Source organism: Nyctereutes procyonoides, unplaced genomic scaffold (assembly GCF_905146905.1).
Source record: "Nyctereutes procyonoides isolate TBG_1078 unplaced genomic scaffold, NYPRO_anot_genome, whole genome shotgun sequence".
Classification (NCBI taxonomy): Eukaryota; Metazoa; Chordata; class Mammalia; order Carnivora; family Canidae; genus Nyctereutes; species Nyctereutes procyonoides.
The window spans coordinates 55,184,783-55,327,068 of record NW_026575052.1 but is presented as its reverse complement, the minus strand read 5'-3'; the positions used below and the strand labels follow the sequence as shown (position 1 = coordinate 55,327,068).

Below are 142,286 nucleotides of genomic sequence, written 5' to 3'. Positions count from 1 at the left end.
ACAGTGTGGTCCAGGGCACAGACCTGCGGCCCCAGCCCCTCACCCCCCAGCTCGGAAGGCGGGGAAGCTACTCAGTGCAGCCCCTGCGCCGGGTGGTGCCGAGCCACCGTGCTCCCCAGTGCTCCCCACGGTGCCCCCGCGCCGCTGCCGTGGGAAGCAGGCTGGAGACCCCCATCTGTCCAGCGCCGGTGCCCGTGTTCCTGGTTTTACACGTGAGGACACGCGTGGTGGGGACGGGGTGTGGGGGAAAGGACTTCTCCGAGAGCAGCCAGCTGCTTCATGACGGTCCCTTGAGCCCCAGGACGGCATCCACCGTAGACGCTGCTCCCTTGGGCACTGAAATGACCCCTGCATGCTCCCTTTGACCTCAGGGTTACCGGGCGCGCCCTCCGGGAGGGACTCCATGTGGGGGGCTGGGGTGCCGTGGGTGCTGGGGGGCAGTGCGTACCCTCCGCCGCCCACCTGGCCCCACCCTCGGAGCGGCGCAGCCCAGGGCTGCCAGGGCCGGGAACGCACCTGTTACCCACTCCAGGGGCTCTGCCTCTCGTGTAACCACTCCTTGCCACTGACTTAGCCATTTCGTGTGATGTCAACTTGCCAGAGTTACCTTACTAGGCTTCTGTGTTTTCGCGACAGCCTCCGACAAAGGCTCCGCTGCCTTTTCTAAACGCAGGAGCGCGGAGAGCCTGCCTCGCCTACACCCAGGCCGTGGCAAGGATCGTTTCAGCGGGATCCAGAACAAAAGAGCAAGCGTTTTATTATTCCCTCCCCTTCTGCTCAAATTCCCCTCCGTGGAGCTGAACACGAGCGTGTTACAACAGACCCCGGCTTTACTCTCAGCATCAAAGGATGAATCACGGACAAGCCAGCACGCAGTGGAAGGAGGCGAGGTCTCTCTGGAAGCCGGATCTGCAGCGTCGTCACCTCCAGCGGCCCCCTCACCCCGGGGCCCTCACCCCCCCCAGTCCAGCAGCAGATGGAGCCCACCCCCCTGCACTGGGGGCTACCGCCCCCCAGGCGAGTGCTGAGGGCCTGTCAGGGGTCCAGCCAAGGGCTCTGTGATGTCTCGCTGCACCTTCCCCAGGAGCCAGCCAGCACGGTTTGATCTGTCCTCTGCTCGGCGACGGTGCAGAGTGATGCTGCTGTGGCTTCTGAGCGCCAGAAGCACCTTGTGTTCGCTGGGCTTGTGGGTGGCCTCTGTCATTCCAGCTGAGAAGAGGCTCGGGGTGGGTTGGCAGGAAAAAGGGGGCCAAGAAAGTGCGGGAAAGTGGGCGGAATCACCTGGTCGGAGAAGCAGCAGGGCCCAGAGGGGCCGGAGGGACGACGCGGGGAGGACCGCAGGGTCCAGTTGCCCACGGCAGAGCCGGGTGGCCGGCTACGGAGGCCGCGGCGCCAGGCCCGGCCGCTCACTTGGACACCAGCATGTGGACGAACTCCTCGTAGTTCACCTGCCCGTCCCCGTCCACGTCGGCGGCCCGGATCATCTCGTCCACCTCCTCGTCACTCAGCTTCTCCCCCAGCCTGGTCATCACGTGCCGCAGCTCGGCCGCGCTCACCAGGCCGTTGCCGTCCTTGTCGAAGACGCGGAAGGCCTCCCGGATCTGCTCCTCGCTGTCCCTGCCCTTCAGCTGCCTGGCCATCATGCCCAGGAACTCGGGGAAGTCCACGGAGCCGTTGCCGTCCCGGTCGATCTCGCCCACCATGTCCCGCAGCTCGGCCTCCGTGGGGTTCTGGCCCAGGGAGCGCATGACGGTGCCCAGCTCCTGGGTGGTGATGGCCCCGTCCCCGTCCTTGTCAAACAGGCAGAAGGCCTCCTTGAACTCGGCCACCTGTTCCTCGCTCAGCTGGTTGGCCATGGAGGGTGGGTGGAGGAGGGCGGCGGTGGCCGGCCCTGGTGGCGGTGGCGGTGGCGGCAGGACGGGAGGCGGCGGGGCTCAGGGCGCGGGGCGCGGGCTGCTGGCCGTCTGGCCGAGGCTTGACTGGCGGGCGCTTAAGAGGGAGCAGGGCCCTTCGCACACGCAGACTCCCCGCCCTGCGGTTGCCCCAGGCCGGGTGCTGTTGGAACAGGAGTCCGGCTGGCCGAGGGTTGAGCTGACGCCAGCGCCGGGCGTGTGTGTGTGTGTGTGTGTGTGTGTGTATGGCTCCCCGCCCCCACACCGGGATCCCCGGTGCCCCCGCGAGGACACCCGCAGGGAGGGCGGCCTGCCCAGCCCCAGGGACTGGCTCCGGCCCTTTCTGCTTGCTCTGAATCACCCCGTCCCGTCTTCAGACCCTGCGCTCCACAGGACACCAGCTTCCCTCCTGGGACGGCCAGGGCAGGAGGAGAGGCACAGGCTGCCTTTGCCTCACAGGACTGTCCCCTGCTTGTCTTTGCTTTCCACAGCCTGAAAGCCTTCGGGTTCCCAAGAGGGTTTGCAGAGAAGGAACGAGGTTTTCTTCTTTGGGTAGGAGCAGACTGTCTTCTCGTCTCCAGAAGAAACATGAATGGAGAAGGATTTCCTCCAGCTCCTTCATTCCTACCTGTGTACTGAGGGCCTGGGCAGGTATGGTTTGAGAAGCTGGGGATGGAGCCATGAGCCAGACGGGCAGCTCCCGGTCCTCCAGAAGCTTACATTCCCTCCGCGAGACAGCTGGCTAGCAAGTAAGCTGACAGGTGAGATGCTTGGAGATGGCGATGAATGCCATGAAGGAAATTAAAAGGGTCCTGGTGGGGAGAACACGGGAAGGTCACACAGTGATGGTCAGGGGACGCCATCTCAGAGGCAGCACCCGAGGGTGACCTGACAGGAGAAGGTGCGGTCCGGGCAGGGGGCTGAGCTGGCTGGGCCAGGGCTTGGTGTGGCCAAGCGGCAGAAAGGGACTGGCGTGGCTGCAGCCCGATGGATGAGGGGACAGAAGCACCTGAGGTGGGGCACGCTAGCAGGCCAGGTAAGAGGCGGTGGGGGGTTCCCATTTTGCCCTCTGACTGACGGGAAGACATGCAAAGGCACGTTCTGCATCTGGACCCCCGGGTTTGGGAGAGCAGAGCAGAAGAGGGGATATTTTCGAGAAGGTGAAGTGGGGGTGCTCACTGAGCATAGGCTCCTGCCCCCAAGTCCCAGGAAGCCTGGGGGAATGACCACCCACTGCCTGTGGGGATCCATGAAAAACTGGGAGAGACCCCGAGAGCCACCAGGATATTGCAGGAGAACAAAGTTTGAGGGTGGACACTACCTGGCTTCAGGACTCACTGTGAGCCCTGGTAACCCGGGTGGTGCGGCGTTGCCAGAGTGGATCAGTGGAGCAGGAGCATGGGGGGCCCAGAAATAGCCCCTCACGACACAGTCGGCTGGTCTTTGACAAAGGAGCGACGAGAGGGAGGAATGATAGTCTTTCCAACAAATGGTTCTGGCATTGGCATGAGCGGACATCGATGCACAAGTGAGGCTAGACACAGGCCTTCCACCTTTCCCTAAAAGTGACTCAAAATGGATCGTAGACAAAATATAAAATGCAAAACTATAAAACTGGCAGACGACGGCATAGAAAAGTCTGAATGACCTGGGGCTTGGCCATGACATCCAGCTCATCCAGTTTGGGTCTGGGGTGGGTTTAGATATGACATCAAAGACATGATCCGTGAAAGAAGGAATCATTAAACTGGATGCCGTGGTCTGAATGTGTCCCTCTAAAATTCAGAAGCTGAAATCTCACCCCCAAAGGGATGTACCCATGAGATAATGCGAGGGCGGCAGCAGGAGGCAGAAGGAGAACCACCATGGTGGGAGAGCTCGTGCCTGAGACGGGCCCCCTGATGGATGCTATGGTCGGTCTTGCTTCCTGCCTACCTCACCTGCAAGGGGGTAAGTGGCCAACAGGTGTCTGCAGGTTTCTGGAGTATGGTGTCAGGGCTCCAACATCCATCCCTCACCCTAAGCGTGTTATTCAACAAGGGACATTGAAAGGGAGCTCAGTAAGGATTTTAAGCAAAGTTACTCATGACTCAGCAAGGAGAGTGCTGGGATGGGCTCAGCTGGGGCGTCTCGCTAGTTAGGAAACCAGCTCTTTTTTTCATGAGCTTCTGCAACTCTCTCCCTTCTAGCCTTCCCTCAGAACACATTTTTGATCTTTGGATGCATCTAAGCATCTACAATTATTGAGGACCCCGAGGAGCTTTTGTGTATGTGAGGTATATCTGTCAATAGTTATTGGACTTGGAATTGAGACTGGAAAAACGTGAACTATTGAAATATATTTTTCTCGATTTATCTGTAACAGAAAAAAAAAAGAAATGAAAAACTCATTATATGCTAGCACAAATACTGTTTTCCGGAAAATAATTACATTTCTAAAACCAAAAAAAAAAAAAAAAAAGGAGATGAGGCGCACCTAATAAAAATAATTTTGCAAGTCTTTTTATATGTCCGGTCTTGTAGAAGCATGTCTGCCCCTGCTGCACTGGATTTGTGGGAAGGTGCTTTGATTTGAAACATGGGTTAACCCAGCTTCACACAGATTCGCAGTTGGAAAAAGAAAGAACATGTAAGTGACTCCTTTGGATATTGGTGGATAGTCTTCTTTGGTACGGTATCAAAATTTGGTAAGTGGTGGTTCCTCAAACATTACCCGTAGTGTGGAATCTAAAACCATGCCAACGAATCTATTCGTACTGTCACATTAAAATCCGTTGGTCGTCTTGTGCTTTGTGGTTTTGTCACGCTGTGCATTGGTCATTTGGATGATACTGGTTCACCGAGTTCTGCAGATCTACAGGTTGAGCCATTGCACGTATAATTAAAAAAAAAATCACATTCATTAATGTCACCACCAATCCTATTAGAAAAGTATCAGAAAGTCTCAAGCACATGTGAAATTTCCAAAAATTTCTAATTTTCATTTGAAAACTCCAATATCATCATCGACAACAAATAGGGTCAGTTGTTTTTCTTGAAGCGACAAGCTCACTTCATTCAATTTTGAAAAAGCATCTGCCAAATACACAGTCTGAGTGACCATACTTGTCACATCAGCTGTTCTTTCCAGTGAGTGGCATTCCATCCAAAAGGCGGTCCCCGTTACTCAGGGTGTTCGCACGGGCGCTTTTCTGATGGCAGCCACTGTATCTCCACATTCAGTAGTGTATTAAAGATGCACGTGCAAGGGGGGAAATTGAATAAAATTCACCACTTCAAGAACATTCTTAAGTGAAACTGGCCTTTTTTTTTTTTTTTTTAAACAATTGAGATGCCATGAAGAATATCATGACTATTCGTACAGGAGCCTTGATTCACGCTAAGGGGCTGTGATTGCACCCACCATTGCTTTGGCCTCAGAGCAAGATGTCAGCACAGGAAAAAAAAAAAGGCAAATAATGTATTATTAGGAGAATCATTCTGACCTCCCAGGCTCTCTGAAGGGCACTGGGGCCACCCTTCCCCCACAGGGGTCCTTGGAATACACTTGGAGGATGACGACGGTGGAGCATGGAGAACCAAGTCTGAACCAAGAGCAGAGCTCCCTGGGCTGGAGGTGAGAGGTACCAAGGATGCTGGGATCCTGGCCGGGGCAGGGTTGGCCTTACAGAATCCGTATTCATGAGGACCCCTATCAAGCCCCGGCCTTCATGAAGACACCCATCAAAGGGACTGCCTACTGCAGCTACTGCCTTTGAAGAGTAGGGGACCCGAGGTATCGCTGGTCTGTGTGAATTGGTGGCAGAGTAGGTTTTGTTAAAGGGTTCATGGAGCACCCTCGGGGCGGTGCCTCTGCCGCCGGGGGCTCTGGAGATGCCCACCGGGATTCCCCAGTGTGGTCAGCCGGTGCCATGCGTGTGCCCTGCGAGAAGGGCCATGAGAACTTCTCCCCCCTCCACCCCCTCTCTCTTAAGCCACTCCCCAGGCCTAACAGTTGGTCAACAACCAGTCCCCAGGATGAATTAGAAACACCTTGTCCTCGTGTGTTCAGGTCACTACAACAAAATACAACAAACTGGGTGGCTTCCAGACTCAGTGCATGACCCAGCTCTTGGAATGACTCTTGGTCACTCTCGTGTGAGTCATCCAGAGCCCTCCACAGCCGTCCTGGGTTGGGCTGAGACTGGAGTTTGAGCTGAGGGAGGAGATCGTTGTTCTGATCACACCTGGGAGTCGTTTGATTGAAATCTGATTGAGTAACCGAGTGACCTCATGGTTTAGGAGGCTGGTAGAGGGTGTGAGAGCACCTTTTCCCGAGCTGGCAGGGCAGTGCCTGTTGCCTCTTGCTAGGTCATAAAGGGAAAGGAGTGGTTCACTTTTATGATCAGAGGCCTCACCTGCAGAATGAAGTCCACCGAGGCACAGGAAGCAAATAATTGGGCTATTCTGAGAAGTTTCTTGGATCTTCTCGGGTCAGTGTGTCCTCACGTCAGCTTCCCCTGCTTTTACCGGCAGCAGCTCTGGGGGCAGCCTCCAGGGGGGTTCTCCACCCCATGCCAAGGCCACCTGTTGGGTATCTCCAAGCTCCTTAGCAGCTCGACGGCTGAGGCCTCCGCCTCCAGTGACTTAGAGCACCTCACTCAGCGCACTTACACAAGAGGTAGGAGGACGCAGGACACGAAGTGACCTCTATTTAATTATTGATAGTCCCTTGGATTAAGTCAAGATTAAATGATCACCCCAAACGAAAGCAAATTAGTACTAAATCCCACAATAAAAGCAGATAAACAAATTCAAATCTCTTCTCAGACTTCCTGTTTTCCAGGGATAAGGGTGATTTTTTTTTTTTTTTCTGACACCTGCTGGGACTGGTGACTTAGCCCAGGTAACTCAATGTGATCCCTGGTGCCTCCTGTGACTGTCTGGGAGGGCGACAGAGTCCTGGAGCAGCCTTAGGGGAGGGCAGGGTGGAGGAGGCAGGGCAGGGGTCTGGAAGGGCCTCTCTGTACCACCCGCCGGCCTTTGAAATCTGATATTGGATACGGTGTTTACATTTTTAACTTATTTTATTTTTTTAAGGATTTGTTTATTTATTCATGAGAGACAGAGGCAGAGACATGGGCAGAGGGAGAAGCAGTCTGAGTGAGCTGAGCGACTCAGGCACCCCCGCTGCATTTTTTTTATATAAAACTTTAAAAAATTTTTAAATTAAAAAAATTTTTAAAAAATCTAAAATTAAAATTAATAAAATTAAAATTAATTAATAAAAATTAAAGTCTAAAAAAATATTTGATGTTTTGAAATGAAATCGACCAACAGAAAACATTAAAGGAGGTGACGTCGCTGAGGGGCTGGAGCGACGCTCGCCGGCCGGGTACACTTGGTGGTTGGCCAGGCGGGTGACCCCCCAGTCCCCACGAGAACAGGGTGCGGGACTTACCTTCCAAAGAACAAGCTGGTCTTCCTGGAGGGTTCAGAGCTCTCAAAGAGGCCGGAAGAGCGTTTGTTCCAAGTTCCAGGCCTTTGAAGTTTATAATTGTGATGAAAACCTTTTCCCTGGATGCAGAAAGCACATGTGCGTGCATGTGCGTGTGTGTGTGCAAGTGTGCGCTCGTGTGGGCATGTGGCTCAGGTGAGCACCAGGTGAGCCCCCACACCTGCCGGGAGCATGGGAAGGGTGGGGAAGGCAGGAGTGTCTGGGGTGCGGGCTCCATACCCCGTAAGCGATTTGAGGGGGGCGAAGGGGTTCAGCCAAGTGCGGACGTCTCTTTGCTGGCTGCTCACTCGGTGGCTCTCAACTCGCCGGGCGTCGGCAGGGGTCCCTCCCAAGAGGCTGGTGACGGAGAGGGGGACGCGGAGGCCCGGGTGCCTGTTCTTCCCGCGCGGGGCCCGGTCGCGGCTCTGCTGGCCCAGGGTCGTCATCGGCAGGGTGACGTGGTAGCCCGTGTGACGCCGAGGGCTCCATAGGGGCCGATGGTCACTGAGCATCGGAGGAAGATGTCCTTGCAAAACTGGCCTCCACGGCTCAGGATTTCCGAAAGACGCCTCCCGCCTAAACCCCCTTCTTCCCCAGACAAGGACGTGGTCACCCACCGGCCTCGGGTGATTACCCGGGACTCGGCACCTTGGGAGGGAGTCACAAAACCGCGCCAGTGGGAGGGTGTCCTGGCTCTCTGGGCTCTGGGGACCAGGCTGAGGGGCATCGCCACCGCCGAGGGAATCTCTCCTCTGAGTCCCTGGGAGGCAGGGAGGGCGTCTCGTTCATGGGAGACTCTCTGGGTCCCGCAGAGCCCCCAGCACGGAGCCGGCTTTCGAGAAACACCTGCTGCACGGGCGATGAGGCCTTTGGCCAAGGTCAGCTGGCGGGGGTGGAACCTGGGAGACAGAAGGTGCTGGAAGGCTTGGTCCCAGGAGTGGGGCTATGTGGTGGGGGGGGGACGGAGCAGGAGGGCTGGTGACCCGGGGTGCAGCGTCTTGGAGCGAGCCAAGGCTCTCCAGGGTCCGGCCGACCCGGAGCGCCCCCCGCGTCCAACCCAGTGTCCAACCTGGCGTCCAACCCGGCATCGGCATTTCTGCATTTGAGCCCGGAGGACAGGCCGCCCCGAGCTCCTCCGAAGCAGTACGGGGGCCCCCAATGCACCTCACCCAGGAGCAAGCATTGCACGCGGAGGAGGCCAAATTTGGGGACGCAGAGAAGGGATGGCCCCAGGAGGAGAAAGGGGCTGGGTGTGCAGTGTGGAGTGGCCCTGGGGAGCCCCACCAGGAGTCCGGGGCAAAGGGGGGGATGGATGGGGCGGTGCTCAGTTCTGAGATTTTCCTCCGCGGGGTGCTCGAGGGCAAGTCACCGGTGAGCTCGGGGCAGGCTCTGAGAAGGAGGCACCTGCCGCAGGCCTGACTCGGGGGTGGGGGTGGGCCCAGCATCGGGGCCGCCCCGGGGGGCCTGACATCGCACCCCTCAACTTCCCCTGACCTCCTCTGTCTGCACGGAGCCAGGCGTGTCTCGGTGGGCAGGTGTGGGGGGCAGCAGCTTTGGCCTCCCGAGGAGTCGGGGTTTTGGCAGCACCTGACCCCTAGACCTGCCAGGGCGGAGGCCCCTGAGAGGCTGGGCGCTGGGCAGGTGCTGCTTCCCTACAGGGAAGGAGGCGGCAGGTGCAGGATGCGTGGAGGGCTGGGTGGGGCTCTTGGTGTGCGCCCCTGCTGCTCCGCTCGCCGGCGCCCCAACTCCTTGCCACGCCGACCTGGGGAGCTGCAGAACTATGGCCCCCCTCTCTCACCCATTATCGATCAGTCGTCTCTCATCTACTATTATCCATATGTCTGTCCGTTTAGTAGACCCAGAGGAAGGAATTTCAAATGCATCGTAGGGGGAAAAGCTGTGCAGCTCGAGGAAACAAATGTACCACCTGACCATGAACCCAAATATTTAGCACTGGTGTGCAACACTTTGGTTCTAAAGGAAGATTGTTTCAGTGTGCGTGGTAACAGTTTGGAATACACTCAGGGAAGCGAGATGGCCCAGCATCAGCGGCGGCGCGGGAGCAGGAGGAGAGAGCTAGGCAGGTGCTGTCGCCGCGCAGGGATCAGGCTGCAGAGCGCGGCCCGCGTGGGCGGGCACAGGTGGAGAGGAAGCTCTGCTCCCCTCCTCTCTCTCTCTTTTTTAAAAATTTTATTTATTTCTTCATGAGAGACACAGGGAGAGAGGCAGAGACACAGGCCGAGGGAGAAGCAGGCTCCCTGCGGGGAGCCCGGTGCAGGACTCGATCCCAGGAACCTGGGGTCACGACCTGAGCTGAAGGCAGACGCTCAACCACTGAGCCCCCCAGGTACCCTTCTGTTCTCTTTTCAAGATGCCAAAAAGTAGTCAGATAAGCTAAAAAAAAAATGTGAAGAAAATTCTTAAAGGAGAGGTAAAGACTGGAGATCTTTAAAAAACAAATCATTGTTCCATATGTGAATGGGGGGCGTGGACCTCAAAAAGACACACAGATGAAGAACCCGGAGGAAAAGTAGGAGAAAAACATGAAAAAGCCCCAGAAGAGAGATGGGCGGGGCCACAGGCCAGGTTACCCAGGGACGGAGGGGGTCAGGCAGGAGGGGGGCAGCGTGCCCCGGAAGGCTGGGGAGCAGGAGGCTGAGGGTGGATGAAGGTGGACGCAGGCTCGTGGAGGCGACGTGGGGGGCAGGCGTGTGGGTGCAGCCCGGCAGCTGAGCCCATGTGGTGGGGCTAGGCGGAGCGGTGGGCGTGAGGGGCCCTGACCCAAAAGGTCTGATATCCCTGCACCCAGGGTGGTGGGAACTTCGGCCAGGTGACCTCAGGCCCTGACCTCAGGCCCAGGGCTCCTCCAGGGGGAGTGTGAGCTCAGGGCCTGCACTGACCCAGGCCTGGGGTCCGTGGGGGTGGGCACAGCATCCCCCCTCCCAGGGAGGGAGAGAGGAGTGAGCACGGCCTGGGGTCCCTGGGGTGGGCACAGCCCCCCGGGGAGGCAGCACCGGGCAATCCCTGCTGGGGCACCTCTCCGCGGGCAGCAGGGGCTCTGGGAACAGCCGGAGCTGGAGCGTGGGGCATCTGTGCCGAGGCCCCCCCCCCCCGAAGCTGGCACAAGGGGACGGGCTCCTCGGGGATGACTGATCCTTTCCGGGCGGGGTCACGAGGAGCCGCCCCGCGGTGCGTCACCTGGTCCTGCCCAGGTTGGGCAAGGAGCCTGTCCGGCGGGGCGGGCGGCCCTGCTCCCCGGCTCCGGGCTCTGTGGAGCCCCCCATGTCCGCCGTCAGAGCCCCCTGGAGGCCCGCGCCTGTCCCGCCGCTCGGGCCGCAGGTCCCTCTCTCCCCGGCCCCCCGGGCAGGTGCAAGGACCGCCAGCGTCTTCCTTCGCAGCATCTGGGTCAAAAAGAGCCTCCGGGTCAGTCCAGGCAGGGGGTGGTGGACATGAAGGCACTGGGTCACCCCCTGCCGGTGGTCGGCTGGGCGGTCTAGAGAGGACGCGGGGGGACACTCCGGGACGGCCCCATTCACTCCTGAGCAGGGCAGCCGCTGAGCCCCTCGTCCCGCGAGGCCGCCTCTCCCGGGCTGGTCCCTCGGGGCCCCGAGCACCCTGCCTGGGCGTCCTCGCACGGCCCCTGCCCCGGGCCCTCCTGCGCCGCTCCATTCCCTCCCCCTGGGGTCAGGGGCCGTCCAGGAACTGAGACTAGAAAGTTCCTTCACGGGGTTGGCCTGGGGGCAGCAGGAGTGGCCCTGGGGGCGCTCCGGCCACAGGCCTCAGGCCCGCTGCTGGGGACTCCAGAGGGATCGGAGGAGCCCTACTGCTCCCATTGTCCCCGTTGCTAACCTGGGCGTTTTGGAAAGGCCCCTCCCCCTTCCCCGGAGTTGAGTTGGTGGCTCAGCCACACCACCTAGTACCAGCCAAGCCTCAGATACACCCTGTCAGGCTCCAACAGGCCCACGGGGCGCATCTCGTGGAAGCGTGTCCACGCCACCTCCTTAGGCCCAGCGCGGGGACCCCTGGTGTCAGGGAATGTGCCCCACGGAGGTTCCATTCCACGTGTTCTACACTTGGCTCCCTGAAGAGGCGAGAGTCTCCCTGAACGTGATGATCTAACAGAGTCACCTTGCCCGACTTGCTACCTGCTTCCCAGGTGACACTCAAAAGACACCAAACGTGCAGCTTGAGAAAAACATAATAAAAATCAAGACCTGCTCACATCCTGGGCAAGTTTGAGGAGCCGAGGAGACAGTCCCTCAGGTGGATCTAAAAGGAAAGAGGGGGTGCCCGGGGGATCCATCAGTTGAGGGTCTGCCTTGGGCTCAGGTCATGACCTCAGGACCCTGGGATCCAGCCCTGCCTCAGTGGGGCTCCCAGCTCAGCAGAGAGCCTGCCTCTCCCCCCTGCCCCTTACCCCATTGGTGCTCGCTCTCTCTGTCTCTCTCTCGCTCAAATAAATAAATAAAAATCTTTAAAAAAATAAAAGGCCGGAGAGAGAGAGAACCCCTCTGAAACCCCCCTGGGCCGGAAGTCCCAAGGACCAGAAGCCGCTGGGCCTGTGGACCCTTCCAAGCGGCAGGGAGGCCTCACTCACGCCTGGGGGCCACTTCCAGCTCGCTGGAAACCCAGGATGGTGAATCTGATTCCACCAAGCGTGCCTCTCTTGATTCCCTTTTTTCTTAAAAATGAAAGTTCTGCGAAGCCTGGGATTTGTGAAAAAAACGAACAAGGGGTAGTGGAAGGGAGGTGGGTGGGGGAACGGGGTGACTGGGTGACGGGCACTGAGGGGGGCACTTGATGGGATGAGCACTGGGTGTTATGCTATATGTTGGCAAATCGAACTCCAATAAAAAATATACAAAAAAAAAAGAGTGAAGACAGATCAGAGATCAAATCAAACATTGCAGGTCACAGATGTCAAGAACAACAGAATAAACTTCCAATTTTAATACATGAGCTACATAACCCCAATGGGTCAAAACACATCTTATCTGTGAAAACAACAAACCAAGTAAATAATCTCTCTGTAGAAAACCATTTATAACTCCCTTGGAAACTGAATTCATAGTCTTTAATAAAGCTTGTTTATAATGATGATGAAAGAGTCAACCTAAAAGATTTTCCACTAGCCAAAGTTGGGACAAGTTCAGCAGCAATTATGATAATAACTGCAATGGATTAGAACACACCCAAAGCACTTAAATCCTTGAATTTATAATGACACTCAGAAAACAAAACAACTCTCACTGGTCACCTTCAGGGGATGCTAAGAGAACAACTAATTTTTCCAAAAACTGATAAATAAGCTGAAAAAAAAAATCAAAGTATTTATCCTGTTTTTCCTCTACAAACTGTGCCTCAAGATAACAAAATAGTTGATAGGAAATGTTTTTTTTATATAAGTCTTACAACTAATAAAAATGAAAGAATTAGAAAATTAAAAAAAAAAAGGAAAATGAGTCATCCCAGAAATAGCAGCAGATATAAAGGTCCTTTAAAGATAAGTTGTCTTGCACACGTACACCCGTGCTCATGTGCGCACACGGACCATATCATGCATGTTTTTCATCTTTTCCTTCTCTTTGTATTTCCTTCCCTGCGCCTCCCCGCCCTGCTCACGGTCCAGATTTGTGATCGGGCTCATATAATCCTACTCCGGGTTTTACTGCATGACCTGTTGCTGCCCCAGCTGACCTCTTGCCGAGCAACCTAGGGAGATACCCATTTTTTGGTGTCCTCTCTCTCTGGCAATAGTGATTTCAGCGAATTTTTGCCAGCCAGACTGGGGATAAAATGATACCTTGTTATTATTATTACTCTAGTTTGTGCGTCTCCATCTCCTGCCAAATGGCAGAGTCTTTCCATATGTTTGTTGGCCATTTGGATTTGCTCTTCTGTGAGCTGGCTTCGTATCCTTGGCCTGTTTTTTTATTTAATTATGGTTTCTTAAAAAAAAAATTAAGGGCTCTTCATTGATATATTAAATGACTGGTCTCTCGATCATTTCCTCCAAGACCTGTCACTTTTTCTTTTTCTTGTCTTTTTTTTTTTTTTTTTTTGTAGCTTACACAATGTAGGATTTTATTCCATGAATATAAAGGAAGTCCACAGGAGAGCCATGTGATGATGTCCCTACTTCTACACCAACTCCTGATCCCCGGCAACGGGTCAGGGCCTCGCTTCAAGCCAGAATTCTGGAAAATGGTGGAGAAAGTCCATCTCCTCTCTTCCCAGAGACTGCGCACAATTCTTTGGCTTACACCGTCTTGGGCAGAAACTATTGGCATAAGTATACTAGCAAGGGAAGTTGGAAGTGTATTCTTGGAAGTCTCCAGCTGGCCATGTTTCCCGGGAGAAATAATGGGGTTTATGACGTTCATATTACTTTTAGGGAAGGCTGTGAGTATAAACTCTTGGTCATCTTTGCCACGAAATCCCAGAGAAGCTGTTTGCTTTCTCGCACGACCCAGGCTCTACATGAGATATTTCATCTCTCCTTCTGAGCCCTGACTGCTAGGAGTATTCATGCCAACACAAAAGGCACCAACTTTTCTTTATGGACAGTCACTTTTTACCACTCACAGGACAGCTTATTTCTAACAGAGTCCCTCTTATTTTTTAGCGTAGTCTTTCATGACTTCCCATTTCCAGAATCATTTTACTGTATTTCTGCTGTTTCACCTCTGACTTTGGGCCTCCATCCGCTGGCACATCGAGTCAGATCTAAACTCCTGATGGCTGTCTGCGTCCGCGTGTCACAGCCGTTAGCATGACCAGGACAGGGCACTGGTTACGTCCTCGTGTAACAGGTGGATTGTTTGTGTCCTGGGACTTCTGACAAAACGGTGAAGAACGGTAATTAGCTTCCGGCAACTTCTCTGCTTTGGGGCTCCCCTCTTCTTCCCCTCCTGTTACCGCCTGTCTCTCCAGGGACCCAGAGACCCTGCTCTTCCCCCCTCACATCCTGATACCCCAGTAGCCCCCCCCAGATTGCTCCCCTAGCTCTAGCAGCTGTGCCCCCCTGCTTCCCGCTTCTCCCCTGTGCTGTGCCTGCACCCCCACCCCGGGGATCCCCAAAGTCAGCCCCTGGTCTGGTGCCTGGCTGACCGTGATGGAGCGTTCACCTACCCACTGAGAAATGAGTTTATATAAACTTGCCAACAGTTCTTTAACAGAGAAGGTCCTTACGGTTCTTAAGGGTATAAAAGGAAAGGTGGTCCTTCTTGAACCGTCCTTACCCTACAAGGTAAAGTGTGGGCGGTCATGTCATTCCAGTCCTTGAGTGCGGATGTGCACGCGTTCAAGCCAATGTAGAGAGCAAGAGAAGGGCATGCGTCAGGTATTACCAGTCCTGCAGTGGGGGGGGGGCTGTCATCCATGCTCTGGAATGTTCTGCTCACCAACATAGGACATCGTGACCCAGTTTGTGTGGTCATGTCCACAGTGGGGTGGGCATGTTTGGACGGAGACCCTGTTAGCCTCCTGCCTGGCTCTCCTCGGGGCAGATGGAAAGGGGGACGTGGGGCGGGATGGCGAAGAGCTGTTGGGAGCTCTCCAAGGGAACCCCAGCGGGTAGGGAGGGCCCCGCGGCTGGCGCTCTGGGAGCTCCGCGGCCTAACTGGCTCTTTCTGAACAATGCACTGGGACGCACTGGGACGCACTGGGACACACTGGGACATATGGGATGCACTGGGACGCGTGGGTGCACCCGGGGCTCCTCCATCTGCAGGAGGACCTGGGGCTGCTCCCTCCCTCATTTCTTTCCTTCTTTAAGATTTTATTTATTTATTCATGAGAGACACACACAGAGAGAGGCAGAGACACAGGCAGAGGGAGAAGCAGGCTCCTTGCAGGGAGCTCGACGTGGGACTCGATCTAGGACTCGGAGATCACGCCCTGAGGCGAAGGCAGGTGCTCCACTGCTGAGCCACCCAGGGGCCCCTCCCTCCCTCATTTCTTGCCAGGTGGATGGAACCAGCAGCAGCCCCGGAGCAGGGGTCAGGGGAGGGAGCTGCAGCAGGTGTGTCTGAGCCAGGGTGCAGGGAACAGCAGCCTCATGTGATGCGTTAGGGTCTCGTCCGGAATCCAGAGATAGATTAGACACACCCGGCACCACTCTCAGACTGACTGATTTATTATTGTTTTTTTTAATTAACATTTTTAAATTTTTTGAAAGCCCCTGGGTGTTTCAGTCAGTGAAGCATCTGCCTTCCGCTCAGGTCATGACCTTGGGGTCCTGGGATCGAGCCTCGAGTCGGGCTCCCTCCTCCTTGGGGAGTCTGCTTCTCCCTCTGCCCACCCCCGCCCATGCTCACTCTCTCTCTCTCTTTCTCTCTCTCTCTCCCATGTTGTCTCTCAAATAAATAAAATCTTCAGAAATAAATAAATAGGGATCCCTGGGTGGCGCAGCGGTTTAGCGCCTGCCTTTGGCCCAGGGCGCGATCTTGGAGACCCGGGATCAAGTCCCACGTCGGGCTCCCGGTGCATGGAGCCTGCTTCTCCCTCTGCCTATGTCTCTACCTCTCTCTCTCTCTCTCTCACTCTCTGTGTGACTATCATAAATAAATAAAAATTTTTTTAAAATAAATAAATAAATAATTTTTTTTTTTTTTTTAAGAGAGCGAGCATGCACACCAGTGAGGGAGAGAGAGAAGCCCCAGCAGATTCCCTGATGTGCTCGGAGCCTGACTGGGGGCTCGACCTCACGACCCCGACATCACGACCTGAGTTGAAACCAAGAATCAGACCCTCAACCCGCAGAGCCACCCAGGAGCCCCGATTTATTACTGTTTTTAAATTAAGCTTGCTGATTTACACATTTGGTCGACTTTTTTCTTCCCTGACAACTTCGGTTCCACCTTGTTGTGTCTAAACTGCTGTGACACGAGGCCGGGAGCTGTGGCAGGTATGTGGTTGTGTGCAGACAGGAGCTGGGGCTGGTCGGCCCGAGAAGGTGCGGCAACCAGACCCTCCAGGGCTCGGCGCATGCACCTGTCCTGTCCCCACTGTGACGGGACCCACGGGGCCATTTCTTGGGGCCACAGCCCGCCCTGCTCGCCCAGAGTGACGGGGAGTAGAGCGTAGGGAACTCCCTCGGAAGGTCCCCACCGCAGATGGCCAAAATTAACACGCTTGGCGCCTGAAGGGTCACCTCTCTGTCCTCGGAAAAGCATCTCGCGTGGAAAGCGCCGGAGAGCTAGAGGGCCCTTGTTGCCGGGGCCGCGTGCGTGTGTGGGGACGGTGCAAGGAGGGCGGCGTGCATCCTGCCAAGCTCCCAGGGTGTCACAGGGTGGGAACGATGGCCCTTGCCCACCGCCCGGCAAGTCTAGGCAGACCGCGGGCACCGACGGCGCCGGCAGTCAGCTCTGGGGGCAGAGGGTCACCCGCAAGGCCTGCTCTTTGAACACAAGCCTTGCGGCAGCAGGGCCTCTGCCCTTGTCCAGGTGACCCGCTGGTAGCCCTAGAATCCCGGCATGGCTTGCACAACCATCCAAAATGGAAAAATGCGGGGCCCCCCGGGGGGCTCAGTCAGTTCAGTGTCTGACTTGATTTCAGCTCAGGTCGTGATCCTGGGGCCGTGGGATCGAGCCCCGAGTTGGCCTCTGTGCTCAGTGCAGAGTCTGCTTGGATTCTCTCTCCCTCTCTCTGCCCCTCCCTCCTGCTCTCTCTCTCAAGTCCACAAATCCTTAAAAAAAATAAGAATAAAATGGAAAGATGACCTCTGACTTCTGAGCCTTCAACGTGTGACTGCTTCCTGTAGGATGATGGTCACCTACCAGATTGACTCAGTGCCCCTGGGAGCACCTGCTCCATCGTGGGCGAGAGGGGTGGAAGTGGTGAAGGCGACAGACACCAACCCTCACAGCAGCAAGACCAGGTGTTTGCCCAGGCCTGGGACTTTCTGGGAACGGGGCACAGCCCCCCGGTCTGCTTCCAGGATGTCTGTCCTGCGACCTGCAAGAAGATGCCCGCAGGAGCCAGGGGCCGCCCGAGGTCCCCCACAGTGCTGGTGCTCGGGTGATGGGGCAGGGTGGCCCTAAAGGCTCCTGGTGACTGTGTGCCTGAGCCCGTCCCTAGCAGGTGCTCCTTGTCCTGCAGCTGCACCAGGGTCAACCCTCTTAGGCGGGGACGGCATCTTGTCTGCGGTGAGGTCACCTGCCTCGGGCTACAGCATCTGTGACCTGTGAGGCCAGGGCGACACCCCACATGGCTGCCGGGTTCCAGGGCCCGAGCGCTCCTGGGGATGTGGCTTGGGTTTAGGTTAGGGGTTCAGGAGGGACACTGGGGGCCCCGCCGTCTGTGAGGGCAGCACAGAGGCTCAGCACTTCCACCGCCCACTGCTCTCGAGACGCCTGACAGCCTGATGGGGGGCGGGAGCCGGTTCTGGAAGCTCTGTGTGTGGACGGCCTCACGCGGGCACATGAGGTTCCAGGCGGGCTGGCGGAGGTGCCAACCCCAAGGACTGGCCGAGTGGGAGGGACAGAAGGGAGAGCAGGTTCCCGCAAGTCAGGGGAGCCAGAGGAGGCCCCCAAACCTGTCTGACTGGTTTCTCACCCATACTTGGCCCCGAGCGAAGGGAGGGCTGAGTGAGCTGCTGCTCCTGGGGAAGCCTGGGCTGGCTGGGGGTGCTGAGGCCTGGGCCACCCCCCACACACCTGGGCCCGACACACGCACGTGCACACGCACACGCAGGGCTGCTGCATGAGCAGTGGGAGGGAGGACTCCCTCCCTGGGGGGACACTCTCAGGAACCCCCACACCCTAGGGGAGGGCTGCTGCCTCCCTGCCCTCCCCTCAGCCCCGGGGACCCCCTGGACCTCTAGGACTGCAGCCACTCACCATGGCAGCAGACCTCGTGTCCCTGGCCGCAGGGTGGGGCAGGAGAGGGAGCCAGTCCTGGGCAGGACAGCTGACCTCTGACTTCGGGCAGGTGACACCAGGAGGGCCCCAGGCTTCCTCCACTGGCCTGCTGGGTCTCTGGGCCACAGCCTCTGGGTTCTCGTGGGCTCCAGGCACTCTGTTCTCAGCAGACCCAGGTACCCCTCCACCAGCAGGCAGCCTTTCTCTGTAACCCTCACACTCGGTCGGGGAGGGGGGCACCCCACGGGCTGACGTGAGGCATTCTTCTCACCTGTGCATGCTTCTTACAGGCCCCGGGGACCCAGTGCTGGGACACGAGCAAGTGACAGTGTCCCAGCCTCACCTCAGACTCCTCCCGGCTCCCTCCTGCTCCTTCCAAAGCGCTGGGCTCTGCAGGGGCTGCTGCGGAGCAAGAAAGGGGCTGGATCACGCTGGGTTAGGTTCTGGCGACACAGGCCCTGCTATCCCCCTTCCCCGGCCCTGGGGTCCACCGTCGGAGCTCCCCAGCACAGGGGACCCATGGCCGCTCGAGGCAGGACACCGGGTGGGAGGGGAAGTGAGGGATTTCCACGTGGCTTGGAACACACGGTGGTGGGGAGGGAGGAAGCAGGCCCCAAAGTGGCAGGTGGGGAGGTACTCACAGAGGGTGGCCCTCTTCCCAGGGGTGGGTGGCCTTGGGCAAAGAACCGTCCCTCCCAAGGCTCCATCTGTGCATGGGGACAGTGAGCGACCACCATTCTCCCCCTGCCGTCCCATGAGGACACTTGCTAGACTCTCTCTAGACACCACCTCTGCTGCGTGCGAGCCGCGACGTCCACGAGCTGACGGACACCAGAGCCTCGGACGGCTTGACGGGCTCCAGACCTCCGGGCAGACGAGTTTGGTTTATCAGCTCAATCAAGAAACGTATAATCACAAAATAGAGAGGGAGGCCCTCCTCTGAGTGTCGGGTCACATCAAACACAGCCCTTGCTACCGAAGATGAGCTTTATCCTAGAATAATAATGCCTTCCGTTGATCAAAGATGCTTTGATCTTTGATCTTAAGTGCCCTGATCATACATGGAGGATGACGTGGTATCCTATTTTATAGATGAAGATACCGAGACCAAGCTGGATTTCCAAATCAGCGGCGGAGCAAGAACCAAGAGCTTTTGCCTCCTGATAGCATCGGAAAAATTCCTCGTGGTTTACGCCGCACCATTTAATACCGAGGGAAAACAAGAAAATGGTAAGCGCCTCGGATTTTTAATCACGGATCCCGCTCCTAAGGGAAGAGGAAAATAAAATGTGAAAATATAGATTTATATCTTCATAGAGTCTTCAGAGAACGCCCTGGTTGCCGGGAGCCCCGCCCTAGGCCAGGCCCGGCTGCACCGCGTTCTCCACCCGATGCGACTGCGGCTTCGTTGACTAACCGATTGCTCAAGACATATCGAGGCCTCAGTCCTCTTCCAGCACGAAGATGAAACCGCGGCGCTTCTTCAAGACCTCTTTAAAGAAGTTAGACGACGAGAGCATTTCCCTTTGTGTCTCCACCTGGGGGTCCCCTGACTCGGGGTGGGCTTGGGGGCAGGTGCGCTGAGACCAAGGTGGGCTGAGGGGGCAGGTGTACTGAGCCTGGGGTGGACTGGGGGCACAGGTGCATTGAGCCTGGGATGGGCTGGGGGGGCAGGTGCATTGAGCCTGGCATGGGCTGGGCGGGCAGGTGCACTGAGTATGACGTGGGCTTGGGGGGCATTGAGTGAGGGATGGGCTGGGGGGCAGGTGCATTGAGCCCAGCGTAGACTGTGGGGGGGGCAGGTGCGCTGAGCCTGGGGTGGGCTAGGGGGGCAGGTGCACCAGGCCGGGGAGCTGTTTGCCTGGCTGCCTCCTAGGGGAGGAGAGACTCCTCAGAGGGTTTGACGGGCTGAGAGGCAGAGCTGGAGTTTATCTGATCCCTCAGAGACGCAGGTCCCACTGCGTGGAGGGTGGAGGTCCTAGGAACGTGTAGGGCTCGCATGTAGAGAGACCCCATAGCGACTCCCAGCCAGTGTGCCCCCAGAGCCTCGGGTCCCACTTGCTGAGGACTTGAGGAATAGACCCCAAGGGCTGAGCTCTTGCTCTAACTCTGTACTCAGGGCAGCGGGCAGAGATGCCATCTAGAGAACACACAAGACGGGGGTGCCCAGGCTCCCCAGCATCCCTGCTTCTCTGGGGAGGGATGCCCCACTCCTCCCTGTGGCCTCAGGGAGAGACTTGGACCTAACGATGGAACGGATTCAGAGGAGCTAGAGGAGAGGTGTTCTGGGGGGACAGGAAGCCTTTCCCTCGCACCCGAAATCACCCTCGGAATATTCGTGTGACAAGTGGCACACCCATGTGCTGGGGTCTGTGCACACCCAGGCTCCTTGCTCGCTCCAAGCCGCAGGCAGCTGGCCGCACCCTCCGTTACAGACCTGTTGGCCACCTGGGCTGGGAGTTCAGTGACGCCCATGGGGCCACCCTGATTCCACTCAGTTCCAGCACATCTGCCTCCACAGTCTGCCCTGTGGGGTGAGCACTGACAGGCAGCCCGAGAGGAGCCCAGGATGGCAGGCCAGGCCCCCTCTCGCCCAGGACCTGCTGTGTCCACCGCGCAAGGCTCCCTTCCCCTTCCCAGCCGTGCTCTCTGCGGAGATCACCTCGGCAAGAAGCTTCCACAGTGGCCCGTCTGCCATCAGGGCCAGGGGCTGAGGGGAGGCCGCCGATGGCCCCCCGTGTGGTGTGGCTCCCTTCAGCCTCCCCTGGGCGGGCCCCGCCACTCCAATTCCTGCATTTCTGGTCTGCGGCTGGTCTGTCCCTCCCTGGGAGGAGGATTTTGCCCAAGGACATGATGGGGAGGGTGGAGAGCCTTCCTCCTCCCTTTGCTCCAATTGCAGAAAAGGAGGGGTTCCCGTCCCACGGCAAGGCTGCCACAGAGGCTGTGCCCTCACACACACTCAGCCGCCCGTCCCCGCTGCAGTGCCCAGCTCTGAGCCGGTTGGCAGCAAGGTCGGAAGCTCCGTGACAGGTGTGGGCAACATGGCCGAGGAGCTGCCTCCAGAACAGGTGGCCAAGTTCAAGGAGGTCTTCTCCAGATTTGACAAGAACGGTGACAACACCATCAACACCCAGGAGCTGGGTGCCGTGATGCAGGCCCTGGGCAAGGATATGTCAGAGGCCGAGCTGAAGATGCTCATCGCCCAGGTGGACACAGACGGTGATGGGGTCATCAGCTTCCAAGAGTTCCTGGAGGCAATGGTCAAGAGGATGAAGTCCTGGGGCAGTGAGCAGGAGATGCGGGAGGTCTTCCGCGCCTTCGACCTGAACGGCGATGGCCACATCAGCGTGGACGAGCTCAAGCAGGCTATGGCCAAGCTGGGCGAGTTGCTGTCCCAGGAGGAGCTGGACACCATGATCCAGGAGGCCGATGTGGACAAGGACGGGCAAGTGAACTACGAAGAGTTCATGCGCATCCTTTCCCAGAAGTGAGACCCAGTCCTGGCCCGTCTCCCGCTGGAATCCGGTCCTCAGGCCTCTTCGGGGCCCCTGCTTGTGTGGCGGGGATGTAAAGGGCAAGGGTGGGTGGTAGTTGGGAAATTACCTACTGGTGGGAAAGCATGGCCTCTCTTGGGCTTGGGTTCTGAGCTCTCTGCGCCTGGTGAGACCCTACAGAGAAGTGGGGAGCCCCCACCTCGCTGTGCCGAGGAAACCCAACACAATGTGGTGATTGAAATAAAAGCAGTGTGAGCTCCAAAGGGTGGTGCGTGCTCGTGCTTGAGTGGTTGGAAAGTAGAAAATCGAAGGCCCCAAACGGTGGCATTTGGGTTTCCTTTGAGCCCAGGTGGGGGGAAACCCACCTGGGTAGGCCACACAGTCCTCCTCCAGCATCTCCCGGACACCTGAGGAGAACAGGTGCAAATGGGGCATGACAAGGGGGGAGGACAGAAGAGGAGCATTTGTTTGGCTCGAGGGACTGCCTGAGCCTGGTTCTTGACTGGAGGCCAGAGGCCGGAGCCTGGGGCTGGGACACTGCCTCTTTTGCACCCCATCGTTCTCTGCTGTGCCCTCACCCTATGTGACCTGAGGTGTGTGGCACTGCAGGGTGGTCCCCCTGCATCAGGCCTGCTGGACGCTGCTTGTCACCTGTCCTGGGTCTCAGAGATGGCACCACCTGAGGTCCCCCTGCGCCAGAGGGAACTGAGGCCCAGGTGGCATCAGAATGAAATACGAGGGCTGGAGGGGAGGCAGGATGAGCCCCGGGACCCGGGATCCAAAATGCACACACATACACACACACACACACACACACACACACACACACACACACACACACTGGTTTTCCGGCGGCGTCTTGCACGCAGCCGTGCGGCTCTGGGTGCCCTGCAATGGTGGGCTTCTGCGTCCTCCTTCGTGAAATGAGGTTTCTCCTCCTTCTGGCGATGACTATGTTTTCCTAGCTGTGCCAAGTCAGTGGTTCCCAGCTCTGGGTGGGGAGGCAGAGCCAGCTCCCCCGGGGGGGGGGGTGTTGCAAAATCCTGGCGCCCGCCCTTGCCTGCCCGCCCCTCGTTCCAGCCCAGGTGGTGGGTGAGTGGTGGGTGAGTGCAGGGCTCCGGGGGGGGGGGCAGGGCATGGGGGTAGGCACTGCTGCTCAGATGATGCTTTTCTGGGTTTTTTCTCCCATTTGACATGGTCGGTGGGTCACTGCAGTGTCCTGTGACCCTCACAGGCTGCCATCTCCCAGGCCCGTCCTCAGGCCAAGTGCCCGGGGTACTGGGGTATGGCCAAGCCCCCTCCAAAGCACAGCAGGTGCCAGACACAGCAAGGTAGGTCCTGGGGGAGGGCTGGGGGCTCAGAGGTGGGGAAAGAGTTTCAGGTCCCCGAAGGTCCTGAGGGAGGCAGGGGATGGGCCGTGGAGCAGGAGGACAGAAGCGTGTGACCCAGAGGAGGTCAAGATGTGACAACGAGGAGGAGCTGGGGTTGGGGGGGGAGGCAGGCGGCCCACCTGGTGTGATGAGGGCTGTGGTGGCTGACGTCCAGCACCGGGGTGCTTTCCTCCATAAAGTCCCTGTCCCCTTACAGACGCAGGTCACCGCGGCCTGAGTTTCTGAATTAGTGAGTCCTAAATGCCAGGCTGCCTCGGTGTGGAAACAGGCACCATAAAGACTTTCTCGACCTGCCCAAATGGATGCCGTTCTTAAATTTCTAAAGGCTACATGTCCTTGCTCCCAAGAAGCCACCGGGATGGCAGGTGGTAGTTGTGTGGGATTTCTTTCTTTCTTTCTTTTTTTTAATGTTCTTAGTCTGAAAAAAACTGAAGAGTCCTTACAAGTGCCCACCCCCCTCCGCAGTTAATGTGGGGGTTTCACTGCCCCGTGGCCCCAGATGTCTGAGAACCACTGCTGGAGTGGGGGGCGTGTAAAGTCGATTTTCTTTCTTTCTTTCTTTCTTTCTTTCTTTCTTTCTTTCTTTCTTTCTTTCTTTCTTTCTTTTCTTCTTTCCTTCCTTCCTTCCTTCCTTCCTTCCTTCCTTCCTTCCTTCCTTCCTTCTTTCTTTCTTTCTTTCTTTCTTTCTTTTCTTTCTTTTCTCTCTTTCTTTCTTTCTACCTTTTTCCCCCCGACTTTGAGGAAGGAAGAAGGTGGCTCGTCACTGGGAATAGTCAACTCCCAGAGTAAATAGTAAATGCTCCTTCAGGATGTTGGGGCCGGAATGGGTAGGAAATATCAGAAAGGGAGACAGAACATGAAGACTCCTAACTCTGGGAAATGAACTAGGGGTGGTGGAAAGGGAGGTGGGCGGGGGGTGGGGGTGACTGGGTGACAGGCACTGAGGGGGCACTTGACGGGATGAGCACTGGGTGTTATTCTGTATGTTGGCAAATTGAACACCAATAAAAAATAAATTTATTATTAAAAAAAAAAAAGGATGTCGGGGCGGGTGTTGGCCCCAGAGAGGTGTTTGCACGGGGCGGGGCGGGGGAGGCCACCACGGCCTCCTGCTGCGCTTCCCCGGGGCGGGGGTGGGGAGCTGCAGGAGTTTTGCGTGATGTTTTCTCCATGTTTCTGGATGTGTACAGGGTGTCCTACTAAGCCCAATGCACAAGGTACTTGAAAGTTGGCCCTGGCAGAAGGAAGGACAGAACTGAGGCCCTGGCAGCCCGGGCGCTGGGAGATGGGGCGCCTGAGGCTGCTCACTGTGAGCTGCTCGTACACAGGGCACAGGGGCTTCTCCTAACCTGCTGTCCCAGGAGGACAAGCGGGGACCAAGGGTCTGGGAGACAAGTGACTCACTTCAGGTCTCCAACGAGAGATGGGGAGACGTGTGGGACCACCTCCCCCCACAAGGGCTTCTTCCACCCCTGGAGATGCTGGCGCCATCCGCCAAGGAGCAAAGACCCTTGGGGATGCTGGTGGGTCTGGTGGAGAGGGTCGGTGGGGACCCACATTGCAGAGCATCTTCTGGAAGCCTGCAATCCCGGTCCTGGTGACCTTCTCGCTGCACCTGGCACCTGGGAGCTGTGCAGAACCGGTTTCTGCGGGGCTCCGACTCCCCTGGAAGACCTCTGGGGGTGGAGGGGTGGAGTCCAAGCTCAGGAGGCAGCCCCGCCCCAATCTGGAGCTGGAGGGAGACTGGAAGGAGGGCACCCCGTGGCCAAAGGGGACCTCAGGGAAGCTCAGTTCTCTGAAAGCCTCTTCTCTGAAACTCAGTTTGCCAAGACCAGTTCTGCAAAAGGCCAGTGTGCTGGTATTTCCCAATCTACCAAAGGAAAAAAAAATTGTAAAAACACTTTATGAGGATTACAGACCTTCATACTGGATGAGATGGCTTAAGACTTTTGGAATAATTCTCTGGAGATTTCCTCACCCAGGTTAAAGCTTTCGCTCCGTTCCGTTGCCTGGCGCAGTACATTGTGTTACTCCGCTCACCGAAACCTCGCCCCACCACCCGACAGACACGAATGTTGGCTGTTTTCTGTTCTCGTGTTTGTTTGGGTGCATCGGGTCTGTGATTTGGGGGAAGGAGAATGGGGCGTTTCAAGGTCGAGGGGCCTCTAATAGCAAGGATCTTCTGGATTATAAATCACGAACAGATTTCCAATGTTGGGGACCCCTGGGGGGCTCAGCGGTGGAGCGTCTGCCTTTGGCTCAGGTCGTGACCCCGGGGTCCCGGAATCGAGTCCTGCATGGGCTCCCCAGAGGGAACCTTCTTCTCCCTCTGCCTGTGTCTCTGCCTCTCTCTGTGTGTCTCTTATAAATAAGTAAATACAATTAAAAAAAAAAAGATTTTCAATGTCGGCTGTTGCTTTCATACTTTTTTTTTTTAATTCCCAGATGTATGAACTGGCTCAGCAGGACGGGTATTTTGTGTGTGTTCTAGGACGTATTTGGTGAAGGCTCGGTGTCTGAAATAGGAAATCACCCACAAAACTGACATTTAGCAGAAAGGAACTCATAAGTCAACGGGCACCGGCAGGGGAGGAACAGCCTCCATCAAAACAAAACTAATCCGAACTGAAGCAAAATTTTCCCAAAATCCTTCAAGATATTAATCAGGACATGGACTTGAGATGAATTATTCTGCGTCCAGTCAAAACAGATCTTTCGACTTCCCTACACTCGGTAATACAATCTCGTCATTGAATTGCCCCTGGATTTAAAAAAAAAAATCCTAATTTCTATCGATTCCGGATGGGCCTTTCTTTCAAGGTCCCTGAGTCCGCAGTAGATGTGGTGACCTGGCGGGCTCCGTCCCCCACAAGGCATCGCCTCCACCGCCCAGATGTGGCTTCCGCGGTGCCCACAGGATGGGGGGGGGGTCTCTGCAACGTCCATTCAGCAGGAAGAGGAGAGATCCGGAGGGACGGAGGGGGAAACTGCCCCCTTCTGCACTGTGTTCTGCACGCAAGCTCTAAAGTTTGACAGTCCTGGGTGCTCCAGGGAAACAGGGCCCGTGGGACATAGAGACACCCAAGAGGGGATTTATTATGGGAACTGGCTCCCAGGAGTATGACGGCCCAGAGGTACTGCGACCCGCGGCGTCATTCAGCCCGAGTCTTTAGGCCTGAGAATCAGGGGGCTGAGGGTAGAAATCCTGTCCATCCCCAGGCCCGAGGAACAGCAGGGCGGGAGCCCCAGGTCAGGAGAGGATGGACGTCCTGGCTCAAGAGCAGGGAGCCGATTCGCCCTTCCTCCACCTTTTTGTTCCATCCGGGTCCTGGATGCACTGGATGGCGCCCCTGCCCCCGGGGAGGCCACCTGCTGTACACAGTGCCCTGAATCAGCCCCCTTCACACACACCCAGAAACAAGGTTTCACCAGCCGTCTGCATGCCCCTCGGTCCAGCCAGGTTGACACCAAAAATGAACCGTCTCATGTTCAGTGGCTCTTGGTGTAGAAAGAGGGAGGTCCCAGGGCGTGTGAGTCACAGGACAGAGATTGCAGGGGTTGGGCCTCTGCGCCAGTTTGCAGGATTTCAGATCAGTGCTTTTCCCGGGGCACCGTCTCCTATGCCACCCCGGGGACAGGACCTGTATGGCCAGGTGCTCAGGACAAATCTAGATAAGATATCTCGGCCCGTGTTCCCTGTAGACTGGTCAGGTTTTGAGTTTGAGGGTGTGCAGTACGGCTGCCGTGGCCCTCCTTCTCTGGGTCTGCTCGACACCCCACCCCACCCCCACTGAGGGAGCAGGGCCAGCCTCTCCCAGGTGCCGCCCACCCCAGCGGGAGCGCCCCTGCTCCTCCTGCCCTTCTCCCTGGGAAAGCACCCAGATGCCCACCCTGCACGCTCCCCCTTGCCCATCTACAGTTGTTTCCTCTCTTAGGGTGCCCTCCCCCTTCCCAACAGCAGGTGGTCCTCGCGCCCAGGGACCCAGCCCCTGCTTCTCACCCCAGCTGTGCTGGTCCAGCCTGCACCTGCGCTCTGCTGAGACCAGCCATGCATGGGTCCCCCGACGTTCTGCCCCCCCAGATGGTCTAGGGTTCCCTTGATGAGCTGAGCCCCCCAGATGGTCTAGGGGTCCCCCAATGCTCTGACACCTCAGTTGGTCTGGGGCCCCAGGCTTGACCATCTGTTTTATGCTTCCAAGTGCTTGTGCGGCCATGATTGAGAAGTACTGCTCCAGCCTATCTCTGGAAACCATGACGCTATGGGCCCCCCCCAACTCTTCCTTTGCCCCACTGGGCAGATGGGCACAGCATGTGGAGAGGAATCCGGGGGAGTAGGCACTCGTCTCTACAGGTCTCCACTGGTTGCACAAGTCAAGTGTGAGTCACTGTGTTTGGGAACAGATGGTGCTCTGCTTGGTGACCCGCCAGCCCCAATACCCACTCAGGGACTCTTGGTGCCCGGAACGCCACCAGTTCAGCTCTCTGCCACCTTTCTGCCTGGTTTACCTTTGACTCAGCTGGAAGTCCATCTTGGGGCCGGGATGTGGGGGCCCCAGCGGAGCCCCGTGGCCGCGCGGTGGAGGTGGCAGTGGTGGCAGTGACCTCCAGCCATCCGTTGATCCATTCTGCAGAGTTCTCTTGAGCCACCTGCCTTACCACGGGTCTGTGAGGACACGGAGGGAAATGTCACACCTCTGCCTGCGGAGGGTGACGAGGTGTGGCTGTGAAGACACGGGCGAAGACGGTGGGTGGCAGGTGCCTCGTGATGGATTCCGGCGTCGGGAGCGCACACACGGAGGGCAGAGACCTGGGGAGGAGCAAGGGGCCTTCATGTTCTTGGCAGAGGAACCATGAGACTAAAGGTGTGGCAGTGGGGACGTGCCGAGCCTTCTTGGGGCGTCCCACGGCCTGGGAGATGGGGGAGATGCTGGCACCCTGGGACGGAGGGCCTCCCAGCGGAGCCACCCCCAGCGCGTGACCTTGGACAAGTCAGCTCCCCTCTGCCGGTTTCCTTGTCAGGAACACGCCTCCGTTGATGTGGCCGAGAGGCCTCGGTGAGTCCTACGGAGGACGTGCTGGCAGTAGTGACTGAGTAGGGACCGAGCAGCTGGCTCTGGATTCGCACGCAGCGCGATCCATGCAATGGAGCCTCGGGGAGGAGTTTGATGGGAGGGGACACACGGTCACACCTGCTCTTGGCAGGTTATCATCAGTGGCAGGCGGTGAAGCAGAGCAGGGGCTCGGGGACACCCCGAACCTGAGCTGATGAGGAAGAGGTGCGGCAGACGGGCCCAGGGCCGCCAAGCAAGGGCAGGGCAGGGGTGGCGCTGACTGTGTCCACCGGGGCCTCGGGGACACCCGGGGTGGGGGTGGTGGTGGCAGGGAGGGGACTCTGCACTCGGCCACACCAGGGAGGTGCCGCCCCGGCCGCCCCGCCTTGGGAGCTGCCTCTGTCCTCGCCGTGGCTGGAGGACCGGCACCGTGGGGCACGTGTAGCCTCTCATCCCTCCAAGTGGTGACAACATGTTAGTTCTCAGAATCCTGGGGCCACAGGGAGCCCGAGAGCCTCAGGCTCTGGTAGAAGAGGGCAGAGTGCATGGCCTGGAAAAGTCCCCAGTCCCCGGGTCCCAGGAATGGAGAGGGGAGCTCAGATCCCCCTCTGGCCAGGGCCCCGGCGGTGGGGAGGGGGCCAAGGTATAGAAGTGACTCCAGGGCTTCCTGTCCAGAAAGAGCGAGAGAACAAGAGAGGGAGAGGGAGAGGGCATGAGCAGAGGGAGCGGAAGGAGAGGGAGAAGCAGACTCCCCACTGTGCAGTGAGCCCCTCATGGGCCTCAATCCCAGGACCCTGAGACCATGGCCTGAGCCGAAGGCAGACGCTCACCCACTAAGCCCCCAGGGCCCCCCCCCCCGCAGATTTCCACGAGGTGCCAACGGTAAGGAGAGCCCGTTGGAGCAGCTCCCCTCCCCTTCCCCCTCCCTCCTCTCCCCCTTCCCCTCCTCTGCCCTGTAAGACTCTGTCTTGCGCACTGCTGGTTTCCCCTGCACGGATTCCATCCTGGAGGCCACGTGCACCCGCGATGGCCACCCTTCTTGGCAATGGGCACCCCCTTCTGAAGGCAGGGGTGCAGGCCCTTGTTGGGTGAGCAGCAGGGCAGACAGATGGACACAGTGCCTGCTGGATGCCCGGGGACATCCCCCTGCTCCCTGGGGCTAAAATAGGGGCCAGGAGGGGGGCAGGACTGGGCTCCCTCAAGTGGGGCTCCCCCAGGCTCCATGGTTGCAGGGAGCCAGTGGGCGGAGCATCCAGGAAGATGTGGTAACCATACTGTCCACCCTGCCCCACTTCAGCGGTTCCCTAACTCCCCAAGACGGGTCTAAACACCCTTGTTTTATTGGAAGCAATGAGATGGACTGCATGTCGGGGTCCTGCCCGCCCCCAGAGACCTAACACCCCCCCCAGTTCCCCTCTGGGAAGCACACCCTGCAACACTGGGGGTGGGGGGTGGGGCAGGTGAACCGGCCGAGGCTGGATGAGCTCTGGTGTCGGGGCACCCAGTGTACGGTGCTTTGTCACAGGGTCCTGGGGGGTGCACAGTCCCCCCTTCTGCAGCTGCGCGGGCTTTGGGGGTCCCCAAGTCCCTGATCTGCACTGAGTGGGAAGACCAGAGGAGCGCTGCTCAGCAGTGTCGGTGCTGAATTGTGCTAAAAACACCATTTGGGAATAAGGGCTCCTGGGTAGCAAAGGGTTTGGGTGGCTGTGAGCAGATTGGAGGGCGCCACGGGCTCCCCAGGCCGTAGGGGCGGGGGTGGCGAGGACCCCGGGGGGAAGGGTGGGGAGGTGGCCCCCCAGAGGGTCCCAGCTGGAGCCCAGCTCCCCCTACTGCTTTCCCGCCAGACAGGGCGCATCTTGGGGTCGGGCTCCCAGGTTTCGAGAAGGGCTGTAACAGCGGATCAGCATCCCCTCCTCCCAGGGGGTTCAGCCTCTGCCCCCCAGGACGGGGCGGGTCGGGGAGGAGGGTGAAGTGGTGCTTGGCCTGCGCACCCTGCTCTGTAACTGGGACTCAGGTGCCCTGGGGCTGCAGCGAGGCCGAGGACTGGAGCCATGGTCCCTGAGGGCAGAGAGGGCCGCAGCCGCCATTGCCACTGGGAGAGGAAGCCTGGGGTGCGCAGGGCAGCTGCCGGGAGCCCCAAGACCATGCTGTCCTGCACCTCCCTGTCCTCTCTCCTTCCTCCTGCGCCAGAGGCTCGGGCCGCCTTCCCTGGTGGCCTTGGACAGCTCAGCTCTTGAGTTCTGGAAGGAACAGGGGACACATCTGGGGAGCCTTGACGCCAGGGGTGGGGGGCAGGGGCAGGGCAGGCAGTGACGCTGACCTTGACACTGACCTCGAGTTAGATCTTGGGAGCCTGCCTTTGCCCTGACTTTTCTATTTGCAGATCTGGGGGCAGCGATGCTTCTCTCTCTCTGCAGATGTTTTTAAATCTTATTTATTCATTTGACACAGAAAGAGCGAGTGAGAGAGCGAGAGGGCATGAGCAAAGGGAGCGGAAGGAAGGGGAGAAGCAGACTCCCCGCTGTGCAGTGAGCCCCTCATGGGCCTCAATCCCAGGACCCTGAGATCGTGGCCTGAGCCGAGGGCAGACGCTCACCCACTGAGCCCCCAGGCCCTCCACTGCAGATTTCCACGAGGTGCCGTGGGTGTGGAGACCCCGTTGGAGCAGCTCACATGCGGTGCCACGGTGAGAGGCCACTCGGGCTCCGGGGTCCCTGCCCTGGCTGGTCAGAGCCCACAGGCCAGGGGAGGGGACCCAGGCCTGCCCCCCCCCCCCCCCCCGGGGACTCGGCCCCTGCAGCTCTGGGTGGAGCCTGAACCCACCGCGGGGGCTGCTCCGCTTCCCTCTCTGGGTTTTCCATGAGGCACAAGGGGATTTCCTATCAGGAACCACCGGGGTATCTCTCAGGGCCAGTGGGACAAGTGCTGGAAACACAGCCCCTTATCTCTCCTCTGACCGTGCCGGGCCCTTGTTCTGTGGGCTGGCAAAAAAAGGAAAAAAAAAAAAAAAAAAAAGAAAGAAAAAAAAGGGTCTTTCGAGGCGTGCCCATTCACAGCCCAGGATTGTGCTTCTGTGTGTGTTGTGATCGTCACGGGGGGTTACATGACCACGGGGGGACCCTGGGGGTGGAGGGGGAGAAATAAAAATAAATAGTTCCACTGGTTGCTCTGGAAGGGACCCCAAATGTCTCTGAACTCACTTGGGGCCTCTGCACCCCCCCAAGATGACAAACACAAGAGAGAGAGCAGACCCCCCCCCCTTGCGAATCGAGGCAGGACCCTGATTGTTGCCGTTTCCTCCTATTTATGGCGAGGGAAGCTGGTTTTCCACTTAATCGGGGCCTGAAGCGGTCTCTTAAAATAAATACGGGAGGTGTAGACGGAAACGTACCCAGCACAGAAGAGTGCACCCGAGCCTCGGGGGAGTGACCCAGTGTGAGGCGTCGAGGGGGCTCACGGGCAGCAAGGGGGGCTTGATCCCGGTACCCCTGGGCCTGTGCGAGGCCCCACGCTCGTTGGCGGGCAGCCGTTTGAGCCTGGAGTCGTGCAAGGGTTTTCGGAGCACCGGGGTTCAGGCGGCGGCGTTTATCCCGCAGGTCCGGGTCCCTAAGCTGAGCGCCCTGGCGTGGTCCTGGGTAATCTCCGGCGTCACCCCGCAGTGGTGCCGCCTGCAGCCACCAGGCTGTAGGATGGAGCTGTGGCCGCCACCCTGAGCTCGTCCAGGCTGCTGACCGTCGACCGGCGGCGAGTGTCTGAAGTCCTCATTGGTTATCTCCGGCCGCCTGGACGTGTACAGCGCGTGTGTCCCCTTTGGAGTCCCTTTGGGAGGAGGCCCAGCCACTCGGGGTGACCCGTGGGGTCTCGGAGGCATGTGCTGCACGCCCTCCACGTGGGTTAGGACAGGCCATTCCAACCCCGCCCCCGGCGGTCAGTGACAACGCCTCCCCGGCCACCTCCTTGGGATGCAGTGGCCGACAGAGGGGAAGCTCCGTCACGTTATGAGAAGGTCACTAAGCAGGAGCAACGGCCTTGAGGCGTGTGGGGCGGACACAGGATTGCAGTTGGAGTGAACCCACGATCGCGGGCTCCTGGACGCCACCACCGCGTCCCTGATGTCTCCCCGAGCACAGGCCTCAAGGCGCCCTCCAAGGTGACCTGCTTGCACGCGGGAGGCCCTGCAGAATTGAGGGCTCCGTGGCGTGACTCGGTCTCCCCAGGCTTGGCTGCCGCGCAGTGAGGGTCTCTGGTTGCTCCAGCCCGGCCGGCGGCAGGCGGGGCTCAGGGCGGCCCGGGTGATGCCCCCCGGGTGATGCCCTGCGGCCCCTCGCAGGGACCTGCCCTCCAGTCCTGGGGAGCTGGTGGGCTGGGGCTGGAGAGGGACCTGAGCGTGGCCTCCTCCCTGGGGGAGCCCCCCAACCGGCCACTCCCTGCACCCCGAGCCCGACTCCACAGGCACTGGCTTCACAGCAAGAACGCTGGGGGACCCCTCCTGGGCTGCCTCGGGACCCCTCCCCCGACTTGCCCCGGGATGCTGGCCTTGGGCGCGGTGCCCCCCCCCCCGACTCCGTGCCAGTCTGGGGGCCTGTGGTCCCTCTGCCACCAGGTGTGCTGCCTAGCCCGCCCCCGGTGGCCCCAGGACGCTCAGGTTCAGGTCTGCGCGGCTTCCCGGGGGGTCAGGCCAAGCCCCGGCGCCTCGGACAGACTTCGAGGAGACCTTTGGGCGCAGCGAGTGTCCAGGGGTAAATAAGGCCGGGCCAGGTTTCCAGTGCCTGGACGGCCGTCCTCGCCCGGGCCCGGGGCCACTCCTCTGGGTGCCCACGGGCGTGTCCCCACCTGGCCAAGCCCAGGAGTGGGGTGCTGCTGGGCCCATGGCTTCGCAGCCCCCCCGCGCATCTGGGACCCCGCATCCGCCTCCGAGGCCTGTTTGCACCCCACCCGTGGCAGATCGCTGCCGTTGGAGTCCCTTGACCCTGGGGGGGGGTGGGCTGGGCGCACAGGCCCCTCTGGGCCCAGGTCGGGGTGGCGGGCCGCAGGGCCCAGGAGACGGCCGTTCCCGGTGGCGGTGTGACCGAAGCGGGGTGTTCAGGGGCTGACAGGGCTTGTGCGGCTGCTACACAGCTGGGGATGGCCTCCAGGTGTGGGGGCAGGTGGGGGCCTCTGGAGCTGCTCAGAGGCGACGGTCCCTAGTGCGACTGAGGCAGAGCGGGGCAGCCAAGGCCAGCGCGCTCGCCGGGGCCCCCGGGACGCGGACTCGGGGACGCAGGGCAGCAGGCCCCGGGGCGCGGGCCACAGCCACGCCTGCTCAGTGTTCGTGTGACCTGTGCCTCGTCTGGACCCAGGGGCGAGCCCGGTCGCTCCTCCTGGGAGGTGCTCCTCGCTGCTTCCGTTGGGCGTGTCCCGGGCCCAGGGTCCCCCCCGTGAGCCCCCGCGGCCAGCGACCCCACAGTTCTCCCCACAGTGGTCACAACCCCGCTGAGCCTCCGGGACTTGAGATACTCGCCTGCTGCTGCGGGATGACGACCTTGTGGCTCGCGACGAGAACCAGCAGGGGGTAGCTCACCTTTCGGGGAGCAGCTAGCTGCTGGGTGAGAGGCCGCACCTCTTATGAGCTTGGCCGTTGGGGCGGCTCGGTTCCATGTCCCAGGGCGTCCCCCGGCGCCCCCCGAAAGCCGGACCTCCCCGGGGCCTCTCTGCCGCCTGAGCGTCCTGACTGTCCTCCAGAGCCTGCCACCTGAGGCGCAGCAAGCAGCAGTCGCACGCCGTCACGTCTGTCACTCCGTGGGTCGTGGGGACCAGCGATGCATTGTGGGAGGGACTGGGGACGGTGCGAGCTGCAGGCGGCAGGGCTGGCCAGCGGCCACCGGGAGGGCCGGCCACGTCGGAGGCCGTCGGAGAGGCCACGAGTCGTCCCTGTGCCGCCGACTCCTGCTCCCACGGGGCCGGGATAACGTATCCGTCTGGTTCCTTCAGCAAACCCACGCGAGCGCGTTCCCTGCATCGGGGTAAGTGGCCGTTACTGGGGACACCCAGAGCCTGGACGCGACGGCGATGCTCGGTGGGAAGGTGTCCTGTGTCGCAATGCTGAGCGGGCAGGACGGAGAGGGCAGCCGGGCTCAGGTGAGGGCCGGCGGGCCCCGAGGGCGCGGAGGAGGTCTCGGGGAGGACGGAGGAGCGGCGCCCAGGTGCGGAGACGTGGGGCAGGTGCAGAGCCGGCGGCCTGGGTCGGGGCGCGGCCTTGCCCCACGAGGATGTCTCTTCTCCCACACGCTCTGGTTTCAGAACCTCCCAGAACCAATGGAAAGTTCCGCGTCGTTCCAGTGCGATCTGTTAGGCTGATGCCAGGTTGCGCTCATCTGTTCCTGCAACAAAGAAGCTTGTTGGAAAGTTCCGGGACATTCAGCCTGGAGGAGCTGGCTGTGGGTCACGACAGCACAGAAGGACTTTCCAGCGATGGAAAACACTGCTCCACGCCCCTTGCCTGCAGGCGGGCGTGCTTTCGGGGTTTCGGCCCCCCAGTTGTTCCACAGGGTGCACGGGGTGTGCGCTGCCCGCCCGGGCGGCCGTCCTTTGCGGTGCAGAAGTGCGCTGCTCATGGGGGAGTGGGTGGCCGGCAGTCTGGGGAACACTGGTGACCACAGGCCAGCGGGTTCCACAGCGCAGCGCCCTGTTTCCGGCACCCCCTCCCCCCGTACAGTGCACTGGACCCTTGATGTATGAATAGGAACCTGCGAGCTCTCTGTCCCCATGGGGGGCTTGTGTGGGTTGCCGTGGGGTGGGCTTGCACCCCGTGGGGCAGGACGGGGTGCTGGGCAGGCCGTGGGCTACAGCTCCACCCGATGCTCTGCGCCCCTGCCCGCCTGTGCCCGCACACTGCGGGCACCGCAGCCCCCGGGTTTCTGGGACAGTCGGGCGGGGTGCGGGCTGAGCTCACACCTGGAGAGCGCCCAACACCGGAGACCGGGCAGGCGGCGCGGGTGGGGCGGTGAGGTCACGCGGGGCTCCCTTCCAGGAGGGGGGCGGCCTGGGCCAACCTCTCAAGTCCCACCCCGACAGTAGCGGTTGGAAGCTGGGAGCAGCGTGTGCGGGAAGGGGACATCCTGCCGGCCGCCAGGAGCTCGTCCTCAACCCTCCGGGGTGGGTGCCAGGTGCGGCCTCGGCCAGGCGGCGGCAGTGGAGGGCAGGCCCCGCTCCCTCGGCCCACAGGGGCCCACGGGGACAGACGGGGGCAGTGAGGCTCCGGGGCACCGAGGACAGCGCACAGCCCCAATCGCAGAGGCAAGCCAGGGAGGACGGTCCGAGTCCAGGGCACCCCTCCACACCCAGCTGGGGTGCTGCTGCTGACGGCACCTCCTCCTCCTCCTCCTCCTCTTCCTCCTCCTCGGGGAGGACTGGCCCAGCCGCCTTTCTGCCCCAGGTCCTGGCCGTCAGGCGCTGGGGACTGGCCGCCCTGGGTGGCCGGACCTGCTGTTAGAACCTGAGGTCCTGGCCTGGCCGTGGAGACACACAGTCCACTTTTCTCACTTTTCACCCAAAGTCTTAGAATATCCACAGTAGTGTTCCAGTTTTGGTCTCTGCAGATCTGACCTGAAAGATGCATATTCCTAAGTGCACATTTTTTTTTTTCTGGGCTTGGGTAATTTTTTTGTTCTTTTTTCAAAAATAAGACGTTTGAAGTGCAGCTTTCCCTTACCCTCTGCTTCCAAACACCCAAAGCCGCCCCTACCATCAGCAACCCCCCCCGCCCCCGCCCCCTGACTGGGACAGCAGTGAACCTACACGGTCACGGTCACATCACCCAAAGTCCGTAGTTGACATTAGAGCTCACGCTCGGTGTTGTGCACTCTCTGGGTTTGGGCGAATGCACAATGCCATGTATCCACCCTTATGGTATCACACACACTGCCCTAGAAGTAAAAACCCCGTCGCCCTATCCCCTGCCAACCACTGATCCCCAAGGTCTCTTCCGTTTGGCCTTTTCCAGAACGTCATAAAGTTGGGATCCTACAGCGTAGAGCCATTTCAGATTGGCTTCTTCCCCTTGCTAATACGCGTCTAAGATTCCTCTGTGTCTTGTCTTCGGGGCTTGATGGCTCCTTGCGTTTTTAGTGCCGAGTGTCTTATTTAGGTCTAAATGCACTATGGTTTACTTCCCCGTCACCAAGCAGAGCACCACGGTTGTTCCAGAGCTTTGGCTTTTGTGGATAAAGCTACCATGAGCATCCATGTGCAAGTTCCTGTGAGGACAGAACTTTTCAGCTCCGTGGGTAAAACCAGAGCAGGACTGCTTGACCGCGGGGCGGGGTTTGTCCTTTGCAGTTTGGGAAGAGACTGCCCAACGCTTCGTTTGCGTTCCCAGCAGGAACGAATGAGCGTCCCTGCTGCTCTACATACTCGCCGGGGCCTGGGGTCTGGGCCTGGGGTCGCCAGCGCCTGGATCTCACCGTCCCAACAGGCTGGAGTGGAACCCCGTTGTTTGAACATGAACTTCTCTAAGGCCGTATGACGTGGTCTCTCTTCCTGTGCTTGTCACCTGCATATCTTCTTTGCTGAAGTGTCTGTTTGGGTCTTTTGTCCATTTTTTAACTAGTTTGTTCATTTTCTTATTGTCAAGTTTTAAAGGTTTTCTTTTTTTTTTTTTTTTGGTTGTTTTTGGCAGATTTTGGCTAGTAGTCCTTTATCAGATGTGTCTTTTACAAATACTCTCTCCTAGAGTCTGTAGTCTTCTCATTTCCTCGATACAAGTTTTTTTATATTTTCCTGATTCTCAAAAATTGAGAATCTATGGCATGTTTCCCTAAACAAAGTCCTGGTCAGACTACATTTGAGCAAATCTTAACTTGGGGTCCATAGATAGGTTTGGGGAATATCCCTGAACCCCACTAACCTGTGTGGATGTGTATGTACATATATACATTTTCTGGGGGGAGAGGGCCCATACCTTGCATCGGGAGTCTCAAGGTACTCCTATCAACTGGCCCTGAGGAACCACTTCTATCTGAGGCATCCTCGGGCTTGCAATTGGTTCTGGAGTTGTTCAGGCAAGAATCAAAACTCCTTTGGATCGCGGAGATTATGGAGTCCTCTGGATTGAGGGAGATTTTTTTCGATACGACATTCCCCTCAGGGGAATTAGGTTCAGTGGACAAGGAAATACCATTCTTTCATAGGTGTCCTTGAATGCTGGTTAAGGAAAGCTCGAGGTTGAGCTGTCATGTCCTCTGAATCCGGTGGACTTCTGAATGAACAACGAATACCAGTTTCATCTCTGGGAACAGGCAGGAATTTTATTTGATGGGCATCACGAAGACAAACTGTAAGACCTCCTCTCTGCATCTCAGTTACCAGGACTGAAAGGTGGAAGGAAGCCTTCCCTGGGCATTCAACCGGGCATTTGCTGTGGTTTGCAAAATTAATCTAGTAATATTATAGTTCTCTATATATTAAATAACCAAGTACTGGGCTGGATCTGCTTGTGGAGAGAAGCTAGCACAAAAGTAACTGCTCACCTGAGTCAGTTGACGAAACACCAGTCCCCACAGACTCAAGGGTGACTGAATGGCAATGGATTCCCGTTCTCTAGAGTTAATCTGGGCGGGTGCCTTAGTTTCCCGCCCCACCTCGTGTGCACACATCCTGAGTTTAAAAAAGACCTCCCTAGGCAGAGACTAACTTTGCTCAAAATACATAAATGCACTCATTGAAAAAAAAAAATGCACTCATTGAAAGAAGTTAGAAAAATCAGACTTATTTCGACAGACCCTGAAGAGTGTGAGGCAGATGGACAAGTTAGCGATATGCCTATACTTACATGTATCATTTACATAATGGCTATTGGCTGGGTCACTGATTACGAAGTGCTGACCTAAGGAGTTCACTTATCAGAATTACTAGGAGGGAGTGTTTACAAATACAGATGATCAGCCCTCACTCTTGCCACCCCTTCTCCGCAAGATCCTGATTCAGGGAAATGGGTATTTATATGGGGAGGAGCTAAGGGGTGGGCCCACTTCCCTTTTTTTTTTTTTTTAAAGCACCCCTGGTGATTCTGATGCCTTAACTGGTTTGAGAGCCACTAGCTAGATTATCAGATGCTCTCAAATACAGATGCAATTTCTGAAATGTTCATTCCAGGTAATTATTCAGTTTCTGGGCCTATTTTCTCTCTTGAGTGAACCAAAGAAGATACAGTTTTCGATGAAAAATCATTCCATTAACAGCATTTGAACTTGTTTCTGTACCTTCAGAAGCTGATCAGGGTAATTCTGGAAGGAATGTTCTATATAACATCTTGTTTTCTGACTTTTCAGATCACAACTATTCATGTAACCTACACTTTTGACTTTGCATTTCCAAACCTGGAAACCTGAGATACTGACATGAAAATCTGAAATTAATCAGCATGTTTTGCTATTAGCTTTACTACTATAATAAGGAAGCAGCCAGATGTTCAGCTGACTTCAATCGAATAGCTATTTTTGATTATATTGTATTCTAATATTCTAAAAAGACTCACAAAGCTTGACCTTATAATTCAGACTTTCTCTTACTCATCAATGAATTAAGGGTTTAGTTATTTACGATTTTTAAAAACCTTTGTGAAGCTTGCCATTAACCTCCTCTGCTATACCAGCATGTCATGGCACATGTCGTTCAACATCCACCAGCCAAGAAACTTTAAGGGTGATTATGTGTGTGCTTTTTTTTTTAATTGTATAATTCATTTATACAGAGAAATCATTTGGATTATCTATTTACAATCTTTTTCAATTTTCATTTCCACTGGCCAGAAGCAGTTCACGTAATTGTCAACATTTACTTGAGCTGATTACCAATATAGATCTGCCATGACACAGGGCTTCGGCCTTCCCTCCTTAGAGACGATGGCCTCATTGAACAGAAACATTTTACAGTGAAAGATTCATCAGTTATTTTTCCCTCTTATGAATAAATCCAGCAAAACTGATCTAATATGATCTAATATGGTCAAATTTTCAACACATTTGTTTCCTTTCAAACCCATAAACCAAGACAAAGAAAAATTCACTTCCCCCAAGCCTTCTACGACTTACGACATACCCTCAAGTTTAGCTTTTACGATATCCTTTCAACGTCCTGGCACAACCAGACGTTTTTACCTTAAGACAAAACTACTCTCTTAGGCTCTCTTTTTTATTTGTTTGTTTTGAACTTATTACCAGTCAACTGCCTTCCCTCTTCTCAGATAACACTAAAACTTTCATGAAAAACCTTACGGCATTTTTCTTCCTGTAGTCCAGAATACACGGGGTCATTTCACGTGTGTTCTCCACTCTGACATGCTATGCTTTAAAAATTGCAATGTTCTTAATTGGCTCAAAAACAATATGGCTTGGTTTCACTTGGTCAAGTTAATCTGATTTTTTAAAAAAAGATATATATATATATGTATATATATATATATGTATATATATATACACACACACATACATACACATTTTAATCAAAAAAGAAAAATACTTTAGAGACACACCAATTTGAAAAGGAAAATGCATCAAAGTAAAAAAAAATAAAAGCAAATACTAAAAACTACAAATTAAAAAAATTAAATACTTGGCAGGTTAAATGGATGAAAAATGAGGAATGTGCAATGAAAAACAAATATAAAGCATTCCAGTTGACAAAATGGAAAACTTAGTAAGTTTTACGGTTTGCTCTCCAAAGACTTTAAGTTTCAGTGTAAGTTCTGAAATATCACAAACATATATTGTGTGAAGATTTCAGGTTGCTGATGCTACAAACTCAAACTCTGTATGCAGAGTTTACCAGAGAAACACTGGTGAAATCCCAGTATTTGTAAAACTTTAAGTTTTGGCAAATATTGTAAATATCACAATTAGAAAGTCTTGATGAATGCAGAATAAAGAGAAAATCCATTTCATAAAAATTTCATTTGATTAATAAAAGGCTTGTATGTTCTAAATAATCTGAGAAAAACATCTTAAAAAAAAAAAGGCTACAGTTTAACAGTAATCTGCATGTATCTTTAGCTGCCTTAAAAAAAAAGGAATAACCACCCAAACCAACCAAAAACATAGAAAATGTTAAGACTGGTATTAAGTAGCCCTGCAATGTTCCCATGCTTACATTACAAGAAAAAACAAACTGTACACATTTATAAATAAACAGTCTCTCCACCAGTTCATACACAGAACTTCCTTTATACCAAAGTCTCTTTCCGTTTGCCACTGAACTGGGCTTTGTCCCTTGCTTTTCGGAAGCTAGACTGTGTTTGGTGAACTTTCACACTCTTCACGTCCTCTGCTGTGTGCACTGGGGACACACATTCTGAAGTGTCTCCGTCAACCTGGACCTGAGTCATGCTGGATGCCGTGGAGGCCCTTCTCCGGGCCCTGATGCTCCCGGCAGAGGGGTCGTTCTCCCCACACTCCTCGTCGAGCTCTGGGAGACCCTGCAGGTCGGCTGGGCTGACAGCCTGCTGGAAAGGAGCGATGGCCGAACGGATGCAGTTGAACCACTGCTGTTTGTGGAACACATCGTTGGCCTGCAGAGTGTGGGACTGGCCTGGGGAGGGGTCTTGGAAGCGAACTCTAAAGATATTTTTAGCTAGAAGAATAAAGAAATGTAAAAAAAGAGTCTTAAAAAAGTTTCTGGTAAATAAAGTCAGCATGGAATCTTAGGATGGTGGGTGTTCATATCGCAGGTACATCCATCAGGCAGACAGCCTAGGAAAAGCCCATCCCTGACTCCTTAGATACACCTGCTGGGTCAGGGCAGCAAAGCGCCTGCCAACTCAGTGAGTGCAACAGGTACAGGACGATGGAATCCTTCTCATTTACAATTTTTTTGTATAAGGACAACTAAATTCACTTAGGTTTTGAGTTTATGTGTATTTAAACTACTTTAAAGCTTGTATTCTTACCTTTATCTGAGTTGCTGAAAGCCCCTCGAAAGGACCCTCCCATTCTCACATCTCCATCCTGCAGGTCTTCCAAGACCAGCTCTTGGACAGGGATTGGCTGCCGATAAACCTGGTAAGAGTGACGCTCATTTCGTGTAACAGGCCGAGTCAAAACCAAGATGTCTTGAAACAGGAATATGTAAAGTTTCTGGAAAAACAAGAAATAAATATGTCTTAAGTGTGAAACTCTGTGATTTTAAGTGACTGAAATCCACCATTAAAATGACTTGATTCGACAGTAACTTCCGCAGATTTTATTTACTAACATCCTCCTTACAAATGATCTCATAAAGACTTTGATTTCAAAGCTACCCATGTTCTACTTGGAGAGCTTTTCTAATCTCAGACTATATAAAATTTATTTTTATCAGTGGGTAACATTAGATTAAGCAGCAGCTGAGTAAACGCTATGCACCACAAAACACCTACCAGTAGTAACATGTCTGGAGACACCAGTATCAGATACCAGTTTTCTAACAAAACAAGGATTAACAAATGCAAGCTGGTAAAAATGTTAATGGTTTGATTTTGTCCCACACAAATGTAAGCCTTTATAGAACAATTAGGCTTCATAATAGAAATCAGAGGTGTCAGGTTTCAACTTTTGCCAAAAAGATCTCAACTTCTAAACTGGGCTTCTAGGGAGTAGGGAAATGGGGGAAATAGGTGATGCAGATGAAGGACTGCACTTGTGGTGAACTCCGGGTGATGTACAGAATTGGTGAATCACTACATTATACACCTGAAACTAATATCATACTGTATGTTAACTAACTGGAATTAAAATAAAACTTCCAAAAAAATGGCGTTCTTTCTGAAAAGCACATAATAAAACAAAATACCATTACATGGGGTTCCTGAGTGGCATAGTTGGTTAAGCGTCTGACTCCTGGTTTTGTCTCAGGTCATGATCTCAGGGTCCCGAGATCAAGCCCCACATCGGGCTCCATGCTGGGCATGGAACCTGCTTGAGATTCTCTCTCTCTCTCTGCCTCTGCACCTCCCTTGAACAGGTGCATTCTGTCTCTCTTTCTCAAATAAATAGATAAATCTTAAAAAAAAATCCATGCTTACATTTATTTAGTTTACTTTTATAATAAACATTCATTTTTAAAGATTTTACTTATTTATTCATGAAAGACAGAGAGAGAGAGAGAGAGAGAGAGAGAGAGACAGGCAGAGGGAGAAGCAGGCTCCATGCCAGGAGCTCAATGCGGGACTCCATCCCGGGATCACACCCTGAGCCGAAGGCAGACACTCAACCAGTGAGCCACCCAGGTGCCTGTATAATTAATATTTAAAAAATAAGTTTGCTTTCATTCAAACTGTTGTAGAAATTTGTTTAGTAGTGCTACAAGTTACTTCTATCACTATAAACTCTGAAAAAAAAATTGAAAGACATGTTTTTTAAATTAAATTTTTAGACTATTAATTTATTTTGAAAGGAACCCCTAGCCAAAAAAGTTGATTTATGCTTCAAAACTAAAATATAGGGCAGCCCAGGTGGCTCAGTGGTTTAGTGCTGCCTTCAGCCCTGGACCTGATTCTGAAGACCTGGGATTGAGTCCCACAGGGGCTCCCTGCATGGAGCCTACTTCTCCTTCTGCCTGTGCTTCTGTCTGTCTCTCTCCCTCTGCCTGTGTCTCTGCCTCTCTCTCTCTGTGTCTCTCACAAATTGGTGATAATAAATAAATAAAATCTTTGAAAAAAAAAAACTAAACTAAAATATACAAACTGTTCTCCAACCAAGACCTTTAAGTCATTCTGTCACAACAGAAACCAAAGTTTGCTTCATCAAAGCTAATAATGTAAAGTAAAAACTAGTAATTTTCTCACTGTGATGATTTTATTTTAAAACCTGCTTCATAACTTATGCAGAAAAAATTAAACAAGGGGGGGAAGGTGAAAGTAATAGCTCATTTCATATTAGTGAGAAAAAATATACACTCACATGTCCATTTTTATTCTTCAGCTCCCCATGGCAGAGCAGTACTTTGCTTGCTTCAATTCTCGGATCCTTCTGCTTTTCGTCTAGATACTCCAGTTTGTCAATGTAATACTGGCATTCTGATTCACCTTTCTTCAAGTTGATATCAGAGAGAACTCCTTGTATTATCAGTATCTAAAAGTTATCAAGAAATCAATGAAGCATTTTCAGCATATTACCTTTATGGTTTCCTTAGAGGGCTAAAACATTATATTAAAGTGACAGGATTTTAAAGCTTGAAAGGACTCTCTCTAGAAATCAGATAATTCAGTCTCTTCAATTTACAGATGAAAAGACAGCCACAGCCAAATTGGGTGACTTGCCCAAAGCCACACAGCTAGCTGGTGGAAGAGGTCAGATATTACAATCTAGTCTTCTGATTAAAATATAAATATAACATGCATTACGTCTCTTTACTGCTTAGTACACAAGTGTACTGGGTAATGAACAGAGCGTTTCGCTATGTTGCAATATGCATAAGATTTGAGAGTACCACTGTGTATGTTTCTAAGGCAAGCTAATATATAAACTTGAAAAATCTAAGAATCATTTACTAGACTTACAGCTTCCTCCAAAGGCTGAACATCAGGGTGGTCTTTTGGAGTGTGTCTAAGAATTTCTTTCAACAGTAGAGGGTATTTGACCAGGCGACTTCGAGGAATATCTAGGAAGCTCCAAAGATCTAGTTTTCGACTGAAGGGAGATTCAAGACATCGTTGGAGGAAGTCCTGGACGCGCGGATCCTGTTTCTTTTGATCAAGAAGAGCTTTGGCTGCCAGCTGGTTACTACAGTAGCCTTTGTAGGCATTCAAGCCTGGCAACTAAAGAATACGAAGAGAAAACACAGTAGGATATATGTTTTTGTGAAAACAAACACAAAACTTGCAGCTAATTCTTGAAAATTTTAATAAGCTGCAAAAATTTCCCTGCAGATGATGATGGGGATAAGGTAGTATCTGAGCCAACATCAGAATGTCCTTTTATAATTTTCCTATCATTTGACTACATCTAACCCAAGACCCATGGCTTCTACTTTCTCCCAGCCTCAGTTTAGATGCCAGCCTCAGTTTAGATGCTAGTCTTCTGTATTTCCAGGGCACCTGAGTGTTTCTCTACCACAGTCATCACCAACCTTGAGATTGCATATGTACTTGACTACCCACCCTTTCTCACTGGATTATAAATGTAGACACCTTCCACTAATGAACCCCCAGTGAGCCTTCTTGGAACAGCACCTAGCATCTAGGAGGGACCGAAATGTTAACTGAAGGAACAAAACAGGCAATGTGGGAATTCTGTCCCAAGAGAAAGAGATTTTTAAAACAAATAAAACAATATCATTCGTGAAGTATTTTCTTAAGTAAACAATGTAACTTCTTACAGCTATATAATTTTGTTCTGTCTTAATGCCTTGTTCTCTGTTTTTAGAATTCATTTACTAGATCTGCTATTCACCACAAATGACAAGTATGGCATAGACTGAAAAAGAAGCTGGTGTAAGGAGCTCACTACATACCCAGTTCACAAGAATGTGACCAATTTGTTCCACTGTTCCACCAGGTTTGGTTGCTTCTCCTATTCTTGCCAACAAATCTGAAATGTAAAAAGGCAGAAATACCAATAACAAATTTATCTTAAAAAGTAATTCAGCACTAAATTAGAAGTTTAGATTCAAAAGAACTTGTGTTGGAGTGTCTGGGTGGCTCAGTTGGTTGAGCATCTGACTCTTGATTTCAACTCCAGTCCTGATCTCAGGGCTGTGAGATCAAGCCCCGCCTCGAGCTCTGTGCTAGGCATAGAGCCTGCTTGAAATTGTCTCTCTCTCTCTCTCTCTCCCCCTTCCTTCTACCCCACCTTGCTTGCTCTAAAAAACAAACAAAAAATAGCCCCCCCCCATAAAAAAAAAAACCAACTTTCTGTTAATGCTGTTCAGACACTAATAGAAATTAAATATCATATATCTCACCTTCATGGAGAGGTATGTAAGCGTCCAAATCACCAAATATATGGGTGAGTTCCTCTTCTGACATTATAGACAACTTTAACATAGGGTCATGGTAGGCCTGTCAGAGGGGGAAAAATAGGTCACCCAAAGAGATCAAGCAAATAAAACATGATGAGACACCTTCCTTGAATGCAAACATGACTAACTATAAAAAGCTAGCGTGGATTCTATTTGTTACACATAAAAGAAACCAAACTATATGTTAATACTCAAAATCTCTTATTGATACTCATATTTGAAGAGATTTTTAAGTCATATAAAAAGTATAAAATTTGTGAAATATAATTTTTTAAAACTAGAGCAAGTGATAAAAAGTTATTTACTGACCTTTCTTGCAAGCTTGAGATCCTCAATTAAATCCTGTTCACCTCGGGACATTTCATATATTGCCTAAAAAAAGGAAAAAAAAATCCAGCAAACATTACAGGTCATTCCTTCCTTTGAGAAAGGAAAATTATATACAATTGATATTTGTCATTAATCATTTAGCTGATGTTTTGCAGAGTGCTTTTTAAAATGATATAGTCTGAAAACTCTAACTCAGAATGGAATCTCAAATAAGAGGTTGCCATGTTTTATAACTTTGGTCCATCAGAGTTAACTTTGATGACTACCACCCATCACAAAATGTTGCTGCTCAGCATGTGTTATGAATTACCACTCAGATAGAAAACTGCAAGCTGATTTTGCTTAGGTATTAGTTTGCTATTCTTAAGACAAAACATGTTTAAAAAATAGGGACTTTTTTTTTAGTGTAAGACAAAAAATATGGCCTTGCTACTGAATGCCAGCTTACCTCCTGACGTTTAATTTCTTTGGTAGTTAAAGACTCTTTCATACTGACATCTAACATCTCTGACCACAGTACACTGCTTCTCCTTTTGGCAGGTGTTGGGACTGTTGATCTGCTCGATGACTTCTGGGCAGAAGCTGGAGATCTGCTGTCACCACGAAGGGTAAATGACTTTAAAAAAAAAAAAAAGTGAGTAAAAGAGATTTAAAGGATACAGTAATTATTTCTTTTTCTTAAAAAAACAAAGACAAAAACATAGTTCTGAGAATTTCTCAGCACATAAAACAATCATTTATCCAAGTTTCAATCTAAAATTTATCAGCCAAAATTACTTTTTGGGGATTAAAAACTATTTAAGACTCTTCTTTGATAGAAGATGTAACTTGATACTGTTCTGGTAAAAATATTCCTTGCCAGCATGTTAAAAAAAACTTTGCGTTTAAATATAATAGTGCAAAACTGTTTGTACAATTCAAAGGAAAATACATATTTTAGGCTTCTGTAAGAAGTTCCCTTACTACACTACTCACCCCCCAGTCCCATCCCTCACTTACCTGAATTGTTTGACCAAAGCGTCGGACTGCTCCATTTCTTACAGGAGAGATCAAATTTGCCAAGGATGTGACCCGAGCAAGAGGTCGAACTCTTTTATTGCTTGGCTCCTGTAAAAACAAACACAGGTTACACTAAATGTGTGTTTAGGTGTAATGGTTTCAAACAAGTTTGGACAAAGTTGAACACTCTCAAAAACCGTATTTGTAAATTATAAAATAGAGAAAAACATGAAATTCTGAAAATGAATGTTGTCCTTTGCTTTTAAAATACTAAGAACACTAATGATGGTAAATTAAAAAAGTTAATGGTTTGAAAAAGGCCAGCTGAATATCACTTTGAACAGAACAAATATTACCAGTACATAGAAGAAAAACTAAAATGAAGACACAGACCTTGGATTCCAGAATCCTACAGAACTTTTTAGTTTAATAAACTTTATTTTTTTTTATTTTTTATTTTTTTAAATTTTTATTTATTTATGATAGTCACAGAGAGAGAGAGAGGCAGAGACACAGGCAGAGGGAGAAGCAGGCTCCATGCACCGGGAGCCCGATGTGGGATTCGATCCCGGGTCTCCAGGATCGCGCCCTGGGCCAAAGGCAGGCGCCAAACCACTGCGCCACCCAGAAATCCCTAGTTTAATAAACTTTAAAAAAGCATCTTATTATAAAAAATTTCAAACATACACAAAAGCAAAAAATAGTAGCATGATGGATCCCATGTACTTGTAACACAGCTTCAGTAAGTTTCTGGTGTGAGCATTTGTTTCATCTATTTCAAAGCAAATCCCAGACATCGTATATCATTTCATTCTTAAGCACTTCAGTTAGAGAATAGCTTTTAAACGAATGTATTTGCCGCTGGAATGGCTGCCAATTTTGAAGGCAGAGCATCCCTGTGACAGGAGGTATTCAAGCAGAGGCAAGACAGTGGTCAGGAGAGCACCAGGACTCTGCGATCAGACTGACTGGGCCCAGATCCTGGTTCCAGCACTTGTTGGGGAGTATCCCGGGCCTCAGTTTTCTCATCTGAAGAATGGAGTTAATAGTAGATCTTCTCTTATAAGGTTGTTACGAAGATTAAATAAGATATGTGTAAGTGGCTTAAACAATGCCTGGAACATGTTACGTTTCTGCTATTACTAACATTCTTAGAAATATTTCCACTTACTACATAAACACTGGGATTTGTAATTAGATTCTCTCTCAAACATTTGATTTATTAACTTAAAGGAAGAAACACATACAAGTTGAAAAGAAATCGTTATTCTATACGTATTGTTTCAAAAATAATAGTTCAGCAAACACATCACTTAATCATTCAAGGATCTCAAAACTTAGAAATTACATTATTCTAATTTTACTGCTAGGAAAATGGAGACCTAGCATTAGGTGACTCATATAGTCAGAGAAATAACATCAGGTCATACAAAAAGTCTGTCTTTTACATATCTAAGAAGCATATTTAATTGTATTTGGTGCTTTTGATAATTGTGGTATACTTAAAAAAATAATTTTGATGATAATTCAGAAGGATATATAGTTAAAAATTAACTTAAAAATAAAAAATTAAAATTTATTTTTAAATAAAGATAACATGTAAAAATTAAAATTACCATTTAAAAATGACAGATGAAACATTTTTTTCTAAGAACTCTTTGAGATGACTGAAGTCATATAAAAAAGGGGTGAGAAAATGGAGTAAAAACAGTCCCCTTAGAATAAACTAGCAGAAAGAGTTAAAATCCTCTGGGAAGAACCTTCAATGACGCAAGGCCTATTACAGCTCCTGAAGGTACACACTCGTATCAGAAGGGAGTGTGACCTACCACGTAAGGAGGCTGGGCAGGTAACAGCTCAGGTCTCTGAAGGCCTAACGAAGAAGAGTTGCAGACCAACTCTCTCCCACCAACAAGATTGACCCCGAAGTAAAACTGACTATAAAACCACTAATGTGCAAATGTTAAATGAACTAAAAAAGAAACCTTCAAGATACATAGTAAAGTGACACATTGTGTGGCTAAGGACATGTGTGGATGCCTTTACAACATACATCTGTGCAAGACTGAAGTGACACGTGCACGGGCAGAAGTTTCAGCATAAGGCATTCCTTTCTATTTAGTAAAGACAGTACAAAGAGTCTTCTGTTTGAACAGAGATATAATTACCTCCTCACAAAGGAAGATATGCCAATGTTAACCAGAAACAAAGCAGTTGTCAGAAAGTTCTGTTCCACTTGTTGGAAACAGAGGTTAATTCCTCTTTCCTGCTTAAAACAACAAATTTGACTTCCTAGTAACTCACAGAATAAGTCATTTCAACTTAAAATGTCTTTGGAAATAAGCGTTCGGCAGTGAACTTGAAAAGTTAGTTTCGATGGAAGGAAAAGATTTTTGATATCCATTTTATTATATTAAGTCAAGTTAATGATAAAAAAATTCTTATCTTTAGAGGATTAGTTACTGTTCAACCACTAATTTCCTGGTAACTCAAAATTATGTGGTACTTCAAGTTAAAACTACAGAATTTAGATTTAGATGATTAAATGTTAAATATATCTAAAGTATCTTTCTGAACTTAGTATGGATCTTGTGTATGCAGTCTGTTCTGCAGTCTGTTCAGGGCGGTGGGATATTTACTTTGAGCAGTATTTGGATTTGGTGGTTAAGTACACTCTACAGCCCTTTAGAAAGCCATGTATCTCTTATCTTCACAAAGGATATGGCGGTCTGAGTTTATCTAATCTAAAATGTCTTGATTAAGAGCTACAGGCTAGCTCAGTCACTAGAACACGAGACTCTGTGACTGTCCTGGTAAGTTCAAGTACTAAATCAGGAAATGGGTGTGTGTGGGGGGGTGGGGGGGGTGGGGTGGGGAGGAGACACCTCTGTACTCTTCACATGTTTTTGGAGATCCAGAAGTAAAGGCCTTACTGCCTTACTAAAAGGACATCTGTGATGAATGTTTAGGAGACACACACCAACTTTCAGCATATATACTTCAAGAGTATGAAAAATTTTAATAACTCAAGTGTGGGTGAAATGTAAAGCTGTAACACTGAATATGGTTCACTTCTACACATACAGTATTTGAGAAAAAAAATCACAGAGAAAACTTCTGTGGCAACGTGATATGGGTTAGGCATTCATCTATCACAGGGTCACTTTAAAGGTTGGAACAAAAATTTCTTTTAAAAACACAGGTTAGGATTCAGCCTATGTAAGCTACAACCAAATGGGAGTTTGTCTTTAGAGGTCCAGATGAACCATCTGAATGCTCTAGGTTTGGTTATTAAGAACCTAGACATCTGCCCTGCACCAAAACTATTTCAAACACAAAGTTTTTCAAGAACTGGTATTACACCCACATCTGCCAAGACGCACGCACAGTGTTTGGAGGTGATGAGTGGAGTAGGGTAGGAGTCTACCTGCCTCACCATCACTCAAAATAAGGCTTACAAAATGGTTTTGTTGCTGCTGTTATTTCTGCTCTGGAGTGCGGCTAACAGTGCCATGGTGAATACAAAAAGCTTAAAGAGCCAGTGCAGATGGTGAAACTATACACTCTCCTCAAAAGACACTGAACATCTATGAGAATAAACAAGGAATACCAACGAATTTTTCATACACAGGAACTTTCTCCTGTAGCCAATCTCTCACCAGGGCCAAAGTTCACAGAGATGGAAATATACTCCAATACCTCCAACGTAAATTTATGTTGTTTATTTAGATTAGGTTTTTTTTTTTTTTCATTTAGATTAGGTTTTAACTAGACTTTCTAGTTTAGCCAGGCAATCACATGCATTATTTTAGGATATCTGCTTTTAGACAGTTTTCAATTTATTTTACTAATCCAGTTGAAAACAGAAAACTGTTAAGATGGATTTTATTTATTTTTAAAAAAATATTTTATTTATTTATCCATGACAGACACACACTGAGAGAGGCAGAGACACAGGCAGAAGGAGAAGCGGGCTCCACGCAGGGAGCCCAACATGGGACTGGATCCCGGGGTCCCGGGGTCTCCAGGATCACGCCCTGGGCTGAAGGCAGACACTAAGTCGCTGAGCCACCCAGGTGTCCCAAGATGGATTTTAATTCTTTTACTGGAATGTACTTTGCACATAACAAAAACAGAAAAATTCTGTTGTGAATGCAGTTGTTTTTGATAAAAAGGTTTTTTTCTACTGATGACATCATGAAAGAGGATATGCTAGGAGAGTCTCTTCTATAGTTAACCAAAACAAGACACTTTAAATAAATAAATAAACAAACACCAGTACAGGGGCGCCTTGCTGGCTTGTTCAGCAGAACGTGTGCCTCCTGATCTTGGGGTTGTTTGAGCCTCACGTTGGGTGTAGAGTTTACTTTAAAAAAAAAAAAAAAATCTTAGTTAAAAAGAAAAAAAAATCTATACATCTGGGTTTATCTGTTTGGGTTATGGGATGAACTATTTGGTAAGAACTTGAAAATAAGAAAAACAAAAAAAATTGTTTATAAAAAGATAAAAGAGTTATGATTATACAGGATTTCTTCCCTTTCTACTTAGAAACAATCAAATTTAGTCATTTATTTTAGGTTCTTATTGCTAGTACTAAAAACTTGACAACATTCCCAGTGCTTTAAATCCTTGGAATAAAGATATGCCAGAAACACGGCCAGTGCCAGATACCAATGGAAAAGGACTAGTTTTTGATGGTCCAAAAAATGATCAGTTTCAGTATTTATACTGAAAATCACATATGACTTGCCCTAAAGGAAATGCTTACACATTTTGAGAGAACTGAAACATGAAAGCAAAAACCAAAACCAAACAAAAACAAAACCCAAAACTAAACTATACCAAATGAAAGCATAAGTCCTAGAGATGGCAGCTATTTTAACTACCAAAAGGGGTGTGTATGTATAATACGGCCTTACTGAGGTATACAACAAGCTGCACATATTTAAAATGTATAATCAGGGAAGTTTTGATGCAAGTGTAAAGCCACAAAACTATCACCACAATCCAGATTAAGAAGTCTGTAGTTAATTGAACACAGGAACACTATTTCTAACCCATAAGTGATAATGTAGTATATACCGTAGGGTACTTATTTATAGTAAGCAGTATAAATAGAATATCCACACGGTATTAAATATCAACTGGCAAAATTAAGTAAGTAAAATGGCACAAAAATCACTTATTTTGATAAATGTTCATAATGACTTTTAAAAACCACGATGACTTTAGACAAAGGAGGGGAGAACTACTTAACTAATGATTTGATGTTTTAAACATTTTAACATATTTTTCTTTCCAAAAAAAAGTTACACACGATAAACTTACTAGATGTGCAAAGAAAACTAAAAACCAGCGCTGGGTGAGAGCATTTTAGTTGCCATTTGCTCCCGAGCGTGAACCTGCACGGAAGGTTTTCTTATTTTCCTTTTAGCCCACAGGCAGGTCCTCAGACGAGGAACATTAGTCCACGTTAAAAAGAACAAAGTGCGAAGCCCGGAGACGTGACCAACGTAACCAACTGGAGCAGCCTACACACTCAGCCTGCCCTTTCCGTATCAGTGCTGCTCCGGGCAAACCTGCCCGTGCTGGGTTCCCACAGCTCCACCGGGAGCCGTTCACCTGCAGAGGGCTCCGAGGCCTGCATTCCAACACTCCGTCAAAAGTGGGGTTCGGGGCGACCGTGAACAAGCCGAGACCTCGGGCCAGCGCGGGGCCATCGAAGGCTGCGGCTGCCTTACCTCTTGCTCTCGGAAGGACGGATGACTGACATCCAGGACCCGGATCGTCCTCTTGATGGGCAGGAGACCTCCGACCTCGTCATGAGCCACCATGCTTCCCCCGCGCCCCTGCAGACCGTCAGCTGGAAGGGAGCCGAGCCGCCCTACGGCGACGCACCGCCGGCACGCAGACTTGCCCTCCCTGCACGCGGCCCCCCCGCGGCCATGGGCCCGCCGCCGCTCCCGCTCGCCGCCGCCGCCGCCGCCGCCGCCGCCGCCGACTGCAGCTCCCGCGGCCGCAGCCAGAACCACCCACCGCGGGCCGCGGGGGCCTGCGGGGCGGGGCCTGCGGGGGCGGGGCCTGCGGGGCGGGGCCTGCGGGCACGTGACCGCGCCTACCCACAGCCCGGCACACCTAGGCTCCCGCTGGCCCTGCAGGAGAAAGCTTTCCAAGTTTGGCATTTCTACTGCGAGACGAGCAGGCTCAAGGAAACCTTAGGGGGTCTTCCTGCCTTAAGAAGCATTCCCGACGGGAAACTAATTGCCTATCTAGGTTACCTACTCTAGAACTCTGTCCCCGGGACAGTTTTCTCTCAAACCCTAGCACCTCCGGACGAACTCAGTTGTGGACAGCTTGTCTCCAAGGAAGCCCGACTACGCAGGGGGCTTTCAGTGCCAGCGCACCGACCCCCGCGAGGGCCCGCCCACCTGAGGTCACCCCGCCACGCGGCTGTGGGGGAAGAACTGCCCTCCCTTGGATTGCAAAGGCAGCACTCTGGAGACTTACAGGCTTTAAAAACTTGGTATCTGTGTAAGAGGTGTTTCACAACATAAACACAAAAAAGGTGATTTCTAATAACAGGATTCTTTTCTGAATAACTCATCTTGATATAGTCCTAAAAGTGTCAAAAGGCCGCCATAAGAAGTCTTGTACTTTACAGGTAGAGAAATGAGGTTCAGGGAGGTGAAGTAACTGGCCCCAAGTTATGCATTAGTGACAGTCTCTAAATTCTTTCCTCTCTAGAAAAACACCACTTATGTTGGTTTGGTAGGCTTGCTAAAAAGCAGATTTTCTTCCTCAACAGAACATACTGTATTCTATTTTGAAACGCAGGATTTTATCTTAACTACTATGAATGATGTCAGTAATTTGCAAAAAAATTTCTGTTCTCAGAATTTATTAGGATCAGAGAAATCTGAGAAGTGTATGTAGAAGGCCCTATTCCAGGTACTGTGGATGATCTAAAAAATAGGTTTCATATCTGCTCCTAAAGTGTTAATAAACCACTGTGTAAAAAGTAGGCTACACAAAGAGTTAACTCATAAAAAGCAGCTCTTGAAAATTCCAAGTAAGTTATACAGCTAGCTAATAAGTGCCATAGGAGTTCAGGAGGAGAAGTGGCTTCCAGCAGTCCTCTGAGGAGAAATGGGACTGGGAAAGGGGAAAGGGTAGGCTTTCCCAAAAGAGCATGAAGAAGTGAACTCACAGATTGCGATCATGGACTGTGGGTAAGATAGATGAGCAGAGGATTATACTGAGCAGGTGAGAGATTCCAAATGGAAGTTAGGTTATAAGCTGGTCTTTCAGATGGTTTGAAAGATGACTGGAAATACAGTGCAAGAATCACAATCAGATATCAAGAACTTGGCCTAAGGTAGGGACCATGGGAAAGGAAAAGGATATGTACAAGGGGCAACACATCAAGAAGTCAAAGATGCCTACAACGTTAAAGTTAGGAGGGATTACCGTTAATACACATAAAGAAATAAGAATGACCTCTGAAAGAGAATTCTGAGTTTCATCTTTAGATCTACTGAGGTGGTGGAAGAACGTAAAATTGAAAATCCTGAGCTAATACTTGAAGATGCTGGACAAGAACCTGGAAGAGGCCAGAGGGCAGATTTAGACTGGGGAGCCATATACACAGGGACTAGAGTGGAAGCTAGGAGTGAATGAGATGCTTAGGAGAGAAAATCTGGACAAGAACAAGGATCTAACTTTGGAGAGATGCCAAAGGAAAAAGACTTTTGCAAAAGGAAAAGTCAGCAGAAAAGAAACAGCAAGATACCAAAGGAAGAAAAGGTATTGCTTACAGCAGAAAGGTTAAGAAGGGTAAGAAAAGGGCCATGGTTTGAATGACTTTAAGTTTAATGAGGACCTGGAGTGTGCTAGTTCAGTGAAATCAAGAAAGAAGATAAACTAAGGAGGCTGGAGAGTGAATAGAGCAGAATAAATATGGGGCACAGGCTATTTATAACAAGTTACTAAGGTTTGTGGGAAAGAGTAACTCCTTACAGGAAGCATCAATGCTGCTGTTCTAGAAATGCCAATGTATTTTGTATTCAAGATGAAGGCAATTCATCTTTTTGCTCGGAGACTTTAAAAAAAAAATAAGAATGATGACTTGTTGGATCTCATGATCTATTCTGACCACACCTGGTCATACATTTCATAGATATGGTTGGCCTCAAGGGTGGCTGTGTGCAGAAGACAGTACGATATAGCAGGTAAGAACAGTTCTTACAGGTAAAAACAATGACCTGCTCAAGCCCTCAGAAAGAGGTGAGGCTACAACCCAGGAGTCTGGTTTAGTTTCACTGGTTCAAAAATGATGCAAGTAAGGTCAGTTGTTGATTGCCACTGAGCTTCCTAAGGGAATACAGGCCTTACACTCAGGGAGTGTAGGAAGAAGCTGCCAGTGTGACCTCATGGGTCTGTTACCTGACATCTCTTTTCACTGTTTTTCTATTTAGTTTTGATAGAGGTAAGGCCAAGATAATGAGGAGGGAGATTCCTGTCATTTCTCCCTGGTAGTTGAGGACCCAAGAAGTAAACAGAAGTCTTATAAAAATTGAAAGCCTACAGGAGCCACATAGGGTTTAATGGTGATAGTCATGGCACAAAAATTCCAGCTCACCAATCCTAAAATCTTCGTTTCCTTTTGAGTGTTCAGGGGTATGGTCTAAATATAATTTAGACAACTGTAGATAGCATCTAAAAAAGCAATAATGAACACAGGATGTTCAATGAGCACCCTGAGTAATGAGCCTAAGAGGATTCCGACGCTAACAATGCTCCATAAAATTACAAGGCTGAAAAGGTCCTTGAGGTCATTAGTCTTCCTTCTCCTCCTCCATCTTAGGAGGAAACTGAGCACCAGTAAAACAAGAAAAGGGAAATTTGTGTCCTTACCCCAGGATCGGAGCTTCATGCTCGGCCAGCTTTATGAAGTTTGTGTTATTTATTAGCACCATTTTACAAATGGAGGAAGCTGGGCCTCAGATAGTCTAAGAAACCTGTCCAAATTTGCAGTTAACCAGGAGCTGGACAGGCCTGAGTCTGGTCTACCGACTCCCGTCACAGCACACCTTCCTGCTGAGATGGGCAGCACAGCACCGCCTTCAGCACACTCAGTGTACACTTGATGCGTGGTCAATGCCGGCCTCCTTCAGGGAATTGGGTCTCCTGGTCTCAGGCTAGTGTTTGTGAAATAAACGTGAATGCTTTGCAGAGAAGGAAATCATGAAACAATTGAAAGATGAGTTGCCTCATAGTCTTTCATAATGAGGCAGGTAAGTAAAAAGATAATAAAATAGTTCCAACTGCTTCAATTTTAGAGGAGATCCTATTTTAATGTTATTCCCAGCTTATTAAAGCATGACTTGTACATATTACTAATCACATAACTGAAGCACAGATTGGGTGTCTTTTCTCTGTGTAAAAAATCTAAAATTTATAAACTTAACTGAGTTTTCTAGAAATAATGCAGCTCTGTAAGAGACCAGTTTTGGTGAAAATACGGGTTTCCAAAGACCAGTTATGGTTGTAACCTCTGTTCTTCTGCTTGTATGGAGCCCTCAATGCTTTCTTTCCTAAAATATGAAGGAGGTAGAAAGAGGGAACATTGCTTCCCTTCTATAGAGAAAGGTTACTTAAGCTTTTTTCCTCCTTTTAAGGTGAAATCAAAATTCTAGAATTTAGATAAACTACAGCTAAAGAATAATCATTACGTTTTTTTGGTCTGGATACTATTTATTTTTATTTACTTTTGTCTGGAGTAATAAGCAATTGGAGATTGGGCCAGGAAAGCCCTAGTATGGGAAAGAGAAAACAAACTCTTAGCTCTCCGCTGCCCTCTGCAGGTGATACTGTGAAATGCAATTGCCAACCTACTTTTTTCTCCGTTTCGGCTCAGGTCAGGATCTCTGGGTTGTTAGATCAGTCCCACAGGCTCTGTGGGGCTCAGTGAGGAGTCTGTTTCCTCTCTGCCCACCCCCACTCCGGAAATAAATCTTTGAAACAAAACAACAAAAAGGCAGTTACATTTGGACTAGATACACATGAAAGAAGTTGGTAATAAAGTTATATGTAGATTTGAGAGTCTTTTAAAAGATTTTTATTTATTTATGAGAGAGAGCTCGTGTACCAAGAGCAAGAATGAGCATATAAAGTGGGAGATGGAAAAGCAGATTCCTTGCTGAGCAGGGAGCTGGGTGGTTGGATCCCAGAACCCTGAGATCATAACCTGAGCTAAAGGCAGACACTTAATGACTGAGCCACCCAGGTGCCCTATAGATCTGAGTTTTACAAAATTATTTGGATTAAAAACCTGATGGTCTCCAAGCTTTACTAAGAGCTTGGTTTGGAAAAAGATCAATTGAGATCTTTTACTATTAGAAAGACTATAAACAGGGGTGCCTGGGTGGCTCAGCGGTTGAGCGCCTGCCTTTTGCTCAGGGGGTGATCCCGGGGTCCTGGTACTGAGTCCTACATCGGGGTCCCCGCAGGGAGCCTGCTCCTTAGTCTGCCTGTATTTCTGCCTTTCTCTCTGCATCTCTCACGAATAAATAAAAGCTTAAAAAAAAAAAAAAAAGGAAAGACTATAAACAGAATACCTGAGAGGCTAAGAAGCTTGGTATTAGCAAAACCAGAGTTCTTTTTCCAATAACACAAACAGCAAATAAAATGGGGTACTGGTGCTATTAGTGGTGACTTTTATCTCAAGTACAGAGGATAGCAAGTAACACCCAGGATAATGTAAGATCACTTACACTTGCAAAATAAGATGCCGAATGGGATTTTTCTCATTTGTCCCTGAAACTCAGCTAAGGCCGAACCTTAAGACAAATGGTACTATATCCTGTGCCCAGCCTATTTCCTCAGCCCACTTTTACTTCAATTGTTGCTACAGCAACCAGCTGTACTCGGAAGTTCTTGCTCCCCACTTTGGGCTTCCTGAATGGAGTGTAGTAATTTACACAGGAAGCCTGAGACTGTCAGACTAACATCCTACAGGTGAGCCACTGACTAATGGAGCACCGTGTCTGGTCGATAAGTGCTCCCTCTTCAGTCCTTCGACAAGACAATTCTGTGATGTATCTTACAAGGCTCTTCAGGAGGTTCTGGCAAAAACGAGCCTCAGCTGCCCAGTGGTGACCAGCTTAAATGCAGGCACTTGGTATTAGCTACTTTCTTCTGTTTCAATTCCCCATTCCCTGAAACCACATCTCAAAATGTCTCAGGCTGATTTCAGAAAGGAATCCGGCTAGGACACTGACACTGATACTGGCCCTAGAGACTAGACATACAGAACAAGATTCTGGAAAAAGGGTAATGAGGTCTATAGTTGCTGATCAGTACAGATGGCATTAAGCAATGGCCCACAGAGCAGTTGTGGCATAGGAAAAACATCCTATCGGAACTGCAAAGGTTGTAGAATTGGCGGTCTTATTGTTTTAAAGGCTTTGAAAAAGCAGCTGGTAACTTTCATAATATTCTCAGAGTCATTACAGCAAGAAGGGGCAAGTGGGAGCCCCTGAAATTCTATCCCCTACCCCAGAGTCAAGATGATAAATGGAAGCAATATTGCACACCAAGGGAAAAATGCAGAGATAGTCACCAAAATTACAGTGGGCAGGAGTGACAGTCTCCACTACATTTCCATCCAATTAATTCGTGGGGCTCCTACAATGAGATGGACCACGACGGCCAACAGTGGACTACTGTGAATTTAACTAAAGTGGTAGCTTTAATCTCAGCTGTTGGGTAAGATGCAGATCTTTTATTGGAACAGATCAAGACATCCTCTGGCATTTGATAATATGGCTATTGACCTGGCCCGCGTGTTCTTTCCAATTCACATTAGTGAGGAGGATCAAAAGTAGTTGGCTTTTATGATGGGAAGGACAGAGGTTTCTATTTCATGTCCTGAGGCTATTAACTTTTCTCTTCTGTCAGAGTCCTAAAGGACCTTGCTATCCACAGAACATATTAGTTTAGTAAACTGATGACATGGTTCAAACAGAACTTGGTGGGCAGGAGATGGCAAATATTCTGGACACCCCAGGAAGTCAAATGCATGCCGTGAAATCCTGGGGCTCTCACATTAGAAGAGTTTTAATCAGTCCAATGGCCCGAGACTTTCTGAGATCTCTCCTCCAAGGTAAAGAACAAGTTGTTGTACCTTGCATTCCCTAGCACTAGGAAGGACTTTACCTGTATCTGGAAGTTTTGCTCTGACCCATTAATGGAGTAACCTAAAATGCTTTGAATGGAATCTGGAGCAAAAGTCTCCGTAGCAGGTCTAGGCTGTGGTGCAAGCTGTCCTGCTGCTCAAACCATGTGACCCAGCCTATCTGATAAAGCCTGAGGTCTCTATGGTAGACAAAGATGCTGTGTGATGTCTCTGGCAAAGCCAGGAAAAGAATTGCAATGCAGGTCCCTAGGGTTCTGAAGCTAGGCTATGCTTTTCCATGGCAGGAAATCACTTGCTGTTTGAGCAGCAGCTCATGTGCTAGCAGCTCAAGTACAGACTGAGGACCTGCCCATGGAACATCATGTGATTAATGCAATCAGAGCTGTCCAAAACGAACAGGGTCAAGCCTACCAAGTCACAAGGTTGGGCAGGTACAATGGCAACCTATTATATGATGGAAATGGTCTATGTGGAGTTAGGCCTGAACATGACCAAAAGGCCTAAGTAAATCACATAAAAAGATGTCCCCAACTGTCCCAGTACACTGATATTACACCTTCAAGCCTTCAGTTGTTGGTGGTGGGTTCTTGATAACCAACTGACAGAGGAGAAAAACTTCCCCTGGGTTCCTGGGTAGATTAGCTTCATCTGTTGTTACAAGCACTACTACAGACTCCCTACTGCAATGCAGTGCCATTTAGGGATAATCTTGAAGGGGAAGGGTACAGGGAAACAATTCCAGCAGGCAGAGCTACAGGCAGTTGTCCAATTTATACAGGAGAAAGGGCAGGAAATACAGATATATACAGGTTCCTGAGAAGTAGTGAATAGCTTGGCTAATTGCTCAGGGCTTGGAAGGAGCAAGATTAAAACAAGGCTGAGAATTTTGGAAAAGCAGCATATAAATGGACCTATGGAGTGTGCACAACACGGGAGGATCTTTGTCTCCTGTTATCAAGAGTACAAAGGTACTAGTACCTTGGAAGCATCAGGTAAAAACAATGATTTATCCTGTGCATATCAACAAGTCTCTCTCCTAAACCATCACAGCGCTAATGGAAGAGGCCCACAGAGTGCGGCTGTAGCACGGGTATGAAGGGTATGTGCAGGTCCACCAGCAGAGCCCTCTTTTACCAAGACTGACCTAACCACTGCCACTGATGAATGCCCAACCTGTGAGCAGCTAGGAATCTGGCCAGATAGTCCCATTCCCTGGGCAGACTTGGCGGCTAATTGATTACATCAGACCCTATTTCTAAGAGTGGGCAGTGGTTCACACCTGCTGCAATGGACACCTCCACTGGACGTTGAATTTCCTGACCTAACTTCAGGGCCCCTGCCAGCACCATCCTCTAAGGGCTTGTATAGTGCCTGCTCTACTTGCATGGGATCCTACACAAGTGGGTCAGACTTCAGGACCCACTTTATAGCAAAGGAGTTACAGCAATGGAAAGATAATCACTTGATCCATAGGTTCCTCCATATTCCCCATTATCCAGAAGCAGACAGCTTAACTGAATGACGTAACTGTTTATTAAAGATTTAGCTACTGCAGCAGCTCAGAGTTAAAATTCTGCAGTGTTGGAACACTGTCCTTCAGAATGTGGTCTTGTGAAATAGCCTATATATGGTGCTATGTCCTCAACAGCTATCATACTTGGTCCTAGGAATCAAGGGGTGTAAGTAGTACTGGTCCCTCTCATCATCACTCCCAGATGTGGTGCTTCCCAGTTACAACCTGCTCTGTATCCACCAAGGCTCAAAAAAGGTAAACTAGGAGGTCAGACCCCTCAAGGATGAAGGTGGAGCAGGCAACCCAGACTCACTCAAGTGCTGGCCAAGGGTGAAGGAACGCTATCACAGTAGAGGAGGAGTAAGATGCTCATCATTTAGGGATTTGTGTAGCAGCAGACACTGTAGCTTGTTGCTCTGTATCAAAATTTGCAGAGTTGGTAGCTGGCCACTACCTAGAAGCCTCTGTGACAGACGGGATTTAAAGGAGTCTATGAGCACATCTCCACAGTACAGAGTGTACACTATCAAACAGCATTTGTATCCTCCTCCTCCTCACATTCCCTAACCCTACCCTTTGATTAGTTGTACTACAAATCAATCTTTCTGCTCCAGGGCTTCTTGAATGCTTCACAAATATACAACCTACAAAAATACTAGTGTGCATCCTACAGGGAACCTGGACCAACAGATGAACTGCTTCTTCTCTGCCTGTGAGGATGCTCTATGTGACTCCTCAGAGGCCTAGCTGCCAAACCAACAAATCGCCCTGGAACTTACTTTTCCTCATTTTCTCAGTCCCTTATGTCCCCCAAATAAAGAATCTACATAAAAGCCTCACCTCATGTTCTACTTTCTGGGGGAAACGTACACTAAGACCCTCGTATTTTTTTTTTTTTTAAAGATTCGTTTATATGAGAGACACAGACTGAGAGAGAGGCAGAGACACAGGCAGAGGGAGAAGCAGGCTCCTCACAGGGAGCCCGATGTGAGACTCGATCCCGGATCCTGGGATCACAACCTGAGCCAAAGGCAGGCGCCCAACTGCTTAGCCACCCAGATTTCTAAAAAATCTATTTTTTAGATTTATTTAAGAGAGAGAGAGAGAGAGAGAGAGAGAGAGAACACAACACAAGGGGGGTAGGCAGGGGCAGAGGGAGAGGGAGAAGCTGACCTCCTGAGCAGAGAGCCCGATGTGAGCCTTGATCCCAGGACCCCGAGATCATGACCTGAGCCGAAGGCAGACACTTAACCTACTCAGTCACCCAGAAGCCCCAAGACACCCATATTTCTAGTTCAATGAGGTATGAGCAAGTGGCACCAGCCACCAGCTCAGGGTGAGACAAACCTATTTTGGGTGGTGGAAGAGGAGGAGGAAAATGTGTTTCAATTACAGCTTTCCTTCAAGACTTACTCATGAGCATCTGATCAGAGAATGAACCATTCATGCTCACAGTAGCCATCTCCAATTCAGCAGAAAAGGACTGAGAAATAAAACTGTTGGTGTGGGGCCTGTAGTTTGCCTGGAAAGAAACTGTTCTCTCTTCTCTCCAAGCTTTCCTTCCCTTAGGGACTTTCAAGAGGAGAAAGGGCCAACGTGGCACTGAGCCCACATGAATGTCTGGTTCCTCTAGTACAAAGAGCAGAGGTGAAATTGAGGGCATAGTCTTGCTGGGGTGGCTGCACCCGGGTGGGCAAACAACAGCACGTACTGAAGGGCACATGGTATGCTACTTGCTAGAGGACATCCAAAAGACATGGCTCATCTTGCAATAAACTATCATCACTACCTTGAGGAGTTTGACAGGAATGGATCCCTCATTAGCAGGATTTGATGGAGCCATTACTCATTCTCACTGATCCCATAGAGGATGAGATAGAACAGAAGTTACAAACCAACACCGAAAGGATTATAATCTCATCCAGTAAGGTAAAGAGACTCTTTCCTATTTCTCCTTTCACCCTTGGAGGAATCTGGGTCTCAAAAAGGTGGGAAGTAGATGCATGCAATAAACAGAATACAAATCTCTTCTACAAATTTCTAGGTTTGCAGACAGATATAATCTGGAGACAGATATGCCTCCACTTCATGAGGGCGAAGACTATATTTTGTTCTCTGAGTGTCTAACACACAGAAGGAGCTCAGTAATACAAGAATGAATGAATGAAGACCAAATATGCTGAGTGGAAAAAAAGAGCTATGAATCAAATTTGAGATTAAAATTTTATCATAAATACAGAAAACAGAAATGGTTATACAATTTGTACAAAGTCACACTAATAGTTACACACGTGGGTTGAGTCCAAAACTTTGCAACTTCTAAACAATCTTTACTGGCCCTAGCATAATTTCATTTGGTTAATGGTTTATTTTATATTAGTTAACAAAGCAAACAGAAGGAGATGTTAAAAGAAATAGAATATTCTCAGAAAGGTAATAGAGGGAAGTACATTAATGAAAATAAAGACTATTATGGGAAAACAAAAAATTAGAGATCTTGGAAATAAAACTGTCAAAATTTTATTTATTACCAAAACAGAAATGTAAATAGGCTAACTAGCAGAATAGACACTAATGAGGAATTAGCAAGCTAGAAAATGAAGTTGGGGAATAGCATACAAGATTAAAGAGATGGAAAGAAAAAAAGAGTAAACATAAAATAATTCCAGATTTTCTGGAATTTTCCTAAGTTCTAAAAGCTACAACTAGAGTAAGAGGATGAAAATAATCTGAAAACAAAAAATTTTACAAGGCATTTCTAAAAACAAATGTATGTAATTCTTTGCAATTAGAAGGTCCAAAATATGCCAAACAGGATTAACAAAAAAATTAATGAAAAATATTAAATAAATGATCCTATCAAAAGATAAAAACAAGAGACAAAAAAAAAAAACCAAAACAACCCAAACCCTACAAGCTGTGATGAAATACACATAAAATTTACAATTTTAACCATTTTTGAAGATTTTATTTATTTGAGAGTGAGCGAGAGAGAACATGAGTGGGGGGAGGTACAGAGCGAGGAGGAGATGCAGACTCCCTGCTGAGCAGGGACTCCCTCCCCCCATCATGACCTAAGCCTAAGGCAGATGTTTAACCAAATAGGCCTGCCAGGCACCCCCCACTTTAACCATTTTTAAGGGTAAAGTACAGTAAGTAGGGCTCAGAAGCATTAAGTGCACTCACACTGTTGTGTAACCATCACCACCACCATCTTCCTTCCCAAACAGAAACCCTATACACATTACTGTGCCTCTGGTAACCACTATTCTGTTCTGCCTCTATGAATTGGACTATTCTAGGTACTTCATATAAACAAACTCATACAACACTTGTCCTTTTGTGTCTGGTTTATTTCGTTTAACATAATGTTTTCAGGGTTCATCTGTGTTGTAGCATGTAATCAATTAATTCCTCTTTAAAGTTGAATATTCCATTGGATGTATGTATCACATCTTGTTTATCCATGAGGAAGTTTCTTTCTATTCCTAGTTTGTTGGCTTTTTTTTTTTTTTTAATCACAAAAGAGTGCTGGATTTTGTCTTATGTTTTTTTCTGCATCAATTGAAACGGTCATGAGGTTTTCTCGTCCTGAATTCTGTTAATGTAGGGTTATTACATTGGTTTTCATTTATTGAACCACCCTTGCATCTGGGAATCAATCTCAGTTGGTCTCAGTGTATAATCCTATTATCATGCTGAATCCACTTTGCAAGTATCTTCTGGAAGACTTCTGCATCAAAACTCATAAGGGAATAAGGGATATTGGTCTATAGTTTTCCTGTAGTATCTTTGGCTTTGGTATCAGGGTATTGTTGGTCTCTTCAATTTTTTGGAAGAATTTGAGAAGGACTGGTGTTAATTCTCCTTTAAATGTTGGGTAGAATTCACCAATGAAGTCATCTGGTCCATGGCTTTTCTTTTTTGGGAGGTGTTTTGATTACTTATTCAATCTCTTTAATAGTTATAGGTCTATTCAGATTGTCTCCATGATTCAGTCTTGGTAGGTTTCTAGGAATCTGTCCTCATCTAGGTTATACAATCTGTTAGCATAAAATTGTTCACAGTTCTCTCTCATAACCCTTTTTATTTCTGCAAATTGGTAGTGATGTCTCTATTTTCATTTCTTTTTTTTTAATTTTTTTAAAATTTTTATTTCTTTATGATAGTCACAGAGAGAGAGAGAGAGAGAGAGAGAGAGAGAGGCAGAGACACAGGCAGAGGGAGAAGCAGGCTCCATGCACCGGGAGCCCGACATGGGATTCGATCCTGGGTCTCCAGGATCGCGCCCTGGGCCAAAGGCAGGCGCTAAACCGCTGCGCCACCCAGGGATCCCTCTATTTTCATTTCTAACTTTAGTAATCTGAGTCTTTTTCCCCTTAGTCAATTTACCTAAAGATTTGTTGGTTTTATCTTTTCAAAGAACCATATTTTAGTTTAATTGATTTTTCTCTATTGTTGTTCTATTCCCTTTTTAATTTAATGCCCATCAAATCTTTATTATTTCCCTCCTCCTCCTAGCTTTGAATTTAGCTTCTTCATCTTTTTCTAGTTCCTTAAAGTGTGAAAATAGGTTGCTAATTTGAGATCTTTTTTTTGAGAGAGAGAAAGAGAGTGCATGCATGCAAGCAGGGGTTTGGGGGAAAGGGAGAGAGAGAATCTTAAGCAGGCTCCAAGCCCAGAGTAGAACCCAGTGTGGGTCTTGATCTCACAACCCTCATGACTGAGCCAAAATCAAGAGTTGGACACTTAACCAACTGAGCCATTCAAGTGCCCCAAAGATCTTTCTTCCTTTTTAATATAAGAGTTTAGAGCTATAAATTTCCCTCTTAGCACTGCTTTTGCCGCATCCCACTAGTTTGGTATGTTTTGTTATGTCTTCATTTCCATTTGTCTTAAAGTATTTTCTGATTTTCTTTGTGATTTTTTTTCTTTGACCCACTGGTTGTCCAATACTGTGTTGTTTAATTTCTACATAGTTGTGAATTTTTCACATACATTATTATACATAATATAGTAGTAAGGTAATCTGATATGAGATAGTGCTAAAATTTTCCTTCTATTATTTCTAGTTTCATTCCATTGTGATTACAAAAATATTTTGTATAATTTCAATCTTTCCAATTGATTAAGGCTTTATATGGTCTATCTTGGAGAATGTTCTACATGCACTTGAGAAAAATGTATATTCTGCTCGTTTTGGATAGTGTTCTATAGATGTCAGTTAGGTCCAATTGGTTTACAGTGGTGTTCAAGTCTTCTATTCCCTTATTAACTTTCTGTCTGGTTGTCTATCACAACAGTGGCAAAAATTTAAAACATTAAAAACATTCAGGGTTGAGAAGAATGCAGAGATATGTTTTCATAAACTGATGAAGACGTATAAATTTGTCAAACTACTGGAAGGCAAGTGAACAATATTATCAAAATTGAAACTTGTAACCCAGCATTTCTACTTCGATATCTGTATTAGAGACACAACAATGGTTCCTCTGTATACAAGAAGACACATTGGCATTATTAGTGGCATATTTTTATTTTTTTTTTAAGATTTTATTTTTTATTTATTTAACAAAGAGAGCAAGCACAAGCAGGGAGAACAGTAGAGGGAGAGAGAGATGCACGCTCCTCGCGGAGAAGGGAGCCTCCTGTGTGGCTTGATCCCAGCACCCTGGGATCACGACCTGAGCCGAAGGTAGGTGCTTAACTGACTGAGCCACCCAAGCACCTCTGCAGCATTATTTTTAAAGTGAAAAAAATGGAAAAGATATTAAAGGGCCATTCTTTAAGGACTGGTTAAATAAATTATGGTACTTTATACTATGGAATAGGAATATGGCAACCAAAGAACAAGGTAGCTTTATATGGTATTGATAAGACATAAAGAGAAAAAAGCAAGCTATAACACATGTATAGTACGATCATATATAGGTCACCATTATATACATTGTGTGAAAGTACTTAAATAAACAGAAAGGAACCTGGAACACATCAAATAGTAAACTGGCTACTTCACAGGATGAAAGTGATACAAGGAAACTTAAAAAAAATATTTAATTTTGAACAAGGACAATGCATTCTTGTATTACTTTTATAACTGAAAAGTAGATACAAGCATTTAAATGCACATAGTCTAGGAATGATTCACAGAGGTCTAGGAATGATTAAGCATAAGGATAAATAACTCTGGATACTTCAGTGGCTTCTTAGAGCATTATCAGGAGTAATTGCTTTATGTTTAACTTTTATGTTTTTGGCTAAGAAGAACCATTGTCTTGTATCTATCCTCTCTCTGTTCCTCTTAACTTTCATTACTTGTGCCAGAAGTTGGCTTCATTTTCTGGACCTGTGTCCCAGAGAAATAATATTTTATTATATTATCTTACAGGGCAACCAGCAGAGACCATAAGTTACATCAAAATGGAAGAAGGGGGAACAGTAAGTTAGCCTTGTTCATAAGATAAGCCACCAGGGGCTCCTGGGTGACACTGTGGGTTAAGCCTCCAACTCTTAGTTTCAGCTCAGGTCTTGATCTCTGGGTTGGTGAGAACCAGCCCTGCATCAGGCTCTCTGCTCAGTATAGAGTCTGTGTGAAGACTCTTTCTCCCTCTGCCCCTCCCCACTGCTCTAAATAAATCTTTAAAAAATATAATAAGCCACTAGTTTTAGCATGCCAGCTAGCTTCAAATTATTCAAATCTGTGCCTCAGAAAAATCACCAATTACCTGTCATGGTTCTAAGAGGTGGGTTTGTCAAAAGTGAGATTTTATTAAGCCAGGAACTGACAGAAGAGTATTATAATTCTAAACAATCACAAATGTTTTTAAAATCATTTATTAGGAATAATATATATAACTCATTATGTTTAATCTAAAAGTTAGAATATACAAATACTCAAAGTATAACCCTTTAATATACTATTTAATCAGAAAGTGAAATCCCTAAATCTGAACATTCTGAAAAAGAATGAACTATTCATATATATGTATAATCATTTCCTTTGAAGAGTTCTGGTTTGTTTTTTGTTCATGACTATCAGAGCTAAAAAACTTTAGTCATAAAAATATGACTCAGTATTACTCATCCTGGTATTATTTGTAAAAAGTCACTTTGGACTCTTTACTATCAGAAGAAAAGGGCAAGGTTATGGTTGCTAACAACACAGCTGAGAAACACCTTTGAAAAACAAATACTTTGTTCCTTTTAAAATGAATAATTTTATATGTAATATAATGGTGAGGCAACCTGATAAAACAGAGTGCTAAAATTTAGAGACAAATTTGATTAAGCAACCACAACTTCGCAACAAAATAGCCAAAGATCCCCTACATGACAAATTCTTAACATCAGTATTACATTCCTAATGTAAGATATCCAAAATCAAAACATGTAACAATGCTCATATTACATGTTTACCTAAGTCCAAAGTCTTATTGGATTCATTTGACCTATATTATCTGTTCATTCATTAAATATTTACTAAGCACCTATTATGTGTCAGGCCATGGGGCTAGGTGACTGAAGTAGAGGTAAATGAAGCAATGGCTGGAAGCAGCAGTCCTCAAAAGACCATACAAAGTGATTAGTATATTACATAATCACTGTTGTATTTAGATGAAAGGCCACGCAAAACACAGGGCTGGGAGAGTTGGCAGTGTATCTGTTTCACCGTGTGTTTTTGGGGAGAAGGACAACCTTAAGAATATCACATTCTAACTTAATGGTTTTCTAACCCTGGCTATACTTAAGAATCACCACAACAACTTTAACAACAAAAACAAAACCCAAGGGACGCCTGGGTGGCTCAGCGGTTGAATGCTTGCCTTTGGCTCAGGGCGTGATCCCGGATTCCCAGGTTCAAGTCCCACATCAGGCTCCTTGCATGCAGCCTGTTTCTCCCTCTGCCTGTATCTCTGCCTCTCTCTCTCTCTCTCCGTGTCTCTCATGAATAAATAAATAAAAATCTTAAAAGAAACCAACAACCAGATGTTCCTAGGTCCCAAGGGCACCCATCCTTATTCCGCCATCTCCTCACATTTACACAGTCTGGGATAGGACCTCGCCATACATTTCCTCTAAAAACTCTCAGGTGACTCTGACCTGCAGCCAGAGTTGAGTCGTTATTTTCAAGCTATAAATATAGCTTAATGCTACTGTGATCATCAGAACTTCACTGCTGACCTCCTTCCTCCTCATGAAATCCTAATTTGTTCCTCCTCTATTCAATTTTCCCTACCTAGAGGGCTAATGGGAAAAGTAACCAGCCCAGGTTCGTGGGGGTGGGATACAGCAGAGGTGTAAGACTCTGGGAAGGGTTCCTGGATATAATGCCTGAGTGGGGATAGGCAGGCATTCTTCAGGCAAAGAAAATAAGGATGTAGAAGGGAAAGGAAACAGGGAGTATGATAAGAAGAGAGATTTTGAAAAGATGCTGCAGGAAGCTCATACAATGGGGATTACATGTTAAGTAATATCTGGGTTTTATCTTTAAAGCAATGAGTAGCTACTGAAACAATTTAAGCAAGGTACCGAACAGACCAAAGAGGAGCACCTGGGTGGCTCAGTTGGTCAGGCTTCCCGACTCTTGTTTTCAGCTCTGGTCATGAGAATGAGCACATGTTGGGCTCCACCCTGGGCATGGAGTCCTCTTGAGATTCTCTCTCCCTTCCTCTGCCCCTCCCCAACTTGCATGCATGCGCATGCTCACTTTCTAGCTCGCTCTCAAAAAAAAAAAAAAAAAAAAAAAAAAAACAGACCCAAGAAAATCAATACAGCATCATAAAGAGGCTATAGGCAGGGAGGCCAATTACAAGGCTGTATCTCTAGAAGCAACTGGATAAAGGGTCTGAAAATCAGGACTGTGATCTAGCTTAGAGATTCAGATTAGGGAGTCATCAATTACAGACAGCTGAATCTGGAGAGTGAATGAACTCTCCAAAGAAAGATAATTAAGAAGAAAAAAATTGATGAAGATGAAACATTAGGAATGCTTTTTGCATTTCCACAGCCATCACTCTCATTCCAGGCTTCCAGACTCTGTACCAGGCCCTCACTAACCAGTACTTTCTACAGAGATGGAAGGACTGTAACCACAGAAAATCAATTCAAGAATCCAGAATGTCCTTTCTGCTCATTTTCATAGATTGATAAACTCTTCAGCCTCCAAACTGAGTGGCCAATTAAGCCTCTGTACTACTTCATTTCTTAGTTCTTCCTCATATATCTGACTCTTTCCAAATAATATGTTTATTATTCCTTACACTTAACTCATTTTAATTCTTGACATGCTCCAATCCAATGACAATGCTCCAATCCAATGACAATCTCCATTGTAGATGCCCCCAACTGGGGTATCTGGTTTTTCTCCAATCCAATGATAATCTCCATTGTAGACGCCCCCAACTGGGGTGTCTGGTTTTTCCCAGTTCATATTCACTTTCATAAAAACTCAACTCCAAATCAAAACCTCCCCAAATCTTCTATTTCTCCCTCCAATTCCTCTTTTTAAGAACACTATCATACTTCTGTAATCTATGCAGGCATGATTTTGTCCTGGTTGGAAACTAAGGTTAAGTATAGGACCTGGAACACTATGGGTGCTCCATAGAATATTTGTGGAATCAAAAAAAAAAAAAAAAAAAGAAAGAAAGAAAAGAAAAAAGAATTTAGAGCTGACCCTAGTGAAGTTTTGAGTATATAAGATGATATTCAATAAATTATTATTTCAAATTCATTCTTTTCTTATCACAGTTGTATATGATTACTTAGGTTTAGAAGAAATGGAGATTATATCATGGCGTGCAAGTGAGTCTGGTTAATGTCACCAAACTTTTATAAGGATTTCTTTCTTGAAGATAACTCCACAATTTGAAGAAGCTAGTAACAGTACATGCAAATGTATAATCATTGCCCCAAACTTGATAAATTTTCAAAGACAATAAAAAGCTTATCTTTCGGCTAGTTGATGAATATTGGTATCAGTTCATAACATATGACCCAAAGAATTATAGCAATTTAAATAATTCCTGTAAATTCAATGTCAATAATATGTGATCAAATTATATTAGGTTCAGAAGAAAGCTAAATTTGCCTTTCACCATTGGGAATAAGATACAGAAGGCATAATTCTGGCTTAAGGTGGTGGCAGAGACATAGTTTTACAATTTTTCCAAATCCTTCAGAACAAGGACAGCTAGGTCAAAACCCAAAGGTTATTATGAATAGATATGTAACAAGGTACATATCTCCATTAACTCCAAAATACAAGTTAATATGGATAAACTACCAACAACTAACTATAAGATTTATATGGTATCAGAAGAGAAAGCAGAGAAAAATAAAACATCTGCCAGGTCTGAGTAGAGAGGAATTCTGAAACCATGACAGCTACTGGCTGCAGCTTCAGAGAGCACAGTAATTGAAACCGGGAAGGGTTTTATCTCCTCAAGGGTAGCAGTAAAGGGTTCAAGGCTGGAACACATGAGCTTAGAAACTTTCAAAGCTCCCTTCCAGGACAAAGCCCTACACTGTGGCGCAAGTTCTGGGAATAGATTCAAGTCAAGAGGAATAGAAGTGACAGATACACAGGAAAGAGTTCTGAATAAAGTTGAGGAGGGAAACAGGTCCTGGAGAGCTCAAAGTCTATCTACATCTACCATTTGTTAAAGTCAACAGAAGAGGAAGCTTTAGAGTCATGAAGCTAGAAAAGCTCTACTGACGCACTCCTCCTTTCTAAAGCCATTTTCCTGTGGTAATGACCAATAGAAAAGAATCACAGTCACATCTCTATGAAGTTTTCATGAAGAAAAAAGGTATAAGGGAAAAAATAATATCCTGACAAAAAAGAAAAGCCTGGTAGAAAAACATGCTCATAAAAAACTGTAATATTCCAATATTAGCTATTAGAGTACAAATCAGAATTAGAAAAGTGGTAATATTAAGAAAAGAATTAGCAATAGAGGAAAATCAAAACTTGAAATCAGACATAAAGGGTGTCCCCATGTCCTCTCAGTGGATGATTTCATCTTCTAGGGTGTGCATCTTCTCTGACTCACTGTTATTGATCAGGTTTTGTGACTCTGTAAGAGCAAACATTAAACTGCAGAAAGCTGAAAACAGTGCAAATACATTTTGCAGGTAGAGCTACAGATGAGGACATTAATCTGTTTTCCATCTAATTTAGCAATCTTATTCCATCATTCTTTCTTTTATTAAAAAATATTTTAATTAGTTTAGAGAGAGACAGAGAGCATGAGTGGAGGGGCAGAGGGAGAAAGAGAAGCAAACTCCAGGCTGAGCGCAGAGCCCCTCGTGGGGCTCCATCCCAGGACCCTGAGATCACAACTCCAGCCAGAAGAAGTCAGACACCCAACAGACAGAGCCACCCAGGCCCCCCTTCACCATTCTTTCCTTCTTTCAGTAATTAGAATACTTCAGTGTTTCCTATAGTCTTTTGATTAGTTTTACCATTCTGTTGGTTCACTCATTATTATGTTAATTAAGTCTTTGACAGGTCTTCACTCTTTAAAGTTTAAAAAAAAAAAAAAAAGGCAGCTAGAGCAACTAACCTAGCAAAACAGGAAACTCAATCTACAACAAAATGAAGACACAGTATTTCCCCCCAAACCTTTTCTTGGCCAGGCAGTGACAAATAGGACAGCTAGGAGACCTACTGGGTTATCAAAGGGAAGGCAACTGGGCTTCTCTGAGAGCACTGAGGACAGGGAACCCCCCATGAGCATGCTAGTCTGCAGATAGTAGTCTAACCTGGGAAGGACCCCAAGATCAAATTCTTGGGCTGAGCAAAGATCCTGCAGTGCTATAAAGGTTAAGCAGTCTGCAGCACTTAAACTCTTGAAGATAACACTACTTTGAGAAAACTACTAGGAGTGGATCCAAATTGAGTGGAACAGAGCAACAGAAGCAAAGACAAAAAAAAAAAAAAAAAAAAAAAAAAAAAAGCCCAGATAAAAAAGAGCAGAAAAGAAAAAGATCTCAGAAAGCCTGAGGCTGTACTGTTAAAAACCACTTTGTGAAGACAACAGAAGAGGGAGCTCTGGTGCAATGAAGGTGAAGACAGGGTAAAAGGGCTCACTCCTCTCACCTTTAAGACAGGAAAACTTATTGCACTTCAAAAAAAAAAAAAAAAAAAAGAGCAACAGAAAAGAATCATGAATCCTATTTATTTATTTAAGATTTTATTTATTTATTCATGAGAGACAGAGAGAGAGAGAGGCAGAGACACAGGCAGAAGGAGAAGCAAGTTTCCTATGGGGAGCCTGATGCAGGACTCAATCCCAGGACCCCAGGATCACTTTCTGAGCCGAAGGCAGACGCTCAACTGCTGAGCCACTCAGGTCTCCCCATGAATCCCTTTCAAAAGTATTATAAAGATGCAGAAAATGTGAAGTAGAATAATGTCTCTATAACATAAATTAAAAAAATTATAGAAGCTATGGAAGAACACAAAACTCAGAAATTAGGTGGGCAGAGAAAGCAAGATTTGTAATGAGGTGATAGAACTCAAAAAGAATTAAAAATAGAAGAAAAATTATTTCAGAATAAAGAAAATCTATCTACTGCATTAAGAGAAAAAGAAGACAAAAGGGAAGACAAATTTAAAGACAGCCTGGGTGGTTCAATCAGCAAAGCATCTGACTCTTGATCTCAGCTCAGGTCTTGATCTCAGGGTCATGAGTTCAAGCCCTGCATGTTGCTCTCCATGATGGGCATGGAGCCTACTAAAAATAATAAAAATAAAAAAGATACGAACAGATAAAAAATATTTTTAGTGATAAATGTAAAAGAAAAAAATCCAATCCAAGTATAAAAGGCAGGGAGAGGACAGAAAACAATGGAATAGAAAAAAATGACAAAAACTATGAGGAAAAAAATGTTCCTAAAATAAAAGATGACTCAAAAATATGTATTTATAGTAACTTTTCAACAGTAGCATTTTATGCAGAAATTAATGAAGTAAAATATTTAATTATCAAGGAAAGAAAATGTGAGCCATGGATTTCATCCATTCAAACCCTTCAAGTACAGTGACTGCAAATCAACCAACATGAACATTCGGTAACTCACATAACACTGTCCCCATTAACAAACAAGTCCTCTGAATTTTACTCAAGTCTAGATGAGGGGTCAGCAAACTCTCTATAAAAGGCCAAATAGTAAATATTTCAGTCTCTATAGGTCAGATGGTCTCTGTCACTGCTACTCAACCTCTGCCACTGTAGTGTTTTTAAAAGCAGCCGTTAACAATACATGTAAGTCAATGAGCAGGTCAGAAATGGTTTGTGGGCTACAGTTTGCTGACCCCTTTGCTAGGGAATGAATTTCAGAAAACCAAAAACCTAGAACTGGTACTCAACATTCAATATACACTTACCTGTGAAACTAAAGCCTAGATAATGGTTACCAGGGTACACAGCACAGTCTGCAATGGCTAAATGCTCTGATCTTATGGACACAATTAAACTGTTCAAGAAATGGAAAATGGTGATGTTCATGAAAAGTAAAATAAGCACTTAATACTTTAAATGTATTAATTTAGAATGAAGAGATATTACTTTAGTTTATTAACAGGGGAGAAGGAGAGGAGGGAGAAGAGGTGTTAGTTGATTAAAATAATGCACGTAGGAATGAACCAACTTACAAAGGCTAAAAAGAGCAAACTGAAGCAAAAAAAAAAATAACCAAGAGAACAAAAACATGAATATTCCTAAATATGGAAAGACATTACAAAGCAATAAACACACAAGCAAAACAAACAAGGAAAGAATAAAATAGAGCACATAATGAAGGACAGCATGTTACTGTGTAGCCAAGAAAGTGGGATATACAAATATACATGCAACTGCTTCTATTTTTAAAAAGTGAAAGAATAAAGCATAAAATTAAAAAAAAAAAAAGAAAAAAAGGATTCTGTATGGAAGAAAGAAGTAAGGTAGAAGGGCCAGGAATAGAAACAAGAATACTGTGGAACTTAACTTTGAAATTCCATACAATTTTGTCACATGATTGTAAGAAAAAATAATTAAAAAGTAGTAGTTCTTAAAATTTGAAAATAAAAAGGAACAAATGAGTTGTTGTTGTAATTACACATAGAAAAGCACTAGTTCAGGGGTGCCTGAGTGCCACAGTTGGTTAAGCATCCAACTCTTGGTTTCTGCTCAGGTCATGATCTTGGGGTCCTGAGACTGAGCCAACCCCACCCTGCCCCATCATGCTCAGCAAGGAGGCAAGGAGTCTGCTTGAGATTCTCTCTCTCCTCTGCCCCTCCCCTGTTCCTACTTGCAAGTGCTATCTTAACAAAAAAAAATACTAGTTCAATAATTGAAAAACATAGTAAGCTGTACATACTCACTATAACTTATATGTAAAAAACAAAAAAATCTGAAAAATGAAACATGTTTTCAGTAATTGTCTCATTTATAGTAATACAGTAGTGATTTGCAGTAATGTAGACTGTTGTCTTTGAACTGTGAGTAAATCGAATCAGTAATTATGTCAGTATCTCCAAGACCTAGATTTTTGGTGTGGCCGAGAAATCCAGATAGTAAGATTGATGAGACTGAGTAAGAAACATTGTAGCCTCAAATGTGAAATATAAGTATAAACTTATAATTTATCTGAAAAAGTGATATAGATTTCCTAGCTTTGTCCATTAAAAGGCACAGAAAAAGGATCAATACAGCAGCAGGGAGTGTTCTTAAAGTACAGGTTTAAGCCTCTACCATTTCCTAAGGAAACCAGGATTTTTATAAATGACGGAGTCCAGGTATGGAGCAGAAACAACAACAAAATGTACAAGTGGGCCTGGAATAACTGGTCATCCTTGAAGAAAGGGAGGCCACTGAGCCTCTAAGTATAAGGGGGGGGGGTCAATGTCAAAGGATATAGGAAATCAATGCATTGCATTCCTTAAATTTACATTATATTAAATGTCAATTATACCTTAAAACTAGGGGAAAAAATGACCTAGGAGCAAGCCATCCTGAAGCAGCATCCAGTGGCCAAAGATAGGGTAATCTAAACATTGTAAGAGTAATAACCAGAATGGATCAGAACACCACAAATGTGCTAATATCTGCAAGTTCATAATTACATTAAAAAGAAAAAAAATTATTTTCAGAGAATTGTAATGAATAAAACTCATCACTTTTGAAAACCGATAAAAGGAATCAAATCAAGCATCTGTCCTACCTTTAGTATAAGTAAGTACATCATAGGAACCAAATGGTTGATGAAGGGAGTTCTATTTATTTATTTTTTTAAAGATTTTATTTACTTATTAGAGAGAAAGCAGGAAGTGGGGGGGTGGGGCAGAGGGAGAACAGAGGGAAAAGCAGACTCCTTGCTGAGTAGGGAGCCCAATGTGGGTCTAGATCCCAGGACCCTGAGACCATGACATGAGCTGAAGGCAGACGTGTAACTGACTGAGCCATCTAGGTGCCCCAAGGGCAGTTTTCTTTTTACAGAAATATAATAAAGATGACTGATAAAGGCACTTTCACCATTTTGCAACTCTCAATGAACAAATAAATCTAGGCAATGATAATTAATTTTGACAATATCACAAAAAGACATAATGTACCTCCCAAGGAATTAGAGAGCCCAAACCATCTCTAGCTCTATCAGTTTATCAGGAATAAAGGGAAGAGAGGACAGAAGAAATGATACCATGGAGACACAACCATGAACATGCAGACTGTAAAAGGCTCTACACATGATTTCTTTCTTTTTCAACAACAAATCCTAAAAAAACCCAAAAAGCTAGAGAGGGAATCTGTGGATTAAAAGACACTGAAGAGACAACGTTTGGACTTTTATATGAATTCCAATTCAAACAGACAAAATGAACAAAACCAAAACAAAAAAGGTGTAAGACAAATCAAGGGAAGTATGAACACTTAATCTGACGATACAGATAAAATGATACAACTTAAAGGATTTTCTTCAAAATAATACAGGGGAGAGGAGGCAGGTTGATAGTTAAAATGAGAATGATCCGAATGGCAGAAGTTGGGATAAACCAAAGGAGGACTGTCTTTAAGTAGATTTGACCATGGATTTTATTGTGGTGAATGATAAATACTGTCCTATTTCTGTGTGTGATCTGATTTGAAGCATACCTAAAAATATTCAGAACTGCCATTTTATCCTTTTTTCTTTCTTTGTAAGATTTTTAAGTGTAACTAAAATTGTTTTGCAAAAAGCCTAACACTTAAAACACAGAGTTCTTCCATAAACATATTATGTACATACACATGCCCCATCCCACCCCCCTCTTGCTAGCTGGATTTGGTAAAATGTTGATGGACAGACCTATAAAAATTTGCCATCATTTCACATGATGCCAGACATTTTTTAAATCTCACTTAACAAATGTATAACTTTTACATAACGATCTTTAAAAAAGGTTCCTTAAAACCAAGACAGTTCTATAAAGTTGGCCAACTGACGAAAATGGTCTAAGAAATTCCAGAGACACTAGGTTTTGGGACTTAACAATTTTACATAGAATTCACTTAAAAATCCAGATTTCGATAGTCCTAAAGGTAGCCAAGGGCTAGAGCAGAGTAGCAGCTGCCTCTTGCAGGAGGGCATGTTTCTCTTTTTCACCACAGCCCTTCCTTCCTCAAGGCATATACAGTAGACCTGACCTCTTTACACATTTGAATATGAGAGCACTAGCTAAAGCCTACATTGTTCTTAAGGAAGGCTCTCACCTCATTCTTAAGAACAACAGGGAAAAGAAAATACCTATAAGAGCCAGCATTATTCAGTTTTGCACTTACAATTCTTTAAAAATTAGCATTCATTATTATTATAGCTACAAAAAATAAAACACTATCTGCATTTTTTAGGTGCTTTTCTTTGACAGAGAAGGAAGGCTTACCTTTAGATCAAGGCTGTTAAGGCTCACAACATCATCATCCTTTGCTCTCCGCTTTCTTTTCTATGTGGAAAAAAAAAGATTTCATTCTTATATAGAAGGAATGCATGTTGCTTCATTAAACAAAGACTCCATAAAACCAGAAAAATCACTATAAAAAAAGTGAAGCTGTACTTAAAATTTTTTTAAAAGAGGTTATTTCTGAGGGATGCTCATAAATTATCTCTAGTATATTTACTACTTAGTCTCCCTGAGTGAATCATCTCATGCTACACCCTATTAAAAAAAACCTTATGGAAAGTTTTTCTAGAACACAAGTCTGAGAAAAAGTAAATTATGTTTTAAACATAAAGGCAACTTTTTTTTTTTAAAGGAACACATTATTTATCCTATGGAGGGGGGAAGGCCTTCACTAGGAAAAAAAAATCCTTTTCTCATGGCTCAAAGAAATTAAGACTTGTTGCCTGAAGCAGGATTTACTGGTTGGAAGACAACACACTCCTAGCTATCATTCTTCAGCCTCATTCAACTCTGCTGATGCCTGTAGTGGCGAAACTGTGTACAATCTCATTTCTGTCCTTTATCACTACTGAAGAAGAATCGTTAAGTAACACTTACCCCTCAGAATAACTTTTCGGATTACCTGTGACACAGTCTAGCTCTTGTGAACTCTCAAAACTGACCAGCCAGGGTTCCCTTCCAGGACCTGACTCTATCCCAAGGAGAAACTGCTAGTAGTGGAGTCAAAATTGAGCAGGATAGGGACTACAGAGAAAAGGAAAGATGAAGTCCAGACGGAAGAGGGAGAACAGATGGAGCCTGGATCTCGCAGAAGGCATCATCAAAATAAGGAGAGGGAACTCTGTGAAGTTAGCAAAGTTCTTTGTGAAGATCAAAGTTGATCTGAATCAAGCCTCTTTGCAAAGTTCAGAAAAACTAAATTCACATTAAAATGAACAGAAAATTCTCCAAGTCAAATCCTATACAAAGGAACTAAGGAAAAAACGGGAAAAAGGGAAGAGTAACATCCCTACAGGGAATGAAAGTACCTCAGAACAAAATGCTCAAAGAAGCAGAGCAAAGCTATGACATACTTTTCAAAATTTAGCTAAAAGACATTAAGAAAATTGTGTAATATCTGAAAGAAAATATAAATCAGGATTGGAAAAAATGAAAAATGATGTGACAAGAAATCTTTATTGATCCTAAGTTCATATCCAGAAGATCTAGAAAAATATGAATATGATCCTAATTTAGAAAAACAAACTAAGCAAAGATCATGCATGTGTGTATTTTATTTGTAAAGCTGTGTGTGTAAATAATTATATGAGCAAAACATAAAGGACAGGTACAGTGTTGCTGACAAGGGTTAGACTGGAGGTTGGGGATGGAAGGATTGACGGAAGAGAGGAAAGGGGGAAAACTGTCAGAAAGAAGTGTACTGAGGGGAAAAGCTCATTTATGAGTGTACTTATGCATTTATATAAAATCACGTACATGTGTCTGCATATGTATAAAGACATTTAACATATTTTAAAACATTCTATTGTATTTTCTTTTAAATATCTTAAGAATATTTTGCTTTTCCTATTTACACGTGCAGCCCATCTAGAACTTGTTTGTTGGTATATGGTATGAGGTGCCACAGCTAACTGTCCCACCGCTATTATCTCTGTTGCAAGCACTATTCCCCCTGATGCCTATGATGCCATAAGTTCTCATACATATGTCAGTTTCTGGGTTCTCGATCTTACGGCATTGGCCTACTTACCTAGACTTTCATCCACACTGTGGTTCCATACTTAACTGTACCTGTGGGGTAAGTCTAAACAGCTAATATAATAAGTCACATGTATCCCTGACTTGCATAATACTTTTACAGCTGTCGGGCCTTCACTTTTCTTCCTGAGCTGTAGAACTGAGATCTCTTATACTCTATCAGAACTGCACTGAATTTATAAATTAATACGGGGAGTACTGATATTTTCATGTTGCGTAACTCTCTTTCCATTTAATTTGGTGTCTATGTTCTTTATTAATGCTTTCCAATATTTCCCATAAAAATCTCACAGATCTTCTCATAGATTTATTCTAGGTTTAAAAATTGTTATTTCAATAAAAGCTTTACAAGTTACATTTGTTTATTTTTTTTTAAGATTTTATTTATTTATTCATAGAGACAGAGAGAGAGAGAGAGGCAAAGACACAGGCAGAGGGAGAAGCAGGCATCATACAGAGAGCCTGATGTGGGACTCGATCCAGGTTCTCCAGGATCACGCCCTGGGCTGCAGACTGCGCTAAACCACTGCGCCACCGGGGCTGCCCCCATTTAATTGTTTATTGCCAGTATATATACATTTTATTGAATTCTTTTTATAAATTTTATAGTCTGTAATCTTGCTTGAACTCTTATTAGTTCTAACAGCTGCAATTAATATTCTCTTGGATATTCTATGTAGATAGTCATATTGTTCCTAAGCAATGGAATCCTACTGTCTCTTCCTTTCTAATTTGAATACCACTTGTTTTCCTGTCTAACTGTGTTGGTTAGAAGCACCAGTACTATACTGGATAGACATGGTGACAGTAGGCTTTTTAAAAAAATTTAAGGGGATGTTTCTAACATATTATCATTACAAAACATGTTGCTTGTGGTAGGTCTCAGGCTAAGGAAGTTCAATTCTATTCCTAGTTTGCCAAGAATTTTCTCATGATTGGGTGCTGATTTTATTTTTAACCATTCTCACTTTTCCTTCTATTTTCTTGGGTTCATTCTGCTGTTTTCTCTAATTACTTGAGCTAGATGCTTACTTTTTGTTTTTTTTCTTTCTTAAACCATGTTATGTAAAAGTTTATAAATCTCCCTCTTAGAACTCCTTAATCACATTCCAAACGTCATAATACATGAACCATGAGACGTTTCTTTTGTCATGGGAGAACTCTACAAAAGTGTTTTTCCCAAGTGGGATGTACCCATCCCAGAGGAGATGTAAGATATCTTCCATGGAGTGGAGGAGGAAAATGCAAGAACTTCTATTTTTATGTATTTACTAATCCTTAAGAATAAGCTTTACTAATATTTAATACACAGATGATGAGCTCATCATCATCTACATCGTAAGGAAATCTAACAGATTAAGAAATTGACTTCACACTGTGAAAATGTCATGGCTATTTGCAATAAAGACTTATGTCCACTATCATGAACTTCACCCTAAGCTGAGAACTGTGCTGTTAGTAGTTAATAATGGTGGTACATACATAAAAATTCCAAATAAATGTATCGGGCATACATGTTCAAAATATTTTTGCTGATAGGTTTACAAAATCAAGTTTGGAGATACTTCTCTACTAAAGTTTTTCTGTGTGAGTTTAGGCTTGTCAACTATTAAGGGAAAGAAACTAAGATGAAAAAAGTTTCAAAGAAAATAGAGAATTATATTAAAGTCAGGAGATTCTTGTTATGAAAGCTTCACTGGCCAATTAATATAAGTTACTGGTGTTAAGAGTACAGAAATCTCAAAGTCCCCAACAGAAATATAAATTAAATACAAAAGAAGAGAGTACAAATTAAATCTGTATTGCTGAACCCATTGGCACATGATTATGTAAAGCTTGGCAAACTAGAAACAGAATGATATGTGCTATTTCTTCCAAGTAAGAAAATAAAGAATCATGTTCTATTTGTATATACACTATTTATATGAGTATTTATAAAGTATGAGTTTTTATTTTTTTTTATTTTTTTTTAAATTTTTATTTATTTATGATAGTCACACAGAGAGAGAGAGGCAGAGACATAGGCAGAGGGAGAAGCAGACTCCATGCACCAGGAGCCCGACGTGGGATTCGATCCAGGGTCTCCAGGATCGCACCCTGGGCCAAAGGCAGGCGCCAAACCGCTGCGCCACCCAGGGATCCCAAAGTATGAGTTTTTAATTACAAAAAGAATCAATTGTCTGGTGTCATTTTGCAGTTAGATGCCTCTGTAAAGTCTCATTCTAAAAATAATGAGACTAGGATACGAGGATGATTAACAACACAAAATAATTCACTCATATATATATATCATCTGAAATCATTTTTATATTTTTCAAACAAGAAAAAAGCTGTTAGAGTATGAACACAAAAACAACTTCATGTTTCATAATATATTCTAATTTAAAAACTGGTAGTAATAAGAAAAAGAGTTGCATAGGGTTAAAAATAAAAAGATCTGGTACTTTTCAAAATAAGTTTTATATTTAATTGAAATAAAAGTATTTTTTTAGCTTGTTAGCAGAAAAGAATTAAATTAGACTGCCAAGGATGGTGATAGGAACTCTGTACCTTAAGATACTCAGAGAAGTACCGACAACTGAGTTGTACACCACATTGACTGAAAGACAATCTAGGAATTAATTCTATCAATGCCCGGACATAAAATACCCAGGAGCTACTCACCAAAGTGAAGTCCCAATGGGGGCCAGGTGTTAAAAATGTGAAGGAGCTACCTCTCCGAAGGGAATATCTGTTAAAAGAAAATTCAAGTAATAAATAAACTGAGAGTAACTTTTATAAAACAAAGCACTCTAGACATACAAAAAGCTCTTTTTCATAGGTTCAAAATGATTTTAAGTAGCCTTATTAGTCATTCCATTGTAGAAATGAGAGCATGAAAAAAAAAAAAACACAAAACCAGGGTATAGGTTTTAGTCATTTTTACGATCTTTAAAAAAGTGAAAGGGCCTTTATAAAATTAGTGGACATATCAAAAATAATTCACCAAACCAAGCAGGGTTACTTTAGGTACATATACATGATTCAATAGCAAGAAATCTATATAGTATAGTATACTAATAGGTTAAATAAAAAGCAGTAAATGATGCAAAAAGTATTTAATAAAAGTCATTATGTATGCCTAGTATTTTAAAAATAAAAGGATGTTCAATATAATAAAACCCAAACATATTTAATTTGCATTTCATGTTTAAATCTCTTCCATGTACTTTTTTAAAAAAGTTATGGCTTAATTAACCAAATAAAGAATTTTAAAAACTATCTGAGACGAAGATCTCAAGTAAGATTAAAATTTGACTAGAGTTTTTGTTCATTACTATTAAGTGACAGACTTTTCTTCTGTGTTATTTTTCCATTCATGAGAATCCTTATTACCAAAACCTGCCTTCACCTTTATAAAATATAAACCTCTATGTTTATAAAACATGTAGAAAAAAAACACAAAATATAGATAGCACAAGAAATACGGTTTATAAATACTTACCATTAATCACTTTGGATGTAAGTAAATATAAAATAAATAGGTTTTCCCCTTGTATAGAAATAAATGAGAAAAGCAAAGGCTATATATTCAGAGCCTGCCAGACTCTGGGGAGTCAGTCACCATCACTTGTGTTGAGGAAGACTCAAAGGCAGGCTGAAGAGTGGTAAAGCTTCATAGTGGAAAAAAGGGAAGGTTTCAAAAGTGTGCCCTGATTGGAGACTGTTGGCAATGGGAAGCTGAAGGTGAGACATCCTATGTGATTGGTGGTGGTGGCGGGGGGGTGTATTTGGCTTGCTTTGATTGGTTCTAAGTTGGAAGCAAGGATAAAAATTAGGGAACCTGGCAGTTATTGATGAAGTCCTGGCCACGTGGTTCAATTGTTAGAAAAGTTAGTGTTCCACTTTCTGGATTGTAAGGCCATCCTCCATTTGTATATTCATTCCACCTCTCACCCTTGATCCTCATGGTCTTTATTCACTCTAAGTACAAAATACCACAGACGCTATTAAACCTACAAGACTTTACAAGCTTACATCAAATACAGGTAGTTTTTTAAGCTAAATATAAAGCAGCAGTCTGCTTACATTTTGACAAGGAACACAAGGGAAAATGGCTACACAGAGAAAGAGGATGTCAAAAGGCTTCACAGAATCAATTCTTAAACAATACTAAAGCTAAATCAAAGAGAAATAGTAATTAGCAAAGCATAGGAGAGCCAGGAAGGCTTTTCTGGCAAAGAGAACAGCACAAGTGGGAGTGAAATGAATTATATTCAGGAAACAGCAAGTAGTTCCTTATGTTTGAGTATCTAAAGAAATAAGGTAGGACTAGATAAAAGGCCTTACATAACAACCCTTAGAGAGTATGGACTTGATCTTGAATGGCGGCAGCAATAAGCCTTGCAACAAGAGGGATGAACTGGGAGGCAACAAGACTGGTCGGGAAGAAGCAAGAGGGTGAAGGAATAGCAACAAAGTTTAGTGAAGCATATTAGAAAGTGGGCTCAGTGACAAAACTAGCAGATTTTTCCCTCTTTCTATGTTAGTCTCAGTTTCCAGCAAGTTTCCCGGCACAGAGAAATAGGGTTCCACTGAGATAATTAGATGCAGAAAGATCTTAAGATATTTAAGTAAGCATTTCCTAAATAATTATTTATGAAATATTAAAACAGTAAGCCTTCGTTACTATTTTAAAAAAGATTTTTATTTATTTATTCATGAGAGACACAGAGAGAGAGGCAGAGACCCAGGCAGAGGGAGAAGCAGGCTCCCTGTAGGGAGTCCGATGCGGAACTCGATCCCAGGACCCCAGGATCACGACCTGAGCCAAAGGCAGACACTCAACCACTGAACCCCTGGATGCCCCACCTTTATTACTATTAAAACTCATCCCACCCCCTTCTGTCCCCCCATCCCAGGCCTCCCCAGGGCCTCTTTAGTGGAGCAAGAGAAGTTAAGGAACTGATTTTTCTTGCCACTGCAGAAAAAGTAACAATGAAGAAAATAGTATGATTTTTGATAAAACACTAGAGTGAGGTATTTAGGTTAAACCAACATGACATCTGAAATGAATCAGAATTCATATGTCTAAACAATACATAGATATATTATAAACAATGCTAGAAGATAATAGGGAAAAACAGACATTCATACCCCATGAGTCCATGGATCATACTTTTAAAAAATACTTCTCTAGGTAAGTGCTGTTATATACTACATGGTTAATAACAGCATCAGTGGGGACTTGGTTGAGAAGCATTAATTATGATTTCTCATAAGATTATTTTTAATCCAATGCAAATATTCATTACAAAGTAGTAATTATAGTAGCACTTAAAATATTCAATAATACATCCTTAAGATGAGTTTTAAGGAGAACACAAAACCAAAGTTACTCATTTTTTTAGTCCCTAGAATCAACCAAACTGACCTCAGAATGAATTTCATGTTTGAAAGCTGGAAAGAAAAATAGCTCTTAGGAATTTCAAATAGGTCAACAAACTGGAAAAATATTTCCAATCAGATGGCAAGATTCTTTCCAGTACAAGCTGTAATCAGTTTTATAGTAATGCTATTTTTTCCCAATTCAATAACAAGTACCTATTTATTCTGAATACCCATGGAAAAAAAGAACCCAATAAACAAATTGTGCCCAAAAATCATGTAAGACAGTGCCAACTTTTAAAAAATCTTGGAAAGACATACAGTTATCTTTCACAGGGGTCAGGCCCAAATGTAATAGCTATTTTAAATCCTTGTGGGAAAAAAAAATTTATTTCATAAAATGTTAAAATTGTAAGTGGCCTTTCTAAAAGATACTAAGCAGAGTTCATTTAAAGAGGTATTAAGGGCTGAAATAAGAAATGATGGTCCTTCATCTTTTCAATAATTTTTGTCCAATCCTCTTTTTTAATATATTCAAACAATTACAACATTTCAGGCATAAAATAAACTAATAAGTGAAGGAACCAGCTTGTAGTAAATCGTGTTTTCTATTAATCTCATTGTGATTATTCCTTGGCCTAACATCCATACTTCTTTTCTTATCTTTTGGTGTGTTAAATTATTTTTACATTGAACTAGTTTTGGCCTACACAAAGCAAAACTACAACGGTAAAGATGATATTCAATAAGAGAAAAATTGTTAGTTCATTCTTAGATTATGATTTGTATTACTGCCCTCTTCTATCGTGGCAAATAAGAACTGAATTTGAATTATAAATAGCAGAAAGACAGCTCAATGAACATTTTCATAAAATGTACTAGACAACATAAGGGAGTTAATCCTTCCAATTAAAAAGGAAAACCACAAAAATGTAAAGATACTGGCTTATAACAAGGTAGACATTTAGAAGTTTTTCACAAAGAACCACCAAAATGAGTTAGCAAAATAAATATTTTTAAAAAGCAAGGAAAATAGAAGGCCTAAAGATAGGAATATAACAGACTAGGTCATTGACATTTAGCAAGACGACTTGATGCATAGGGCACCCAAAATAAGACAGAGTATAATTGAAAATTGTGATGCCTCCAGATCTGTTAAGGAGAATTAGTTCCTACATGGTAAAACAAGAAAAGAATACAATAGGGCTGAAATACAGCTGCTAGACAAAGGAAGCTGGTCCTACACAACAGCAGTGCAACTCAAATAAATGTCTTAGCCTAATTACAAACTACTCATAAGCAGCTAAAATTTAAAATTTTACTCTGTAGATGCTAAGGGTACCATGAATGTAGAAAGAATGATGTAAACTATTCTCTGTAGTGAAAATTTGTTGATATTTGGGGTGCTGAACTATTAAGGTTCTCAGTTTCTTCGTAAATCAGGCAAAAAACAATGACAAATATTACTGAAACAATTCATTTATTTGGGTCAAATATCTGATATAATGGACTGTTTTGACTACTTAGCATCTTTGCTATTAAGAAATTGTCTCTTCTTGGGGCACCTGGTGGCTCAGCAGTTGAGCGTCTGCTTTCGGCTCAGGGCGTGATCCTGGGGTCCTGGGATCAAGTCCCACATCGGGCTCCCCACAGGGAAGCTGCTTTTCCCTCACCTGTGTCTCTGCCTTTCTCTCTGTGTCTCTCATTTATAAATAAACATATAAATAAATAAAATCTTTATAAATAAATAAAAAAAGAAAAAAAAAGAAATTGTCTCTTCTCTCACTTGGTAAAGGTTCCGCAAGAAACTCATAGACTAATATCTCTTACTCTGTTAGGGCTTTCTCAACTTTGTTATCTGTGAGCCCCAAATAATAGATATATTTTGGAACATTTCTAGAACACATTTGAGCATCACACATATATACAAAATGTAGAATATTCATTTCATATAATGGAATACTATTTAGCAATAAAAAGGAATGAAATATTCATGCAAGCCATAATATGGATAAACTGCAAGATTATATATTATATGATTCCATTTATATAAGATGTAAAGAAATATAAATTTATACAAATGGAAAGCAGGTTAGTGGCTGCCTAGGCCTAGGGGTGGAAGTGGGGGTTGACTGCACACAAACATGAGGTAATATCCATGGTGATGAAATGTTCCATCAACAGATTGTGGTAATAGTTGCACAACTACATAAATTTACTAATATTCACTGAATCGTACACTTACAATGGGTAAATGTTATGATGTGCAAATTGTATCTCAATAAAACTGTTAAAAAAATAATCATTTGATTTGGGAGCAAATAGCCTTAGGAACTGATGAGGATATCCTTTTATTTTTAGCAACTATATAAACAGTAATGACAATGACAATCTCAAATTACGAGAACTGGCTCAATTATTTGTTTATATGCCCTAATGTGGTTTAAAATACGTTTTGAGGGACACCTGGGTGGCTGAGCAGTTGAGTGTCTGCCTTTGGCCAGGGCATCATTCCAGGATTCAGGATCAAGTCCCACATCCGGCTCCTTGCAGGGAGCCTGCTTCTCCCTCTGCCTATGTCTCTGCCTCCCTCTCTGTATCTCTCATGAGTAAATAAATAAAATCTTTAAAATAAAATAAAATAAATAAAATAAAATAAAATAAAATAAAAATACGTTTTGAAAAATAGCCTATTCAAAAAGTGAAATTTCTTTAAATAAGGGAACAGAAATGCTTAGCTCTGAGTTTATATAACAGCTAGTCTGGCTAAAGACTACCTTTAACCCTGGATATCATTCTATATATTTATCACTTTCATTGGAAAAAAAATGTACAGAGTAAGTCCCATCACCACTGGTTAATCACTGGGATGTAATTATCTTTCTTTTTTAATTTTTTGATTTTATTTATTTGAGAGAGACAAAGAGCATTCGCACCCATGCACATGAGTGGCGGGAGGGAGAGGGACAAGCGAGCTCCCTGCTGAGCATGGAGCCTGATGTAGGGTTGGGGGAGGCATGCTGCTGGATTTCAGGATCCTGAGATCATGAATCAAGGGTCTATGGCTTAACTGAGTGAGGCACCCGGGCACCCCATGTATTATCTTTCTACCAATGGAGAACATTACTTCAAATCTGTTAAAAGAAAAATGCTATAAAATCCTTAGAAGGATCAGTAGGGATTTATGCTCCTGCTATACAAGTGATATATAATATTTGGTAGATTCTCCCAAGGCTCCAAACAGCAGAAATAGAATTATTTAAATGTTATTTATATCCAGTAATTGTAGTATTTGCATAGAAAAGCTCCTTAAATGTGGTTACATGACTGATGGTAATTATTTTACTGGTTAATGCTACTAATACATCTCTTTAGAGACATTTTGTGGTGGTATGGCAAACGGAACATTAAGAGTTAGGAAATACAGGACATTTTCTAGCATCGAGCTGTGAAATTTCAGAGCTTCACATTCTCATCTATAGAAGAAGTTGTGCTAAATTCTAAGGCCCTCTTGGTACTAAAATGGATGACTCAATGTTTCTTAGAGTTAATAACAGCAGCATCAAGAAATTTATGGAATGCCTGTTATGTCCCAGGCACTATTCTAAGCGTTTGGATGTTTACATGAGTTCTGTACATTGACTCATAACTCTTACAAGCAACTCTAAAAGTCAGGTTCTTATAAACAAAGCATAAATGAAGAAGGTGGCAGCACACATCAGTGAAACCTTAGTCAAGGCCTCAAAGTCGGCAGTGGCAGCATCAGGATTCACATCTAGTCAGTTTGCATCTCGCATTACACTGCTAAATATCCTACACCACCTCTACAAAAGCTGACAACAGAGCTAACTGCTAATATTCTTGATAAATGTTAAGTAAGTGATAGTTCTAGTGTTTCCTGAAAAAATTACAAATTATAATACCTAATATTTATGGAGCATTTGCTCTGTCTAGGTACTGTCCTAATGCTTTACATGACTTATGTCACATGATTTTCAAAACCTAACGAGGCAGAGATACTATGAAATAAGATTTAAAGAGGCTAAGTCCTCAAGAGCCAAAGTTTGAACCCAGGAAACCTGACCGTAAAGCCTAAACTCTTTAAACACTAGTATTTTATTTGGGTTATGGGTGTCAGTCTAAAAGAATGTACATTCCCAGAGAAAATAATTAGGTGAATCAAAGCTAGGGCCAGAACAGAGTCAGCATCAGGGAAATGAGACCAGGAAAGCAGGCCTTCCTCTGAGCTCTGAATTATATGGCAGGGCCCAGGGCTGTCAGTGGACAAGACCCTTTCCTCCTACCCAGGACAAAAAGAGAGGGACATAAGGGGAGAAAGGATTTGAGAGGCCTGCCATAGAACCTACACAGAAGCTTACACTCCACTGGATTCTAGCTGTTTCTACCTTGCTCCCCATTAATTTTTCCCCTGCTAGAGCCTATAGCAGTCACTACACATATGACATGTTCCCCCCACAATCAGTATTTAGCGGAGGCAAACCAGCTTCATAACCCTTTATTTAACTTGGTACAGACTTAAAAACAGTAAGTCATCTATCTCTCCTAGGAGCTGTACATCCTAGCCATTTCTATTGCCCACTTCATTCTGACGTCGTGCATTTCTTGCTTCGTGGGCCAGGATTAATTATTAGCAATGGGTGTAGCTGGAAATGAGCTCCAAACCTGTGGGTCAGGTTTTTAGAGGGTGGGCATGCATGTGTATGTATGCTTGTGCATGCACACATGCACAAATACGCGTGCGTGCACACACACACCATGTGCTGACTAGTTTCACTTTAAATTTCTGACCACAAATTTTTTTTTTAAAGATTTTATTTATTTATTCATGAGAAACAGAGAGAGAGAGAGAGAGAGAGAGAGAGAGAGAGAGAGAGGCAGAGACACAGGCAGAGGGAGAAGCAGACTCCATACAGGGAGTCCAACATGGGACTTGATCCCAGGTCTCCAGGATTATGCCCTGGGCCGAAGGCGGCGCCAAACTGCTAAGCCACCCAGGCTGCCCTGACCACAAATTTCAGGTAGGTCTTCACTCTGGCCTAGCAGTGAAATTACTGGTCATTTCCTCTCCTGCTCTTGGAAATAACTATTTCAAACCTTTCTCTTACTCTTCCAATACTCCCTCCTCAACTGGCCCTCACTTTCAGCTTATGACTTTGCATCTTATAGTATTATATCCCCCACATTTACTCTGTCCAATCTACCAACATATTCTAAACTTTTTCTTCTTTTTTTGTTACAACGTGTAAGCCGTATTAGGAGACCAAACCCTCCACCTATACACTGGGTTGTATCTTCTCTTCTCTACTCTTTAGAGAAGCCAGAGACAAAACACATTAACTTCAAAAAACCCCAATAATCAGATATGAAATGTAACTAGATGAAATGCAACAATTTAAAGATAAAAATTGCTAGAGGAAGATCCTTGATGAATAAGGGCACATAGTATAACAAGGTTGTCTTGAAGAAAAGCAATTGTGTGATCAATGGATTTATGAACTAATTTAGCTGGTCATTTTCAGAGAATGATGTATTTACTTGAAGGAGCCACTAACAGATAAACTATCATTATTTGGACTTGAATACTTTGCAGGCATTTACTCTACAATGAAGTATTCCTGCCAATGATAAAAATTTGTGCTTTCAAATGAAAATTAGAATGTTTGAAAACTGTATCATGTGAGCATACCTCAACACTTAAAAGCTTTTCAAGTGAGATTAGTGATTATATAAATGTGATTTTTTAATAGCATGTAATAGTTTGTATCAACCTTTGGAAGATCTGCATAACTCAGTACACCAGTATTTTTTAAATGACAAATACATGTCAGAAAATCATGGATAAGTAAAACATATCTATTAAAAAATTTAAAAGACAAGGGATTTTAGTATAACAAAGAATGAAAAGTTCATGATACATTTCAGATTCCAAACTGCAGCCAAACCTTAAGAAACTACCACTTGTCAAGTTCTGGTATATTAATCCAAGAAGAATACCCATAATTGTCTGAAAAGACCATTAAAGGGCTCATGCACTTTGCACTAAAAATCTATGTCAGGGCATATTTTCTTTATATACTCATTTATACTTCATTCTCTAATATACTTCATCTCTACACACTGCAGGAAGCAAAAGAATCCTGCTCTCTTTTATTAAGTTAGGTATTAGAAATCAATGAAACTTATAAAAACTCCAGACCTCTCACTAATTTTTGGTTTTGAAAATCTTTGTTTTCAAAAATATGTTGTTTATGCAAATATAACGGGTCTGACTGCTAAAAAAAAATTAACAAATTAATCATTCTAAATAAATATAATAGACATCAACAAAAGCTCTTTGTATATCCTCAATAATTTTAAAGAGTATACAGAAGTCATGATACCACAAAAATGAGAACTGCTACCCTAGAAAAGACTTGTACAGGTAAAGAAAATGGACACCCAAATATACCTTATATGATATACCAAATAAACTCCATCTGAATTACGGAAAAAGACTTTAAACTATTGTAGTAAATAATATTTCACTGTAAAAAAGTATCATAATGTATTTAATTTCCTTCCAGTTTTTTCTAGCCTTTTTATTACTATAAAAATGTGTTGTGATATACTTGATTGTACATACACCCACATATACTTGTACAGTTACTTTCTTAAGATACATTACTATATATATAGTGTTCAGTTTAAATATATGCGCTCTTAGGGGCATCTGGGTGGCTCAGGTTGTGATCCTGGGGTCCTGGGATTGAGCCCCCCATCAGGCTCCCCACAGGGAGCCTGCTTCTCCCTCTATGTCTGCCTCTCTGTGTCTCTCATGAATAAATAAATAAAATCCATATCAAAAAATATATATGTACTCTTAAAATTTTGTTCCATCTGCCAAATTTCTTCTACAACATACATGTAATGGGAGTACCAGAGAGAAAGGAGCGGAAAAATATTTGAAGAAATAATGCCTGAAGACTCAAATTTACTGAAAAACAAAAACATATACATCCAGAATGCTAAGTGAACTCCAAGGAAGATAAATTCAAAGAGATCCACAGATATATCACAGTAAAAATGGTCAAACATTGGAGAGAATCTTAAAAGGAGCAAGAGAAAAATGACTTGCTAATTACAAAGTAATCCCAACATGTTTAAGGGCTGACCTATAAGCAGAAACCCGAAAGCAGTGGGATGTCATATTCAAAGTGCTCAAGGAAAAAGACTATTGACAATGCTATATCCAGCAAATCTATCTTGCACATAGGAAGGTGAACTAAAGACATTATCAGATAAACAAAAACTGAGAAAATTGGTTGTTTGTAGACCTGTCCCACATACAGAAGTATTCAGACTAAAAGCAATGAGCCTATAGGAATCTACCCAAAAAAACAAAAGAGCATCAATTAAATCAGTTTAAAAGAGAAACAAAAAATCCATAAAGAAATTAAAATGCCATGAATTAGAAATTTTATGCAAAAGAAAGCAATAAAGGGCAAACAGAAACAAAAGTCACATAGAAAACAAAATAGCAGGCATAAATCAAATTTTATCAATAGTTAATATTACAAATGAGGGAGTAAATCACCCAATCAAAAGAGATTGTTAACCTGGATTTAAAAAAAAGAAACATAATCCAACTATATATATCATCAACCCTTGAACAATGTGGAGTTAGGAGGACATTGTGACCCCCCCACCCCCTGGACAATGTGGTCAAAAATCCACATTTAACTTTTCATTCCTGCAAAACTTAATTACTAATACCCTTCTGCTGTTGACCATAACCCCTGACAATAACATAAATAGTAGATTTGCACTTATTTTGTATATGTATTATACACAATACATTTTTACTATAAAGCTAGAGAAAACGTTATTAAGAAAATCATAAGGAAAAGAAGATATATTTACAGCACTGTCAAAAATCCACATATAAGTGGGCCCATGCAGCTCAAACCCACATTGTTCAAGAGTCAACTGTACCATCTATAGAAGATATATCTTAGCTTCAAAGATACAAATAGCTTGAAAGTTAAGAGAGAAGACATCATACAAACAGCAAACCACAAGAAAGCTAGACTGTTATTTAATATCAGACAAAATAGACTTTAAAACAAAAAACAGTAACCAGAGATAAGGGGGCCATTTTATAATGATAAAAGGTTCAATGCATCAGGGAAGAATAACAACTACAAATGCATGTATCTAATAACAAAATACAGGAAGCAAAAACTGACAGAAATGACGGGAAAAACAGTTCAACAATAATACCTTCAACACCTCATCTTCAATAATGGTAGAATAGTAACTAGAAGATCAACTAGGAAATACAAGACTTGAATAGCCTATAAACCAACTAGATCTAGCAGCCATCTATAGACACTACGTCCAAAAATATAGATTCTTTTCAAATACACATGGAGCATTCTCCTTGAGAGACTATATTCTAGGGCATAAAACAAAATTTAATATATTTAAAAGGATATAAATAATACAAAATACATTCTTAGCCACAGTGGAATGCAAGTGGAAATCAACAACAGGAAAAAAAATTGGGAAACTAACAAATATGTGGAAATTAAACAACCCACTCCTGAGTAATCAATGGGTCAATGAGTGAAAGAAGAAAGCAAAGGGAAATCACAAAATAATTTGAGGTTAGTGCTAGCGAAGACACAAAACATCAAAATTTGTAGCATGCAACCAAAGTGGTGCTTGGGGAGAAACTTACAGCTATAAATAACTATATTAAAAGATTTCAAAGAAATAGTTTTCCATTTTAAGACAATGGATAAAGAAGGGCAAACTAAACCCAAAACAAGCAAAGGAATAGAAATAATAATAAAGTAGAAATTAATGAAACAGAGAAAAAACAGTAGAGAAAAATCAATGAAATCAAAAGCTCATACTTTGGAAAGATTAACAAAATGGACAATCTCCAGACAGACCAAGATTAAAGGAAAGACTCAAATTACTAGAAACAGAAATAAAAGATAATAAATTATCATTTATCTTACAAAATAAAAAAGATTATAAAAGATACTATGAATAAGTGTATGCTGACAAATTAACTTAGATTCAATGAGCAAATTTCTAAAAGACACAAACTACTGAAACTGACTTAAGAAGCAGATCTAAAACAAGGGAAGAGACTAAATTAGCAATCAAAAAACTATAAAGAAAAGCTCAGGTCCAGATGGCTTTACCCCTGAATCCTACCAAACATTTAAAGATTTAATACCAATTCTTCACTAACTCGGCCAAAAAACGGAAGAGTAGGGAACACCATTCAATTCATGAAACCAGTATTACTTTGATGCCAAAACCAAAGACACTAGAAGAAAACTATATTGTGAATATAGATGGAAAAAAATTATCAATAAAATACTAGCAAACTGAATCCAACAGTATAAAAGTTATACACCATGACCAGGGAGACTTATAGTCAGGCAAAGTTGTTATAACACCTAAAAATTAATGTAATACATCAGGGGTATTGCACCTGGGTGGCAAGGTTGGTTTGGGCATCTGCCTTCGGCCTGGGTCATGATCCCAGGTCCTGGAACTGAGTCCCACATTAGGTTCCCTGCTCAGTGGAGAGCCAGATTCTCCCTCTGTTTGTGCTCCCTCTCTCTGACAAATAAATAAAAATGTTTTTAAAAATGCAATACATCGGGATCCCTGGGTGGCTCAGCGGTTTGGTGCCTGCCTTCGGCCTGGGGTGTGGTCCTGGGGTCCTGGGATCCAGTCCTACAAGTCCCACGTTGGACTCCCTGCATGGAGCCTGCTTCTCCTTTTGCCTGTCTCTGCTTCTCTCTCTGTGTCTCTCATGAATAAATAAAATATTTTTTTTAAAAAAAAGGCAATACAGGCAGCCCGGGTGGCTCAGCGGTTTAGTGCCGCCTTCAACCCAGGGTGTGATCCTGGAGACCCGGGATCGGGTCCCACATTAGGCTCCCTGCATGGCGCCTGCTTCTCCCTCTGCCTGTGTCTCTTCCTCTCTGTCTCTCATGAATAAATAAAATCTTTGAAGAAAAAAAAAAAGGCAATACATCCTAACAATAAAAAACAGACCAAAGTTAGGGTGAGGCGGGGAGAGAAGCATTTGACAATATCCAATACCTTTTCAAGATAAAATCACTCAAAAACTAGAAATAGAAGTTTGATAAACGGCAGTCTGATAAGGGCATCTACAAAACTCCACAGCTAACATCACAGTTAAAGGTAAAAGACTTGATGCTTTCCCTCCAAGGTCAGGAACTAGATAAGGATTTCCAGTCTCTGATTCTATTCAACAATGTACTCGAGTTTCTAGTGAGGGCAATTAGGGAAAAGAAAGAATTAAGGTATCCAGGTTGGAAAAGAAGAAATATAACTATTTTTATTTGTTGATGACATAACATTGTAGAAAAATCCTGAAGAATTCACCAAGAAAAACAATCAAAACGATCAAAAATGAGTTCAGCAACAGTGCTGGATACAAGAATCAATTGTATTTCTATACACTTGAAATTTTGAAACTGTAAATGAAATTAAAGAAATTCCATTTACAATAGCATCCAAAAGAAAAAAAATACTTAGGAATAAATTAAGCAAATAGTACAAAAGTTATACTCTGAAAACTGCGAAATACTGATGAAAGAATAAAGATCTAAATAGTTGGAAAAACATTATTTGTTCATAGATGAAACACTTAACATGGCTAAGATGACAATACCTCCCACAACTGATCTACAGATTCAATGTAATCCCTATCAGAATCCCAGCTGACTTCTTTGTAAAAATGGACAAGCTGATGCTAAAATTCACATGGAGTTGCGACAGACCCAGAATAGGCCAAAGAGTCATGAAAAATGAAGAACAAAAGCAGGACTCGTATGTCCCGATTTCAAAATTTACTACAAAGTAATGATAATAAGGTGTGGTGCTGGAACAAGGATATACATACAGATCAAGGGAATAAAATCTAAAGTCCCAAAGGAAACAGATACTTATGGTCAACTGGTTTTTGACAAGATGCCAAGCCCATCTGATAGGGAAAGAACAGGTTTTTCAACAAATGGAGCTGGGACAACTGGACAGCTACAGGAAAAAGAGTTCTCTTACTTCACATCATATATAAAAATTAACTCACATGGATCAAAATCCTAAATATAAGACCTTAAACTGGAAAACTTAGGGGTAAGCCTTCACAACCTTGAATTTGGCAAAGGATTCTTAGATGTGACACCAAAAGAAAAAGCAACAAATACAAATAAATTGGACTTCATCAAAATTAAAAAAAAAACAAAAACTTTGTTCTTCAAAGGACATCAGGAAACTGAAAAGACAACCGAGAATAAGAGAAAATATCTGCAAATCATAAATCTGATAAAGGACTTGAGTCTAGAATAAAGAACTCTTGTAACTCAATAATGAAGGACAAATAACTAAAAAAAAAAATGGGCAAAAGATGGCCCAGCAAAAAAGGCCCCATGATTCCATCTGTATGAAATGTCTAGAGCTGGGAAATACAGAGACAGAAAGAACTCAGAGCTGGGAACAAAGAAAGGGGAGGGGCTTTGGGGAGGTGGAATGATAACCAAAGGGCATGGGGTTTCTTTTCAAGATTAATAAAATTATTCTAAAATGGTGGTGATGGTTGCACATACGTGAATACATAGAAAAACACTGTATACTTTAAATGGGCAAAATTGTATGTTGTTTTTCAAATTAGTGTACAGTGAGTTTATCTACAGAAAGTTTTATATTTACATAGATTCATACACCAGGTTTTCTCCTTATGATTTCCGGATTTGGTGTCAACTTAAATAGTTGTTTTTTCCTTCCTCCACTATTAATTGATATTACCCTGTCATATTTTGTGTCTTTATGCAGGTGTCTTACATTCTTTCTGGAAAATGGAATAGTTATTTCACTCCCTAGTTTGCCTCCAGGGTTCTTCCAAGTTCATTTTTATCCTCATGCCGCTTGTGTTACCCCCCTTTCTTCAGCAGACCTCATTTCTACCCTCACACAAAAGAATGGCAGCCTCAAATTCCTGCTCACAAGGTCCCCTACTCCTCAAAACTTATCCAAAAGTAAGCCATCCATAGCTCTTAGCCAGGCTAAATTCTCTACCCTTAATCTGAATTCCATCCTTTTCTGCCTTCTTGGCTCCTTGCTTAATCATCCTTTCTTTCCTGTCTCCCTCTACCTATTTCCCAATCCTATCAAGTTTATACCTGAAGAGTCTGCCCCACAAAATTGTGTTGCCTCCCCCGTTACTCTTGCCTTCCTGTTGCAATGAAACTTCTTTAAAGTGCAATCCACACTCAGTATTTCTTGTTTTCCAATCTCATTGCCAGCTCTCGTTCAAAAACTCATTTTTTATCCAGACTACTGCAGACTGACCTCCCACCAAGTCATCATCTACACTTGGGATTTTTAATTTGGTATCCATAGTTGGACTGCAAGGGACTACAAATCTGAATTTTGGGGGTATTTTCTAAGACTTAAGGAGTGTTATGACCCCAATTGCTACCTACTTTTCTCAGTGAAGGCAGAATGACCTTTTAAAATGCAAATATGATCATGTCCCTGGCTTGTCTTTCAGTATTTCCCCATCACCTTTAAGATAAGACCTAAACTCTTACGACATAAAGGACTCCTTCATGATGTGGCTCTTACCTCTTCAGCATAATCTCTCATCACTATCCCTAAATCCTTCCCTCCACACAAGTAGTGTCCAGTCACAGCCAACTAGGTGATATACAGAACTCATGCTCATTTGCCTCAGGGCCTTTCAGCATGCTTCTCCCCTGTAAGAAGCCACCTGTTTACACCTCTCTAGATTGGTCCTCCAAGACTCAGGGATTTCAACAGGAAATCATTTTCTGTCCTTTTTCTTAAGTGTTCCCTTTATTTGCATCTACGGCATCCTGTGTACACCTCTATGTAACTTTTGTCACAATTTTAATTATCAATGTATCTTTCTTCCCTATAAAATTATAAACTCTTACAGATTAAGGATAGTATCTTCCATCTCCGTTTTCTAGTATCTGGCATTTACATATTTCCTGAATAAATCATACCTCATTTTCTTCTCAAACCCTGAAAACATTCTAAATTCAGTATTTTAACTAGTCTATAGAAATGATCTAAGATGATGTTCTTCTCATGACCAGATTTAATGGTCTTTTTCTTCCTTATCCAACTTAAACTTTGCAGTTCTTCCTTATCAGTAACATTTGACATAGTTTACCATATCCTCTTTCTTCAAGTCCTTTCTTCATCTGCCCTCCTAGATACTGTTCTTACTTGGTTCTGAGGATTCTCTTTACCCTGACCTTTAAATGTTGGGAGAGCTTCCAGAGTTCATCCTCAAACTCTTCTTTATTTATACTCGCTATCTAGATGACTTCCCAGTTCCATGATTTCAAGCCAATTTGCTGACAACTCTCAAATTCGTATCCGGATATGTAGGTGGGTTCACTTTATGAAATTTTACTGAGCTAAACACAATTTGTGCACTCTTTCAAGTGTTAAAGTTCAATAAGAGGTTAAAAAAAAGAGAGAAAAAAGCAAATAAGAGAGTAACGAGTAGAAAAATGTATAGAATTGTTGAATCGCCATATTGTACACCTGAAACTAACAGAACACTGTATGTTAGTTATATTTCAATTTAAAAAAAGAGGAAAAAAATTGTGAACTCTTTATTTTGTGAACTCTTTAATAAGCGTCTCATAACCTACCAGAAAACAAACCTCCTCCAAGTCTTCCTTTTCTGACATAAGTAAAATCCACCCTTCTAGTGCTGAGGCCAAAAACCTCAGAGTGCTCCTTTGTCTTTTTCTCTTAACTCCACAGTTAATCCATCTGCAAATCCTGTCAGCTCTATTTTCAAGCACGTCCCAAATGTATTTTCCACATCTCCCACTCTGATATGATGTCTCCACTGCAATACCTTAATTGGTCTCTGCTTTTTAACAGAGTGGTACTTTTAAAATATACATCACATCATTTCCTCTAGCTTCCCAACTCACGAATTCAAATATAAAGCCCTTTCCGGGGTCTCCTAGGTACTGCATTATATGGCCCCAGCCATGTCTCTGCATCCTCTGCCCTTCTTCCCCTGAGCACTAGCTCATCTTGGCTTCTTTGCAGTTCCTTAAGCACATCAAACAAGATTCTACTTCAAGGCCTTTGCACTTGCTGCTCCTCTCCAAATATTCACAAAGCTTTAGTTCCTTAATTCCTTCAGATCTCAAATGTCGTCATAAGACAGGCTTTTGCTTCTGCTCTTTTATTTTTTTTTAATTTTTATTTATTTATTTATTTATGATAGTCACACACACAGAGACAGAGAGAGAGAGAGAGAGAGAGAGGGAGGGAGAGGGACAGGCAGAGGGAGAAGCAGGCTCCATGCACCGGGAGCCCGATGTGGGACTCGATCCAGGGTCTCCGGGATCGCGCCCTGGGCCAAAGGCAGGCGCCAAACCGCTGCGCCACCCAGGGATCCCCCTTCGGCTCTTTTAAAAATAGCAACACTACCCCTTCCTTAGGTCTATCTATGCCTTTATTCTCTTCACAGCATGACCACCTGTTGTTTTATATATTTGATTCAGGTCTTTCTCACCCACTCAGAATTTTTAAGACTTACTAATTCACGAGAGACACACAGAGAGAGGCAGAGAGAGAAGCAGGCTCCGTGCGGGGAGGCTGATGCAGGGGGCCGGCACCGTCTCCAGGTACCGACGGTACCGACGGGCGAGGACGAGGACAGGCCGGACATGGAGGGTCCCACCCGCCGACCCGGCGGACCACCTCCCACGTGGGTGGGCAAGCGGAGCTCTCCGCACTTCCCTGCAGCGCTGCTCCTCAGACGGCCTCCTGAAGCCCTCAGTGCCCCTTCCGGACACTCGGGACACTCGAGACACGGCGTGAACAGGGAAAAAGGGTCGGCGGCCACCCTCTCGCATCTCTGCACCGGGGAGGCTGGAACCGGCAGTTCTGCTCGGTTCACCGACTGGGCCAGTTCTCCAAAAGACCGATGCTGGTGTCCCCAGACATCACAGGCCCCCTCTGGGCCAAAACTTCCCTGCCTGTTGGGGGTCACCCACGGCACATTCAGGCTCCCGCTTTGCATTTAGGACCCGCCCCCGCCACAACCCCACCCCTGCAGCCTGTGGAGCAGGGTCACCGCCTCCTCTGAGCCTACCCCCAGCTGAGCCGCCCACCACACCCCCACACCCCCACCCCGCTGCCTGGGGGAGGGGCAGCAGGAGGAGCCAGAGCAGCCTGAGCCCGCCCACAGCCGGGGGAGAAAGGGAAGAGGAGGAAAAGGAGGAGGAGGAGGGGGAGCAGCCTGAGCCCCCCCAGAGCAGGGGGAGGAAGGGGAGGAGGAGGAGGAGCAGCCTGAGGCCCCCCAGAGCAGGGGGAGGAAGGGGAAGAGGAGGAAGAGCAGGCTGACCCCCCCAGGGCAGGGGGAGGAAGAGGAGGAGGAGGAGGAGGAGCAGCCTGAGCCCCCCCCCCAGAGCAGGGGGAGGAAGAGGAGGAGGAGGAGGAGCAGGCTGACCCCCCCAGAGCAGGGGGAGGAAGGGGAGGAGGAGGAGGAGCAGCCTGAGCCCCCCCAGAGCAGGGGGAGGAAGGGGAGGAGGAGGAGGAGCAGCCTGAGCCCCCCCAGAGCAGGGGGAGGAAGGGGAGGAGGAGGAGGAGGAGCAGGAGCAGGCTGACCCCCCCAGAGCAGGGGGAGGAAGGGGAGGAGGAGGAGGAGGAGCAGGTTGACCCCCCCAGAGCAGGGGGAGGAAGGGGAGGAGGAGGAGGAGCAGCCTGAGGCCCCCCAGAGCAGGGGGAGGAAGAGGAGGAGGAGGAGGAGCAGGCTGACCCCCCCAGAGCAGGGGGAGGAAGGGGAGGAGGAGGAGGAGCAGCCTGAGCCCCCCAGAGCGGGGGGGGGGGGCGCGGGGGAGGCGGAGCGCACGCCCCCCCCAGGGAGAGCTGGAGGCGGGGGAGGCCCCTCCTCCTCTCCCCTCCCCCCGGGTCCCGCCCTCCAGCCCCCGCCCCTCCCCCCGCTCCCCTCCCCGCGCCTACCCGCCGTCCGGCTCGGGCCTGGGGGCGTCGGCCGAGGGTCCCGCGGCGCCGTCGGCGTGGAGCCCGGAGGCCCGACGGCTTCGCCTCCGCGGCCGGGGCGGCTTCGGGGCCGCGGGCGCGGGCTCCATGGCGCGGAGGGGGCGGGCGGGGGTGGGGCGGTGGCCGGGTGCCCGGGGGGCCCGCTGGGACGGGCACGGCGCCCGACCGCCTCGGCCGGGAGCGCGGGTCCTGTCAGGGGGGAGCCACCGCCGCCGCCGCCATCTTCCGGGGTTTGAAAATGGCGGCCGCGCGGCGAGCAGCCAATCGGGGGCGGCGGGCGGTTGCTAGGAGACGCGAGGCCCGCCCCCGGCGCGCAGGCGCTTCCGACCGCTCCTGGGCTTTCGCCCGCGGCCGGGGCGCGCGGGAAGGGTGCTGGGGTCCGAGAGAGGCCGAAGGTGGTGCCCTAAGCTGGGATGTGCGGGCCACATACCCCCTCGCGACGTAGATCCCCGGTAACCGCAGGTGCAGGCGACCTCGGGGCGGCGCCTGGGGAAGCCCTGCTGCGGTCTGACCGCCCTCGGGAGCCGAGTCAGCAAGTGAAGGACCTTCTCAAGTAAAGAACACGGGCGTTCAATAGCACGGTCTTTGCTTTTAAGTTCTTGCGTTTTATGTGTCAAAGGCTGCAAAACCTCTCTCTGACGCTACAGATTCCGTTTCTGGGACTACATCCTAAGGCATCATAAGGTTGCATGTGCAAAAAAATAAATACATAACATAAAAATAAAAATAAAAAGGATTGCATGTGCATCGAGGGGTGCAGAGCATGCCCCCCCCCCAGTCCCCAGTATACTGTCGGGGCTGTTCTGAGCTATGCGCACCAGTTCTGAGCTCGTCCTTTCCTTCCTCAAACCTGTAGGTCGGACTCCCCTGTGAAAGCTGCCCTTCCTGGACCAAGAAGAAAGAAGCGTCCTGATCAACCCATTGGGGAGATAGGAGGAAGCCCAAGGACAGAGAATTCGTAGAAACAACACTCATTACAGTACCTCTTCTCTTCTCATATATTGCAGCTACTTTCCCACAATTAAGTCTCTCTTCCTCTGACCTTTTTTTTTTTTTTAAAGATTTTATTTATTTATTCATGAGAGACACAGAAAGAGGTAGACACACAGGCAGAGGGAGAAGCAGGCTCCCTGCAGGGAGCCCAACGTGGGACTCAATCCTGGAACTCCAGGATCAGGCCCAGGGCGGAAGGCAGACGCTAAACCGCTGAGCCCCTCGGGCTGCCCTTGATTTGCTTTTCAAACCCTGTTAATCTGCATTCATTTTAACTCTCATGCCCACCGGACACCCTGAGAGGATGGATGTGACATTGGGTTCTCCCTACAACGTGAAGATGTTAAGGGCACTGATGTTTCTAATATCAGAAAAAGTAAAGACAATCTAAATAATGATAGGGAAGTGGTTAATGAAAGATGATCCGCTAGAAAGAGTATTTGCAGCCAATAAAAATTAACTTTGGAATGTATGATACAATAAGTACTGTGCTTTTGAAATAAAAACAAGGAATATAAAGGTATATTCAGTATATTCTGAGTTATGACTTGTGAGCAATTAAACAGGAAGAAGATGAAATCAATGTATAAATGTATCTCTAAGTAGTCAGAGTATGAGTATTAAATTTTTTTTACTTTATTGTATTTCAGAATTTTTTTAAAAAGATTTTATTTATGTATTTATTCATGAGAGACACAGAGAAAGAGGCAGAGACACAGGCAGAGGGAGAAGCAGGCTCCTTGCAGGGAGCCCAAAGCAGGACTCAATCCCAGGACCCCAGGATCCCGACCTGAGCCAAAGGCCGCGGCTCAACCACTGAGCCACCCAGGAGTCCCTATTTCGTGATTTTTTAAATCATGAGATGCTGAATTTGAATTGCATTTATAAGACAAGGAAAAGGTCTTGTGTTATGAGAATCATGTTGAGATATCCTACCTTATCCTACCCTTCCCCCAAAGTTAAAGAAGAGAGTATTGCTTTGCAGCCGTTAGAATAAAGCAGTATAGAAATGCTAAAGAGCAAAAAAGAAAAAGAAAAAAAAAATGTTAAGGAGCTGTTTTTCTTTGTTTTTATTTATTTAAGTCGTGTCTGCACCCAACAGGAGCTTGAACTCATGACCCCAAGATCAAGAGCCACATGCTCCTCCAACCGAGCCAGCCAGGTGCCCAGAAGGAGCTGGTTTCAACCAAAACAGAGATTTACAAATATTCTCTTGGGGGTCTTTCTCAAAGGTTATTTCAACAACTAGTAGACTGATATGAAGTAGTACACAAATCAATGATTCTAAAACCTATTCTCTTTCATTCCCTAAGTGAATCCAACTGTCTTTTTGTGAAACTACTTACCAAGTGATACGGATCATGCTTGTTTTAGCAACCAGTGCGGTCAGATAGTATGTGCCAGTTGTATGTGAGTGGGGTTATAGAGGGAAAATGCTGGGAATGCACAAGTTTCTTTAATTCTGCACCCTGGATACTTCAGTTCTTTCACCAGGCCCTCAGACACATGTTTTGCAGGAAAATCAGAGTTAGAAGAATGCTTTAAAAGATATCGAAACTGTGCTTTCATAAACTGCCAAATGGGAAGGTTACTCTGATGGTAAAATTATTTGATGAAGACAATGTTCCATCATCTAATCTGACCAGCAGAACAGTATGTACAGGCACCAGAGAGCAGACTATTTGAAATCAGTTTTATTGATTTTTAAAATCTATCATGTGTGTTTGTGTGTAGGGGAAGGAAGGGAGAGTTATTCTTCTTTTTTTCATCCATTTATCATCTATTTACTATCGTGGTTTGCTTTTAGATATTTTAAGGAGAAAAACAGTAAAATTGGAAACTAGAGTGCCAGCTGGGGGAGTTTAAAGAGAATGGAAGTTCGGGAGAAAAATGTGTGCCCAGGAGAAGCACAATTGATTAGAATTAGATTGAGTCAAATTGCTTTTATTCTTGGACTGTCTTGTGAGGAGGCCATTGGAGTTTTAAAGTACTGAATTATGTTAGTCATGGGGGAGGAAGATGGAGAGGGAGGAATATAGGGATGTGGGCTCAGCGGGGGTGGGAATGACAATGAAAAGTGATTCTGGCTGCCAACGGAGAATTAGCAAAGATAACTTCAGAAATGTCAGAATATCAGAATTACTTCTCAATGCTGAAGAATTTTTGTTGAACAGGAATTTCTTCCTTAGAAGCTTTCTTTTTCTCATTCATTTAGCCAGTGAGTTGACTGGCCTATATTAAAAAATACTTAAGAAGAAAAAAAAAAAAAGAAAAACAAAACAAAAAATACTTAAGAGGGGAACTTTGTAAAGAAAGGAAATCCTAACTATATACACCATACTTTTATACATGCAGGTATTTTTTCATTCTCTTTCAAGATCTAAGGAGTGCCACCCCATGTGTCAGTGAGGAGTCTACCAGAGAAATAGAAATAGTAATAAATTTATATAATATATATGTGTGTGTGTTTATGTTTATGAAAAATGGAGTTTTATATAGAGGAGAGATTTATTATATGTATATGAGATAATGAAGTAGTATATTATACATATGTAGAGATGTATTTCATGGAATGGCTTATATCACTGTGGGCACTGTAAAGTCTCAAGTCAGTAGGACAGACTGGAAGGCTGGCAACTCAGGTGGATGCTGAAGCTGCTGCTGCTGCTTTGCTCCTAAGGCATTTCAACTGATTAGATGAGGCCCACCCACATGATCAAGGGTAATATTTAAAATCAATTGATTGTCAGTGTTAACCATATCTACAGAAGGCCTTCTCAGCAACACCCAGGTTAGTGTTCAATTGAATAACTGAGCACCATGGGCTAGCCAAGTTGCTACATGAAACTGACCATCACAACAGAAGACTTCTCCAGACTTGAAATTCCAATTATTATTACTTTAGGTAACTTTATTGCTTTCAGATATAGTCTTTCAAGGTAGTAAGGAATTACTAAAAAAAAATAATACTAAGATGTATTTCTTAAGTTACTTTGCAGAAGAGATTCTTCTAATTTTGTTCTAATTCCTTTGCAAATCTAAGTTAATCATAGCTCTATGTGAGGTTGAGAATTAAAAAAAAAAATAATGAAACATACTGAACATGTCAGTGGACCAGAAATGAGATACTCAAATCATCTCATTTTCCCTTATCTTGTTTCAAATTAAAAATAATCAGAGGGCAATGGGAGAAATTTGACACAGCAACATAATAAACATGATTCTGATTTTATAAAATGGAATTGGCTTACTCTTTGTCTTTATTATATAGAACTACCAGAACCCTAAAAATTTGGGGAATTATTGGCAGGTAGGGACAGACAGGATTGACTTTATGAAGATCAAATTCTGAGGCAAGTAGAACTCATAAATTCAGGAGAAAACTGCTGGAGAGCACATGATTAAAGGAGCTCCCCATGCAGAATCAACAGGTACAAACAAGATGCAGAAGGAGTTTGAATGATTTGTTGGAGCCATTAAGTTGGAAGGTATATACGGAGCAGGTGAGTCAGTTGTGAAGTATATTTGCCCATAGGCTAAAGCAGTGAGTGGGACTCAGAGCTGGAGATGTGGAGCAGTGCTTCAGAAAGCTGAATATTCCAGGGAAGATGGAGAACACTAAACCAGGAGATGTACAAGCCACTCTGGCAGTACATTCCAACCCTCCCCCTTTATCACTAGAAACAGGCTGTAAAAAATAGCACAGCTTGGCAAATAGAGGTCTAAGAAAACAAGATGAAAGACAAAACCATGACTGCTAAAAGATTTAAGGAAAATCTTCACGATGAGAGAGACATCAAAATCCTAAAGGGGGAAGAATTTGAACACAAGGAAAGAGAGTAAATAAAGTAAACAGAAGAAGACTTCAAAGGGAAAGATGAGATGCCAGTTCAGCCATGAAAAAAAAAAAACAACACTAAAATTCTGGCCATTTAAAATAAAAATAAACCAAACGACACATCAGTAGCAGAGCCAACACAGATGAGAAGCAAATTAACTAGCCAAAAGTTCTAGCTGAGGAATTTTCCAAAAATATAATGCAAAGAGCCTGGGAAACGAAAGTATGAAAGGACGATTTAGAGTCAAAAGGGTAGAACCAAAAGTTTCAACTTACATCTAACAAGAGTTCCAGGAAAGAGAACAGGCAGTATGGGAGGAGGAAAATAATCAAATAAATAAAAAGCCCAGACTCAAGAAAGCATATGACCTGAATATTTGAAATGTCCTCCAAGTACAGAACAAGGTGGTTTTAAAAAGATTTACTTATATAGACACGTCATGGAAATTTTCATGTTAGAAGAAATAAAGAGAAAAATCATAAAAGTTCTCAGAGAAAAATAGGTTATCTACAAGGAAAAAAGAATCAGAGCAGTGCAATAGTTTTCATTGGAAAGAAAGAATAATGGTCGATATCTTCAGAGATTTGAGGACATATGATTTGGAACCTAAAAGCCCATATTCAAACAAATTGTTACTTAAAGGTTAAGAAGAAGAGAACACATTTTTGGATCTGCAAGAAGAACCTATCAAATGTACCATCTGCATAATTGAAAAAATTACTTGCAAAAAAATTAAATTAAATTAAAAAAAAGAAAAAATTACTTGCATATATAATGTAGCAACATGACTAACAAATCCTGTAAGAAAGAATAAGTGGGTTACAGGGAGCAGTAGTGTATAAAGAAGTCAATACTATTTATCTTTATGCCCAAATAATTTTTGATGGCTAGTGTAAAAAATTTATTTTAGTGGTACTTTGGCACCAAAATTCCAGATATTTTCAGTTTGGGAAGTGAAGATAGCATCAAAAGAGGAAGAATGAGGGGTGCCTGACTGGCTCAGTTAGTGGAACATGCTACTCTTCGCTCAGTGTTATAAGTTCAAGCTCCACATTGGGTGTAGAGATCACTTAAAAATAAAATGTTGGGATGCCTGGGTGGCTCAGTGGTTGAGCGTCTGCTTTCTGCTCAGGGCATGATCCTGGGGCCTGGGAATCGAGTCCCGCATTGGGCTCCCTGCGAGGAGCCTGCTTCTCTCCCTCTGCCTGTGTCTCTGTCTCTTTCTTTGTCTCTGTTGAATAAATAAATACAATTTTTAAAAAGATAAATAAAAATTTTAAAAAAATTTTGCAAAGGGAGAGGGGAAAGATTGAAAATGTGTGTGTGTGTTTCAGCAGGTAATATATTTCTAAAAGACAAAAATATAAGATTAAAACAATATATAAATTAACAAATATAATCAAATCTGCATTTTAAATTTTGAGAGTAACAGAAGTCCTGGAAAATGTGCTACAACTTACAAACCACTAGAAAAAAAATTGTGGTGCAAAGAAAACTCAATTGATCTATCAAATTGGAGAAAAGTAAGAAAAGAAAAACATAGTGGAAAACATGAAGTAAGGCAAGAATATACTCAGGCATATTGCTAATCACAAGCAATGTGAACACATTTTCCCATCAAAAGACAGACTCTCATCATCCTTATAAGAAGCACATCTACAAGTTTAAAAATAAACAATTGGAGGGACACCTGGATATGTCAGTGGTTGAGCATCTGCCTTTGGCTCAGGTCATGATCCTGGGGTCCTGGGATCTAGTCCCACATCAGGCTCCCTGCGGGGAGCCTGCTTCTCCCTCTACCTGGGTCTCTGCCTCTCTCTCTATGTCTCTCATGAATAAATAAATAAAATATTAAGAAAAAAAAAAAAACAGTTCCAGCTCCAGTAATAAGATGGGATAAGTTATTTGGACCCTTTTGACCACTAAGTGAAACTAAAAATGCCAACTAACACACAAAAGAATATATTGGAAGGACTCATGAATAAGGCCAATTCCTGAGGAAATGAGAGAGGTGGTGGAGGCCAGAAACTCCCTTTTGTGCTAAAGGTGCCAAACAGGGAAGCATCAGCTTTCATGGACTCAGTGGGCACAAGGAAGAGGACCCCAACCCAAGATAGTTTCATAGGAGATCCTTCTCCAAAAAGTTCAAATCCCAAAATACTTTTAGAATAAGGGTAAGCCCGCTCTAGTTTTCAACACTCAAGAAATGACAAAGCTTTTTCCCGGCATTGAGCAGAGCAGGATGTTGGGAGGGATTACATCTCAGAAGTTATAACCACAAGCTGACCCTAGACCAAAAGGGAACCTAAAATCATTCACTTGGATTGTCTGAAAAATAAAACTTCAGTGAATCAGTGTAAACAGGTAAATCCCCTAGGTGCCTTGCAGAAGCAAACACAAATCATCTCTGGAGAAACATGTTCATCTCAGACCTCAAATATGCTCTTCATGTAAGTTTTTGAAGAAAATCAGAAGCTCACACATAAGGGGGGAAAAGCCACTGTTGGGAAGAATCAGAAAAAAAAAAACAAAAACAAAAAACCAAACTGACAGAGGAAACAGACCAGAAGGATGTTTGTTTCATGGAATAATCAGACAGATTAGGAAACATTTACAGTTACTGTGTCTAAATGAATAGAAGACAAGATGGAAAATATCACTGGGAAAGAGTCAATTACAAAAAAGAGAAAAAAGCTGGAGGGGCTCCTGGGTGGCCCAGTTGGTTAAGTGTCTGCCTTTGGCTCAAGTCATGATCTCAGGGTCCTGGGATTGAGTCTCAAATCAGGCTCCCTGCTCAGTGGGAAGTCTGCTTCTCCCTCTCCCTCTGCTCCCCACCCCGCTCATTCTCTCTTTCTCTTGCTCTATCTCAAATAAATAAAATATTTATTTATTTATTTATTTATTTATTTATTTATTTATTTATTTAAAAAAACTGGATGTAGCAGATTTAGAAAAAAAACTTCTAAAAACGAAAAAATATATAATTACAATTAACAACTCAGTATGTGACTTTTAAAAAAGATTAGGCGAAGCCAAAGAAAGACAATGGATGAAGAGGAAGATAGCCGTAGAAATTAAGCAGGATGTGGCACAGGGGTACAAAGAGATTGCAAATACAAGGTGTTCAGAGATGTACCAGCTACAGTAAAAATGTCCACCAAAAGGAAGAGGAAAGAGAAAATGAGAGGAAAGCAATATTCAAAAAGGTAATGGCTGAGAACTCTCTAAAACTTAAGAAAGACATGGATCTACATATCATTAAGCCCAACAAATCCAAAGCTAGACAAATAAAGAAATCCACATAAAGACACGTTATAAAAAATATGCAAAAAAAGACATGTATGGTAAAACTAAAGAAACTGAACACAAAGATGAATTCTTTTTTTTTTTTACAAAGATGAATTCTAAAGCAGCAAAAAAAAAATCAATCTGTCAATCAGTCTTGCCATTTGCAACAACGTGGATGGAACTGGAAGATACTATGATGAGCAAAATAAATCAGTCAGAAAAAGACAATTATCATATGATCTCACTCATGTATAGAACTTAAGAAACAAAACAGGATCACAGGAGAAGAGAGGAAAAAAATAAGACAAGTTTAAATCAGAGAGAGACAAACCGTAAGAGACTCTTAAGTTTGGGAAACAAATGAGGATCTCTGGAGGGGAGGGGGACGGGGGGATTGGACAACTGGGTGGCGGGCATTAAGGAGGATACGTGGTGATGAGCACTGGGTGTAATGTAAGACTGATGAATACTGAACTCTACCTCTGGAACCAATAATACATTATGTTAATTAATTGAGTTTAAATAAAATTTAAAAATGTGATATGTACATACAAAGGAATGTTAGGCATAAAAAGAAAGGAAATTCTGATGCATGCTACAGGGTGGATGAACCCCCAAAATACTATGCCAAGAAGAAGAAGCCAGACACGAAAGGTCACATATATTGTATGATTGCATCTGCATGAAATATCCAGAATAGGTAAATCCATAGAGATGACGTCAATTAATGGTTGTCAGGAGTTGAGAGGTGGAAGGTGGGGAGTGACAGCTTATCAGGTATGGGGTCTTTCTTGGGGTGATGCAAATTCTTTGGAACTTGATACAAGTTATAGTTGCACAACACTGGGAATGTGCTAAACACCACTGAGTTGCACAATTTAAAATGGTTAATTTATGTAGTATAAATGTCATCTCAACCTCAAAAAAAGGGAAAAAGATCCTAAAGCAGCCAAAGAGACCTTAAAAGGAGCAATATTTATACCAATAGCTTCTCGTAGTCAGGAACAGGAGCCAGAAGCCAGTGGACTCAGGGAGAAATGTTGCCATAGAATTCCTTATCTGCTGAAATAACTTTCAGGAAGATGGGTGAAAGTAAGGCATTTCAGACAAAAGCAAAAAAAAAAAAAAGTAACTGAAAGATGTCACTCAAGGAAATTCTGAAGGATTTACTTCAGACAGAAGAAGTAAAAAGGAAAAAAAAGTAAATTCTGAAATGGGAGAAGGAATGAAAAGCAAAAAAAGCTGTAACATGTGGGTAAATCTAAAACAAACATTGATTTTATAAAACAACAACAATAATGCCCTGCAGGCTTAAATACATTTCATTGGTGCAAAAGAAAGGATGTAAAAAGATAACCTGGAACATGGGGACAGGCAGAAATAAGATAAAAGTGGTGCACCTGGGAGCTCAGTCCGTTAAGTACCTGCCTTTGGCTCAGGTCATGGTCCCAGGGTCCTGGGATCGAGTTCCGCGTTGGGCTCCCTGCTCAGCGGGGAGTCTGCTCCTCTCCCTGCTTCTGCTCTCTCTCGTGCCCCCTCTTTCTTACACTGTGTCTCTCTCAAATAAATAAATAAAATCTTTTTAAAAATTAAAAAAATAAGAGGAAATAAGATAAAAGCACAAAATAAGATACGATATCTAAACCCATCTATGTTAGTTATTGCATTAAATGTAATGAGACCAAATTATTCGATTAAAAGATAAATTGGAAAAAAACTCAGTTATGCCTACAAAGGACACATCAAAAATATGACAATACTGAAGGGTTCTTAAATTCTTAAGAATGTAAAATGCTGGAAAAGACATCATTCAGATACTAAGAAAACTGCATTAAAGTAGCAACATTAATATTCAATAATAAAGATGTTAAGGCAAAATCACTCATAGATATAGTTATTTTATTTTATCTTATCTTATCTTATTTTGTTTTATTTTATTTTATTTTATTTTATTTTATTAATTGTATTTATTTATTTGAGAGAGAGAGAGAGAACATGAGCAGGGGAGAAGGATAGAGCTGAGCAGGGAGCCTAATGAGGAAGTTGATCCCAGGACCTTGATATCATGACCTGAGCTGAACGCAGACGCTTAATGGATTGAGCCACCCAGGTGCCCCAATATAGCCATTTAAAAATAATAGAATATTTCAATTCCACAGAAAATATAATAATTTAATGTCACATGTTCTTAACATAGCCTCAAAATATATAAAGCAAAAACTGTCAGAAAGAGAAACAATAGACAAATCAACAATCATAACGGAAAAATTTAACACACCTTTAGAAGTAACCAATACTCAAAATTTAGACTACATAGTGAATCAGTTTGAAATATGTATATAAAAACATTGCATCCAACAAACTACAGAATGTACATTCTTTTCAAGCATTCACAGAACATTTTCAAAACTTGACCACATAGCAGAACATAGAGGTTGTCTTGACAAATACATATAGAGAGAAATCATTTAGAGTCTGTTCTCTGATCTTAGTTTGAATAATCAAAAATCACGGCATCCGTGTATGTTGCATATGACCATACCATAATTTAAAATAGAACAAATAATAAAATTAGTAATAATAAACACCCAGAATATCGCCATACATTTGGAAGTGCTGGTGGTCAAGGTGCAGGAGTAGGAGGTGGGAGGTAAAAAGACACTTTCTCCGTTTGCTCTCTGCCCCCCCGGGGGTTGTTTGAGTCTTATTTAAAGAGAAGATACTCAGGTAATACTGATGCACTAGAGAAAGTTATTTGCTGCAGCAGCAAATTTTACTCCTTCCCTTTCCATGTTTGACACAGTCTTTTTTTTCTTTTTTTAAAATTTTATAAATTTATTTTTTATTGGTGTTCAATTTGCCAACATATAGAATAACCCCCAGTGCTCATCCCATCAAGTGCCCCCCTCAGTGCCCGTCACCCAGTCACCCCACCCCTGCTCACCTCCCCTTCCACCACCCCTAGTTCATTTCCCAGAGTTAGGAGTCTCTCAAGTTCTGTCTCCCTTTCTGATATTCCCCACTCATTTTTTCTCCTTTCCCCTTTATTCCCTTTCACTATTTTTTATATTCCCCAAATGAATGAGACCATATAATTGACACAGTCTTAATACAGGAGGAAGATGTTTGGAAGGAGACATTTGTTATTTTTAACAGCAACAAAAAAATGAGTTTAAGGTGGAAGTAGATTTGGGTAAGCTCCACTGGTGGCTGTGCACAGACTCTCCCGGGGGGTTCAGGTCCCCTGGGGGACAGAGAGAAGCAGTAGAGGGGCGTGTACGGCTTTAAGTGAAGCAGGTGCCTCGGCCCTCAGGTGGAGTCATTTCCTGCCCTGTGATAGATGTGATAAAGTCGGCCTGGGCCCCGCTCGCTTGTCCTTGCCGGCCCGGTGGGGGCATCTCCGGATCAGCATGGTAAGTGGCTGTGTCCCCGGCTGGCTGCGCCCTAGCCCTAGCCGAGGGTACTCCCCAGATTTGGTCCTCTCCCCACTAACCCGCCCTTCATAAATTCTTACTCCAGAGAAGAAATCGACAAGGGGGCATTTGTTTCTATCAAGATTTGGATAAGCTCTCGTCCGTCCAGCTGTAGTTTTGCTGCTTAGGGGGAAAACTTGGTGGGTGTGCAGTGCTCCACTGTTTTTAACTCAAGTGTTGAAACAAGAACCCCTCTTTCCCTTGTCTACATTTGTCGTAGACCTGCTGTGCTGATTTTTTTTTTTTTTTTCTGTAGAAATCCATTGCTTCACTTTTAGTTACGCTTGTAGAGTTTCTGGGGACTTCAGACCCGGGTCATTGTTGCTAAAGCTCATAAATGCATGGCAGGGTAAAGTGCAGGGACATCCTCGTCCCCTCTCGAGTTTCCTTCTTAGGAGACAACAGGAAACTTAGTTACTTACAGTAATTCCTCTTTGGGGATCCTCTCTTAAGATCCACTTTCCCTTTAATGTCTTATGTGTCTGTCACAGTAATTTTTGGTATCTTAGAATTTTAAATTCTTAAATGGAAGTTGCCTTTCATAGTGCTTTCTCATCTTTGATGTTCTCATCCCCCTTGGACTTTCTCTCCCCAACATTTTAAGGATGCTGAAGCTGTTCTGCTCTGAAAAAAATGATGCCTTCCTACAGGAGGGGTCCGGGTGGTCAGGGAAACGCTGTTCCCCGTCTTCACTGAATCAACTTTGGTATCCTGGGTGTGAAACTGTACTGTAGTGTCTTGCAAGATACCTACCCTTTTTTAGGACCGCATCTGAATCTAGGAATCTACGACTTCTCCTTATCTCAAAATAAAATGTTAATTAGAAAATGATGCCTTCCTAGTAATTCAGATTGACCTTGCTGCAGCTAACATGCTGCAATTTATAATATTGATACAGAATGCACAGTTTACAATCTTACTTTATAGTGTGACTAATATTTAACAGAGTTTGCAAAGGAGGGACCGGCTAAGAGAGGAAGGTGAAGATTACCTTCTGTCCTCTGGGACACAGTCGTGTTATAAACTCAGCTGCTTCTCAAACCAGGAAGGGTGTGATTGATCCTTCTTGGGCCAAGTATTCCTGGCTTGTTCAGAAAGGACAGAGAGAAATCGAGGTGTAAGTGGCTTAAATGATGTGGAAATCTTGAAATGCCCCTCCCTTCAGCATTTATACCTAAATCTAGGGAGTTTTGATCTGATTACAGTATCTGATGTACTGAGATCATTTGCAATCCAGCAGGTGTGGGAGGAATAAAACCATGCTTTGCAGACAACTGTGTTAGAAGCCTGTTTATTATGCTGGAACATGTTGTTTGATTTTTTTTTTTCTGTGCCGGACAGACGTTGGAACACTGGTTGATGCCAAGCAAGGTGCTTTCTGAATTGAGCTCACCGCCTTTGTCATGAGACACCCATAGTTGCACGGGGAGGAAACAGGAGGAAGTTCTACTCAGGTGGTGAACTTGCATTCCTCATAAAGCAAAGAAGGCTGTGTTAGGCCTGGCGAATCAAGATGAGGTATAAGGGCTTGATGCAGCGGAGCAAGAACAGAATCCAAGTCGCATCGCAGGGCTGTGACCGGCCAGACCTCCCTCCCTTCTTCCCTCCCTGGACTAGTGGTCTTTTCGTAGTTGAATCTCAGACCTTGTCCAGGAAAAGAGCAGCCTGTACAAGGGCAGGGCTGCCCACCGGCTCACAGGCTAACAGCTGGAAGGGTCCCAGTGATGCGGAGAACACGCTGCTCGCCCCGTGAGCCCCCCTGCATACACCTGTCCCACGCCCCCTGGCAACCAAAACCCAACCACATTCAAATTGGCGATTGCTGTTCTTAAGGTTTTTTAGGATTTAACCTTTTCTTTATTTCTCTTATTTGAGTAGATATTTGTGTCTGTTTAAATGACCCAAATTTGTTGGTCTTTAAGAAGAGAGATGTGGGGACACCTGGGTGGCTCAGTGGTTGAGCATCTGCCTTTGGCTCAGGTCGTGATCCTGGGGTCCTGGGATGGAGTCCCATTTCGGGGCCCCCACAGGGAGCCTGCTTCTCCCTCTGCCTGTGTCTCTCCTCTCTCTCTCTCTCTCTCTGTGTGTGTCTCATGAATTTAAAAAAAAAAGATATGAATGGTGATTTAAACGTGGGATGGGAGAGTGGAGGCTGATGACAGTGATGGAAAACAGTAGAGTTTAAACCAGGAAAAAGATCACTGTCCAGATAGAACTACAGTTAATATTTGATGTGCTTTAAAGATCTTTTTCTATGCTTATTTTTAATATATTTGATATTTTATTTAATATATAATTATGTGACTTACATACCTTTTACTTCATCTTTTTTTTTTATCTTTTTTTCATCTTTTTTCATAAGCTTTTCCCATGTCATAAAATCTGGAGGGTAAACTTTTAAGGGTTGCCTAACTGTTCTTCAAATGCCCAACAATGAATGAATGTAGATTGGTTCTTGCTTCTCACTCTTATAAACAATAATGCTGTGAATGCCATTGTGCCTAAATCTTTGCATTTTAGATTCTTTTTCAAAATAATTCATTTGTGTATGTCACTTGCCTATTTATCTACTAGATATTTCAAGTATATGGTTGGGTTTTTAAAGATTTTATTTTTAGGTAATTTCTATACTCAACATGGGGCTTGAACTTACAATCCTGACATCAAGAGTAGCATGCTCTACCTGAGCCAGCTAGGTGCCCCTCGAGCATTTTTAAAAATTAATATATATAAAATTGCCTTATTGATAGACCTTAATATGAAGGACTATACATACCTCATTTTTATATACATCATTATTCTTATTTGCTTATTATAGTATTGAGATTTTACAACTTTGGGTTGTTAAATCTATTACACATTTCCTTGGTAAATTTTCCACTGCTTTTATGATTAGAACATCCTTCCTTCCTTCTTTCTTTCTTTATTTATTTAATATAAATTCATTTTTTATTGGTGTTCAATTTGCCAACATATAGAATACCCCCAGTGCTCATCCCATCAAGTGCCCCCCTCAGTGCCCGTCACCCAGTCACCCCCACTTCCCTTCCACCCCCCCCAGTTCGTTTCCCAGAGTTACGAGTCTCTCATGTTCCATCCTTCCTTATTTAGAGCACATATGAATAGTAAATATAAAATCTCAATATACAAAAAGGTAAAATCTTCAATTTAAGTGCTATGGGTTTAAATATATATCAAGATTATACATTGATCTTTGGTTTTATCCCTTTCTAGTAACTACCTGATATTTTTCTAGGTGAGGCAGCTTGATTTCATACATATATAGTACATTATGTGTATATATTTTTACCTCACTCTTGGCCTGTTACACAATAAATACTTAAGTTATGTTGTTGAAAGAAATCTTTCAGTAAGGTTGGAGTTTTTGGTTCAATTGTTCTTAAAACATACCTGTACCTGGTTTTTGATTTCTACAAGATACTATTAATTAGCCTTATCGTACATTTCTCTTATTGGCTTATGCTACCTTGCTTTCTATTGCTTGTGAGCAGAATTACTGAGTGAGCAAGCTCATGTTATCTAAGAAGACTATTTAGTTCTAACTTCCTGTGGCTTATTTCAGAGGGAGTGCCTTTCCATCCACATTGGCCAAGCTGGCATCCAGATTGGGGATGCTTGCTGGGAACTCTATTGCCTGGAACATGGAATCCAGCCAGATGGTGTTGTTCTCAACAGTAAAAAGGATCAGCTGGAAAATGCTAACATGGAGCATATAGATGCATCTTTCAATACCTTCTTTTGTGAGACGAGCGCTGGGAAGCACGTGCCCCGAGCACTCTTCATGGATCTGGAGCCCACTGTTATAGGTAACGTAAGACTCGCATTCAGTGGTACTTAACCAGGTCCACAATCAAAGCTAACAAATCCAGTACCAGTGGATGGGATCACTAGGTTATATGAATCTATCTGAATAGGATCATAGGGACATTTTTTAAATCTAGAAGTTCACTCATGACCACCTAAGGTGATCGGCATGAAATATACCCTAAGGGAGTACTAGTGTAGTCTTCTTTTTTTGTGTGACGAAACAAATTCAAACCTTGTTAGTTTCTCCACACACATTTGTTGTAACAGAAGATTAAATCTTTTCTTGAATTTGAAGACCAGTTACTAGAGGGTTCCAACAAAGAATCTGAAAGTTGGCATTACCTGAGCATGATTCCAAAGAGACAAGGAGCCAAATACATCTTCTAATTGTGGGGAAATCAGTACAATTTTATGATTATTAATGGCAGACTTTGTAGTATCTTGTCCAGAAGTATGGTGTGGCCGCTCGGCTCTAAGAGCAAGCGTCTCATGAGCACAAAGCTGAAGTCCATGGCATTTTTATAATCTAGCCTTGGAAGTGGTGAAAGCAGCTGATCTTGTCCAAAGGCAGCTGGAATGGTTTTAGAATGAAGGAAAGAGTTTTGGTTGTGTTTATATCAACTGCTTTCGAGTTGGGTGGGCGTTGGAGCTGGCCACACCTTCTCTGCTAAAGCATACTCCTAATAATTGAGGTCGGTCCACTTTTCCCCACTTTTCTGGCACTCGGTTGGCTATTTGTAGATAGAAATACTCGCCTTAGAATGCCAGAGTGTCACAGCATGCATGATGGGATCTGTGTGCACCTAGAACCTCAGAATGTGACTTTATTGGAAATAAGGTCTCAATGGGTATATGAGGTTGAGGTCCTAATGGGTTGGGGTCAGCTATAACTCCAGTAGTCTGTGTCTTTGTGAGAAGAGGGGCCACAGGCAGGGGGAGCGGGCATGCATGATAGAGGCAGGAGTGGTGCAGCCCCAAGCCAAGGAGCTCCCCAAATGTTTAGCAGGAGGAAGCCAGGAGAAGGGAGTGAAACAGCTTCTCCTTGGGACCCCTGGAGGAAGCAGCATTGCTAACACTTTGATTTTTGGACTTAGGGCCTCCTGAACTGTGAGAGAAAACATTCCTCTTGCTTTAAGCCACCAAGTTTGTTGTAATTTGTTACAGCAGCCACAAGAAACTAATAAAGGGTGTAGGATGGGAGGATGGACTTTCAATCTATCAGGAAGTGATGACCCTGTTTGTAGACTAGGGAGGTCAGTCCAGTGGTGTAAAGCCCTCGCTTCACCGCAACACTGGGGATGTGTGGGCAGGGTGCTGGGCTGTGCAGGAATTGGCGAAGGGGGTGGCAGTTGAATGGATGGAGCACTGACCTCCTGTCCCCTCCTGCAGATGGCATTCGAGCCGGCCCGCGCCGTGCGCTCTTCCACCCAGAGCAGCTGGTCAGTGGGAAGGAAGACGCTGCAAACAACTATGCCCGCGGTCGCTACTCCGTGGGGTCAGGGATCATCGATCTTGTGCTAGAGAGGATCCGAAAGCTGGCAAGTGGCCCCCTTTCTCCCCAGCGGGTGTAGCACCCCAAGGCCTGGGACCTGCCCTCCCAACAGCACCAGCGCATCCTCCCACCTGCATCACCACTGTGGCCTCTCCCGCAGATGCTCAAAGCTGGGAAGCATCCTGCTGTTGGCCTTGGTTAGGCTCTGTCGTGTAGGAAGGGTGAAAGAAACCTTTACCCTTACTGCAGCCCCACCTACTCTCTTTTTAGACTTATGAGGAAATTTTTGGTTTTTTTTTTCACTGTTTTATTGAGATAACTGACACCCAGCCCTGTAAATTTAAGGTGTACAACGTGATGAGTTGATACACATCTATGGCGCAGTGATTGCCACAGTACAGTCAATGTGTGTGTGTGGGGGGAGGGGCATGAGAACATTCAAGATCCACTCTCACCAACTTTCAGGCGTACAACATGGTGTTCACCAAAGTCACCATATTGTCCACTAGATCCCCAGAACTTACTCATCTTCTAACAGGTTTGTGTCCTTTGACCTACAGCCCCTGCCTTTCCGATTCTATGAGTTTGACATTTTTAGACTTCGCATATGTGAATGGGATGATATAGTATTTGTCTTTCCGTGTCTGACGTCTCTCACTTGGGATAATGCCCTTAAGGTCCACCTACACTGCCACAAATGGCAGGATGACCTGCTTTATAATGACTAGCCCCCTCCTCTACTCTTGTTTCTGCAACTCCTCATGGCTCACCTTGTCAGCACAGGCTTCCAGAGAGAGCATCCTGAACCTGGTCCTTTTCCAGTAGTATCCATTATTCATGAAGTCAACAGGAGGCACATCCTACCTGGAGATTGGTTACTGTAGTTACTGACCGTTAATTCTTCTTTAAGGACCTGCCTTTGGAGGCCCCTTTGTCTAGTGCTTATTTCGGTGTCTGGTGTAATCCTCAAGGAATCCGATGTCTTTTAGCCCAGAGTAGATTGGACATAGAAGCGATAGGGTACTTCATCTCCCGGGGTGGGGGTTGGGGAGGAAAGTGGGGGGATAGGTTGCTTCAATAGTTTGTGATTTTGCTTTCTTCATTACTGAGAAAGACCTTGCTTTAGGTCACATGCAGATAAACTCGGGGAGGGCAGCTACAGACAGCTGAATATTTCTGCTTTGCTTAGAGTGAAATTCTAAAGTGCCCCCCCAAACCCCAGAGGTAACCAACCACTTGCGTGTGTTACGATGGTGTTAATAATGGTACACCCGTCCTTTCTGAAGGTTTTGTTTGTTTGGGGGGGGAACTTGTTGACCTCCCACTACCACTGCTCCTGGGTTCATTTGACCCAGTTCTCACATCTCCTCTCACCTCCCCAGACAGAGCAGTGCAGTGGACTTCAGGGATTTTTGGTTTTCCGAAGCTGTGGAGGAGGCACGGGGTCCGGATTTACGTCCCTCCTAATGGAGAAGCTCTCGATGGAATACAGCAGGAAGACAAAACTGGAGTTCTCTGTGTATCCAGCCCCTAGGATCTCCACTGCCGTAGTGGAGCCCTACAACTCCATCCTCACCACGCATTCCACCATAGAGCACTCGGACTGTACCTTCTTGGTGGACAATGAGGCCATCTATGACATCTGCCACCATAAACTTGGTGTCGAGTGTCCCTCTTACGCCAGCATTAATAGGCTCATAGGTCAGGCAGTGTCTTCCATCACTACTTCCCTCAGGTTTGAAGGGCCCTTGAATGTGGACCTCATTGAATTCCAGACCAACCTGGTCCCTTATCCGAGAATACATTTCCCCACGACAACCTTTGCCCCCATCATCTCCGCTGAGAGTGCCTACCGCGAGGAGCTCTCTGTGTGTGACATCACTGCTGCTTGCTTTGACTTCTCCAACCAGCTGGTCAAGTGTGACCCTCGCCTGGGGAAGTACATGGCCTGCTGTCTCCTCTACAGAGGGGATGTGGTCCCCAAAGATGTGAATGCAGCCATTGCAGCCATGAAGTCCAGGAACTCTGTGCAGTTTGTAGACTGGTGTCCAACTGGTTTCAAGGTAGGCATCAACAGCCAGCCACCCACGGTGATGCCAGGAGGGGACCTGGCCAAGGTCCAGCGGGCCGTGTGCATGCTGAGCAATACCACGGCCGTCGTGGAGGCCTGGGCCCGCCTGGACCACAAGTTTGACCTCATGTATGCCAAGAGGGCATTTCTGCATTGGTACACCAGAGAAGGCATGGAGGAAGATGAGTTCTCAGAGGCCCGGGAAGACTTGGCCACCCTGGAGAAGGATTATGAAGAAATGGGGCGAAGTTTCTGATGTAAACGTGGCCAGAGAGAATGAGTATTAGGTTGAAGTGTCATGCTTTCTTTTCAAGACATTATCTACTCTTGGTGGGTAGAGTTCCCCTGATTGGAAGAAACTGGAAACCAAATCAAGCAAGCCCCTAAGCTCCACACTACATTGAATGGGTCAGTATCAACACTGAGCTCGGATTTCCTTGTCTGCTAGTTCAGCGCAACTACCTGTGAACCTCCTACGTTTGGGGTCCTTCGAGATTCTGGATTCCGTCCATGTTTCTTTTTTGTTTTTTTCTTTTTCTCCGAATGGAAACCTAGCTTTGCTTTTTCAACAAAAGACGATGAAACCCTCAAGTCAGTGCTTTCGCTTTTCCTTTCCTGAAGTGTAAAACAGCACATAATAATGTTATTTCCCCTATGGCCATGTTTTGTACATTGATTAAATAATGAACATGTTCAGTACCATTCTTTTCTTTCTTCCAAATGTAGGCCTTACGGTCTCAGCTTGCTTTTTATACAAACAAAAACAAGAATATTCTTGGGTCAAAAATGTGCATCTGTGTTCCTGTGGGTCAGAAGGTAAAAGGGATCTCTCTCACCACCCCTGTCCTTGAAAAGATGTTCTCGAAGTGTAGCCAACAGAGCCCTGCATCAGAACCAGTAGAGACATTTAGGAAAAAAAATGCAGATTCTTGGGGCACCTGGCTGGTCAGTGGGTGGTGTCCAACTCTTGATCTTAGGGTTGTAAGTTCAAACCCCATGTTGGGTGTAGAGATTACTTAAAAAAATTTTAAAAATAAAAATTTTTAAAAAATGCAGATTCCTGAGCTTCACTACAGAAGCTCTAGAGGTTGGAAGGGGCATGACCTAAAAGTTTGAAGCTTAAAAAACACTTAACGGAATTCATTTTTGGTATTAAACTATACCACTTTCAAACAATTTATAACTTAGAATGGAAACACATAGCTATAAATGCATTAAAACCATCAGTTACATTTTTATTATCCATGATGTTTTACCTGACTAATCATTGGATTCAGGGAGAACTAGACACTACAAAGGTGCTCACTTGGGCTTGGGGGTTGCTCTTGAGCTAATGGTAGATAGTTTCCAAGTGCCTCATTCAGCTGTGGTGTTTACCTTGCAGTCCTCCATTTGTACTCTCTTGGCCTCAACATGGTCAGGGCTTTTGGTTCAGGTAGACATCTGAGGGGAATTGCCACTAAAGCCTTGGCTGAAGGCATAAAGTTGAGTGTCCTATTCTTTTTTTAAGATTTATTTATTTATTCATGAGAGACACAAAGAGAGAGAGAGAAAGGCAGAGACACAACACAGGCAGAGGGAGAAGCAGGCTCTTCGTAGGAGCCCAATGCGGGACTGGATCCTGGATCCTGGGATCAGGACCTGAGCCGAAGGCAGCCGTCCAACCGCTGAGCCACCCAGGCATCCCAGTTGAGTGTCCTATTGAGAGATTTACCAAACTACAGTGCTATTCTCTTCTTATTGTGTAGACCCAGGATGGCCACTCTACCTTTAATGGTTTCCTGGTAGGTGCTTTTATATACTAATATCACTGCTCTGGGACATGGTCTTCAAGAGCTCCATTCACACGATATACCATTTTGTGTTTTTCACTCCTATATTGTCACCACGGGGGCCAGTGAGTGCAGTGTGATGGAAATGATGTCTAGACACTTCAAGACCTACCTGTCAAGATGTGGTTTTCCAGCCCACTCATCAATGAATTTTTGCTCAGTTCTCAAGTCTCAAAGCTTTTGGTTGGATTCTCTTTGGACTCCATGTTCAAGGTCTTTTGCTCAATTTATGTTGAAGCTAAAACAACCTCATTCAAGAGTTCCCTTAGGAACCTGAGGCCTGTTCATTGTAAGATGTGCCAAGGCTTCCAGGATAATCATAAGGAAAGGAATGATTCTCATTTCTATGTCTCTGACTTTCTGTGATCATATATTTGGAGGAAAGTAAAAAAAAGAAAAAAAATTTTCTACAAATAAAGAAAAGATTTGGTGTAGTCTGTGTCATTTCCCCCAAATCCAACACAGGCCAACAGTGGATTGTGTGGCTCTTTATTTAAGTATCAAAGAAAACCATCAATGCTTGAAGGAGCCTATATCCAAATTTATGGGGCTCTATTTTTCAACTAACCTATATGCCTAATATTTACATTTTAAAACCCTCTTATTCAGTAGTAAAGATATTTGATAACCTAAATATAGTAGACATTTCACATACTTGTAAGTATTAGGATTAGATCTCCTGAGGAGCAGTCATCAAGCCTCTACAGTATACATATTATTAGATTTGCCAAGTATTTTTCTGTATTATTCATGTTTCCTCTCTATTAATTTATTAAACATTCATTAAAATGTTTTTACTTTCAGTGGATACCATAGAAACTACAACATTCAAACCTGACTTGTTAGCATTAGTGTTTTTACCACTTCCTGGATAATAAAAGAACTGTAGAATGCTTCAACTCATTCACTATTCTCTTGCCTTTTGTGTATTGTTACCTTATATTTTAGTGCCATCTATATTTTAAACTCTAGAAGGCATTGACTGTTATTGCTGGTGTTTTCAGCCAGGTGTTTGCTTGGATTTGCCTTCCTAGTTCTCCTCTTCACTCCCTCTGGGTTATTATGCTTCCTTGTGGCGTCCTTTTCCTTCTGGCAAAATTCCTCCCTTAGACACTCTGTTGATGTGGATCTGGGGTTGACAGGGAATGATATTTGCTTTTTCTTCCTCAAAGAGTGAGATCACCTACAATAATAGAATAATGAACTTGAGGAAGGGACTCTCTTGGTCATCTGTGGTCTATAGCATAGATAGTGCTTTTTTTTTTTAAAGATTTATTTATTTATTCATGAGAGACACAAAGAGAGAGAGAAAGGCAGAGATACAACACAGGCAGAGGGAGAAGCAGGCTCTTTGTAGGAGCCCAATGCGGGACTTGATCCTGGATCCTGGGATCAGGACCTGAGCCCGAAGGCATCTGCCCAACTGCTGAGCCACCCAGGCGTCCCAGTTGAGTGTCCTATTGAGAGATTTACCAAACTACAGTGCTATTCTCTTCTTATTGTGTAGACCCAGGATGGCCACTCTACCTTTAATGGTTTCCTGGTAGGTGATAGTCCTACCAGGCATAGTAGGAGATGACCTTATTTTCTACTTTACCGAAATCACCTCCATCTGATTTTAACTTTTTGTGTTTCTCTTTAATCATTTCCTTAAATTTATTTTGAATCTACACATATCCTCTTCCATCCTGATGCCATTTATAAAGTTTGCACCTTCTCTTGACTCTGACCTTCCAGAAGACCTTATGCCTTCAATCTCAATCTTTGTATAGGCTCTTTCTCCACTGATTTCATTGTTGTTCTTTTCCTTACTCACAACCTCTTTCCCGAGATTCTCCTACCCCATGGCCCACTATCACATTTTTCCTCTCTGTCAAGCTTCTCTAGGGAATATATGTCTGATGCCCATGCCTCATTTTCTGCTTACTGCTCATTTGTGGTGTGTCTTCCCCACCATTCTACTGAAAACTTTACCTGTAAGATCACCAATCATACCTCATTTGTTGAAACAAAGACTTTCTCAGCCTTCAGATTTCTTTGCCCTAAACGTTTGGTTATTCCTTTTTTCTTGAAACTTGTCCTGTGGTTCCTTCAGCTCTACTTGGTTCTCTCACTACACCTGGCATCTCTGCGGGCTCCTCTTCCGACTCGTCCACCTCTGATGGAGGCAGGCTTGATGCTCTCCTGTGGCCCTCGGCTACCTTGTCCACAACCACATCAGCTCCATGTGGGTCACTGTGAAAACTTTAAGTTCTCCTTCTCTCTCAAGTTTTGTACTGAAACTGCCACCTACTTGCTGGACCTACCTTCTCAGATGTATTGCCTACACTTAAATTTAACTTTGTCCAAGAAAACCTTACCATTCTCCTCAAAAGAAATCTGCTCTTCCCCTGGTATTCTCTCTTGTTTATGTCATCTTCCCAGATTCTAAAACACTGTCATCGTTGACTGTCTTCTGATTGTCTTCTTGCTCTCTACTTATAGGAGTCCTACCCATTCTACCTCTGTAATGAATCCATTCCCTTCCTCCTCTTCCCATAGTAGCCGACCTAGCTCAGGCCTTCACACCCTCTCCCCAGAGCTAGCACCAGTAGAGCCCAAAGGCTTTTCCACCTTTCCCTTTGCCTTCCTGACCTGTCCTGCACACCACGCTGCGACGACATTCGGAATTATTTTGCCCCCTTGCTCAAAGGTTAGTGATTCCCAACCTCTTAAGTATGAGGTCTAAATCCTTGCACATGGAGTCCCCTAGGTGACTCAGCAGTTGAGCATCTGCCTTTGGCTCAGGTTGTGATCCTGGGGTCCTGGGATCCAGTCCTGCATCGGGCTCCCCACAGGAAGCCTGCTTCTCCCTCTGCCTGTGTCTCTGCCTCTCTCTAAATCATTCATGAATAAATAAGTAAATCTTTAAAAAAAAATTCCTGCACGTGGTGTGCAGAGCCTGTCCTCACTAGTTCCAACTTAAATCCCCAGTGCCATCCTTCACTGTGCTGCCATGCACTCCATCCAAACTGGAGCGCCCCCCCAGCCCCTTTTAGCACCTGTTCTTCTCTCTCCTCTGCCTTTGCTCCTTCTTGCTGCATGCTTCCTTCTTTCCTTCTGTGGCTGAGTGATGTAATACTTCAAACCTTGTTCTGTTCCATGTAGCTTCTTGGGCATCCATTTACTCCCACCCCAGGATTAGAGGTACTTGGGATACACTATGAAATCTCTCACTAATTGGAAATATTATAGTAAATACTCACTAATGAATTATGCATATATTTTCATGTAGACATCCTACAGAGAGCTTTGAACTTACGTTAGATTTTTACTGGTTTTAGGAGCATTTGTTGTTTCTCTTTTCAGACACCAGAGGGCACTAGTGAATGCTCAAATAACCCCCTCAGGTCACATAATTGTTCTGTTATTTTCAAGGAAGTTCGTGTGTGTGGGTGTGCAAGCAAGTGCCTATGTGTATTCATACACTCAAAAAAGACTATTCAGAGGTTTTCTCTTGTTTTCAAAAATTAATAGTCTACTAACATTAAGATTAAAAAACTATTTGGGGGCACCTGGGTGGCACAGTTCGTTAAGCATGTGGCTCTTCATTTCAGCTCAGGTCATCATTTCAGGATGGTGAGATCCAGTGTCACCAGGGCTCCATGTTGGTCATGGAGCCTGCTTTCTCCCTCTTCTCTCCCTCTCTAAAAAACAAAACAAAACCTAATTATTCCTTACACTTTTAAGGTCAGCATGATAATCTGATCATTTCTAAGCTTAGCAAATTTAATCGCTTTTAAAGGGAATACACACAAATTTTTCATCTCCTTTGCAATCTTAGAAGATTGCTCTTAAATATTTTAGATTGCATTTATAAATTTAATATATTCTGTTTTCTTTTAAGGGCTTTGTCCAACAGACTTGCACAAGTACTCGAAGTAATTCTTTTAAAATCTAATAAGTGAAACTATAAACGTGCTGATTAAGCATGCTCAAGTACTCCAAACCGCCTATAAACTAGCAAGATTTTTATTTAAGATCACAAATATAAATCATTCACTCAGTTCACATATCTTAAAATTGGAATTATAAGCCTAAACGCTTCTATACTCAACTATCAGAAAAGCTGTACTTTAAATGCTAAATATGTCGCAAGAACTTTACTACATTATTTAATTGACTCATTCACTAGTTATTTACTGGCCACCTCTCAGGTGCTACTCACTCTTCTGACCACTGGGGATATAATGTTGAATAAAGCAAAGTGAAGATGGGGGTGGGTATGAAAGATCATAAACAACAATTGAATTATATCAGATGTTAGAAGGTGATAGGTACAGTTGGGAAAAATAAACCATGGTAAAAGGAGAGGGGGATGGTCAGTGAGAAAGAGGCATTTGTCAAAGACGTGGAGGAAGTGACATACAGAGAATGCAGATTACCAGGAGGAAGAATGTACCAGGAAAACCAAACAGCAAAGGAAGATCTAGAGGAGCAGCCCATGGGGAAGAAGGGAAACACTCTGGTGTCCTGAAAGTCAATTGGAAAAAGGTGTGTGAAGGAGGAGGCAGTTAGTGGTCCACTGTATCAAATGATGCTTACAGGTCAAGAAGGATGAGGGCTGTCCCTTGACCATTGAATTTAGCAATGTGGAAGTCTTTTCTGACCTTGATGAGAAGTTTCAGTGGAAGGGTAGGGATGGAGGCTTGATAGCGTGGGTTTAATGGGAATGAGAGACACTCATTCCCAAGAGAGAAATGGATCAAAAGTAGATTGCTGTAAAAGAAGCAGAGTAATAGGCTACTGTCTGCAAGGAACGGCAGTCAAGGTTTTTTGGGATTTGGTATGATGTAGGAAAAGTACAGTGGGTTTTTGTGCTGATGTGAATGGCAGGTGGGGTAATGCCGATGACGATGACGTGGGAGAAAGAAGGAAGAGTTGTTGGATCAGTGTCTTAAGGTGGCAACGGGGGAGGGGAGGGGAACTTTGTGTATGACACAGGACTGTCCCTGACACAGGAGCACCAATGGTGCATCCAATGTAGAGAAGAAAGAGAGCTTGTGGATAGTGACGCTTTGCGTAGGTGAAGGCGGTGATGGGATTTTATGAAATTTTGCTTCAGAAGCATCCAATTTTCTAAGTGAAATGAAAAGCAAAGTCATCACCTAAGATTGGATATGGGGCAGAAATATGTGAGGTTGGAAGAGAGAGGAAAATGAGTGAACGTCTAGGGTAGTAGGAGTGGGAGTGTAAGGAAATGCAATGTCACTGCTGCACTGCATGAAGAGCTTGTCAGGATTGCATAGTGGGATTGGTGATTGTGTGTGCACATGGGTGTATGCATGTTCAGCTTCAGAGTACAGGGACAGGGTGGTAGAGTGAATTCATGGGGGCTTAATCCATAAGGCAAAGCAGAAGCAGAACAAGGGAATTACAGGTGTCTACAGGGGTACAGTGATGATGATTGATCACAGCATTTACACTGGCAAAGAGTGAAGGGCAGTTTTGAGGATTTAAGGATTATTGGTCTCAGTGGGGCTGGAAGATGTTTGGAGTTGGCTTCCTGGAAGGAGCAAGCAGGGGAGATAAGGAGGGGTAGTTGGACAGCTTATGGTGTAATGGCAAAGTCTGGAGTGTGACTTTAGGAGTGAGTTGGTCAGGGTCAGGGAGTGGCAATGAGACCCAGGATGTTGGACAGGTCATCTATACGTGTGTTGAAACCATGAAGGCAGGAATGGTGTCCAAGAGACTCATGAGCTGAGAGCTAAAGTGATGGGGAAACGAGGTGTACTGACCCAGGCGTTGGTGAATGGTAACAACAATGGGCAGTGGGGTGATCAAATGATGATGTGAGGTTCAGGTGGCGAATAATGGCTTAGGGAGGAAGTGGGGAGAACGATCTCCTGGGATGAAGCATGCTTACCTTTAAGAAAATACTGGGTCATCCCATAGGTTCGGGGTTTCCTTCCCAAGATAATGTTTTTGTCTTTTGCCTTCTTGGCTTACGGAGGTTTCTTAGTGACATCCACCAGGTTGTGACAGGTTCTGATGGAACACGCTCAACCCTAGGAACAGTCTGTGATGGGAATGTCATTAATTAAAGAACAAGGGGGAGTCATTATGTTGTACCTTTGAAACTAATATAATGACATAATGGTACATGTCAATTATACCTCAACAATTTAAAAAAATATTTTATTTATTTATTTATTTATTTGAGAGAGAGAGAGAGAACAAGCAGGGGAGTAGCAGAGGGAGAGGGGGAAGCAGATTCCCCGCTGAGCAGGGAGCTCGACATGAGGCTCAATCCCAGGACCCCAATATCATGACCTGAGCTGAAGGCACACGCTTAATTGACTAAGCCACCCAGGTTGCCCCAATAATTTATTTTAATATAACAAATTGTCTGATGGCCCATGCTTAGATTAATGTGATTACTTAATTTTCAAGTCAGACTGGAATTCATCTGTAATCCTTACTATCTTGCCACCATTTGGCAAGATTTTGTACTTCTTTGGCTCTTAATATATGCAACTGTCTTTTTAGCTTAATACTACATTCTGGTGAACTTGTGCATCTTCCATTTTTTGGAATTATATTAAATATCTGACTGAATGCTGAGTGTCCCTCAGCTTTCCCTGGTTATTTGGTTACAGCTCTCAAGTCATGCCACTGTCACAAAGTAGTCCCTTTCGCTTACGGTTGGTGTTTGTTTTCAGATTTCTTATGAGGTAGGACATTTAGAGATCACTTCATTCACTGGTCTTGTCTCCTTTGAGCAACCTTACTTGGCTTTTGAGCCTTGTCTTATTTTTAAAAGAGGGTTTCAAAATTTTTTTCAAAGGAGTTTAAATCAACACAAATAATACAACAGAAATTGTGTTGAGAATTTTCACTGATGTGAAATCATTATTATCACCCCTAAAAACCCACTTCCAAAACTTTCCTGTGAAGCTCATATGCTTTTGTGTTCATCACATCTTTTTAAAATTGTTTTCCATGATGGGATTTCCTTTCCTGGACATGATGAAGCGACACTAGTGTTTTCGTTGGCCTCACGAATCTTACTGACCCTTAACAAGGAAAAACCACTGTTCCCTTTGGTATCTTTCATCCCACAGTCTCTCTATGGATACAGCCAAAGCATTATAATAATAATTATTATTATTTTAATTTAAATCCACTTCAGAGGAGAGTCCTCAGTGCTAACACAGCACAGTCCCTCATAAATTCTAATACTAGTTAGGAACCTACTATTTTTTAATTTTTAAAAATGTTTATTATATAATATGTCGGCTGAACTCAGTTCTATCAGCCTTTGTCTATGGGTGTTCCCTCCTAGACCTTCTAGCATGTGGCGCTCTCAGTTCTAGGGCATAGGATCTGGGGGGGCTCCCTGATATGATTCGGATGGGAGCCTACACAGTGAGACTTTGCTGAAGACCTCTGAGGATTGCAAATTCATCAGTAATCTCCACAAAATGCAATAATACAGACCAGTGAAAACCTGAGCAGCCCTCTTCGGGGCTGTCATGACACGGGGCATCCTTGATAAGGAGCGGAGGCCGAGTCGCCTGCCCCGAGACAGGTCACTTGGTAACAGACTAGGCTTGTGGGCGTGAAGCAACCTGTTCGTGGGCATCTGCCCCGCAGAGTTATCCAGTTGTGTCTTGGGCAGGTGACAGGTATTGTGCATCGAGGACTCACCAAAGCCTCAATCACAATGTTGCATCCTGTGTACCTGGAGCCTGCTGTGGCACTCAGGGATGACCATGGGCTTGTCATATTCTCCTAAAATACTCTTCAACTCTTGCCACTAAATTGGAACGTTAGATTCTTGTGGCTGGGGAAGTTGTTCTTTTCCTATGCATGTATTCTTCTCTACAGAGGAGAAGGCAAAGGGGCTGGGGGGCGGGTGGTCCTTCCTTTTAAAACAATTAGGATTGGGGCACCTGGCTGGGTCAGTGGGTAGAGCATGCGACGCTTGATCTCGAGGTTGTGAGTTCAAGCCTCACCTTGGGTATAGAGATTCGTTTAGAAATAAAATCTTAAAAATAAAATAAGGGGATTGACACCAGCTCTCTCTCTGCCTCCCCAGGGATTTCACAAAGTACAGTCAAGAGTGAAGGGGGATCATTGGGGATCTGTGGATGTGGCTGTTGTCCTCGTGGGCATCACTGATGTGACTGTGAGCCCCCTGCGGCCTCGGCATGCGCTCAGGTCAGGGTCCAAGTTGGGAGCTCAGACAGCGAATGCTGGGCTTGCTCCTACATAAACCTGTGTGTTCTCACTGTTGCTGGGACCAGTTCTGGCAAATTCCTAGTTCATTAACCCTATGTCTATGCTCACATTTAAATCACAGATAAGGCTCTGAGAGCCTTTTCCAGAATGGAAACAAGTTGCATTTTCAGTTTTTTTAGCATCGGTCCTCTTAAGAGGACCATGGTAAGAGGAGAGGAGGATGGTCAGTGAGAAAGAGGCATCTGTCAGAGACATGGAGGAAGTGACATACAGAGAATGCAGATTACCTGGAGGAAGAATGTACCAGGAAAACCAACCATTACACATTCATCTCATGTTCGACTCACTGTTTAAAAAAATATCCAGTTTTACTTTGTCCAGTAATTTCTGCTGGAAGCAGGGTTGCTGAGTTAAAGGTAAAATGAGTTTGTAGGGGCACCTGGCTGGCTCAGTCGGTGACGTGTGTGACTCTTGATCTTGTAAATTAGAGCCCATGTTGGTGTAGAGGTTACTTAAAAAATAAAATCTCAAAAAAATAAATGTGTAATTTTGATAGGTACCTCCAAATTGCCTCTCTGGAGTTTATATTCCCACCAGGCAGCAACGGAGGAGGGTGACTATTCGCCTTACCCGTGGAGTCTAGGTTAATGGTCATATTCAGGGACTTTTGCCAATCTGGTAGGTGAGAAATTGTTGGGAGGGCAGTTCTCATTGGAATGAAGTTTAGCATTTTCTCATACATGCAAAGAGCACTTGAATGTGTGTGTGTGTGTGTGAGAGAGAGAGAGAGACAGAGACAGAGAGAGAGATCTATTCATGTCCTTGCTTATTTGGAGGGGGAGGGGTTGTTCTTAATTTTTAGCAGCTCTCTGCATTTGATCAGGGAGCCTTTGGTCCTTGTTATATGACTGGCAAGCATTTATCTATTACGTGTCCGTCTTCAGACTTTGCCTAGCGTTGGCTGCTGGTGTGTGTGTTGTTTATTGTGAAGTAACGGTCACGTGCAGAAGTTCCTGTTGTGACTGTGACTTATCTGCACACAGAAGGGAGCAGACCCACAGTCCCTGGTTGGGAATCTGGCCCTCGGGTTTTGCAGCCAGAGGCTACAGAGTTCTTGCGGATGCCCCTTTCTTGTAGACTTTTGCTCATATTAAACCTTCTCATCTCTAAACCCCCCATATAAGTTTTTACACCAGTTGGTATCACCTTGCAGTCCAGTGCTTCTACGGTCCCTGGTGGAAGTTGCTTCTTCTCAGATCATCACTTAGCATCCGGGCTCATGGAGAGCAGAGGCCCTGCCTCCCCGCCGGCCTCTCCCACCAGGCCTGGCATCAGCTGGGCAGCTACTTCTGATCCAATGAACGCTTAATAACAGCCTAGTGGCCCCATGCTTAGCCATGGAGGAGTTTGGGGTGTCAAGGGGGGTAACTGAAAGCTCCCTTCCCACCTGACCCGGTGCCCATCCTACAGCAGACCTAGGCTCTGCCTCCTGGGTGGGACCAGGCCAAGCGCATGGCTTTAGCTTGGGTGATGGCTGGCAGTGTCCTGCCAGCTTGGCCTTCCTGAGCCTCCCTTTAGCTCTCCTAGGACCTCTAAGAAGCTCTCCATCACAGAAGACATCAGGATTGGACTCATCCACCTCCCTCCTTCTCCTCCCCTTTTCCACACTCAGAGATGTGAAGCCCATTGACTGAAGGATGAGGAATTGGAAGCAGTTCGGTGTTGCAGAAGCCATTGGTTTTAATGGGGGTGAGAGGGAAGGGAAGGGGTCTGAAGGCAGGACGGTGAGCAGTGCACCTCGTCTTGCGGCCGCTGTGGCTGGGAGGCGTGAGGGCACGAGGAGCACTGTGCGCCCTCTTCTCCGGCACGGGTCATGGAGGAAGAGCCTGGCGAGCAGGCCCGAGTGACGTTGGCCGCTCACTGCGGGGGAGCAGAAAGGAAGCGCAGAGCGGGAGACACCCTGACGGGCTCAGATTCATGCAGGCAGGACGGTGTCCTGTGTGTGTGTGCAGCGGAGGGAGGGGGGCTGGAGGCGCCAAAGGAGCACGGAGGGGGGCGGGCAGTGAGGCGGCCTGGAGACCTGGCCCATCCCTCAAAACACAAAGCAGCCAAATTGGTAGACCCTCACCCTCCACCCTGACCCCCGTCCCTGTCCTTGAGGTGCCGCCGTCCTGCAGGCCTCTGCCTCTACTTCTTACGCCCAATCTGTGCCATCAGGTGTGCGTTGGCAGCTGCCTTGGCCTGCAAGTTCTTGGCCTTGGCGATGTTGAAGAGGATGTTCATGATGTTAGTGGGGACATCGAGGGACAGAGTGAACTTGGTGCGCCGATCACTCTTGGCCTTGTCCTGGTGCAGCCTCCCCTTGAGCTGAGCTGGAGACAGGTATTTGTACCGGGTGCTTACGGCTCCGTTGCCACTCCCGAAGCCTGGGAAGGTCCTCTTCTTCTTGTCCTCTTCCTCCTCCTCCTTCTCCTCGTCCTCCCCTGAGGATGGGTCTTGGCTGGGCAGGTAGGGGAAGCCTCTCTTGCTCAGCAGCGGTGCATCCTCCAGCGGGCTCCGCCGGGCCTCCCACAGGGCTGTGTTGATGCAGCTGAAGAAGGACTTTCCTGGGTGGAACTTCTGGGAGAGGCCAGGCTGTGGGATTCCTGGGAGCAGCAGCAGCAGCAGCAGGAGGTAGGCTGGCATCAGCATCTCTCCCTGGAAGAGAAGACAGGGATGAGGGCAGAGGGTGTGACAAGGACTTGGAGCTCAGAAGGACCCGGGGCTTTGGTAATGTTCTACAACGTTCTCAAAGTGTGGTCTCAGGACCAGCAGCATCATCAGGAAATTTGCTAGAAATGCAAAGAATTCTCAGTTCTCACCCCCAGAACTACTAGATCTAAGTCTGGGGCCAGCAATCTGGGGCTTAACAAACCCTTCAGGTGATTCTCATGATTGGGAAAGTTTGAGCACCACTAATCGGCTGGAATTGATGGGTTATATTTCATTCAGCTTTGCCAGTCATCACTGGCCCTGAAAAATGAAAGGCAAATAGGTGAGATGAGCATTTAGTAGTTTATTTTGGTTGATTTTAGCGGCCGAGGACTTGCAGCTCTCTCATCCTTAGCAGGGGCCCTATTGAGTGCGTCCCTATTGCTTAAAGACCATGGTGGGTGGTCCAGCCAGTGTTTCTGAGGCAGATCTTCAAGGTCCGTCGCCTGCTTCCTCAGGAGCAAACAAGTTTGTGAATTTGGTTGGATTTACTATAGAATTTACAAAGCGAAAGTCAGTTTGGTCCCTGTGTCGAGATGTTCAGTGTTTCACAAAGGACACCTATGTTCTCTAGCGTGCAGGGTTGAGGCGACCTCAATCCTAAAATTATCAGTTTTTTCTACTACATGACGCTCTTGGCTGGCCATCGACCTGAATGAAGGCTATCGTCTGAGAACGAACCGGGAGGCACCGACACCCAAGCACATGCTTTACCAGGAGTGGCTCCGTGCTTCTCTGGGTGCTTGCTCGGTCGTGGTTTGAAATGCAGGGCAGGTCGTGCAGCTGTCCAGGGCTAGACGGACATGCTCAGAGGTATGAAAGGGTTATGGTCTATAGTGACCCTTTGAATCGAGTGTTTTATTTAAAAAAAAAAAAAACCCAGAAAACAGAAGGCAAAGGAAGAAAACCTAAATTTAGTGTAGGAAGCGTGCATGGCCATGAAAACATCCAGCGCAGTGTCCCTCCTGGAACCTGGGCTGTTTGGGTTCGAAGCCATCATGGGCATTGGGCCCCTGATCATCGGCGCTGGACGAGGCAGGGAGAAGGGCTGTGCCGGGCCAGTCCCACCCTCTGTCCCGCCTCCTCTGCAGCAACAGCTCGCAGCGCTCAGAAGACACCAGCGTTTAGTTGTGTGTGGTCACTGTGCCTTAAGACAATGGCCACGTGGGCAGCATGCCCCTCCTGGGGCCCAGGACCCCCCCACCCGCACCCCAGCCCCCTTGGCCTGTCCTGCCCATGCTCTCTCCTGCTCTGGGATGAATAAAGACCTGAGGTTCCCTTACTTCACTGTCTCCCTTCATCAGGTGCGAGGAAACCATGTGAGGTCCAAGGTGTGGGAGTCCATCAACCCCTCCAGAGGAAGGGCCCCGGCCTCTGCACGCCCGACCTGCCGATCCCCCCCACCCCGCCCCTCTTCTCAGGCTGCCTGACGGTCCCAGGGGGCATGAGGAGGGAAGGGCTGCGCTGTTCGCTTCGGCTGCTTTACCTGAACCTGGAGTTAATTCCTGCCTACGACATCCTTGGCTCCCACAAAAGAAAGCAAGAAAGGTGGGGTTCTTTGTGGATCCTGCTAGACTGCTTCTATAAGGTAGTTTTTTAGGAAGCAAAAAATAATTTGGATAAATAAGTCAACACAGGGGTCCTTCTGGGCATTAAGAAGTGCTAGCCTGGGGATGCCTGGGGGGCTCAGTCGTTGAGCACCTGCCTTGGGCTCAGGTCGTGACCCCGGGGTCCTGGGATAGAGTCCTGCATCGGGCTCCCCGCAGGGAGCCTGCTTCTCCCTCTGCCTGTGTCTCTGCCTCTCTCTCTGTGTCTCTCATGAATAAATAAATAAAATATTTTCTTAAAAACCTATTAGCATAGCAGATGATCCTTCTGTTCTCTGCAGGGACAGGTGACAAGCAGAGATGAGAGGGGCTGGCCGTGGAGGCTGAGCGCTGGCCTCAGCTCTGCGAATCATTGTCAACATGACCGTGAGCAGGTCTTTTCTTGAGTGGGAATGAACCCACACCCCCTCCCAGCTTCTTTAGGCCGTGAATGGACCTAGAACTGACCCTCAGACACCTGAGCCTCGTCCTCTCTCTGAAGGAGCACCTTGTGTGCCCTCACATGCACTGACCAGGCCAGCGCCCCGTGGAAGGCCGGTGCTTTCCTGGCCACTCCCGTTGTAGCGACCACCTGCCTTCCCCACGTCCCCCTTAAGAACCGGGTGGATCTCTTTGTTATTTGTTTTTACATCGTTAAGATTTCAAGTTTATTTGATCAGTTATGGAAAAATACGCGATGCTTGCTTCCTATGACCCAAGTGCCTGACCTAGGTGCCCGGGGCACGTGGCGGTGTGCGGTGACACCCACAGACTCCCAGACTTGGGAGTTAGCGAGACACAGGTGCAAGCCCACCCTGTCCCTCTTCCCCTGAGCCCCATGGGCAGGTCGCTTAACCTCCATGCGTTGCAATCCCCTCATCCGACAGAGGGGGACAGCAACGAGGACCTCGGAAAGCCCGCGTGGAGGATGAAATCAGGGTGGAAGAGCTCTTGCTCCAGCCAGACGCACTTCGCAAAGAAGGCTGCTTCCTATTATTTATGTGCGAACATAACATAAATATATGTTTGCACATAAATAATCTCTGGGTCCCGTGAGGATGAGATTCAGGTCACACGTAACCATCTGGGCGGTGACATCTGTATCTCCGTATTTCGGTCTCTCTCCATCTACATCTCTCCATGCCAGGTTCTTCTCGGCCACTCACTTGATCCTGCAGGCCGATATCTTCTTTACTGTGTTGTATTTCTGGCTTTTTTTTAGTTTTTGGCTGTTGTGCCACTTTTGTCATCCTCTCGCCAAGGCCTCTTCCGGCCTTGACCGAAGTCCCAGTCAGCTGCTTGCAGCCTTTGAAGAAGCTCAGCATCACCCAAAGGGATTGTCCAAGCACGGCCCCAGGGCGCCACCCCAGGAGCTTCTGGATCGGTGAGGTAGGGATGGGATGAGGCCTGAGCATTTGCGTCTCTAACCCGCTCCTACTGGTTCTGCTGCTGCGGGTCCGGGAACCACCCCTCGGCTGTCCCTGCCCTCCTGGGACCTGCTTAGAAATGAACTAGGGGTGGTAGAAAGGGAGGTGGGCGGGGAAATGGGGTGACTGGGTGACGGGCACTGAGGGGGACACTTGATGGGATGAGCCCTGGGTGTTATTTTATGTTGGCAAATTGAACACCAATAAAAAATAAATTTATATATATAAAAAAAGAATTGCACACCAGGACAGCCTGGGTGGCTCAGCAGTTTAGCGCTGCCTTCAGCCCAGGGCCTGATCCTGGAGACCCGGGATCGAGTCCCACATCGGGCTCCCTGCATGGAGCCTGCTTCTCCCTCTGCCTGCGTCTCTGCCTCTCTCTCTCTCTCTCATGAATAAATTAATAAATTAATAAATTAAAAAAAAAAAAAAGAATTGCGCACCAGCTCCCGGGACAGGCGACAGTCGCCAGGGGCATGTGGACCGTCTCTGTGGGAAAGTGGACTTGCTCTTTCTTGTAATGTCGTGTTCAACAGCTGCACATTCGGCTTTATCCTTCACTGAGGACCCAGTGGCCACCTGTGTAAACCTAGAAGGAGCGGTGGCTTCAGCAGCCTCACACCCTGGAGGCATCTTAAAGCTCCGGGGCAGGTCCCAAGGGCTTGTAAGACTGAAAGGATTTAAAGGCTCAGAAAAACCCAGTTCACAGAGAAAGGGCGAGTGGTGGCGGGAAGTAGTGGAGAGAGCTTCATTTAGGGTTTGCAAGGGAAGGTTTCCGCAAGGGAGCCAGGAAGTCCTTTGCTCCGCCCGGAGGTCTGATTCCCCAGCATTTCCCCTCCCATTCTTAGGATTCCTTCGCCATCCCCCCTAGTGGGACCCCGTAGAGGGGGACAAGTCCCAGCCACCTGCTGCGGGAGCAAGCGCTCCCCCTCGAGGGAGACAGACGGAAGGGGGGACAGCTCTCCATCCATCGTGGGTTTTGCTGGTTTGGGTACCTGACACCGCACCCTCCCCTGCAAGCGCCACCTCTGCAGGTGCCCCTCGGAGCCGAACCCGAGAGCCTGGGCGCCCCGGGAGGGATGGGCACCGGCTCTGAAGCCAGAGGCAGACGCACCCATTCCCCAGCTGCGCCCGGGGCCAGCGCTTCCCAGCCGTGGGAGGCAGGACCAGTCCTCCTATTTTACCCTGTTCATCTGCAAACACCGGGAAGAAGTTAAATTAAAAAAATTTTAAATATAAAACCGTGGCTGTGGAATCTGGGGGACCTTTACGCGTTTCGGCAGGTGTCATAACAAGGAGCTGCCCTCTCTGGTAGACCAGGGATCCCTCCGATGGCTGCGCAAGGCACCCTCAAAGTGAGCGGGCGAGGAGGGCTCCTACCTGAAGGCTCCCCCCCCCACCGCCCAAAGACAGAGGAAGTGCCCGGAGAAGCGTGTGCATGTTACGGCTAACGTGTCCCCGGCAGTGCTCATGTTCACCTCACTCAATCCACTCTCAGAAGTGGTATGTGCGCGCGTGTGTGTGCGTGTGCGCATGTTTGCAAGGTTGCCACGTTTGGGGAGAAAACGGAATTCCTCAGAGAACCCGGACATCACATAGAGACATCCAACGTCTATCTTTGTGTTCCTTCCCCCTCCCAGGTGGCCCCGAGTTATTACAGACGTGAGTCCCCTCCCTCTAGGGTCCCCAGCATGGCAAGGGAGAAAGGACGCTGGGCTTTGAAGGTAAGAGGACCTGGGTTCGAAACCCCCCTCACCCTCTCGCCTGCCCGGGGGGGGGGGGGGGGGTGAATCCCGAGAAAGAGAGACATCACCTGCCCTGCAGGTGTCCAGGGAGGAAGCAATAAATCCCAGCACCCTCCTGCTCCTGCAGCCAGGAATGTGGGGAACAACAGGCTGTAGTTTGTAGTTTCTGTTCACACCCGCCTCCCCATTTGTTTGGAAAAAATACATTTGCGAGAACCCGCTCTGCCTCCAATCTCTTACCTTTGCAAAGCAGGTCTCTCTGTACCAACAAAGGGAGGATGCACTTCTTACCTAAAATGCACACTGGGCTCCCTTGGGCCGGTGCCCCCATGGGGGAGAGGGGGTGTTGGCCGGCTTTGCCTCTCACCCCTGCCCGCCCAGTCCCCAGCACGTCCTGCCTTATCTAGAGGCAAATAAATTCACCCCCGATGGGCGATGGGCGAGTCCCAGCCAAAAGCTCACCTGGGAGTGGCCTTCGCTCTGGAGTAGAAATGCTCGGCGTGGCAGGTGCAGCTTCAGGACCAGGAGATCTGCCCCAGAAACATCCCCTTGAACTTCTGTCTCTGCTGGAGTCACTTCTTCTTTCCTTTTGTGTGTCCTAAGTGGGCCGTGATGGTTCCCTCTCTATGGAAACCACTCCACTCCCTCGTGTGTATATGTATATATAAAAGGGACAGGTCACGGGGTGGATCGTAATCTCAGACGCGGTGTCTACCCTGGGATGCGATTTCGTTTAAAAGACAACCGAACCAGCTGTCTGCGTCACGGAGATGACAGGCACTCTGCATCCCTGACCCCTCCTACCCGCCACCCCGCTGGCCCTCCCACCACCTTCCACTTCCCCTCCTGCCCTGGCAACTTGCTCATTGAGGAAAAGGTGAAAAGGCTCTATTAACCCGAGAGAAGCAGCTCCTGATCTTAGCTCCTACTGATTTCAGCCTTCCCATGCCCTTCCTCATCACTCCATCCCTCCTTTGTTTTTTTTTTTTGCCCCTGATACGGTTTAATAGGTTTAATATGCAAATGAGGCCCAGTAAGAGATTAACAACAATAACTAATAAGGTAAAACAATTGTAACAATGTCCTGTAATAAAAGTTACATGAACGTGGTCTGTTCTCTTTCAATTTATCTTTTTTTTGTATATTTTTTTATTGGAGTTCGATTTGCCAACATATAGCATATCACCCAGTGTTCATCCCATCAAGTGCCCCCCTCAGTGCCCGTCACCCAGTCACCCCCACCCCCCGCCCACCTCCCCTTCCACCACCCCTTGTTCGTTTCCCAGAGTTAGAAGTCTCTCATGTTCTGTCTCCCTTTCTGATATTTCCCACTCATTTTTTCTCCTTTCCCCTTTATTCCCTTTCACTATTTCTTATATTCCCCGAATGAGTGAGACCATATAATGTTTGTCCTTCTCCGACTGACTTACTTCCCTCAGCATCATGCCCTCCAGTTCCATCCACCTTGAAGCAAATGGTGGGTGTTCGTCCTTTCTAATGGCCGAGGAATAGACCCCTTTCTAGGGAAATGCCTCTTTTGTTGTTAGTGTTTTGGTTGCATCAAGAGATTTTAGGTGTGTGTTATAGTAATTGTGAATTGTTTTACATTAGCACTCAGTTTTTAGCCTGAGTGTGAATGGGTTATTTTGGGTTGAGGTTGGCTATGTTTTTCCTACCTTCTCACAGTTTTGTTGTGAAAACCTTGCTGCTTTGATCCATTTAGTGTATAACGGTTTTAAGTTGGAGATTATCCTAACATTTGGGACCGGCAATTGCATACTTTGGTTATGTTTCTGAAAAGGCTGCTTAAAGTCAAAATTATGTAACTTGACACAGTCTTTTTCTAGTAAAAACAGGGGGTTATAGCCTGAGGTCTTGAGAAATTAGCTTTGAGTACCTGTGTAATTGATTTATAAACTGTTAGGCATAATTTAATGCATTTTCAGTGCCAGTATAAGTCATATTGAGGCAGTATAACAACAGCATTATAAGACTATTAGTGTCATAAGGTGCTCTCATTACCTAAATAAGGTATATGAGGTTTAGCAAGCTCTGTCTTAAGAGATAAAACTTTACCTCTGTAAAATTATTTTTCTTCATTTTTTTCCTGCTGCTACTCTACTTGGTTCTTCAATGTTATATGCAGCAATCTACTTTTTTTCTCTTCTTTTTTTCCCTGTGTGGGGCTTGAATTCTCACAATCCATCCCTCCTTTTGAAAGCTGGACGTGGGTCCTGCTTTGAAAGCAGAGAAGGTGACTTGAAGTTCAAGTGCTGTCTTCTAATTCTTGTGGGTCCTGCCGTGCGCTGTTATCCTTAGCGGCTCACAGAGCTCTAAAAGTTTGTGTTCATCAGAGGACACACAAGGGGGCAGACACACTGTGCCTAGAGCTTCTGTTGGAAAATCATCTGAATTTTACCCATTTTTTTCCATCCATTCATGCAATATTTTTGGAGCCCCTGCTGTGTGCCAGGTATTGGCAGTGCCCTGAGGAGTTCAAAGTTGAGAACCCTGTTCTCTTAGGCATCACAGTATGGAAGGATGGGTAAAAACAGCCTAATGTCAGCGTGGCCAGTGCCGGAGGACAGGACAGAGGAGCAGCCCCATCCCGGAGACTGAACACAGGCAGCGTGTGCCAGGAGAGGAGAGCAGAGGTTCAGACAGAAAGGCTTGAGAAGGAGAGAACCAGAGAACCCATCTGAGGATGGGTTGGGGGGGTGGAGGGGCAGGTGGGCAGGTCTGGGTCAGGAGGCTGGCTTCCCACCCGGAGGCACCCAACACCCAGCTGAGGGGGCTTCGATTTCATTCCAAATATAATGGCGCGAAGAGGTAGGGACACTGAGGCAGGCAACCTCCTTGTTTCACAGATGAGGGCATCGAGGACAGAGTCAGGGTGAGGATCTGGGTCTCCTGTGAGCCCAGAGCTCTTTGAACCTGGGGCTGAACCATTTGGAAGGGTCGTGCAAGACCCACGCTATGCCCAGGCCTCTGGGCAAGACCACAGCTCTCCATCCTCCATGGGCCTTTTCACCTCCTGAAATTCCTCTGGATGAAGAGCTAAGTGGACTTCCGGAACCATCTTGATGTGTTACTGCTCAGAGGTGTTTTGGGAACAAGTGGAAAGCCCACTTTGGGGGAGGATGTGGAGTCTCAGCCTCCACTGTGGACGAGCAGGATTGGACCTCACCTCACTCCTTCTTCTGCAGCTGCCTGCCTCGGGTTCTCCTGAGCCTAGTGGCCACATGCAACTAGAGAACTGATCCAAACTCATTCATTCACTTGTTCGCTCATCCATATATTCGTCGTTGGGAGAAATGTTCTTTTTGCCCATTTCAGATAATTACAAAGTAATAGAATTTACATAGATTAAGGGGTAGGTGGTTAGAAACCCGAGTTGAACCCCTTCTCTGCCTTTCTGAGCTCTGGGATATGAGGCAGGTGGTCTCGTGAAGATACACCCGGAGCAGGGATCCTCAGCCTTGGCACTGCTGACATTTTCAGCCGGGTGAGGTCGTGGGGGGCTGTCCTGAGCATGTTGGGATGTTAGCAGCAGCATCCCTTCGCCTGGGACATCCCACAGCACACCCTCCCCTGTCCAGCAGTGATAACCAAGTGTCTCAGCTGGGTCCCTGGTGGACAAAATTGCCCCCAGTGGAGAACCCCTGCCCTAGACTGTGGGATTTAGGAAGAGAGACAACATTGGCCTCTCTTTTTGCTGATCTGCCCTGGCCCCTCTCAACGTCCTACAGAGTCGGAAGCTGCAGGGGACCGTGGGGCCTCTCTGCAGTGGTGGCTGGTGGCTGTCCCTGAGGGCACCATCCGTTCTCCAGACAGGGCTGGGCTCCTCAGGCCCCATCAGCCCATCTGGGTTGGCTTTGGGCTTGGCTCATGACACCCATGAACTCTCAGCCTGAAAGGAGAAGGTCCCATGTGGGGTCCGTGTAGCCCTGGGCGGTGGCTGGGCGCACAGTCCTAAGGGTGCTTTTTGCAGAGATTAAAAGGTCAAGAGCAGCCTGGTTGCTTTACAGCTGCACAGCTGCTTCTAGATGCATCTGATGGAGGCTTGGAGAGAGCGCTGGGCAGAAGGAAGCCGACTGGTGAGTCTTGCTCGTCAACAGGGTCTCCGTCCCTCTGCAGAAGTGCACACCTGGCACTGCGCTAGGCTGGCGCTCTTCTCCGGCCCTGGTGGGTCACAGGTGTCCTCCACGGATGCAGCCTTAGAATGTGGCTGTGTGTGTGTGTGTGTGTGTGTGTGTGGTGGGAACCCCGCGGAGGAGGCAGGTGGAGGGCGCTGAGCAGCTTCACACGCCAACAGAACCAGCTTGTGTTTATAAAGCGCCTCTCCCCAAAGTGCTCAGAGCAGGTGCACGAGATAACATCATCAGTTTCTCTGCTTCCAAGGGAGGCAGGGAAAGAAATAGAAAATAAAGAGGCAGGGAAAGGAACGAGGGGACAGGAGCACGCTGGACCGCGGGGCAGGGGTCCTTACCTTGGTGTCAGGATAGAGCACTTTCGCTTCTGCGGTGGGGGCTCGTGGTTCCTTGATCACGCCCGGCACATTCTCGGCTCCTGTTTCCCGTCTCACAAAGTGTGGGTCGGTGTGCCCGCCTTCTTCTACCAAGGTTGACGTCAAGGGCATTGGTATGAACCCGTTGAAGTTCTGCACAAACAGAGAATATCACTGTCAGCCTTACTTTCCAATCCTCCCCTTATTTTCCTTGACTCCTCGGTGGCTGGCAGGTGTGTGTGCATGCGTGCATGTGTGTGTGTGTTTCTTCTTGTGGATCTGTCCACTTTTTTGCTCTTTCTGGAGTGTTGGGTACATGCAGTGGCCTGTTTCATCATGTTTCATGACATTACTGTCAACCCCTTCATGCCATATAACACCTGTTGTCTTGGAGTCCGCTTTGCTTCGTATCCAAATGGCTATTCCAGAGTGCTGTTGGGTAACATTCGCCTGGTGCGCTTTTCTGGTCTTTTCCATGTCAACCTTTTTTTGGGCAGTGGTACCTGTTTAAACTTTAAAATCTGATCTAATCACCTGTATTTTAACAAAGCCTTTAACACACTTATACCGATAGTGATTACGGATGTAGTTTGATTATTTTCTGCTGTCTTGTCTCACATTGTGCTTCCTATTTGCCCTGGGTTTTTCCTGGCCTGTGTTCTGCTGGATTAGTTCTTCATTTTCATTTTTCCCTCTCGTAGTTTATAGAAGAAGCATTCAAAGCCACAGTGTGTCCTCGGAGCACTGCTTTCACTGCATCCCACAAAAAATAATGAACAGTAAACTGGTAAAATCATTCTATCCTTAGGGAAGGGGAGACCTGTGCTTTCACTCCTGTTTCCTCAACAAGCAGGACTGATTTAATTGCAAATAGGGTGTACTCCTGCAATAATA

General features: G+C 45.8%; 6 protein-coding genes across 7 annotated transcripts; 2 read left to right on the top strand and 4 right to left on the bottom strand.

The window, feature by feature from the left end:
- Positions 1-732: 732 nt before the first annotated feature.
- LOC129513685 (calmodulin-like protein 3) lies at positions 733-2,100 on the bottom strand. Its single transcript, XM_055331946.1, has one exon. The coding sequence runs from the start codon at positions 1,854-1,856 to the stop codon at positions 1,407-1,409; it is 450 nt and encodes a 149-aa protein (XP_055187921.1). The 5' UTR covers positions 1,857-2,100; the 3' UTR covers positions 733-1,406.
- Positions 2,101-12,303: 10,203 nt separating this feature from the next.
- Positions 12,304-20,705, bottom strand: LOC129514116 (uncharacterized). The gene is made up of 6 exons (XM_055332665.1): positions 20,654-20,705; positions 19,020-19,202; positions 18,502-18,632; positions 17,148-17,325; positions 14,610-14,722; positions 12,304-14,205 (listed from the first exon to the last, which is right to left on the bottom strand). The coding sequence occupies exons 1-6, from the start codon at positions 20,703-20,705 to the stop codon at positions 14,095-14,097; spliced, it is 768 nt and encodes a 255-aa protein (XP_055188640.1). The 3' UTR covers positions 12,304-14,094.
- Positions 20,088-21,987, top strand: CALML5 (calmodulin like 5). Its single transcript, XM_055332069.1, has one exon. The coding sequence runs from the start codon at positions 21,272-21,274 to the stop codon at positions 21,719-21,721; it is 450 nt and encodes a 149-aa protein (XP_055188044.1). The 5' UTR covers positions 20,088-21,271; the 3' UTR covers positions 21,722-21,987.
- An 18,356-nt stretch (positions 21,988-40,343) lies between these two features.
- NET1 (neuroepithelial cell transforming 1) lies at positions 40,344-100,440 on the bottom strand. 2 transcript variants are annotated; one of them, XM_055332541.1, is made up of 12 exons: positions 100,299-100,440; positions 81,519-81,585; positions 77,079-77,138; positions 46,464-46,571; positions 45,913-46,080; positions 45,444-45,506; positions 45,078-45,174; positions 44,628-44,704; positions 43,675-43,932; positions 43,076-43,246; positions 41,086-41,272; positions 40,344-40,769 (listed from the first exon to the last, which is right to left on the bottom strand). In XM_055332541.1, exons 1-12 carry the CDS (start codon positions 100,424-100,426, stop codon positions 40,363-40,365), a joined length of 1,791 nt encoding a protein of 596 aa, XP_055188516.1. In that variant the 5' UTR covers positions 100,427-100,440; the 3' UTR covers positions 40,344-40,362. The 2 variants fall into 2 exon arrangements, with proteins under 2 accessions (XP_055188516.1, XP_055188517.1); XM_055332542.1 differs by lacking the exons at positions 77,079-77,138; positions 81,519-81,585; positions 100,299-100,440 and adding an exon at positions 52,205-52,409.
- Positions 100,441-108,252: 7,812 nt separating this feature from the next.
- Positions 108,253-119,577, top strand: TUBAL3 (tubulin alpha like 3). The gene is made up of 4 exons (XM_055332664.1): positions 108,253-108,375; positions 115,514-115,757; positions 117,148-117,296; positions 118,633-119,577. The coding sequence occupies exons 1-4, from the start codon at positions 108,253-108,255 to the stop codon at positions 119,575-119,577; spliced, it is 1,461 nt and encodes a 486-aa protein (XP_055188639.1).
- Positions 119,578-131,563: 11,986 nt separating this feature from the next.
- UCN3 (urocortin 3) lies at positions 131,564-132,067 on the bottom strand. The gene has a single exon (XM_055330981.1). The coding sequence runs from the start codon at positions 132,065-132,067 to the stop codon at positions 131,564-131,566; it is 504 nt and encodes a 167-aa protein (XP_055186956.1).
- Positions 132,068-142,286: the final 10,219 nt, after the last annotated feature.

What these genes read in the sequence shown, in the direction of transcription:
- LOC129514116 (XM_055332665.1), bottom strand. Translation starts at nt 20,705, where the DNA reads ATGGGCGTCACTGAACTCCCAGCCCAGGTGGCCAACAGGTCTGTAACG. An exon ending in GCGGCTCGCACGCAGCAGAG is followed by an intron (nt 18,633 to 19,019) that starts GTGGTGTCTAGA and finishes CTTGCTCCGCAG; the next exon opens with CAGCCCCTGCAGAGCCCAGC. An exon ending in CCTGTAAGAAGCATGCACAG is followed by an intron (nt 17,326 to 18,501) that starts GTGAGAAGAATG and finishes ATCTTCTTGCAG; the next exon opens with GTCGCAGGACAGACATCCTG.
- UCN3 (XM_055330981.1), bottom strand. Translation starts at nt 132,067, where the DNA reads ATGCTGATGCCAGCCTACCTCCTGCTGCTGCTGCTGCTGCTCCCAGGA.
- LOC129513685 (XM_055331946.1), bottom strand. Translation starts at nt 1,856, where the DNA reads ATGGCCAACCAGCTGAGCGAGGAACAGGTGGCCGAGTTCAAGGAGGCC.
- NET1 (XM_055332541.1), bottom strand. Translation starts at nt 100,426, where the DNA reads ATGGAGCCCGCGCCCGCGGCCCCGAAGCCGCCCCGGCCGCGGAGGCGA. An exon ending in AGGCCCGAGCCGGACGGCGG is followed by an intron (nt 81,586 to 100,298) that starts GTAGGCGCGGGG and finishes TTCTTTTAACAG; the next exon opens with ATATTCCCTTCGGAGAGGTA. An exon ending in TTCAGCCTTTGGAGGAAGCT is followed by an intron (nt 43,247 to 43,674) that starts GTAAGTCTAGTA and finishes GATAACTTTTAG; the next exon opens with ATACTGATAATACAAGGAGT.
- CALML5 (XM_055332069.1), top strand. Translation starts at nt 21,272, where the DNA reads ATGGCCGAGGAGCTGCCTCCAGAACAGGTGGCCAAGTTCAAGGAGGTC.
- TUBAL3 (XM_055332664.1), top strand. Translation starts at nt 108,253, where the DNA reads ATGTGGCACAGGGGTACAAAGAGATTGCAAATACAAGGTGTTCAGAGA. An exon ending in GGAAAGCAATATTCAAAAAG is followed by an intron (nt 108,376 to 115,513) that starts GTAATGGCTGAG and finishes GGCTTATTTCAG; the next exon opens with AGGGAGTGCCTTTCCATCCA. An exon ending in TCTGGAGCCCACTGTTATAG is followed by an intron (nt 115,758 to 117,147) that starts GTAACGTAAGAC and finishes CCCCTCCTGCAG; the next exon opens with ATGGCATTCGAGCCGGCCCG.